A 144,179-nucleotide genomic window follows, 5' to 3' on the forward strand; every position below is an offset into this window, starting at 1 on the left:
AAACAAGGTATATAGGTTGCAAACCTTGCGTAGCTACATGTCTCTAGGCTATATGCCTTTAAGAATAGGCTCGATAGATAAAACAATGCAACGTACCATAATTTGAATATTAAGAATATTTTTGAAAATTTTAAAAAATAGGAGAATTAAAACAAAGATATGAGGGGATGGGGAGTAAAAAAAAAAAATTTAAGAGAAAATAGGGATTTATTATAAAGTTGTCCTTTTTAATTTTCTTTATTTGATCAATAAAATAAATTTCCTAAGTAATGATTGTTTTAAAAAATTATATGTATGGCACTCAAGGCGTGATGTAACATAAATCTCCCTTATTATAGAATATTTATGAGTTCCAATTCATGTGACGATGATAAAAAAAAAAAAAAAAAACCCCACCCCATATTAAAAAAAGCCTTGTACAAGTTTCTTAAAATAAACATATACATACACGCATTCCCAGTACCTTAGAACACACATGCAGGCAAGCAATGAAAGTGTTTGTTTACAATTTTGATTGGCTACACTATATCATTAAAATTTAGTTTTACTAGTCTTTTTTTAAATTTTTAACAATTTTAATAATTTTTCATCGAAATTATTCATGTCACACTTTTGAGTTTCACATGTCATATCTGACACCAGATCAACACGAAGTCGACATCATGGTAGCACATATTACGTTTGAAGAAGACCAAAATAAAAATAAAAATAAAAATAATAATAATAATAATAATAAATAAGAACTAAAATTAAAATTTAACGATAAAAAAAAATCAAACAAATAATATATGCAAAAAGCAAAAATATAATTTTCCTCCTGTTGTGAAAAACAGCCTTTCCTTTTTAAATCTTTTCCTTCTCCCGAATGTTGTTGCTTTTTATCGAGGGTCCTAACGTCGTCTATGGTAGATAGTACGATAATACAATTACTCTATTATTTTTTTATTGACCAAGACTTATTCTTTTACTGTTGATGACATTACGTCGTACCAAACGAGACGACCTTTGTTCCGTTGTGTTTTTGAGCATTTGGTCTTTATAGTGCATGTTCTTTCAACGTTCCTTCGTCTTCAAGGAAAAACTTTCCACTAAGCTTTTAATTGAATCTTTATGTATGGAGCAGTTGTAAGATGATTTTTCTTTGATCGTGTCAGTTTTCCGGAGTTTTTGTTCGAAGTATAGAAGAAGAAAGTGATCGGTACAACTCTGAGTGCAAAATGGCAATGAAGGGAAGGAGATCTAAAGATGAGTTCACTGACTTGGTGCTCTCATGGTCTCTTAAAGAAATATTAGATAAGAATCTGTACAAAAATCAGGTCTTTGATCGTTACTGGAAGCTTCATTTTGTTCATTAAGTATTCAGTAAAGATCGATGCTTATTTTTTTATGATTGATTTTAATTAGAACTCAACATAAGTCATATGAACTTTGATTTAAGTACCTTTTCTCTGTTCGTTATTGAGATACCAACACGGAGATTTCTTGTTTCTTTTGGAGAAATGATCATTGAACTGCATCTTTAACGTGGATTTGATTGTGAGATAGATTTAGCTTATCACAGCGTTTTGAATGTTTGGAATTTACCCTTTAGGGATGTGGAAATCTTCAAATTTGGTGGTGTTTTCATTTGTCATTTGTTAAATACAATTTTATATTTGCCATTAAGGTGGAAGAAATTCCTGTGTCATTTGGAAGCGCTGATGAATATCTCGGCTCTTATATCTTCCCCTTACTGGAAGAAACCCGTGCTGAAATTGCTTCAGCCATGAAAACAATTTACAAAGCTCCGTTTGCTGAAGTGACTTCTCTAACAGAGCTAAGACGTGGGAAACGTTTACATTTGGTTGAAGTCGATTTCTGGAGAAACATGATAACCAATGGCAGGAGGGAGCCGTACAGAACCTTGCCTGGTGACTTTGTTCTGCTGTCAGATTCAAAACCTGAATCTGATCCTAACCTTGGCCATGTTGGTTTGGAATTCGCCTTTGCATCTGTGAAAAGTATATCAGAGGGTGAGAACAGAGCCGGTTTCAAAGTGAAAGTTGCGATGGGCATTGATTTTGGAGAGATACAAAGCAAATCACTTTATGTTGTTTTCTTAGCGAACTTGGCAACAAACAGAAGAATATGGAATGCATTGCGCATGCGTAAAAATATGAGGATTGTTGAGAAAGTTTTGTGCAAGACTGAGTTGGTAAGTCACTTTGCTGCTGATTTGAAGGGGTAAATACATTGCAAACAAACAAATATATGGTCAGAACAACATTACTGCGCTGCTCCTTGCTATATCATCACCCCTGCTATGTTTCTGTTATTTGATTAGTTTCTGTAATTTTTCAAAAATTTCTTCCACTGCCGAAAATACGTCGTGTGTATGTATATATATATATATATATATATATCGAATCTTGAAGTATTGTCTTTATTCTATTTGTTGAAGATTGGTCCTCTTTTCTATATTAGATACACTATGTATAGGAGTCAAGGAGCTAAGGATTAGCTAGTTGAATTGATTAGCCGTTAAAGTCAGTTAATTGATAGGGCATTAAATTCATGGGTTACAGTCGCATTGTACAGTTTACTCTTACACTTGTGTTTTTGAATCATCAAGAGATCTTTAATACAAATCGTGAATCGATCACACACAGAAGTCCGCACATTCTTGATCCAATACTGTTCGTGAAAAGTACTGAACATTCTTGGAGGATTGAATCACAACACTATTTGTAAAACGTGGATTTAAATTTGAAAAAAGATCTCTGAAGGTTTACACAAAGTGCCTACTTGAACAATGTGTTGTTCAATTTTTTTGCCTGTGGGATGTGGATTTTTCATTTTAGCACAAATTTTCATGAGTCCATGTGTGTGCTGTTTGATGAGAAATTCTGCTTCTTTTAAAATCGAATTGCTTTAAATTTGACATGTGTATGTGTGGAACAGGATGAGGACAATTGCGAGTCTTGCCCAGTCAATTTCCGTAGTCAAATGAAGGTAATATGTGAATCAACCATATCATCCCCGTTGAACGAATCACAAGACAATGCAATTTTGGCTTCTCTAGTTAGAACTGGATGTAACCACAAGACTTCTGTAGAACTCATATGGGGTCCACCTGGGACTGGAAAGACGAAAACCTTAAGTGTTTTGCTTTATAATCTCTTGAGAATGAAAATTAGAACCCTCATTTGTGCCCCAACAAATGTGGCAATCACGGAACTAGCGTCTAGAGTGACAAGCTTATTGAGAGATTCATTTCAAGATGAACATGAGATGTTTTTATCTTGTCCTTTAGGAGACATGCTCATCTTTGGGAATAAGGACCGTCTGAAAGTTGGCTCTGACATTGAGGAAATTTTCCTTGATTATCGTGTTAATAAGCTCGTAGAATGTTTGGTACCATTAACTGGTTTGAAGCACTGGATCAGTTCCATGCTTGATTTTCTTGAAGATTATGTTTCTCAGTATAATACATATGTTGCTAACGAGCTAAGCAAAGTCAAAGAAAATCATGAAGCTGAAATTCAGCAATCTGAGTTCAAAACAAGTTTGGAGTATGTTAGAGATCGGTTTAAACGCATAGCACATCCACTCAGAGAATCCTTGTTAGCATTTGTCACTCATTTACCAAGGATTCTTGGGCAGAAGTTTCAGGACGCAGTCCAACTTATGTCCCTTCTTGACTCTATTGAAACTTTGTTTGAATACAGCTTGACATCTGATGAATTGGAGATTTTACTTTTAAGTCAGGAAATGATTTGTCCTCACTCATCCTTCGTGCATTTGAGAAATGAGTGTTTATCTGCTCTAAGATCTGTTCAGTCTTCTCTCACAAAACTCAGCCTTCCACCTGTGAAGAGCAAAAAAAAGATTTCGGACTTCTGTTTCCAGAAGGCTTCTTTATTATTTTGCACCACTTCATCCTCATACAGGCTACACGAAGTGAATATGGAACCACTTAATGTAGTGGTCATCGATGAAGCTGCTCAGGTGAAAGAGAGTGAATCAGTTATAGCTCTTCAGATTCGAAATGTGAGGCACGCAATTCTGGTTGGCGATCAATTGCAACTACCAGCACTAATTCATAGCAAGGTTAGTATATCCTTGTGAGTTGGTAACTCATAGGAAAGATTATATCAACTGGTTTGTTTCTTTTACTTATTTCCTCCAATGGTTTGTTGGATTAACATATTTTCTTTAAATTTATAGATCTCTGAAGAAGCTGGATTTGGAAAAAGTTTATTTGAAAGGTTGAGCTCACTAGGTCAATCTACGCATCTCCTTAATATGCAGTACAGAATGCATCCATCAATAAGCCAGTTTCCGAATTCAAATTTCTATGACAACCAAATATCAGATGCACCTAGTGTCCAGAATGAAAGCTATGAAAGATGCTATCTTCCAGGGAGAATGTTTGGTCCCTATTCTTTCATAAATATACTTGGAGGAAAGGAACAGGTGGATCACGTTGGACACAGTAAAAGAAACATGGTTGAGGTAGAAGTGGTATTGAAAATTTTGCAAAAACTCTTCCAAGGTATGTTTATCAGCAAATATTTGATGTCTTTCACCTTCGGAGCAATCTGTTTGCATGTTAAGTAATCTGCTTTGATTTTGAAAGAGATTAGAGGCCCTTTCGTAGGATTTCAAATCCATCAAATTGAAGAAAAAATAAACAGACCTTCCAAACAATCTAATTCCCACAATGACTTCATGTCAGTTCAAAACATGCATGCGTTGGTCTAAATTATTTAACCATTATGAACTCTAGCTTATTATTGTTGGTGTACAGTTTTTTCGCGCCCAAGAGTTAGCATAAGTTTAAAAATTTTAAAGAAATTTTAGTTTTGACAATCAAAATATTCTTGGGTCTCGAATGATTAAAATACATGCATATGATATTTAAAGTTGTTATCTTTGCGTTCTAAGACGCTTGACACCATACTATTCTGAATTTTAAGCTAAGATAGTAGTCCTTTTGTAATATGTACGAACGAACTACTAGATTAATCATCATTCTTCAATATCCGAATTAGGTCCAAGATTGAAAACTTGGATTTCTCTTCTAATTCATACTAGAAAACATAGAAGAAATTTTCGTTGAGATGAGATTGCCGAAAATGACGGAACCATGGCTGGGCGGTGGTTGTATGGACGTGATCAGCCAAGAGTTACTTCGAAAAGGGAAGGGCCGATTTTGAGAGTTGTGCGAAGAGAGAAAAAGTCTAGCATCTTAATATGAATTGCATTGTCATATTTTTAATTTTTATGGACTAAGTTAGAATCCTACGAGGATTCTAAATTAGAATCATAATGAAACTATTAGGATTGAATCCTAATGGTATTCTTATTAGAAATTTTCACCTTGTCAAAAATCTCTGCTATGTTTCATTATCTAACTAGAACCCCTATTAGTTAGAGTTGTATTATGATTCTCCAAGCCTATAAAGTAATCCATGTAATCCATGATGAGTCATAATCTCATCCAGTATTTTTCAGTTTTTCACAATACATGAAATAATTAAATAACTATTGTTTAATTAATTAATTCTAGACCCTTCTAGAATATTTTATTGAAATTTAACATAGTAGTTAAAACTACTAATTAATATTTAATTAACATATTCTAAATTTATTAATTAAATAATTATGATTTCATTATAACATCGATCGACGATCAGACAGCGCTGACGTGACGAGGTTACAAATCTCGTTATTGTAATGAAAAGTGAAATTTTCCACTAGCTCGTTTTTGGAAGCTGCCTATTTTGAAACTCCTTCACTAAATTAAGCAGTTCCACTCTTGTTACAAATTTAGCAGTCGATCTAACTTCCACAACATCTAAATATGGAATACATTTATAAACTCTTTTATAAACTATATATTTGATTTCCATCAAACTAACAACTTCCAAATTCATCTCATTGAATTTGATTATCTCAACGGAAATATAGAATTCAATACTTGTGTGACCCTCAATAGTTCATGGATACAGGTAGACGAGGTTTACAACTTCATGTGAATTAGGACATCGCTTGTCTTTATTCAGGTTTACCTTATTAGTTTCATTTTTTTCATCATCCCCTTGATTAAGAACATCAAATCTCAAGTCTGCACCCATCGGATCATGTAAGAGCGTTTAATAACATCGTTTCATGATCCCCTAAGTATCTTTGATAGTGTCTGTAATAATTAATAAGTTATAGTTAACGTATAGTACGGTCCCTTTAACATATATATCCCGATCGAATTTGCAACAATTGGCATATCGAGAGATGCAAATGAGTTCGATAACGATGTGATGTATAGTGGCATCGTATGTGCTACTAAGGAAATATCTTACCATAATGCACATGTCTTACTCTTACCAGAGATTCCTTGCACTATTAACTAATCAGATCATGTAAGATATCAACACTGTAGGTGAATGATGAAACTCCGACTACAATGAATCGGCTCCTACGTATGTCGAATCTACATACAATCTCACCACCTGATGACCTTGTAGTGCTAGTGCGTAGAGCCTTCATGTTGCTCTGGGTCAAATGACTAATGATGTACAACCATGACCCTGGACTAATCTACTTTATTAACGATAACCATTTGGAAAGCTCGAGATAGGGCAGTGCCTTATCCAATGAGCACCCATCTGTATGAATAGACATCTTTGTGCGCTTACCAGTGAAACATAGCGTTTACATCACAAATATTAGTCTCGTGTTAAGTAAATGTCATAATTGGATAAAATCCAAAAAATATTATTAAAATAAATATTGTTTTTATATAAAATTCAATAAAACCCAAGTTACAAGTTGGCTCGTTGGGCACATTATCTAACAATTTCCCACTTACCCTATTGTCAATTACCCATAGATTTCAAACCAATTGTTTCACGATACTTCTCAAATGGTCATCGTTGGGGTTCGTATGTGGATCAACAATGTTAGTTGCTGAGTTGACTCCCTCTACTGATATACCTCATCTTCCCATCTCCTAGATGATGTGGAATTTCTTTAGTATATATTTGGATTGCTGATCAGACATCGGTTCCTTTGATTAAGCAATGGCACCGGTGTTGTTGCAGTACATCAGGACTTGATCAGATCCGTTAGGAATAACACCAAACTACTGGATGAAATTCTTCGTCCAAGCACCATTTTTTGTTGCAAATGATACAGCTACGTATTCGACCTCAATGGTTGAATCCGCTGTGATGTCTTGTTTGAAACTTTTCCAAGAGACAACACTACCATTGAGCTTCAATACAAATCTAGTGGTTGATTTTGAATCATCCATATCTAATTGGAAGCTAGAGTTAGTGTAGGCTTCCGATTTTATTTATCAACCCCGTAGACTATGAACAAATTCTTAGTCCTTCTCAATTACTTTAGAATATCCGTCACATCTTTTCAATGCAATGGACATGGTTTCAATTGATATCTGGTTGCAACACTTAGTGCCAAGGCTATCTCAGGTCGAGTAGATATCATACTATATATAATACTACCAATTGTGTCATGGTTTATATCTCTTCATCAATCTTAGGTCACATAAACTTAGATAGAGTCACACCATTACACATTGAAAGATATCCTCTCTTGGACTCCTCCATAGAGAATCTTCTTAGTATGATATCGATATAAGTCGATTGGGTAAGTCTTAACATCCTCTTCGATCTATCTCTATAAATTTGTAGTCCTAATATATAGGATGTTTCACTCATATTCTTCATGCAGAATTTACTGGCCAACCATATTTTAGTTGATTGCAACACTCTAATACCATTCACAATGAGTTGTATGTCATCAATATAAAATACTATGAATGTCACTGTACTCTCACTAACCTTCTTGTACATTCATCAAAATTCTTAACAAAATCGAACTCTTTATAATGTTATTAAATCTGAGATTCCAACTCCTTGATGTCTGTTTTAGTCCATAAATAGATCTCTGAATTTTACATACTTTATGCTCACTTTCCACTTATATGAATCCTTCAGGCTGAGTCCTATAAATCTCTTCCTTAATGTCACCGTTATGGAACACTGTCTTCACATTCATCTGTCATATTTCATACTCATATCATGTTGCTATGGTTAGCAGTATTTTAATGGACTTAAACATTGCGACTGGAAAAAATGTTTCATTATAGTCAATTTCTTGTGTTTGAGTACATATTTTTGTTACCAGCCTAGCTTTGAAGGTCGCTACCTTCTCATCCGCGCCAAGTTTTTTTTTTTTTGTAAATCAATTTGCATCATATGAAAATTATTCCCTCAGGTAGAGCTACCAAGGACTATACTTGGTTCGAATACATGGAGTCCATCTTAGACTACATGGCTTCAAGCCATTTGGATAAATCAACATCAAATATTGCTTCTTGGAATTTTCTTGGATCGCATCTAGGAATGAGCTCATCTTGGCCCTCTTCAAGAAGCATGCTCATCTTACTAGGTTAACTTGAGATTCTTTCAGATCTCCTAGGAGCATGTATTTCTTCGAATAGTTGTTAGGACATGGGTTCTATTATTTCAGAAAAAGGTGTTCCTCGAATTTCATCTAGTTATATCATCCACCTTTTTCTATCTAATAGAAACTCATTTTCCAAGAAAGTGACAATTCTTGAAACAAATACTTTTATTTCTTTGGAATCATAGAAGTAATATTCAACAGAGTACTTTGGATATCCTACAAAGTAGCACAAATTGGTTCTTCTATCCAATTTGTCTCTTGTTGCCTGCTTCACATAAGTAGGACATCCTCATATTCTTAGGAAATAATATTTGAGAGGCTTTCTCATCCATATATCATATGGTGTTTTATCGATTGCCTTTTTATGGACATTATTCAACAACATTGTTGTAATTTTTAGCACAAATCTCCAACAAGATGAAGAAAATTCAGTGAATCCCAAAATAGATTGAACCATGTACATCAAAGTTCGATTGCGGCGTTCTGAAACACCATTCTAATGTGGTGTGGCGGAAGGAGTCCACTATGAGAAAATCTCATTCTCTTTATGATAGTCTTGAAATTCAATACTTATGTATTCTCCATATCATTCAGATCGAAGTTTTTTAATACTTTTTCCAAATTGTTAATCTACTTCTGTTCTAAATTCTCAAAACTTTTCAAAGAATTCAGACTTGTATTTCATTAAATACATGTACTCGTACTTCGAATAGTCATTAGCAAAGGTAATAAATTAAGATTGTCCATATTTGGTGCTAACACTTCGCGAGCCACACACATCTATATGGGTCAAATCGAATAGGTCATGTGTGCGTTCCAATTTTCCTAGGAAATGGGCTTTGTTCATTTTTTCTTTCACATGACTTACATGTATTAAGAGAGTTTATGTCTGATAAATCAAATATGTCCCCTCCCACTAACTTGTACATCATTCATTAGGAAATATGGCATATTCTAGCGTGTCATAAGTGTACTTGGTTAATACTATCTTGTTTTGTTTTGTTTGTTGTTGAATTAATTTGGACATTGTTTAATAGAATATCACCATATTCTTTGAAATCTTGCTATTGTCATAACACTTCTAGTCTACATACTTTCCAATGTCCAAACTTTTTGCAATGACAAAAAACGTTGTACCCTTTAAGAATTCATCGGAGTATAATTTTTATTGGGCTTTTTTTTATAGGACAAAATCGGTTCTTTTCCTTCCCTCGTGTTCTCTTTTTAGTCCCACACAATGATCCCACTAAGAAAACAATTTTTTCCTTATTTACGGTAGCCTCGATCGTAAGAATATTGACTAGCTTTTCAAGGTTATCTTTTATCTTATTCATATTGAAGTTCGCCACAATCCCGTTAATTGCGGAAATGATTAACAACAAGACGATGTCATCATGGAACTCGTTTGGAATCACCAATTCCAGGATCATCACCTTCTCAATAAGCTCAATCATATGTACACCATGCTCATGGACCGAGGCCCCATCTTGCATGTGTGTAATCGTGTTCTTCTTGATAGTAGTGTACCTCACTTTACGAGTTTTGAGCACCATAAAACTCTTTCATGTGCATTCGAATGTCAAAAACATTAATTATTTCCTCAAACTTCTTTGTAGTTCATGTGACATAGAAGCGAGCATATTACACTTAGCTTGCAGATTATGGTCCAACTATTTCTCAAGCTTTGCTACTTTAGCAAGACTGACATTTCAGGTACCTCTTTTGGAAGAGACCTAATAAATGTGTATGTCATCTCTTTTCCGATATCAGAACATCATTTTAAATCTTTAGCAAATCTTGATAGCTTGGTTGTAACGTACCGTAAATTTTGAACATACTTTAAAATTTGCGGAAAAATAAAAAAATTTTCTTAAATGAGTAATAATCCTTCAAATTTCGATAAAAATATATTGTTCATCCAAAATATTTGCGAAAAAAAGATGAAAAATAAAGTTTGCTAAAGTAATCGATAAACATCGTAAATAATCCCCTTAAAAGTCCAGAGTATTTGAAACATGCATAAAAATCTTAAAACATGGGCGGTCCTCGGGTTTAGCCTCCTGCGCAGTCCAAGTCGGCTCATTGGTCCCCACCCCTCGTCTCCTCAAACTCGTCCTCACCTGCATCGATCAAGTTTAGTGAGTCTAAAGACTCGACACGTATAAACTGGATATAACAAGTAATACGTATTAAAACCACATGCATCTTTAAAGTAAGGCTTACATACTTGAAACTTGAACGTAATAGTATAAACATACTTGAAACTTGAGCGTAGTAGCATAAACGTATACGTGCCATCATAATAAAACTTTTCTTAAACATACTTTCATAACATCATTTTGCGTAGAGATATGTTTCAAAGCAAGTGACCCATACATAATTGTGCCTGATCAGACTAAACCACAGTACTGGGATGACAGGGACGTATCCACTGCCACATACATGAGATCCCCGTTCATAATTTAACGGGCTGATCGGTCCACGTTCATAATTTAACGCTTTCCAATCTCGATCTAAACCCGTTCATAATTTAACGGGCGGATTGGTCCCCGTTCATAGTTTAACGCTTTCCAATCCTAAACATAATATGGTCACAAGACATTTAGCATACCTCAAAAACTTTAAATATTTTCTTGCACGTCAAACATACTTACTTGGCATTGTGGGATTTGTTGGACTTCGATTGGGGCCGTTGCCGCACTTACTAACATGAATTCCAATGCTTAATCTTGCATAACTTAGACGTAAATATCATGCTTACTTACGAGCTCGATCAATTCCTTAGGACGTTCTAAAATTCCCATGACTCGACCTTGTAAATCATTGTACTAAACCATGACATCAAACCTCAAAGCATACTAGAAAATTTTCCCAAAATGACAAGCACACGGACCTCGTGCCCAGGTCGGGCTCCGGGTCCGTGTCCGTGCGGTGAAGTGTGTCGGGAAGAAAAGGGAAGGCACGAACCCCGTGCCTAGGTCCGGGTAGGGGTCCGTGTAGACTCTGCAATTTGACCTTTCGAAGAAAACAAAGGCACGGACCCCGTGCTCTGGTCCGTGTGGGGGTCCGTGTCCCCACGGTAGGAGAAAACCCACGAATTTTTCTGTGCAAGAATTTCTTAACGTTCTAAACTCGGTTGCACGGACTATGAACCGACACCCCGAGACCCATCTTAGCATGTTACTACATTGACAACATTGGTACAAACACCTCGAAACAACGGCATTAAACCTACGACACAATGCAACTCAAAACATGGAGATTGACATCAAATTGTTTCCTACGACTTCTAGTGAATTCAAGTGCCTATCGACACTAACCGGTAACCCAAATGCCAACTCAACATCATAATAAGCATGCCTATACGCAGCAACGATCGCCAGTCGATCTCCAACGAAACCTGCAACAATAAAACTTCAAGAACGCATCAATACATAATTTTCTGAAAAACGCAGTTTGAGCAGTCCCACGAAAAACGCCATAACTCACTCAATTTTCTTCCAAAAATTTCGAATCTTATATCAAATCGAAGGTATCAAAAAGTTCTACAATTTTTGTGTTAAAAGTTTTCTTAGAATCACTACCGAAAAATCGCAGTATTTAAAATGACAGCAAAAACGTAAATTTGTGATCCAAAATCGTTTCAAAATTGATCTAAATATGATTGCTCAAACTTCTACTCATCACACATGAATTTTTACACATAAATATCACGAATGATTGCTGGAATTTTTTTTCAGAAGGAGGGGCGGCTGCTAGAGGAAGAACAAAGAACCCTAGCTATATATCTATTTTTTTGTTCTCAAATAATTGAAATGAAATGAAGAAGATGAAGGGTGCAAGAGTGTTTTAATGTGTGTACGTGTGTGTAAAAATGGGTGTGTGGGTGAGTTTAGTAATTAGGGAGAAATTAAGTGCTTAATTAAATAATTAATTGCCTATTTAAGGGATAATCATTCATGGGTAAATAATTAATAATGGGACAAAATTGTGCTTAATTAATAATTAATTTCGTAATTAGGGGATAATCATGCATGAGTAAATAATTAATAATAAAATAATACTAATCTAATACTAACTTTTCTAACACCTCTAATTCAAAATAAAATGCACAAGTGACACATCTTCAAAAGTTTAAAAACTCACAAAATCACTTAATAATCAAATTAGGCTTTAAGAATGCTAGAAACTAAATAAATCATTTAAAATAACACTTTCTTGCCTTAAAATAAAATACCAATTTTAAAATTGCAAAAATCGTCGTCGGTCTCCTTTCCTCGATCCTGCATCGAATAATCGCCTGAAACATGAAACTCAAGGAAAATGTTTTAAGGTGGATCAACTAAACATATTATAATTTAAAATAATGCAAATTCATAAATCATGAATTAAAACCCAAATTAATGAGATAAACATGCGTTAAAACCATTTAATACAATACATAAGAAATTTAATAACTTGCATGCATATGGTTTGCGTGGACCTCAAATTTTCAGGACGTCACATTGGTCCTATTATCTTGTTTTGATCGAGTATTGTGGATAATGGATTGCATTACGAAATCGCAAATATACTGAATATGAAAACTAATAATCATTGTTGTCTATTTTAAAATATTTTATAATACATAAAATATGAACTTTTGTTTTATAAATTATCTCTCACTATCTTGACATTTTACCACCCTCTGATAAAACGGAAAATCATATTTCCTTAATGATTACGCAAGACCCAGTTAATAAATTATAATTCTTAATAATATCAATCATAATTTCAAAAATATAGAGCTCAATTGCAACTTCTTTCAACCCTCACTTAATTTTCCCCACATTTGATAAGGGCTCAATAATATGATGTTGTTTATCTTCACTTATCTAGCTCGAACCATTAATGTCGAATCTTAGTAAACGGACGTCATGAGACCCCCAAATAATATGAGCCGAAGTCATGGGAGGTCCAGGTTATTCACATCAAGTATGTCAGTGGAAGTCACAGTTTTCCAACGTCCAGGCCTCCCCAATAATATGAGCCAGAGAGTGACTGGGAATAATGTTCATCATACAGAAAAAATCAAGCTTTCCTTTAATTTCTTTTTTTATGGGCATATAAATTTTGAATCTTATCCAAAATGAGGGATTTTAATTTTGAAAATTTGTCACATCGTTAATTTAAAATCTCACGTCATGTTTGTTTGTATATTTGCCTAATTCATGCAACTCTTGTTATTATAATAATAATGCACATACTGGTTGTTTATAATATATCACATGCAAATAATAAAAGTTGATCGATAACCGAAAGCTATGTGATCTGTGAGAGCCATACAAGGGTCCAATGTTCAACACCTAAACACAGGGATGCAAATGAAATATTACAAAAGCTTCCAATATTTTACATGTTTTCGATCTTCATAACTCTAGATTATCAAATATAATATTTACATTAAAATTTCTATGGCACATTGGGATACAAATTTAAGATGTGAGAACATGCCAACGACAGGCCCACGTTAATAATTATCAAATAATTAAACACAACAATGTAAGATTTCATGACATACACCTAATAAATTTACCACGACTTTTGAAATTTTTTGTTTTTTTTCTGAATCTATTTTACTGATGAAAGTTAAGAAATCAACAATTTCTGTTAATAATGATTTTTTAGCAAATCGAAGAGATGGTTAGTTCAAGATGCTGAACAACAAAGTTTGATTTTGGAAAAACACCATTATTTTGGGAATGCACATGCAGTAGAAAAATTACGCCAATCCATGGAAATATGGCTCATCTTTATATCATATAATATCATATATTACAAAAAAAAACATGATATCAAATATTATCACTTAAATCATGTGTGTTGAAAATTTATCAATAATTGCAATAATTAAAAAGAAATTAATAATTTGAATACACCTTTACTCAATAATCCAAGGGCAAACTTTCAATAACTCCACATCTCCAAACTCAACTTTCTTCTTACTCCCCATCCCTTCATATCGTTGTTTGAGCTCTCCAGTTTTTTAAAATTTCCAAAAATATCTTCAATCCTCATAATACGTGACATTGTTTTACATATAGAGCCTGTTTTTAAAGACATATAGCCTAAATACATGCGGCTACACAAGGTTTCTAGCCTATATATCATGTTCAGATGATCGATTTTTTTTAATAAATGGCCCATCATGATTTCGTATAGTAAATTGAACAGTTTACCTTTTTGACCGGAGTACCGTTGGGTTGTATCCACCGGGTTTTACAGATTGTTCCTCACAGACTAACCACACAGTCGTAACAGATGGTTCCTGACGCAAATTCCTTCAACAAGACCTAGCGCAACCCTGTTTCGTTTCCTACCTCAAGGTGTATAGTAAAATAGTTCAATTTGAAAATAATACATGAGAGGGACTATAAACCTTGGTCTTTTTATTCAAACATTCAAACTATTAATACATAGTAACATCCTGTAGAGGATGAGAGACTTGTTTAGCTACTAATAGTAGCTTGACTTACAACATGCATAAACTAGAAAGAGAAAATATTACAAATTTATTTTTTAAGAAAGTTGAGGAAATGGACGATGACTTCAACTTCTTTTTGCTCTTTATTTATAGAAGTCCCTTTCGGATTTAAATTTCAGATTTCAAAATCTTGAAATAACTTTCTTTATCGCCTTCCAGATGTGGTTGACATTATCTTTTGAATGGGTGGTTGAGTGATCCCTCAACTTTTACTTGGGTTGTCTTTTTTTAGATAATAAATCTAGAAATAGCTCCTTCTTCTAGCTTTATCTCTTGGTATGACCAGTAGATATGTGTTAGGATTATATCTGCTGAGATTTCATTTCCTTCTTCTTTTAATTTTTATAAAGATCTTGAAAAATCTTCAGCTGATCTCTTATTACTTTAATACGTATCTTGGAAACCTTGAGATATCAAAAACACATTTTCCTTGATTCCAAATTTCATATTAGTCTTGTGAGTTTTACTTGTTCCCATTTTAGCTTTATTTATAGGTGTATTTGGGTCCCAAGTCTTTTGTCTGTTTCTTGGATTTTCTTTTCTTCGAGGATAAGGAATCTAGCTTCTTCTTGTAATTTTCCATCTATTATTGGTGGTCCTTTCTTTTTGGGGTAGTGGGTTTATCACTTGCCCACTTATTTTTGTCGAGGAATCCTAGACTTTTGGTGTCCCCGAAGAAAACGTGACTGTGATCCTTCACCATTTGGTCCTGTTCTTACAAGATGCTTCCGGTTCGATATGGATCTAAAGCCCTTGCCAAACTCTGGCTCTTTTTGGTTCTGGCATTTTGGGTAGATTTTTTCTGACCATCTTCCCACATGAGCTATGTTACAAAATTTTCGTCGAGTTTTTTTGCTCCCCGACAGCTTGCTATTTCATAGAATATTTCTTTTCTTTTCAAATAAGTCTTCTGCAAAACTTGTTGTTTTTCCTGTCATAGTATTTAACAGGAACGATCCATTTACAGAATTATGATAAAACTTAAATGGAAGCTTTACTTTGTCAACTCAGTTAGACAGACCTATAGACCACATGCTCTTCTAGTAGAGATGTCATCTTTCTAGTAAAAATGTCATCTTTAGTTATTGAAGCAACAATGGATGTTTCTTCTGTTGGAGGATTTTTGATAAATATTTGAACATTCGTGTCTGACCTCCTTAGTTTTATAAAATGAAAGGCTTCGTGAGAGTTTTTTCCTTCTGGTTCTGGTGTTGTACAGAAAAAGTATGAGTCCAGAATGTCTCCTCTGGACAAATAGTCGTTGTTTGCTCTTGTTTAATGAACAGCTTCCTTGATACATTTAGGTAAAATTGAGATTTCTGGGAAGCTGGGTGATGTAGTATAAACCGAGGCAAGAGCCACGAATTCATACATGTTTTTACCTCATTTGGATATTAATTTTGTTTCATTCATACCCTGAGATATTTTCCTGATACATCAACCCTGATGGTAGCCGGATTAATGTCTATTCTTGTTTTTAATTTCTATCAGTTATGTTGATACACCTGAAATGGAGAAATCGTATTTTCATTAATATCAACCTTATATTTACCCTTGTCTGTATTAGGTTTAAGGCTGATATTTCCTTTTTCAATCCCCGTGGTAAAAGGTTGACTTGAAAACTCGAGATAAGGATATGGAGTTTCAATTTTTGTTTCAGTCGACTCATCTGGGGATGATCTCGACTTAACACTTGTGCTAGGGGTATTTGAATCCCCGTCTCCATGTATAGAATCCTATACTCGAAAACTCTCATTTGTGAACCAGTGGCTTCTCAATACCTTGGAAGATAGGCCTTTGCATTACAGACCATAGCTGGGTATAAGCCTGTAAACATCCTGTAATTCGATCAGAGACTATTCTCTTATCAGCTTGTTGTAGCCTACCAACAACTTCTGTATTTAGGGCAAGCTTGTTGAACTCATTTTGAAGCATTTCAAAGTGTTCCCTCAAATGCATCTGTATTTTTATGATGACATCGATATCACTGCTGTCCATCTCTTGTTAAAAAATCTGCAAGAATATTTTCATGAGATTTAATAATCACATCATCAAAAATATAATTTTAACATAAAGGTTGCTATCTTAATAATCCAGCCTTCTATGGTTTAGATTCTATTATGTTTTTCAAGAAAGCTTTTACCTGTGTGTTATCAACTTTTAAAGTAAATTTTTTTGCTTGTAAAAATAATGTCCATTTTTCAAAAGCGCTTTTTACGGCATAAAATTCATTCTCGTTTTTATGTCATCTTATGGCTTCTGCTTCTGAAAAAAGTTTACTGCAATACCTGCATGGTTGTTCTGCTTTTGTGTGAGCTTGGTTAAGATACTGCCCACCAATGATAACAAGCATCTGTATATAATACCAGATCATCTTCATCCTGAGAAATAGTCATTTTTAGAAGATTTTTGCAAATCTCTTTAAGTCTTTCTGTGTGTTCTTCCGTCCATATGAATTTTGCATCTTTTTTCAGCAATGTACTAAACATAGCAGGTTTGGGAAAACAATGCTCCAATTAAGAGCAGATAAGTACGTCCGTCATGAAGAAATATAATTCCTCAAGATGGCTCTATACCAAAATGAGGTAGAGTTTGAATCAAAGGTATCCCTATAAGATGTCAAGAAAAAGATCAAAAAAAATTACAATGAAGATCCCTTGGCATTGTGGAATAAAAATCACCTTCAAAGCTTTTTAAGGGTTGTTAATTTTGTTGAGATGTTCATTAAGAACTTAGCAGAACACAGGAAAGTGATTAGTCCATTGCTGAAAAAAGATGCAAAATTCATATGGACGGAAAAACACACAGAAAGACTTAACCAACTTAAGGAGATTTGGAAAAATCTTCCAAAAATGGTTATTTCTCAGGATGAAGATGATCTGGTATTATACACAGATGTCAGTGATCATTGGTGGGTAGCAGCTTAACCAAGTTCACACCAGAAAGAGAACAACCATGCAGGTATTTCAATGGACTTTTCTCTGAAGCAGAAGCCATAAGAAGACATATCAAAGAGAATGAATTTTATGCAGTAAAAAAGACTTTTGAAACATGACCATTATTTTTACTAGCAAAAATATTTGCTTTAAAAGTTGATAACATAGAGGTAAAATATTTCTTGAAAAATAGAATAGAATCTAAACAGATAAAAGCTATATTATTAAGATGGCAAGCTTTATGTTAAAATTGTATTTTTGATATTGTGATTATTAAATCTCATAAAAATATTCTTGCAGAATTTTTAACAAGAGATGGACAGCAGTGATATCGATGCCATAATAAAAATGCAGAGACATTTGAAGGAATACCTTGAAATTTTTCAAAACGAGTTCAACAAGCCTGCCCTAAATGCAGAAGTTGAGGGTAGACTACAACAAGCTGATAAGAGAATAGTCTCTGATCGAATTACAGGATGTTTACATGCTTATACCCAGCCATGGTCTCTAATGCAAAGGCCTATCTTCCAAGACATTGAGAAGCCACTGGTTTCACAAATGGAGAGTTTTCGAGTACATGACTCTATACCTTGAGCAGGAGATTCAAATACCCCTAGCACATGTGTTAAGTCGAGATCATCCCTAGATGAGTCAATTGAAACAAAAATTGAAACTTCAGATCTTTATCTCGAGTCTTCAAGTCAACCCTTCACCTCGGGGATTGAAAAAAAAAATCAACCTTAGACCTAATATTGACAAGGGTAAATCTATTGTTGATATTAATGAAAATGTGATTTCTCCATTTAATGTGTATCAACATAAATGGAGAAATTAAAAACTAGAATAGGCATTAACCCAGCTACCGTCAGTGTTGATTTATCAAGAAAATATCTCATGGTATGGATGAAACCAAATTCATATCAAAAAGAGGTAAAAGCATGATATGAATTCGGGGCTCTTGCCTCGGTTTATACTACATCACCCAACTTCCCAGAAATCTCAGGTTTACCTAAATGGATCCAGGAAGCTGTTCATGAAACATGAGCAAACAACGACTATTTGTCCAAAGGAGACATTCTGGAGTTATATTTTTTCAGTACAACACCAGAACCAGAAAAAAAGACTCTCACGAAGTCTTTTATTTTATCAAGTTAAGGGGGTCAGACACAAATGTTCAAATATTTTAAAATATCCTCCAACAGAAGAAGCACCCCTTGTTGCGTCAATAACTGAATATGATATATCTACTAGATAGATGACATCTCTACTAGAAGAGTATGAGGTCTATGGGTCTGTCCAACAAAGATGGACAAAGTCAAGTTTTCATTTAAGTTTTATCATAATTCTATAAATGGATCGTTCATGTTAAATACTATGATAGGAAAAACAACAAGCTTTGCAGAAAACTTATTTGAAAAGAAAGAAATCTTCTGTGGAGTAGCAAGCTGCCGAGGAGCAAAGAAACTCGACGGAAATTTTGTAACGGTTCATGTGGGAAGATAGTCAGAAAAAATATTACCAGAATGCCCGAACCAAAAGGAGCTAGAGTTTGGCAAGGGCTTTAGATCCAGATCAGGCCGGAAGCATCTTGCAAAAATAGGACCAAGTGATAAAAGACCACATTTATGTTTTCCTCGGGGAAATCAAAAGTCTACGATTCCCCGACAAAAGTAAATGGGCATGTGATTTACCCACTTCCCAAAAAGAAAGGACCACCAATAATAGATGGAAAATTACAAGAAACAACTGAATTCCGTATCCTCGAAGAAAAAGAAAATCCAAGGAATAGACAAAAGACTTGGACCAAATACACCTATAAATAAAGCTAAAATGGGAACAAGTAAAACTCACAAGACTAATGCGAAATTTGGAATCAAGGAAAATGTATTTTTCGTATCTCAAGATTTCCAAGAGACGTATAAAAGTAACAAGAGATCAGCTGAAAATTTTCTAAGATCTTTATAAAAAATTAAAAGAAGCATGAAATGAAATCTCAGCAGATATAATCCAAACACATATCTACTGGTTATACCAAGAGATAAAACTTGAAGAAGGAGCTATTTCTAGATTTATTATCTAAAAAAAGACAACCCATGTAAAAGTGGAGAGACCACTCAACTATCCAATCAAGAGATATTGTCAACCACAGCTGGAAGGCAACATGAGGTAGGAATCGAAACAGGGTTGCGCTAAGTGTTGTTGAAGGAATTTGCGTCAGGAATCATCTGTTGCGACTGCGTGGTTAGGCTATAAACCAGGTGGATACAACCCGACGGTACTCCGGTAAAAAAGATAAACTGTTCAATTTATTATACAAAAGCATTATGAGCCATTTATAAAAAAAAATCGATCATTTGAACATAGTATGTAGGCTGAAAACTTTATGTAGTTGCATGTCTTTATGATATATACCTTTAAGAATATGCTCAGTAAAACAATCTCACATACCATAATTATGAGGATTGAAAATATTTTTGAAAATTTTAAAATATTGGGGAGCTCAAACAAATATATGAAGGGATGAGGAATAAGGAGAAAGTTGAGATTTTGAGTTATTGCAAGTTTGCCCTTAATTAATTTTATAGAATCCAATACTTGTGTGACTTTCAATGGTTCAGAGATACCGCTAGCTGTGGTTTTACAACTTCATGTGATTCAGGAAATCACTTGTCTTTATTCGGGTTTCTTAATTAGTTACATTATTTTCATCAACCTCTCGACCAAGTACGTCAGAACATAAGTTTGATCGTACCCATCAAATCATGATCAGAGTGTCTAGTAGCATCGTCATATAATCTTTGTTAGGTATCACTGATAGTGTCTGCAATAACCAGTAAGTTAGCATACTGTACGGTCTCTTCAACATATATATATTTTGATCGAATCTACAACCATTGGTATTTCAAGAGTTGTAAATGAATTCGATAACAATGTGATGTATCTTTAAGTAATCATGGTGGTATCGTATGTGAAACTAAGGAAACACTTTTCTATAATGCACATGTCTTACTCTGGCCAGATATTTATTGCACTATTAACTCATCAAATCACATATGATATCAACAACCGTAGGTGAGCAGTGAATCACCGACTACAATGCATCGGCTCCGATATATGTCGAAACTACAACAAGTCTCGCCTCCTGATGACCCTCGTGAAGTCGGTAAACGAATCAAAGTGCAGTGCTAGTACGTCGAACCTTCATGTTGTACTGAGTCAAATGACGAATGATGTACAACCATAACTGCGGACTAATTCACTCGATAAGCAATAACCAATAGGAAAGTCTAAGGGACAATTGTTCAGTGCCTCATCCAATAAGTACCCATCTATATGAATAGACATTTTCATATCCTTACTAATGAAATATGACGTTTACATCATAGATGTTAGTCTCAGCTCAAGAGACCTTTAACCTTGTTTTGAACGGCTAAATTAACTTGGAATAAGTTTCAATATATAATACACTTTCAAATGAATTTCATGATCTACATTAGGAGATATACCTCATGATATTATAATATATTCAAGGGCTTTATCTATTCAGCTTGCATTGATTTATAAATAAGGTAAATGTCATAATTGGATAAAACCATAAAATATTATTAAAATAAATAGTATTTTAAATAAGAGTAAATAAAACCCAAGTTACAAGTTGGGTCGCTAGAAACGTACTCTAACAATTATTATAATCTTTTGATTTTTTAGCAAATGACATGAAGTCTTGCTTGAAGAGTATATTATGGACAGTGAGTTAACTCACTATTCTCATTTGGAACCTTTTATGTTTTAATATTAATAGCTTGGAGTGGCTCAAAAGAGAAACCAAGCATTGGCGTGATATCGCCCTATGCTGCGCAAGTTGCGGCAATTGATCAAACGCTTAAACAGAACTGCAGAAATCGTAGTAGGTTTCAGGTTAAGGTGAAGTCCATTGATGGGTTTCAAGGTGGAGAAGAAGATATTATTATCATATCAACTGTAAGGTCTAATGAAAATGGATCAATTGGTTTTTTGTCTAACCTGCAGAGAATTAATGTCGCCCTGACGAGAGCTCGGTATGTGATCACGCAAAGTTTTGATCTCTTAATTTTCAATGATACCTTAAAAATTTGATTCTTGTGGGTTCTATTTCTTCCAGTCATTGTCTCTGGATCTTAGGAGATGAAAGAACTTTGTGTAAAGCCCAATCAGTTTGGAAAGAATTGATAAACGACGCGAAGCGCCGTCATTGTTTCTATACTGTGAAAGATGATCGTGACATTGACGAAACTGTTATAACTGCAACGAAAGAGTTGGAAGAACTTGATGATACAATTTTTAAAAATACAAGATGGAAGGTACGTACTTTGTCTCAGGCTGCATTTTTCAATACGAGAAATTTCAACTGTTGATTCTGGCAGATTTTATATTATCTGATCCAATAGTGATATCAATCAAGGGAGATATATACAAAATCTAATCGATTTTTTTTTATGACGCGAGAATTCGTAAAAAAAACTAATCAAATTTTCATTCCTTTCAGCAAAAATTCTTAACATAATAAATTAAATCAATTGAGAAATTTATTGTATCTATTCCACTAGCGCTCCGAGGAAATTAGTTAAATAACTTCGTTCAACTATTTTTTAAAAAAATGATCTCCTCAATCTTTTTTAAGAAAATGATCTTCTCAAGTGTAACACTTGATTTTTTAAGAAAATGATATCAAGTGTAACACTTAGAAAAAGAGTTGACCGAGGGTATTTAACTAATTTCTCCGATACACGTGAGAATGTCATTTTTTAAAAAAAAGAGTTACCGATTTTAAAAAATATATACCCCTAGCTCCCATGGTTATACCTTCCACTTTATTTGAGTCTATTCACTCCTTTCGTTTTCATCTATTCCACAAATAAATTATATTGCCTTATATAATTAATTAATTCATTATTAATTACATTCAAACTCACAATTAAGTTTTTGATTTTAGACATGTGAGTCATGGAGAAGTATATTACTAGATGTTCATGCATTTGTGTGATATGATATGATTACTTTTGGTCATGAAAATTAATATAATTCTTTATAAAAACTTGTTTGATAATTACTATATCGATTTGCCTTTAGTTTATTGTAAAGCAACTACTTGACATCAAATGAATTAACAAAGAAATTCAAATAAAATTTGTCAATAATTAGGAGAAAATGAAAGACATATTAATGTAATAACTCATAGAAATCAACTTTTTTCACAAGTACCAATTATTAATTAATTAGAAATTGTACTAATTAAAAGAAACTTGCAAAACAATACAGAGAAGACTAAAGATTGAAGAAACGTTTAAAGGCATTAAAAAAAAAATTAATTGAGCAAAATAATGATGTAGGATTTGCTTTCAAGTAGGAAAATTAGTTTAATTGTCTAAAAAAAATATGTTTGATCATTACAATATCAATTCATCTTTAATTTCTAAAGCAACTACTTCGCATAAAACGTATAAATTAATTTATTTATATTTGTCAATAATTAGGGGAAAATGAAAGATTGAATACTAACAACTCAGAGAAAACAACTATAACCTAATTTGTCCAAACTAGAAACAGAAACCAAATTCCGTCTAAACAACTGTACAACATAAAAATCAATAAGTCTAAATAATAACCTGTGCTTAATAACAATCTAGCATGCCATATTGCTTCCACTTCGATCTACTTGTCATCATCTACATAAATGCAACTTTCAGCATTACTTGGCTCTTTTTTGACACACTCGTGTTTGTATTAGCACTTGAATCTAACCACCAAGTGTTTCTAGGTAATGAAGTTAAATTTACTTCAGAACATACCAAATTTTAAAAAGTACCTTTTTCGCATGTCATGCATGGTACTTAGGACTTTTTTTTTTTTTTACATAATCATCTTTGTCACATAAGAAACAACATTTCGTGTCCTTATCTTGCTGGTGTTTCTTTGCATATGAACCTTTAGCTGTCTCATTCTTTCTTTTCTCGCCCTTATCTTTAGAGGTGCTCGGGCACTTTAGTTGAGACGCTCAGAAAGTTTTTTTTTTTTTTTATAAAACATAATGGGTGAAACCAAGAATTACAAATGTAAAATTTTTGCATAAAATTTCAGTAGCATCTCTCAAAATATCACTTCAAAATACTATACGTAATCGTCTCCACTAATTAAGTTTTTTGACAATAATAAAATTTCAGTAGCATCTCTCAAAATATCACTTCATCATACATAAATAACATCCCGATCATCTCAAATAAATTGAAAATAAATGGCAAATCTCATCTCAAGATACCTAGCTAGTCAACATCAATATTAAGTTTTTTGACAATAATATTATTTGCAAGTGATATTCTTGTTGTAATAATAATCAAACATTAACAATAATGCATAATAAACAAGAACCAATAAAACCTTACATATGTTACATGTTTATTATCATAGCCAAATGAATCACTTTGTCAAGTATAAATTTTCTTTTGGGCCAATCAGCACTCACATAAATACATACATTTGCACTTTATTTAATACTTTAATGATATCTTAATACTTCAAAGGAAAAATTAAATTTAACTAATAGTGGTCATTTTGTTGACATATAATTGAAATTTATCGATCATCATTTAGTTTATGACTGACATCTAAATATTTATAATTACAGTCATTGCCCCAAAAATTCCAACAATATAATTATATCAGATGTTAATTTTAAAAATCAGTGATAAATTTTGTGAACTTCTTTATATTACTTTTTTAACTCTTCAATTTTCTTGTATATATTTTATATGTTTTAATTTAGTTATACAAATAAACTTGATAAGCATGATTATTTTATTTATTTATCATGAATTTATATTTGAATATTTATGCTTCAAATGTTGGCAACAAAAAGTATTCATGGAATCTACTGATAATTTATTTGCTGCATTAATTTAGTAGAGAGTACTCTCCATCCCGAAAATTCTGCTTTAATGTATTAACTTTGTATATGCAAACTGCAAACTGAAAACTGTACCGGTAAGAAAGATTCTTCCTTGATGCTTTATCTTCCATTCCTTCAGGTAACATTCAGTGATAACTTCCCAAAATCTTTCGGAAAACTGAAATCATCACGCGTAAAGGAGTTGGTCGTAAATAAATTGCTTAAGCTTGCCAATGGGTGGCGACCCAAGAACATTGAAGTGGATTTGAGATGCAAGAGCTCTTCGTGTGTTGTGAAACAATTCAAAGTCGAAGGATACTATATTTTGTGCACCATTGATATAATGAAGGACTCCATCTGGACACAATTTCTCACAGTTTGGGACATACTGCTTCCGGAGGAGATCCCAAAATTATTGAAACCACTTGATATCATATTTGCCATGCAGACAGACGATTTTATTTATCGCTGCAAGGAAAAACGCATAGAGGGGTATGCCGTTTTGGTTGTATTTTTTGTTGAGTTAGATATTTAAGTTCTGTTATCTGCTTAATCTTTTGTACAAGAAATGGTAACCATGTGCTAGATCAGTTTCAAAATCAAGCTTGTGGGTTTTGATTGTACATCTTGCACTAGTTTTTTCATTTCATGTTGGTTTCATTTTTGACATTTTCGTAAACGAAATTAATTCTACAAAATTCACTTCTGTTTCAGAAATTTGGAAGTACCAAAGATTTGGTCCAGTTCTGATGTTGTTGTCCGATTTAAGAATCTCAATGGCACGGAATGCAGCATGGATTCGGCCATTGATAGCAGAAGTTATGTTCAAAATTCAGTATTGAGTGAAAGCTTGCTTTTAATGAAATTTTACTCCCTGTGTTCCGGTTCTATGAAGCATTTGCTTTCTGATCACGAGGGTGGAGAAGTTGAATTCCCATTTGAAGTCACTGAAGAAGAGCGAGAGATAATAATGTTTCCTAGAAGCAGCTTCATACTAGGTAGATCCGGCACTGGAACGACACCAGTTTTGACTATGAAGCTGTTCCAGAAGCTACAGCAGTACTGCATTGCTTCAGTTGATGACTCTCAGTGCCAGGGTCAATCCACCTTGCGTCAGCTATTTGTCACCGTGAGTCCAAAACTTTGTCATGCAGTCAAACAACACGTGGCTCAGCTCAAGAGGTGCGTTGTATTCTGAAACTGGCTTTGTCATTGTGTTTTCCTTTCATTCATATTTCTGTAAATCTTGCGGCACGTTTTGTTGCTCATATGATTTTAGTGGAACTGATAGAAATGGAATCGATTTGGTTTTTACTGTAGATGGCATGCTAGTATGGTATTAGAAGAAATCTTAATCTTAACTTTGTTTTTTCGAGATGATTTTAAAAATTGTCTCAAGTCTTTGTCAAAAATAAAATGGAAAAGTGCAAAACTCAACGACGCCTGTCCTATCTTCCATTTCCTGCTCTTTGTTATTGGCCATAACTTGTTTTTTTTTTTAATCTTAAATAAGTGTGAATGGTTGAATTTAAAGATATTACTTAGTACCAAAGTATCTTTCTCTCGTTTTACTGGCTTGCTCCAGTGACTTTATAAGTATCACTTCTATTCAAGTCACCAGTATCATTCTTGCATATTTTTTGTACAGTTTTGCAAGCGAAGACCTTTCTGCAAATAGTAGTTTCACTGATACTGATGATATAGAAGAAATGGCTGAATTTAAAGATATTCCAGACACATTTGTTGGCATTCAACCCGAAAAGTTCCCGCTTATTATCACATTTCATAAATTTTTAATGATGCTTGATGGTACTCTGGGCAATTCATATTTTGAGAGATTTCACGATGTAAAAGATTCCTCTCATTATGAAGGTAGAAGTTTCAGATCCATTGCTCTCCAGACTCTCATGCAGAGAAACGAGGTTACTTATGACCGTTTCTCGTCCTTGTATTGGCCACATATCAGTACAAAGCTAACAAAAAACCTTGATCCTTGTCGAGTTTTTACTGAGATTATGTCTCATATCAAAGGTGGTCTACAAACTGGGAAAGCATGTGATGTTAAGAGAAACAGGCAGGACTATCTTTCATTATCCAAGGGCAGGTTATCCACTTTAAGTGCCAAGAAGAGAAAGCTAATCTATGATATATATGAGGACTACGAGAAAATGAAGATGGAGCGCGGCGAGTTTGATGTTTCTGATCTTGTAATTGACTTACATCTTCGGCTAGGGAAGGAGAATTTAGCGGGTGACAAAATGGATTTTGTCTACCTTGATGAAGTGCATGACCTTAGTATGAGTCAAATTGCTCTTTTCAGACATATCTGCAAAAATGTTGATGAAGGATTTGTTTTTTCTGGCGATACAGTACAAACATTTGCCAGTGGGATTGACTTTAGGTTTGAAGATATTCGATCTTTGTTTTACAATGAATTTGTTATGAAATCCGAAAATTCTTCATCCGCAGTAAGAGAGGAGAAAGGCCTTGTATCAGATATTTTTAGAATGCGCCAGACTTTTAATGCTCATACTGGAATATTTAGATTAGCACAGAGTGTCATTGATCTTCTCTACCATTTTTTCCCAGAATCTGTTGATGAATTTGCTCCTGAGACCAGTTTTATACATGGTGAGTCACCCATTGTACTAGAGCCTGGCAGCAATGAAAGCTCAATCGTCACAATCTTTGGATGCAGAGGAAGTGCGAGTGGGAAACCGGTAGGTTTCGGTGCTGAGCAAGTCATATTAGTTCGTGATGACTCAGCGAGAAAGGAAATTTCTAAATATATCGGTAGTCAAGCTCTGGTTCTCACTATAATAGAGTGCAAGGGCCTTGAATTTCAGGTAGTCCAGATGATTATATTTGAATTCTATAATTTTTTGCTTGGATATAGTAATCCTTTTAAATTCAGCATTTTTTCTTAGTTTCTCTGTCCGAAACAAGGGAATCTATATGGTATGGTGTTGGTGATGTGGATACAGTCAAGATCTTCGTTAACAGATGTCTTTGATGGAACTCACATTCATTTCATTCCTCGTTCATTTTATTCCTTAATTTTGAATGCTAGGATGTGCTGTTATACAACTTTTTTGGCTCTTCACCTCTAACCAGTCAATGGAGAGTATTGTACGAGTTCTTGAAGCAAAAAGATCTGTTAGATCCAAACTTTCCAAAGTCATTTCCAAGTTTTAGCATGTGGCAACATAGTATCTTGTGTTCCGAACTGATGCAATTATACGTGGCAATCACACGAACGAGACAAAGATTATGGATCTGTGAAAACAATGCAGAGATCTCCAAACCTATGTTTAACTACTGGCAGCGATTGGGTCTCGTGCTAGTTAGGAAACTAGATGATTCTCTTGCCGAAGGAATGCCAAGGGCAAGCAGTCCAGAGGAGTGGAAATCACAGGGAATCAAGGTTGGGCTTCCATTCACCATGTTTTGGGTCCGTTTATTTCATTATCTTGCGAAGTTGATATATTGTGCTTTTGTAGCTCTTTTGGGAAAAAAACTACGAGATGGCAACCAGGTGCTTTGAAAGAGCAGGAGAAGCAACATGGGAGAAAAGAGCCAAGGCTTCTGGGCTTAGAGCATCTGCTGTTCGCATACCGAATCCCGCGGAGGCACGCATAATGATTAGAGAGGCTGCAGAATTATTTGATTCTATTGGAAGAGCTGCTTCTGCAGCTGAATGTTTCTGTGATTTGAAGGAATACGAAAAAGCAGGTATGAGAGTTTTATGTCCTCCTGATCTACTACCAATAAATCTACCATATCCAACTTCCGGGATACAGTTTTAGTGAAGCAATCACCTTTTGCTTTGTTGAATTTCCCATTCTAGTACTCGATCTTTTTTGTTGTAGAAGTTTTGCTGTTATGATGTATATTTATAAAACCATTCTCCAGGCATGATTTACCTCCACAAATGTGGTACATCAGAGTTAAGAAAAGCTGGTGACTGTTTCACATTAGCTGGGTGCTATGACACTGCAGCAGATGTGTGTGCCAAGGGAAATTTGTTCATCGAGTGCTTGTCAGCTTGCACTAAAGGAAAACTTTTTGATATGGGTTTGCAATACATAGAGTTCTGGAGACAGCAAGCACCTTGTAATGCTGAAATTATGACTAAACTAAAGGAGATTGACAAAATCGAGCAGGCGTTTTTAGAAAGTGGTGCTTTGGAATATTACAGCACAAAGAATAATCTATTGTTTATGAAATTTATTCGAGCTTTTGGTACCATGGAATCCAAACGCAATTTCTTGAGGTCTTTAGATTGCCTTGAAGAGCTTTTAACTTTGGAGAAAGAGTATGGAAACTTCAAAGAGGCAGCAGATGTTGTGAAGCTGATGGGAGATATTCTTGTTGAGGTTGATCTGCTTGCGAAGGCTGGGAATTTGGCCGGCTCCTCCAAGCTCATCCTTTCATACGTTCTTTCGAACTCTATATGGGCATCAACAACCCAAGGTTGGCCTTTGAAGTCATTTCCTCAGAAGGAGGAACTCCTAAGTAAATTGATTTCCTTTGCCGAGAAGGTTTCGGGAAATTTTCATGCATCCATTTGTACAGATATCAAAATTTTGTCACACGAGCATATGAACTTGGATGACTTGATGCGATGTTACATTACGTCGAAACGAGATGAAAATCGCACAGCTGAAATTCTCTCCTGTAGAAGACTACTAGACGAGCATTTTGGAATACATGCAGCAAAATATGAATTGGATCATGAATTGCCAGTTGATCTAAAAAGTGACTCGGAGGAAAAAATTTTGATGAACCAAGTCTCTGTCAGAACTCTTGTTTATATTTGGGACTTGTGGAAGAAAAACATTTCGGAGATAATAGAATGTCTTGATTATCTTGAAATGGGCGACACCCACAAATTTAAAGGTACCATAGAGTTCTGTTTGCATTACTTTGGTGTGAGGTTGTTGCAAGATTCAAGTGTCACCTGTCTTTTGATGAACCATGATGCTAAATGGGTTGATAATGTGCATAAGACATTTATGCATCCGAAAAGAAAGGTGGCAACTCTTCATGCTCGGCATTTTGTGTCAGCAGCACAAAAATACTGGCGCCAAGAGTTGGTTTCTGTTGGACTTCGAGTTTTGGAGGCACTTCAGTCATTGTTTGTGTTGAAACACTCGTCCATATACTGCCAAGGCATATGCCTAACTTTCATTTTTGATATAACTAAGTCCTTGATTGAGCCAAAATCTCTCGACGTGAATAAATCTGAACACTCAAAGCTAAAGGAATTCTTACAACTATCTACCAAGTACTCGGAAATTGTTTTCCCCTTAGACCCTCGACAGTCTTTATCAGCAAACATGATCTTTCTTCGGGAGACCGAAATTTCAAAGACTTTACTGGAAGAAGTCCTCTCTCTAAATATCAGCAAAAATTGTGATCTTACCTATCGGCAGATTGGAGAAGCGTTTATGATTTGGCTAGGGTCTGGCAAGCCGAAACACCATCTTTGTGAGATGATGGCCAATAGTTTACCTAAGAACTCGTATTGGAAAGCATTCATCGAGATCCTTGGGGACATCATTAAGTCAGAATCTCCAATGGCGTCTGCCTCGAGCAATCTGGTACCACAAGTTCTTCCTGATACCACTTTAGGGGATGGAATCAAACAATCAGGAAGTTTGCATAATTCTCCATCAAGCAGCTCCACAGAATCTCTGAGTCATATATTTGTCAAAGCTCTTGAAGAAACTTATATGTCCAACTGGAGGGTACCCAACTATATATCACCTAATTGTTTCTTATATCTTTTGGAGCGCCTTTTGATTCTAGCACCTCACCCTCGTGGCTGTTTTTTCACCTCAAAATCATCATTTGTAGAGTGGGTTGTATGCCTACAGTCGGATTCTAATCCAAGTGCCAATTTAGATAAAGACATGGGATCCTCCCCGGAAGGCATCATTGATTTCACAATCAATGTGGTTCACCATTTTCTTTACGAAAACATTGTTGATACAGGAGAATGGATTAGACATTCAAACATCAATTACGACTACTATTTTCCAGTGCTAGTACAAAGATTGGTAGTGATTCTATGTTTGGCGTATCTGAACTCTGAAAAGCCCCTTAATAAACTATTTAAGCTGTTGCGCAGACCTCAAATAAGATCCCATCAGCAAAAAGAATTTTATGATGCTCTCTTATGTGGACAGAGGAGTAATAAATCACGTGCAGCGACAGTTGCTGCAGCACTCAAAGCTATTGAGGATCCTGTTATGCTTGTTGCCTTCAGAGAAAATAATTTCAAGTTTGTGTGTCCTGATGCCATTTTTCTGGACCTCAGGTTGTTTTCATGCAAATATGACATAATTAATGTGTTATTTCCAAGAACAACTGAGTCTGGCAGTGCTCCTCCTCAAGTTGGTCGAAATCAAGGTAAGAAACCTGCTGTTCAACCTTCAGAAAGGAGGCAAAAAACTGACCTCCAAATGAAGTGGGGATTTCTCACGGACATATCGGACATGTTACAGTCCCATAGAAGTGAAAATGAGAGAAATTTGAAAGCCATTGGCCTAAAAAATAAGGTAACTCTAAAATGATTTTTATCTCGTGGCTTCTTGCTGATAAGGATTTTCTGATTTCGTAACTTTGCAATATTTTCAGGTACAGGAGCATATGAACTTCTTTGCAGCTGCAGTGTTTCAGCTAACTAAGCAAGAATCTCCTTCTCGTGTAACAGATGAGAACATGTGTGAAGTCAAAGACACCATCGAGGAATTGAAGCAGCTATCATCTTTGCTAACTACGTGGTTAGTTGTCGGAACGAATTGGAAAACATTTACATATTGAAATACACATAAAATATTTTTATTGTTCCATACTTTGTCCTACACAGTCTTTTGTCATGAACTCATTGATACCATGGCAGTAACTTGGATGGTCAAGACTTGTCTGAGATGGGAGAACTTTTGAAGAGCTTGGAGTCCAGAAGGCCTCGACTAGAAGACTTTTTATCAACTGTGCTCGACAGAAACTCAAGTGAAGGAAAGAAGAACAACAACAATAAGGCCAAGAAAGGGAAAGGACGATTTAGAAAAAAGAAGTCAATTTATGTATATATTTCCCCTCTCCATGCCCAAATGGCCTTGTCACCTTGATGTTTGTATTACAAATTATCAGAGAGGATTTGATGCTATTTGGTGGCAAACTTGTGTTTTTTGGGTGATAAACTACCTTTGTTACTTCCCCATTTTTTTCACGGGATTCTCTCTGAAGAATCTGTGCGTTAATGGAACCTATTCGCAAGATATTTCTTGGTGCATTTGCTGGTTTTTGGGACGCTTTTGTGTAAAAACTGCCTCCGTGTATAAAATCTATCTCATTAAGCACATTGATCAGAATTTGTATCATGTTAGTTTTCACGCGGAATAAGAAACGGATTTGTAAATACCTTTTTAAATTTTAAACCAAACTTCAAATGAAATTCTAAATTAATGGATTTTAAAATCCAAATTCTAATATTTTTTTTTTTTAAAACCAAACAGTAATGTCTTCATACGGTTAATTTAATATCGAAAACCCACGCAAGTTTTACTTATACACCTTATAGTGTGTTTGGTACAAGTTATGAGATAAATAAATGATTGATTATGCTATAGATAACAAGATTGATATATTATTAATCAGTGATACTATTAAGATTGTTTGGTTCAAATATTAATAAATTTACTATTATATCCTTGCTAAACACATCTGGAAGCAATACATAATATCAGATAATAATAATAATAATAATGTTAATAATAAATATATTAATAATCATTGAATTAATAAGTGTAAATATCATAAAATTAAATATAATAAAATATATATATCATTTATAAGCATAACCAACATTAAAATTTAGTTTTTATTATTTTATTAAAATATATACAAATAAATTATTTTTTCAAAATAAAAATATATCTTTATAATTTTTAAAGTTTAAATCAGATTAAATAATAATGATATATATTAAATATCAGGATCGACATCTAACGTACAACTCTATAAAATAAATTTTTTATTCAATAAATAACTTAACATTCTAAGAAATAAGAGGAGAAAAATGTAATTTATTGAGTTTTGATAGTGTATCCCACTTGATTTGTTAGATTAATAATCAAATAGTCATCCACAAAATTGGATCTTAAACCGGGTCAAAATGATTATTAAAACATCTTAAAATTTTAACTAAACATTGGATAAGTGTTTGACTATTAATCTATCCTTGTTTAATCCACTAACCAAACACACCCTTAATATGTTGATTCCTAGCAACGACTTCTATAATTTTGTCAAATCTTTTCGAGCATAATTGACACGCAAGGATGAGTTTAATCCATACTTGTATATGCTTGCATATTTTAAAATTGGTAATTCCCGTTCCAAAAATCGTAAGTTTGATTAGCGGTAAACTTAGCAATCTCACCATCAAATTCCATAGTAAGGGTACCAATATTACCATCTATGATAAAATTAGAAGTTTTCAAAAATGATCTTCCAAGCAAAATTTGATTATTTAAATCATCATTTTTCATGTCAAACACTTACAAGTCAGTAGGGAAAACCAATTTTTCAACCTTCACAAGAAAATCTTCAATTACACCTCTAGAACAAACAGTGGATTTGTCAGCCGATTGAATTACAATGCCAGTTTCATTCAGTGGTCCAAGTTCCAAATAATTATAAATAGAATTAGACATGACATATCACAATGCTTTCTTTTAAAAGTATAAAATATCATAACTTTTAAAAATAGCATTTGAACAGTAAAAATTGCACAACTTTACGATAAATCATAAAATATATTATTTCCATAAAAATCATCATAATAAATCATTTAACATACGTTATGATCCTTCGGGACGCTGCCAAGCTTTTACGTATTTCTCAAGTGTAAAATGACTGTTTTGCCCTTTGACGTAAAATTTCTCGATTTTGACTTTATCTTATTTTTAATGACAGGGGCTTATCCCAAATAATTATTTAAGCTTAAATATAATTTTTCATAATTTAATCAGCTTAATTCGAGGCTTTTCATTTAATTATCTAATTAATAATTCATGAGGCGTTTAATTCCCGAATAAATTCAAAATTTAATATTTTCTTTCCATTATTACCTAAATTACCCTTGTGAGCCATGAACCACCCCCGTGGACCCATGGTTCAAAATTTACTCATTAAATTCGAGATTTTGAGCCTTAACCAAGACCACCGAGCCATCATCTAATTCCACTGAGCCACGGCCAAGACACCTCGAGCCAGACCCTAGCCAACCCACCTAGGTACCCTACTGACCAGCCTTGATCCTTTGAACCAGCCCCAAGCTCGCGCACGAGCCCTACACCCGAGACCCACAAGCTACGCGTGAATCCTTCCTCATGACTAGGACTCCTAGTGAACTAGGACTCTCCTACTCGAGCCACCACCGAGCCCACCTGACCCTCACCGATCCTGGACCACACCCAGAACCAATCAAGCCCAGCCCAAGCCCCTGAACCAGGCGCAAAGGCGCTGCAAGCCTGCTGCCAACAAGCCGCGCAAGTTGAACTTTCACGTTTTGCTCGAGCCCACGTCGAGCCACCCTGCACAGCCCCATGACCCGCCCATGATCATCCTCCCTAGACCCTATTGGACCAACCCTGAGCCTCCCTGCCCTAGCCGCGAGCACCCTTGGCCGATGCTGCCCTTGCGCGCCTTGGAAAAGTCCTAGAACCAGCGGACTCTTCCTTGCATGATGCTCCTTGAGTCCTAGCCATGCTAGGAATCTTCCTAGCCCTGACCCACGTCCAGCCCAGGCCCCAACCCAAGCCCTGGCCAAGCCTGAGCAACCATGCACAATCCGAGCCACTTGAATCATGTGCACACCCTTCCAAACCCTCGGTTCCTCTCCTTGTTTTCCTTTGATTTCCAGCCCTTGTTTACCCCTTAAATTATTCATGTTTTATCCATAAATCATCCCTAGTTGGCAGCCTATCCCTTGGAATCATAACGTTTTCAAAACAAGCGTAAAAGCGTCCAAACTTTTAAAAATATTTGTTCTAAAGATGAACCAATCGTACAAACGTATTTTTCATGCAAGGATAATCATAACATGCATAATATTTTCTGAATGATGCGTCAAAGACTTTAGAAAACGTGTCTTTGTGTTTAAAACGCTCGAATATTCAATTGTTGGCGAGGGTGCGAAGATGGACGACCGGACGACGAAGAACCCTAGCTTTTCTTCCTCTCTTAATCTTAAAATTTTGGTGTGTGTGCATTGAAATTTTGGCTGATTATGGCTCTCAAAAAACCTAGGTGACTTATTTATAGATTTAATTTTGCATGCTAATGGGCTTTGGTTCTGGGCCTCCAAGTATAGGAGCAATTGAGTCTACTCAATTTAGTTAAATTGGGTCTAATAACTCTTATTTAATTAAAACATAAATATTTATAAAAATTAGTTTCCAAAAATAATATTTTTGATCTTTTCAAAACTCCTTGTTTGCCCAAAACCGACTTCCCGAGAAAAATCAAGCTTGACTCGTAAAATAATTCGAACGCTACTATTTTTAGAAAAATTAAATCATTTTTAATCATATTACGAAGCCTTGAAAATATTTAGTGAAAAATATTTATTCTTGTCTTGGTCGTCCCCGATCTTCTTTTCCCAGCCTATTATCGAATATTAGCGTAAAATCCTTCAATTTCATGAAATCACGCCATATAATCATTTAATCATGCAATCACACCTTTAATCATTTAATAAATATCATGCATGCATTTAAAATCAATTAAATAAAACAATTATGTAATTCAAATAATTTGCATGCATATGGTTTACGTAGGTTGTTTTTTCGGACGTTACATATCAAATCTTTTAAGTACTCCTCAACTGTACAGTCCCATACTTGAACAGTTTTTGGAATCCCTCTTCTTTCGGTGTAAGATCGGTTCATTCATGGTCCCTTCTCCTAGAAGCCTGCTAGGAGCTGCTCATTGTCCGTGCAACCTCATGGCACCGGCGATCACCCACATCTTCTTTGGCCCCGGGCCTCACATGATTCTGTCATGCTCCGATCCAAGGCCCGTGCGTACATTACTGCAAAATGAGCCCCTATAGCAATTACTTCGTATTTGTCTTCGCATTACAAAATTGATTAACCCAAGTTGCTATAGAAATCCACTGTAAGTCCATTATAAACTAATTTTAATTCTTTAATTTTTAAGATGTGAGACAAGGGGTATCTCAATCACCCGTCCTTCAAAACGCGACGTCCTCGTCGCGGCTTGAGCTCTCGATCCACCAGCTCCGAGAATCTAGAGGTGGCTCCTACAGGTTCAAGAGGTGACTCCCGTCATGTAGCACTTTTCCCCGCATAGCACTTATTTCTCTGTGTTCCTTGCCGGTGACCGGCTCTGATACCATTCTGTCACGTCCCGAGCCCGGGGCCGCACTTGCGTGATTGCACAATGTTCCTCTATAGCAACTACTTCGTATTCGTCATCGCTTTATGAAAATGATTAACCCAAGGTGCTATAAAAGTTCATTGTAAGCCCATTATAAACTCATTTTAATTCTTTAATTTTTAAAATATGGGACAAGGGGTATCACATTAAAGTTTGTGCCTCTTGAGGTGCTTTGTTCACTAACGCACCTCCACTTGCAGTATCAATCATTTTTCAATTGAAAACTGAGAGGTCCTCATAAAAATATTGATCTAGGATTTGTTCTAGAATCTGATGTTGAGGGCAACTGACACATGACTTCTTAAATCTCTCCCAATGCTCGTACAAAGTCTCTCCTTGCAGTTGTTTAATCTCACAAATATCCTTTCTGATATTTGCTGCTCGTGAGGCTGGGAAAAACTTCTCCAAAAATTTTTGTTTCATATTGTCCCAAGTCATTATCGTCCCAGAGAGCGTGTAGTAGAGCCAATCTTAGCTTTGTCAGCTAAAGAGAATGGAAAAGCTCGTAAGGAAATTTGCTCCTCTATAATTCATTTTGGTTTCATGGATGTACATACAATATGAAACTCTTTCAGATGTTTGTCAGGGTCTTCACCTGCAAGACCATAGAATGTAGGCAATAAGTGAATCAGACCATATTTTAATTCAAAAGTAGCGTAAGTGGCAGATAATTGAATGCATAATGGCTGCTGAATCTCATTAGGATCAGCTAACTCTCTGAGAGTTCTTTTTGAGATGGAGCTGTCATTGTTTCTTGGCCTCTCGAACTTTCTTCAGTCTCAAAACTAATATAAAACTCTCTTTCCGAATCACTTGATTCCAATGCCACGTTCAAACCAGAAGATGATGTTGATTGACCTCGTAGTCTCACTTCTTTTCTTAATCTCCTAGCTATTTTCTTGATTTTCGGAATATATTTCAGTTCACTTGTATGTGAAAAACGAGACAAAAAAAACAAACAAACAAATCTCAAAAGAAACTAACCTTGCACCGTTCCCTGTAAACGGTGCCAAAATTTGGTGTGCTGTCGTTGAGCCACCAAGTTTAAATTCATATTCTCTAAATAAAATGAGTACAATGGTGAGTAGGGTCGAATGTATAGAGAACATGTGATTTATTTCTTTCGAAGAACAACAAATTAAATGGGACGATTTTTTGATAAAAACTAAATAAAATACTAAACTAAATTAGCACGCTAGGAGAAATAATAAATTTAAAACGATAAATTAAACAATCAAGGTGAGTTGAATAAAATAAAAAATCAATATTAATAGATTCTGATTCAAGGAGTTTCACTATTCAATTGTATAACTGGTCATCGGTTAACATATTATTTATTAATGCAGTTACAAGCAATTAACTTTAAAATAAAATGAATAGTCGCTAAAATCCTTGATAATTTAATTGACCAAACTCGACATCCAGTCAAAATTTATCCATATATAATCAACTAGGCACGATAGCATTTCATATTAATTAAAGATAGTATTTTTGTTTTGTGAAAACAGTTAATCTTAAAATCAACCAACCGAGATAGCTGCAATTGATAAATTTAGTTTTGTCGATTTATTTAGACCAAATAAAATATGATAGCACAACACACATAATCTATCGTTACTCATGTACTAATCATCGTTCATGGTAACTACAGATCATTGAATTCATGGATAGTTGTAGAAAATTATATATCGACAAAAATTGTCAGATTAATTGACATGTAAATTTCTTAAGATTAAATTACAAATAAAAAATACTCGAAACAAACATGAATATTAAATTAAAAATAAAATCTCACAGTGATAAAATTGAAGTAATAAAATTATCCATTGAATCATAAATAAAAACTTAGTCAGACATAACTAGGTTTACAATCTCCATGTAAATAATAATAATAAAAAATACTAGAATTCTTGAGAAATTTGGAGAGAAAATCACGTGCCACCTTTTTGCTTGTCCTTCACATGTAGATGGTTGAATGAGTCAAGGGAAAAACCTATCAACTAAAAGAAAACCTTTCACCGTTCACTTCTTCAACGGATCCATTATTATTGAGATTCCCGCCACCGTTTTCAACGGTTCACTCCCTTTTCTTTGCAAGGTTTCGGTTCCCGTTTTCAACGGATCTTTTACTACTTTTACGTCACGATCAATTCACATTCCTCAAAAATATTTTTCTTTACTTTATCATTTCATAAAACATACATAACTTTCCATATTTTAAAACTTCCAAAAATGGCTTATACCATTCGTATACGTCGAGACTGGTAAAAATAGCATAAACATGTAGATACGTTAAAACTTTTGAAATAGCATATTTCATGAAAATACATTAAAACTTCTGTTAGGATCGGTTTGAAGGGTCGAAGTGTTTAGAAGGAAGGGGGGTTGAATAAACATTTTAATATTTTTGAATTTTTTTCGATAAATGTGAATCAGTTTATTGATAAACTAAATTCAGGAATCTTATTGTCTATATTAGTCAGTTAACTAGATTAAGTACGAAAATAAACTAACTGATAGATTGAATACTCAACGAATAAATGAAACGAAAAACACAAAGATTTTATGGATGTTTGGAAACTTCAAATGCTCCTATGTCACTCCTTCTATCACAAGGATATGATTTTTACTAAAAGACTTTGATTAAATACAGAGGTTGTAATAACCCACTTCAGTTTGGACTTAGACACTGCCAATAACGTCCGGAAAACCAACCTACGTAAATCACATGCATGCAAATTATTTGAATTGATTAATTGTTTTATTTAATTGATTTTAAATGCTTACATGATTAAAGGCATGATTAAATGATTATATGCCATGATTTCATGAGAATTGTAGATTTTATCCAAATATTCGATAATAGGTTGGGGAAAGGATACCGGGGACGACCAAGACAAGAATAAATATTTTTCATTAAATATTTTCAAGGCTTCTTAATATGATTAAAAATGACTAAATTTTTCTAATAATGGTAGAGTTAGAATTGTTTTACGAGACGAGCTCGATTTTACCTAAGAAGCCGGTTTTGGGCAAACAAAGAGTTTTTAAAAGATCAAAAATATTATTTTTAGAAACTAATTTTTATAAATTTTTATTTATCAATTAAATAAGATTTATTGGTTTCAATTAAACTAATTTGAGTAGGCCTAATTGCTCCTATACTTCAAAGCCCAAAACTCAAGCCCATTATCATGCAAATTAAAATCTATAAAATAGAAACCTAGGCTTTTTGGAGGAGCACATCAGCCGAAATTCACACACTTTACACACATTGAATTTCGAATATATCAAGGAAGAAAAGCTAGGGTTCTTCGTTGCCCGTTCGTGCCCCTCGCCGACGATCGTATATTCGAGCGTTCTAAAATGCAAAGGCACATTTCTAAATTCCTTTGATGCATCATTCAATCCATAATATGCATGTTTTATTTATTATGCATGAAAACTATTGGAGTTTAAATTTCTAAGCGTTTTGACGATTATTTTCAAAAGTTTTGAACGTTTTTTACATGCATATGAACGTATTATGATTCCCAAAAAGTACGCTGCCAACATAGGATGATTTATTGATATAACATGAACAAATTAAGGAGAAATGTGGGCTGGACATGATTTGGAAGGGGTAGTGCATGTTGGAGGGTAGAATCCTAGGGTTTTCATAGGATGTGTGGCTTGTAGGGGTTCGACCATGAAGGGTGGCGCACCAGGGCTGGTCCAGGGCAGTGTGCGCGGATCAAATACATTGCTAGGTAGAGTCATTGTAGGGCTGGACTCTAGCCTGCACAAGGAAACGTGAGGGCACTAGGGTTCTTGGCTTAGGAGGCTGCGCGGGTGGTTCTTTGTGGAGGCGTTCGGCTCGAGTGAGGCTGGCCAGGCGTGGTCCAAGAGGGGTCTGAGAGTGGACCAGGGATGGTTGAAAGGGCTTGGGCTCAGTGGTGGCTCAGGAGAAGAGTCCTAGCCGAGTTAGGAATCCTAGACGCAAAAGGAAAGGCTCGCGCGGCTGTTGCTGGTGCAACAGCTCACTGCGTAGTTCAGGGGCTTAGGCTGGATTCGGTTGCGTCTGAGAATGGTCCAAGGAAGGTGAGGGTCAGAGGGGATCCGTGGTTAAGTAGCCACGAGAGCGCTAGAGTGACTAGGAATCCTAGGAAGACTAGGAAGCTCACATCCGCAGCTCGGGTCCATGTGCAGGGTTGTGTGCAAGTTAGGGTCAGGTTCCTTGGGTCAGGACAATTCAGTAGGGTCCTTAGGTGGGCTGGTCAGGTGATGGTCCGAGGTGGCTCGGCCATGTTTCGAGAAAAACATGAGATTGCTCGAGAGGAACATGTTCGAATAGAGGCTAGGTGAATGAAAAAGGGTTCAACCATGGGTCCACGGGGGGCGGATCATGGCTCACGAGGGTAGTTTAGGCATTAAAAGTCTATGTTTAAAATTTATGAAGAAAATATTAAAGTTTGAATTAATTCGGGAATTAAACGCTCTACGAATTAATAAATATGAAATCAAATCGAAAGGCTCAAATTTACACGAAATAAAAATATTAGAAATTTAATTTAAGCTTAAATAATTATTTGGGATGGTCTAGAGTCAATAAAAGTGAGAAAAAGTCAAAATCGAGAATTTTAGAGTTCTAGGGCAAAACGGTTATTTTACACTTGGATAATATGTAAAGGGTTGATAGCGTCCCAAAGGGTAATAACGCACGTTAAATGATTTATTATGATGAATTTAATGAAAATATGATATTTTATGATTTATGGTAAAGCTGTGCAATTTTTACTGTTAAAAAGCTATTTTTGGAAAGTAATGATATTTTATGATTTAAAAAGTAAAAGAAAAATATTTTGAAGGATCTGAATTGACCGTGACAAATGATATAGACGATATGTGGGGGATCCATTTTAAGAAGGAACGGTTAACTTACAATTTCATGGGAAAGTCGTGAGGAAGAAGGCCCAAGAGGAAGCCCGTTTATGGGAAAAGGCCTTGGAGGGAGCTCGACGATCGTATTTCCATGGCGGTGCCTAGTGCCCCTCCCCATGCGCAATGGTGAGCTAAAGACTGATCAGTCGACCAGAGGATAAAAAGCTAGTCCTTTTTGAGGATCAAACTTCACCCAAAATGATAAAGGATTGAAAGCTTTACGATTTTATGATTTTATATACATGATATATTTATGTTTAAAAGCTATTTTAAATAAAAGTATGATTTTAATCCTTGTGATTGTATATGTATTACTTGCTACTCATGTTTAGAACGTGCTGAGTCATTAAATTTACAAGGTTTGAATGTTACAGGAGTTGATGATATTGAGGGAGGCGCTGATGCTTGAGTGGATCGAGTCCGACAGCACACTCCCGATGAACATTTATTTTCCGCATTAGTTTGATAGATAAAAGATTTAAAAGAATATTGTTAATGAATTTATTAAAGACATTTTTATGCTCTATTATGATGTTAGTTGATCTTTTTAAAGGTCAACGTAGGATTTTTGGTTAGTTGACGATTTAGGGATTTTTATGCACTTGAGATTTTAAATGTTGAATTATTTTGATTTATGGAAAGGTTAAGTGGTTTTTAATTGTTAATTTTCAAGTTTACGCTTTAAATAATTCGGCCGAAAATATAAACTCATGCATAAAATATTTTGGAATCATTTTAAAAATAAAAAAACCAACTAAATTTGAAAATCAAAGGAAATAGTTCAGATCGTAAAATCGTCAAACGTTTACCAAACCTAAAAGCAATATTTGAAAAGTATAGCATATACTATCAACCTCTCAAAAAAACCATTCAAAGCATAAATAAAAGTCGTAAAAATCTTCAACATAAAAATAAAATCACTAGTGCGGAAAACTAGCGCTGGTCCTCGGATTATGTGCACCTTCAGTCCAGTCAGATCAACCATCAAGACCTCCACTACCATCAACATCAAACTTACCTGCATCTATTAGATCTATTGAGTCTAAAGACTCAACACACCATAATCTTGATAACAACATAATACGTATACAGATCACATGCAAAAGTTAAAATACTTGTACTTAAAATAACGTTTTCATGATCATGCATAAACTTAAACATATTCATATCATCATCAAAGTATACATATCCATCATAAACATACACATATTCATATTCGTGTTCGTTGAATTCAAATCGTTGATTGTGACTTTCGTATTTGTATTGGGGGCGATGGATCCATCTACATGTAACCATAGTACTGGGCGGCAGGGACATCAGCGACACTCTCACCCGTCAACTGAGCCTTGGCCTTACGTATTAACATATCATAATATTCGTATTAGTCACAATCCCTTCACATCCTTCAACATTTCGTATTTCCATCACTTTATAAAATCATGCATAACAATATCATTTTTCTTTTAAACCAAGCATGCAACGTATCTTTTAAATGTCCATAATAAATCATAAAAATCCATAAACATTTAAAATAAACATTTTAACATATAAAACAGCATTCAGAGCATTGCCATGACGTTTACTAATTTTTAGGTTTAAAATTATCGGTTTACCCCTAGACGTAAAAATCCTTGAATTTCTTTTTTTCTTAATTTCATTGACTCTAGAATATCTCAAATAATTATTTAAGCTTAAATTAAATTTACCATAATTTAATTTAGCTTAAATTCTAGAGTTTTCATTTATTTCTTAATTATTCATTTTAATGCGTTTTAATCCCGAATTAATTCAAACTTTAATATAAAATTCCCAAATTAAAAATTTAGACTTTTTATATTATTTTAGCCCCCGTGAACCATGACTCAACCCCCGTGAGCCATGTTTCGAATTTTTTGTTCAATGAAACCCTAGTTTCGAACCAACCCAAAAACCCTTGAGCCAAGTTCGATTTCCACCGAGCCATGCTCGAACTATCTTAAGCCAACTTCGAACCAAACCCCCTATGGACCCTACTGGAACCTTAGAACCCTTAGGACTTGACCCTAGCCCCAAACCGAAGCCACAACATAAGATGCAAGCCACGATCGAGAGACTCCTTTAGACATAGGACTCTACCATCGTGCCTAGGACTCTAGCCACTGGACCAGCCCCTAGTCCAGCCCCTTGTGCACCCTCTTAGGACCCTAGTGACTTGACCTAGCCCAGCCCAAAGCCCCCTGGCAGATCCCTTCCTTCCCTGCGCTGCTGCGCACCCCATGCGCGCAAGCTTGAAGCTTCTCGGGTGGAGTCCTATCTTGCTAGGACTCCTTCCCAGCCCCTTGACTCAAGTCCTAGCGTGTCTAAGACTCTTTCCCTGACCCGTGCGTGACCTTAGCCAGCCCTGGTCCCAGCCGAGGCAAAGCCATGCAACAAAAACTTGAACCCTAGCCCTTGATCACCAAAGCCGTGCGTTCGGTTCCAGCTAGTAGTTCCTTGTGTGCAGCGTGTTTGGGTGTGTTCTATGACCATATAACTCATGTACAACAATCCCATAACACTTCCAAATCATGGCAGCCCATTAGGAAAATATTAAACATGTTTTTGGAACACAAAATCATTAGCTTAGAACATGTATGTATATGCATAGTTACGAAAATAATATGAAGCGTGACTTGTTTTTCATGTAAAACATAATTAAATAAATACGATGGTGTGATGGATGAGTAAAGGAAAGAATATGGCGTGTCTTTGCGTTTTTAGCGCACGAATTTACGTTGATGAATCGAAGAACGATGACGAGAAGACGATGGCTTGAAAAACCCTTGCAAATTTTCGAACCTTCTTCCTTGTTGCTGCTTGTGTGTGTTGTGAGTTTGAGAGAAAAAGAGTTCTTGAATTTGTTGGGGTGAGGGAGGCGTGAGTTGTATGGTTTATGGGGTAGGTTTTGTATTTTAAATACTAAATAAAATACTAATGATATCTTAGGCCAATTAACAAGATTAGCTAGGCCCAATAAGCCCATTAGTGCTTATTTAAAATATTTCAAGTAGAAAAATTTGTGAAATTATTAGCCGGGTTGTCAGAACGTTCGTATTTTTGTTGAAAATCCAACACCGATAAAAATTACGTCGCGGCGTATAAAATCACCTCAAAACTCTTTATTTTCAAAAATAAGAAAAAACATCAACCATATTTTAAATAATTAAAAACAATTATTAAATAAAAACATTTTCCATTTTTTAGCCATCGGTCTCCGTTCCTCGATCGCAACTCGAATAATCCTTAAAAATATATTTTAATGTNAATAGCCTAAAAGCTAAGAATACTTCTGTTAAGTGTGAGCTTTCTTGTAGGAATGTCGAAGCTGAACTTGTATATTCAAAAATCAATCAGAGTAACGATTCAAAAGGTTTTTTCTTAACTGAACTCCTCGGCTATTTATAGGTTTTGCTTCCAACGGTAACATTGAATGCATTAAATGACTCATATCCGTTGATTTGTCCTTTCTGAATGTGCCAACATTCTTCTGACAATAGTACACTGTCGGCTACGTTTTAATTGATGACGTGTCAAACTGATTATTAATTAACTATATAGTCGATCAGTTGAGCTGACTGTATAACTGGTCGTTCAGTTACCTTTACAGATTCAGTTAGCTTCGATCAGTTCGATTGCGTCCGATTATTTAACTCATTAAATATCAGTTCGGGCAACTTCAGTTTTGGTAGTTACAGTTCGAATAAATTCAGTTGAGCCGATCAGTTCTGCAATCTTCAAAAGCTTTATTTGTCAAACTCCGAAATTTTTATTCTAACAATTTCCCTCTTTTTTGTGTTTGATAAAACATAGAATTCAAGAACTGCTAAACTCCATTGTAGATAAAATAAACTGAACTCTTGTAGATGAAATAAACTTCCATTGTACAGATTCGTACAAACTAAATATGAAGGACTGTCATCTAAATGAACTGTCTGCTCTTCACTTCTTTGCTTGTCAGCAGGTCATTGATCAGTTGGTTGAGTCGTTCTTATCTTTGACTGCTGCTGCTGCTATTCTTCCCCATTTATGTCAACACCAGAAAGGGTAGAGAGAAGGCGGACTTCTGAGCTGACTTGAGATATATCATTCAGCATCTGTTCCTGCATCAAATCAATAGCTGAGTTGACTTCATGTCGGAGATAGTTGAGATTAGGTTGTGCAAACTAGAATGAATTTCTTCAATCATGATATCAGTATCTATTGGTATTTCAGGAGACAAGATTTCAGATGTGGCAGGTGCTTTTCCCTTGTCCTTTCCGTTGAAATCACCATGCCTATACGTTGTGAATCAGTCTCAGTTTGTTGTTCTAATTCTGTAACAATTTCTTCAACTGCTTCATTCTAAGCAGCTGAGCAGCAGTTGAGCTGGATGGCACATCAGTTGGCACTTGCAACTTAGTTATTTTTTCAGAGTGCAACTGAGCCGCATCAGTTTGTTGTTGTTGTTGTTGTTCAATCCCAGCAACTGACTGAACCATATCTTCAATTTCTTTCAACACAGCCTCCAAGGGTAGTTGTATTGTTAATCTTTGGCATACATCTTTTTCAGCTGGCTCGAAGTTCAGCTGGATGTCAGTGGCAATTGATTGGATGACTTCGTCAACATTGGCCAACGACTACTCAACATCCGTGTATAGAGGTTGTCCAGCTGGTGGAGACGATGAAGTTGGTTGAATCAGCTCAGGAATAGATTCAGTTGCTTGCTTAGAAACTTGTTCAGCAACTAGCTCTTTGGATGGTTCTGACTGAACTCCAGTTGGCTGAGCCTGCTCTGCTGATGTTGGACTTTGGGAATCAACTGGTATGTATAATTGTTGATCCATTTCCCATACTTCGATCCTCATTTGGAAGGATATTAGATCCGAGTCCAGCTGCTGGAACACAACTCTGTCATTAAAAGAAGTCGGACTTATTGGATCGTAGTTCAGTTTCAACTGAGCTGTTGCTTCAGTTAGCTTCTTTACGTGCATCATATCAAAGAAATAAGTCATCCTTTCCATTGCTTGAGCAATAGTGACTACTGGACTATCTTCAAAACCATTGTTTCCAGGGTAATGAATTTCCCGAAAACTGATTTCTTCTTTAGTAGTCTGACATACACTATAGTGCAAAACTTGACCCATTCATTAAAATCTTCCATCTTAGACTCAACAAACTCATTTATCTCACTCCAAATGAGATCAATGTGATTCTGAACTGTGTTGTTGGCCTGGGCTCTTCAATCATTTTGCCATTGTCTTTTGGGTCAGTTAGGACGTGAGAAATGGTTAGCCCTGTGGTGGTTGAATATACTTTTTCTCTAATCACCACACCTTTCAGTCGAGCAATTGGTAGAACAGTTGGTCTAGTGACAGAGATAAGAGGTGCGCGATGTCCAACAATCTTCAATTTATCACCAGATTTGTTAGAGTAGGTGCCCGTCGAGCCAAGTGTTGGTCGAGGGTTCATGTTTAAACTCTATGTATGAACAATCTTTATTTTAATAATATTTGAAATTATTATTTTGGCACTTCTTTATCTGTATACTCATGCTAGTTGCATAGATAAAGCCCTTGAATATACAAATAGTAGAAAGAATATGAGATGCTCATATGATGAGTATCATGAAACTCATATTTGTAATACTGTATATTATAAACGGTTCCTAGTCGATTCAGCCGCCACTAAGAAGGATATAGGCCGCTCGAGTTCGAGACTAGTATCTGCGATGTGAGTACCATGTTTCATTGGTAGGGGACATTGTGATGTCCGAGCATGCAGATAGGTGCTCCTTGTAGAGTGCACTGAACATCCTCCATAAAGGACTTTCCAAGTGGTTCTCACTTATCGAGTGGAAAAGTCCTAGTTTATGGTTGTACACCATTAGTCCTTATGACCCGAGACAACATTGAGACTCTATGTGCTAGAATTACACTTTGACTTGTTTACCGACTCTCAAGGGGTCATCAGGTGGCAAGGTTGGGTGTTCTGTCGAAACATATAGGAGTCGATGCATTGTAGTCGGGGATTCACCGCTTACCTTCGGGTATGGATATCTTATGTGTTCTCATGTATGTGTAGTTTGAAATCTCTGATCAGAGTATGGTGGTAATTAAGAAAGGGGTTTCTTAGATTACACCATCGATGCAACTACGACATGACACATAGTATCGATTCATTGACAACTCTCGATAAACCAATGGTTGTCGAATCGGTCGGGATATATGAGTTGAAGGGACCGTACTGTACGCTAACCATAATTGAATGGTTCTTGCAGGCACTATCATTTGATACCTAGGGAATCATGTAAGCGATGCTGTTAGGCGTTTAACATGATTGGTTGGGTACTATCAGACTTGAGTTCTGACATTCTTGTTATCAAGGAGTTGATAAGCAAGAATGGAGCAATTGGGGTATGCTCATATAAGGACATGTTTAGTTCGAATCACATGGAGATGTGAACCCACGGCTAGTTGTATCAATGAACCATTGAGGGCCACACAAGTGCTAGCTTTCTAGATCCCGTTGAGAAGTTAAAATAGTTCAATGTGTTGAACGACTTATAAATGAGTTTATAAGCGTAAAGAAAAATAGAAGTAAGACTTCTATGGGAGAAATGTAATTTTTAATCTATGAATGTGTTCCTAAATTAAAAGTAGGCCAAGTGAATAATGTATTTGAAAATTGTGATTTTCATAAACATTATTATGGACTAAATTAAATTAATTCAAGTGTTGAATTAGTTAAACCCTAGTGGGCCTAGTAGAGTCCAAATAATTAAATTAATTCAAGTGTTAAATTAATTAAATAACATTGGGCCTTGTAGAGCCCAATAGGAAATAATTATTTTAACTAGTGGTATTGAGTGAAATCAAGTAAAGTCTAATTGGGCTCAAATATGTTTGAGACAATTAAATTAAAAGTCCATGGGCCCTTTGTAAATGTTACAAGCCCTCTAGGTTTTGCATGCTTGGGAGATGAAGAGGTGTGGATTACTTTTGATTAAAATATTGCATGGCATGCAAGACTAACTTTTACTTTTCCCACAACCTAGGCAAGAACTTCACTCTCCCAATTACCCCTTGGCCCAAATTTACACACACATTCCCTCAAAAATTTTTCTTTCATTTTGTTCTTCAATTGTTGGAGAAACAAATCTCTTCTCAAAGAAAAATCCTCATATTTTTCTAGTGCAAAATATGAGGGGATCTACCTCGTTGGTGGTGGGCTTGATTTTGAAGGTAGGAGGAAGCTTGTAGATTTTTCTTGCCATACAAGAGCTAAAGTGTTTACACTTTAGTTGGAGCCATCATCAACCTCAAGAGGTTGATAGGTAAAATTTCTTAACACCCTATGCATGACAAAGGTGTTTAGTATATGTTACACACTAGTAAAAGGGTGTTCAAATTTTTCTCAAAATTTCGGTTTTTCATGTTTAGAAAACAATTTTGTGCTTCCGTTGCGATTTCGAACACCTAAAAACGATCCCATTCAAGTGGTATCAGAGCTAAGGGTACTAGTTTTGTGTAGCATATACATGATATTATGTTGAGATCGATTACTAACCACATGAGGTGAGTTTTTGCAACAAAAATCAAGGCCATTTTTGGGGTAATTTCGGGCGGGCTGCCCGAATCCCCCCATTGAAAAAAAAAAAATTTGGTTGGCCGGAATCCGACGACGGAGCTCCGACAACGGCGATGACGACTAGGGTTTTCAAAAGGTGTTTTGAAATATCAAAGTGTCATGGGCCTTGAGTTGTTGGGTCATTGGATGGCTAACATATTTGTGAATCTTAAATAGGCCAAAATGTTTTTGGTGAAAAATAAGTTTTTGGGCCCTTAAGTTTAAAATTACAAAAGTTGCAAATATTTTCTCATGAAATAAATAATTGAACTTGGACTTTAATTATTTATAGTAAATTGTGATTTACAAGAAATTCGGTTATAAATAAATTAATTTGAAAGTAGCAAAAGAGTTTGTATAGTTTGTTAATTTAGTTTATAATCGTGGCGGTTAGTGATTGGATCAAGATATATAATATTGGATCAATTAATTATTGTGATAATTAATTGATGGTGTATGATATGTGATATTATGCATGAAGGATGATCACAAGCCCAAGCCCAATTTGCTAGGTGTATGCTAGGATATTTTGTGTTGAATGATTGTAATAATTATCAAATTTAAAGTGGGCTTGGTTTATGGCCCGTTCCCACCCCCATGAGATGTATCCCTATTTGCCATGGATATTTATTTGTAAATATTAGTATAGTGGAAGATCAAGATTGGAAGATGGTGGCCTTGATGATTATGAAGATCGAAGACATGTAAATATTGGAAGCTAATGTAATAGTTGCATTTGCATCCCATGCATTTCCCTAGGATTGGACCTAGGCCCGTGTTTAGCTCACACGGGCCATTAGTTTTGGGGCGATTGATCATCCTTGTTTTGTTTACTGTTTATAATATATGCATGATATGTTATAAATAATGAGTATGTGCGTTATTATTATGATAATAACAAAGTTGCATGAATCCGGCAAACATACGATCAAACATGGCGAGTTTTTAAATAAAATTAATGATGAGACCTTTCAAAATTAAAAACCCTCATTTTGAATAAGATTCAAAATTAATATCAAGCCCGAAAAAGGGCATTATAAAATTGTTTATAATTTCCATGTCTTCCATCGACAATGGGTGCATGATGAACGCTACCCGTGCTCGGGGCTCGGCTCATATTATTGGGGGGGCCCTGGGTGCCGGAAAGCTGTGACATCCATTGACATGGTGATGTGAACTACATGGAACTCCCGTGATTTCGGCTCATATTATTGAGGGAACTCATGGCGATCGTCCATTAAGGTTCAACATCGATGGGTAAGGCTTGACACATAAAGATGAACGACGTCATATTATTGGGTCCTAATCAAACGTGAGACAAAAGTTTACGTTAAGGGTTGCATTGTGATGCAATTGGAAACTACCTTTTAGGGATTATGATTGGCTGATATTATTCGGGATCATAATTCGCTAATTGGACCTAACGTACCTACTGAGGAAAGGTGTTTCCCGTTTTCACTAGAGGGTAGTGAAAATGTCAAAACAGTGGGAGCGAAAATTTATAAAGTAAAAGTCCATACATTATATCTTACTAAATATTTTAAAAAATAGTCATTAGCATTTATCTGTTTTACTTTTCAGTACAATTTTTGACAATGTCTTCGATTCGCAATCCGCTATCTACAATACTGGACAAACACGTATTAACCGGACCTAATTACGTCACTTGGCTAAGAAACCTAAAGATCGTCTTGAACTCGGAAAAGATTGCTATACACTGACTGAGTCGCCCCCTGTTGAGGCTCCGACTGGCTGCACTCCTGAGGAATTGCAGACCTACAAGGAATGGTGTGACCATGACTTGAAGGCTAGGTGTTATATGCAGGCTTCTATGAATGATGAGCTGCAGAGGCGTTTTGAGGATGCAAAGAGTGCTGCTGACATTCATTTGCACCTCAAGGAGCTCTTTGGTGAGCAAACTCGGCCTCTTAGGCATGCTACCGTCAAGGAGCTAATCACTTTGCGCATGCGAGACGGGGCCTCGGCCCATGAGCATGGCCTAAAGATGATTGGGCTCGTGGATAAGCTCGTTGGCATGGATCTGATTTTGCCTTCGGAGTTGACCACCGACGTGTTGCTGTTATCATTTCCTAGCTCATTTGATCTTTTTGTGGTGAACTTCAACATGAACAAGATGGAGCCGACCCTTGAGGAGTTGGTGAATATGCTTGTGACCTTTGAGTCCACCATCAAGAAAGAGAAGCCGGTTCTTTTTGTGGGCTCTTCATCTGGTACGAAGACCGGCCCACCTGGGAAGGGAAAGAAGCGTTCTTTTCAACGTCCCAAGAAGTGCGTGCCCTTGAAGAAGCAGACTCCGGGTCCCGTAGTGGCAGCCACACCAGTGAAGGCTGACAAGACTGTTGACATCTGTCATCACTGCAAGAAGCCTGGACATTGGAGGCGTAATTGCAGGGAATATCTTGCCCAGAAGAGTTCTGGAAACGGTATGTTCTATATTGAAGTAAACATTTCAATTAACTGTGGGGACCCGGACGCTAATCAAGTTCTTAATCATCCTTGGGACAATTTAATCAATTACAATAAACAGGGTCTAATTTTTTTTTTTTTTACATACAGTAATACCTGTGGAACGTAATGGAATACATTCTAATATACATGTCAGTATTAAAGTACAAGTCTTGTACTATATACAATCATACCAACTAATGGTTAACAACTAAATATCAAGTGTCCAAACCCTATCTAAATCCAAGTCCGTAGTCTCCACTCTAATCCTGATCTCTCTTTATCTCCTTGACCCCGATCCTGTCCCACCTGTTGCCATGCACACATACAAACAAGACAACAGCCGGATAACTCCGGTGAGAAAATAATCCCAGTATAAATCATGTACACATGCAATCATATAAACAAATATAAGAGCATAAAGCAGATATCTATAACATGTATCACAATCAGAAACATGAATCGATATTAAACTGTAAATCAACTCTGAACATGTATCAAAGTCAGAAAACATGAATCAATATCAAGCAGTAAATCACACTCTGTGACTCTGAGACTCTAACTTGACTCGATCTAATCTAGGGATCCCGATCTGAACAAGAACGCAACGTTCTCCCATCTACTTTACCCCAGCTAGATGGTGGTACGTTCTTAGTCCTAGACTTTGACTATCTATATCGAAGATCTGCTATAGGAGTCGGTCTTCTCCAAAACACATCGATATATATATCCAAAAGTCCAGTGACTTAGCGGTTCTGCCATGGCGGTTCTGCCAAAGACTAGGCGGATCTGTCCAATTCTAACTCATGTTTAACTATAATCTATAGAATAAGCATAACAATTCTAAACATTGCAACCTACCGAAGCAATGACATTTCTGTATGTGATTTTGGGAAACTCAAGTCAGATCTACTCGAGTTGTGCAATCCCGAATAAACATTAATTTATACCTTTCGTTTCGTTCTGTCGATCTGACTCTGTCGCAGGCTCGAACTCACTGCCTGTCAAATCAATCTGGCAATAACAATATCGAATACATTGTATCAATGTATAACTCAATTCAAGACATGTTATGTTCAATACTCGAATCAAACAAAATCTGATCCATATCAACGATATCATGATACAATCTTCATCAATACTGAATCTGATCAATAACAATCTACTGATGTTTCGACGGCATACTAATATAATCTCGATAACCCCGTCAATTTCAGCATCACAGATATAATACCAGAATTCATAATCAATATCAATACAACTCATAATCTCAACGATAATACAAATCTGATATTGAATCTCAATTAAATCAACTCTGAAATTCATAACAATTACATACGGTATCTGTTCTTCAGTTTGACTTCAAATATACGATGTCTACTGTATCAGAAACACCATATATGATTCATATTCGATTCTGACATTATCATAATTTCAAATCATATCTAAACGTTACAAAACTTACGTCCAGTTGTAGNCACTACAGTCTCGATAACCCCGTCAATCTCAACATCACAGATATACTACCAGAACTCATAATCAATATCGGTATAATTCATACTCTCAACAATAATAGATCATACTCTCAATTCAGTACAATCTCTATCATAACAGTTCTGAAAATCATATCAATTGCATACACAGTCTGTTCTTCGATCTGACTTCAATTATATACTGATCAGTAAATCCAAAACACATAACAATAATCAAATCTCAATTCATAATCAGTAATGATACAAATCTGATATCAAATCTCAGTCAATTTCTTCCGAAAATCATAATAATTCTATACAGTACTCGTTTTTCAATCCGGTTTCGATGATACGATGTCTACTATGTCAAGACCAGCATATATGAATCATATCTGATTCTGACAATATCATAATTTCAATTCATGTCTAAACGTAACTAAACTTACGTCCTGTTGTAGCCTGCGTCGATAAGAACACAGTACTGTACTCAGATTCCAAATCAGACGGACGGATCGAAATATAAAGGCGTAAAGATTTTCAACCTTTCTTCCCTTGAAGCTTCTCTCGTTCTTTCTGAATTCAGAATTGAAGTATGTATATATATATATACATACACGTAACATGCAACAAGGCAAATGGCTCATCCTACATGCAACACGTCTCGCGCTTCCTCGGCGCATATGCGCGACCTTCCTCGGCGCATATGCGCGAGACATTCTGTCTCCGCGCGCAACCTCACGGCAGCTCGCGTATATGCACGCCCCACTTCCGCGCATGTGCGCGAGGTTCTCTGGAATTCACATTTTGCTACTGGACACCTCGCGCATATGCGCGCCCTCACTCCGCGCATATGCGCGGGGTCTTCTGCCCAAATTCGCGCATGGCTCGCGCATCAAGTCGCGCATGTACGCGAATGCACTACCCTCGCACATACTTTACGCCTTTTCTCATCTTTCCCGGTCTAGTACTTTCCGTCTATAATTACCATGATTAATCAATAAATCATTTCAGATTAATCTCATATTACGGTAATCAAATCTTGGGCATTACATTAACTCTACTTCTTGAGTATTAGATACCGACTGTGGCTCACATCTCTATAATGATTTGCAGGTGATGGGAAGAAGTAGGAGGCTCAGGGAAGGTGAGACCTTCTTGAGGATGGGCAATGGGGCGAGAGTTGCTGCCAAAGCTGTTGGATATGTTTCTTTAATTTTGAACAATGATTTTAAGTTGATGTTAAGAGATGTTTTGTTTGTACCAGACTTGGTGAAAAACATTATTTCCATTTCTATGTTGGACAAAGATGGATTCTCTTGTTTATTTAGCAAAGATGTTTGCAACATTTACAAGAATGAATGTTTAATTGGTACCGGAGAACTTGAAAACGATCTCTATAACTTAAAATTGAAAGATATTCCACTAAACAATGTCCAAGCGATAACAACAACAAACAAGCGCAAACAAGATACTCTTAATATGGCACAATTATGGCATGCTCGATTAGGACATATTTCTCTAAGAAGGATGAACAAGCTAGTGGGAGTTGGCATGTTTGATATTTCTGATATTAATGCTCTCACGACTTGTGAATCCTATCTAAAAGGAAAGATGACCAAAATTCCCTTTAAGGGACATGTGGAGCGAGCCAAAGGGTTATTGGATTTGATCCATATCGATGTGTGCGGTCCGCTTAGCATCACCACTAAGCATGGACATGCCTACTTCATCACCTTTACCGATGACTTTTCGAGGTATGGGTATGTGTATTTGATGAAATACAAGTCTGAAGCCTTTGAAAGGTTCAAAGAATTCAGAAGTGAAGTAGAGAAGAAGTTGGGACGAAGCATCAAGACACTTCGATCTGATCGAGGTGGTGAGTACTTGAGTGCCAAGTTCCAAGAGTATCTTAGGGAGAATGGGATTCTCTCGCAGTGGACTCCGCCCGCTACACCACAATTGAATGGTGTTTCGGAGCGTCGTAACCGGACTTTGATGGACATGGTTCGGTCTATGATGGGGTTCACGGAGTTGCCGCCATCCTTTTGGGGATATGCGCTTGAGACAGCGGCACTGTTGTTGAACAATGTCCATACAAAGGCAGTTGATAAGACACCATATGAGATATGGATGGGTAAGCCTCCAAAATATTCTTATCTTAGAATATGGGGGTGCCCTGCTTACGTGAAGCAGGCAGTGGGAGATAAATTGGATAGTCGATCCATTTTATGCTACTTTGTGGGATATCCAAGGAATTCAGTTGGATATTATTTCTATCATCCCCAAGAAACAAAGGTGTTTGTTTCTAGGAATGCAACCTTTTTGGAAAAGGAATTTCTATTAGATAGAAAAGGCGAGATGATAGAACTCGAAGAAGTTCGAGAGACACCCACAGTTGTAGAACCCACACCCGAGGAGCCAAGTGAGGAGATACAAGCTCCTAGAAGATCCGAGAGAGTCTCGAGACCACCTATGAGGTATGGTCTGCTTCTTGAAGAGGGCCATGATGAGCCTAACCTTGGATGTGATCCAAGGACCTTCAAGGAAGCGTTATCTGATGCCGATTCATCCAAGTGGCTTGAAGCAATGGAATCTGAGATGAATTCCATGCATTCGAACCAAGTGTGGAATCTTGTAGATCCACCTGAGGGAACTGTTCCCATAGGGTGTAAATGGATTTACAAGAGGAAACTTGGGGCGGATGGGAAGGTATTGACCTTCAAGGCGCGACTGGTAGCAAAAGGGTATACTCAAAGACAAGGTGTTGACTATGAGGAAACCTTTTCTCCAGTTGCAATGTTCAAGTCCATAAGGATATTGCTAGCCATAGCTGCATGGTATGACTATGAGATATGGCAGATGGATGTTAAGACAGCCTTTCTTAATGGGGATATTAAGGAAGAGATTTACATGTCTCAACCCGAAGGGTTTACATCTATCGGAAGTGAGCATATGGTATGCAAACTTCAGAGATCTATTTATGGTCTAAAGCAAGCATCTAGGAGTTGGAACCTCAGATTCGATAGTACAATCAAAGAGTTTGGTTTTACTAAGAATCCTGAGGAACCATGTGTATACAAGAAGGTCAGTGGGAGTGCTGTGACATTCCTTGTGCTTTATGTTGATGACATTCTACTCATTGGGAATGATGTAGGAATGTTGCAATCAACTAAGATATGGTTAGCAAGTAAGTTCTCGATGCAGGACTTGGGTGAAGCATCTTTTGTATTAGGAATACAGATCTATAGAGATAGATCAAGAAGATTGCTTGGTCTCACCCAGTCCACATACATTGATACCATCGTGAAGCGGTTCTCGATGGATGAGTCCAAGAGAGGACATCTACCAATGTGTCATGGCGTGTCCCTATCCAAGTCTATGTCTCCCAAGACTGATGCAGAGATAGCGGCGATGACACGCATTCCGTATGCTTCGGCTATTGGTAGTATCATGTATGGGATGATATCTACACGTCCTGACGTGGCATTTGCACTAAGTGTAGTGAGTAGATATCAATCCAACCCTGGTCTTCCACACTGGAAAGCTGTGAAAGACATCCTCAAGTATTTGAGAAGGACCAATAAGTTGTTCTTGGTCTATGGGGGTGGAGAACTGAAATTGGAAGGCTATACCGACTCTAGCTTCCAAAGCGATATCGATGACTCGAAGTCAACCTCTGGATTCATATTCATGCTCAATGGTGGTGCTGTCTCTTGGAAGAGTTCCAAGCAAGACAGTACTGCGGATTCCACCACTGAGGCCGAATATATTGCTGCATCAGCTGCAGCAAAGGAGGCTGTTTGGATTAGGAATTTCGTCCAAGAGTTGGGCGTCATTCCTAATGGAGTTGCTCCTATCCCGGTGATGTGTGACAACACGGGAGCCATAGCTCAGGCGAAGGAGCCAAGGTCTCATCAGAAGTCCAAACATGTATTGAGAAAGTACCACATCCTCCGAGAGATTGTGGAAAGAGGAGAAGTGTCGATCGACAAAGTCGGCTCCGCAGATAATGTTGCTGATCCACTAACTAAGCCTTTACCGGGACCATTATTCGAGAAGCATCGCGAATCAATGGGTTTGAAGTATATGGGTAGTTGGCTCTAGTGCAAGTGGGAGATTGTTAGAGTAGGTGCACGTCGAGCCAAGTGTTGGCCGAGTGTTCACAATGAAACTCTATGTATAAACAGTCTTTATTTTAATAATATTTGAAATTATTGTTTTGGCACATCTTTATCTGTATACCCATGCTAGTTGCATAGATAAAGCCCTTGAATATACAAATAGTAGAAAGAATATGGGATGCTCATATGATGAGTATCATGAAACTCATATTTGGAATACTGTATATTCTAAACGGTTCCTAGTCGATTCAGCCGCCGCTAAGAAGGATATAGGCCGCTCGAGCTTGAGACTAGTATCTGCGATGTGAGTACCATGTTTCATTGGTAGGGGACATTGTGATGTCCGAGCATGCAGATAGGTGCTCCTGGTAGAGTGCACTGAACAACCCTCCATTAAAGGACTTTCCAAGTGGTTCTCACTTATCGAGTGGAAAAGTCCTAGTTTATGGTTGTACACCATTAGTCCTTATGACCCGGGACAACATTGAGACTCTATGTGCTAGAATTACACTTTGACTTGTTTACCGACTCTCAAGGGGTCATCAGGTGGCAAGGTTGGGTGTTCTGTCGAAACATATAGGAGTCGATGCATTGTAGTCGGGGATTCACCGCTTACCTTCGGGTATGGATATCCTATGTGTCCTCATGTGTGTGTAGTGTGAAATCTCTGATCAGAGTATGGAGGTAATTAAGAAAGAGGTTTCTTAGATTACACCATCGATGCAACTACGACATGACACATAGTATCGATTCATTGACAACTCTCGATAAACCAATGGTTGTCGAATCGGTCGGGATATATGAGTTGAAGGGACCGTACTGTACGCTAACCATAATTGAATGGTTCTTGCAGGCACTATCAGGTGATACCTAGGGAATCATGTAAGCGATGCTGTTAGGCGTTTAACATGATTGGTTGGGTACTATCATACTTGAGTTCTGACATTCTTGTTATCAAGGAGTTGATAAGCAAGAATGGAGTTGATAAGCAAGAATGGAGCAATTGGGGTATGATCATATAAGGACATGTTTAGTCCGAATCACATGGAGATGTGAACCCACGGCTAGTTGTATCAATGAACCATTGAGGGCCACACAAGTGCTAGCTTTCTAGATCCCGTTGAGAAGTTAAAATAGTTCAATGTGTTGAGCGGCTTATAAATGAGTTTATAAGCGTAAAGAAAAATAGAAGTAAGACTTCTATGAGAGAAATGTAAATTTTAATTTATGAATGTGTTCCTAAATTAAAAGTAGGCCAAGTGAATAATGTATTTGAAAATTATGATTTTCATAAACATTATTATGGACTAAATTAAATTAATTCAAGTGTTGAATTAGTTAAACTCTAGTGGGCCTAGTAGAGTCCAAATAATTAAATTAATTCAAGTGTTGAATTAATTAAATAACATTGGGCCTTGTAGAGCCCAATAGGAAATAATTATTTTAACTAGTGGGCTTGAGTAAAATCAAGTAAAGTCTAATTGGGCTCAAATATGTTTGAGACAATTAAATTAAAAGTCCATGGGCCCTTTGTAAATGTTACAAGCCCTCTAGGTTTTGCATGCTGGGGAGATGAAGAGGTGTGGATTACTTTTGATTAAAATATTGCATGACATGCAAGACTAACTTTTACTTTTCCCACAACCTAGGCAAGAACTTCACTCTCCCAATTACCCCTTCGCCGAAATTTACACACACATTCCCTCAAAATTTTTCTTTCATTTTGTTCTTCAATTGTTGGAGAAACAAATCTCTTCTCAAAGAAAAATCCTCATATTTTTCTAGTGCAAAATATGAGGGGATCTACCTAGTTGGTAGTGGGCTTGATTTTGAAGGTAGGAGGAAGCTTGTAGATTTTTCTTGCCATACAAGGGCTAAAGTGTTTACACTTTAGTTGGAGCCATCATCAACCGCAAGAGATTGATAGGTAAAATTTCTTAACACCCTATGTATGACAAAGGTATTTAGTATATGTTACACACTAGTACAATGGTGTTCAAATTTTTCTCAAAATTTCGGTTTTTCATGTTTAGAAAACAATTTTGTGCTTCTGTTGCGATTTCGAACACCTAAAAACGATCTCTTTCAAGATTCGGTGACAAACTTCAATGGATGATCAGCTGGCTTCTTCAGCTGAGTCTCTTCAGCTGATGGTGCAACTGGAACTGACCGAATTGGTATAGTAGTTATGGGTGCCTCAGATCCAGTAGGCAACCAGTCTATCAGTTGGAATCACTCCAGAAACATTTTTTTTGCTCTTCTGAGACCTCGGATTCTTCAAAATCTTCGGAGATGGAGTCTTCTCCGAATCACTTTCTGAAACGTCCTATACTAATTTAAATTTTTTAAAGCATAAACTCGAAAATTAACGATTAAAACTACTTAAATTTTCCATAAATCAAAATAATTTAGCATTTAAAATCTCAAGTGCATAAAAATCCATAAATCGTCAACTAACCAAAAATCCTACGTCGATCTTTAAAAAGATCAAGTAACATCAACATTAAGCGTAAAAATCTGTAACGTCCCGAAAAATTGAAGGCTCACGTAAACCACATGCATGCAAGTTATTAAATTTCTTTTTTATTTAATTAAATTGTTTTAATGCATTAAATGCATGTTTATTTCATGAATTTGTGTTTTAATTCATGGTTTATTTAAAGTTTCATGCATTAGGATTTTAAGTTGCATTTCGCGCTCGAACGAGGAACGAAGACCAGGGATATTCAGGAAAAATATTTTTATTGAATAATTATTTTTAATTATTTAATAAGAGGTCTTTTTAAATATGATTTTTGAAAATGGGCCTTGCTTGGGTATTTTTACCCGCAGGGTTATATTTTTAGATGGTACTTTTTGAGGGCTCGGGCAAAATTTTCAATAACGTACATAAACAAAATATTTTCAGGAGTGTTTATGTGCTTGATGGGTTTATTTTAATGATTAATGGGCTCAAAACCCTTTTTATCCATTTAATTTTTAATTAGGGCCCATTAGTGCCTAATTATATCATTTAAAACCCTGTCATTAGCAGCCCTAAACCTATTTTAAAACCATTTGGCCGCCCAACTCATCCTCCAGCAGCCATTCTCACGTGAAAAACAACATCTCCTCTCCTCCTTTCAGCAGCAAGTCACGACCCCTCATATTTTTCAATAAAAGCTTCCTCCCCGCCTCTTCGGTTCACGTCCCACGCGTAGCTCTTCGAGCTTTTGATCATATAAAGAGCTTTTGATCATGTAAAAGCTAAGGCACGCATGTATCTCTTTTTTCTCTTCATTTACGCCAATATTATGCTGAATTATATGTAAATGCATGAGAAATTATTTATATATCTTGAGGTTTTGTTTTATGCAAGGATTTGACATGAAAATGCATCCTTTTTGCTTCATTCTCAACTTTTCTAGCATTTGTGCAAGGGGCTGCCAATTTTTATGTTGCTAAGGGCTGTACACGTTGAGTAAGGGGAGAACTTAAGGCTGAAGTCGAAGCTTTGTTGGTTTTTTTGGAGAGGGCCGATCGAGTTCTTTGGGTTATGGCCTTGTGGTGTGTGTGGATCGGTCGATGGGGCTGATCCGACGGTGCAAGGGCCGAGCTAAGCCCTTGACCAGACCCTGGTGGGTCTGAGACACAGCCTAGGAGGGCTCGAACACTGCTGGATTTTGCCCAGTAGCCGATGGATCAAGACGAGAGAAGGTTGGCTCGGTTGGTGCGATCTTGGTGGCTAGCGAGCGTGTGAGTCGTGCAGCGTGCATGGGGCAGGGAGCTTGGGTTAAGTCAGTCCATGAGAGTCCTAACGTGGGCTAGGAAGGATTGGTCCAAGGCTGGTCTGAGCCGGTAAGGCCTAGGGTCGAAAATTTGCAAGTTTAGTGTACTAGGGTTTGAAGATGTGTTGTACAGAAAATTCCAGCAACCTTTGGGGCTTGTTTCGTGAGTCATAAGTGGTCTGGAATGAGTAGTTTGAGGGCTGGTCATGTAGGTTTAAGTCACGGTTTAAGTTGGAAAAGATTTTGTTAAGTTTCGGGTTGATTCGGGCTAAAACCGAGACTCTGGTCCAAGTTTTAAAACGAATCGTTTTAGTTTTGAAACGAGCTCAAGTTTACGTCTAAGAAATGCTCATAAATATGTTTTAGGGTGTTTTAAGGAGTTTGATAAGCTTTGGGTCGAAATTTTGAGGTCCAGGGGTAAAACTTTCATTTTGGATTTCCAGTGGTCAAGGAGTTTGATAAACTTTGGGTCGAAATTTTGAGGTCTAGGGGTAAAACGGTCATTTTGGATTTCCAGGAGCAAAATGGTCATTTTGCACCCGGATCGAGTTTTTAGTCTTGGCAGCGCCCTAAATACGATTTAACATGTTTTTAAATGTTTATGTATCATGTAGAGCCCAAAATCAGTACACGTAAAAGTCATGCATTTATTTAAATTGCTAAATTATTTATTTAATTTGAAAATGATTTTTCGCAATGCACTATTAATGATTTGCATTATTTTAAATTATTATATGTTTATTTTATGCACGTTAAAATGTTTTCTCGAGTTTCATGTTTCAGGCTAATATTCGATGCGAGATCGATGAAAGGAGACCAACGACGATTTAGGCGATTTAAAATGTTGTAATTTATTTCAAGTCAAGAAAGTGGCATTTTAAAATGATTTATTAATTTTTTAGTATTTTTAAAGCCTAATTTAATTTATTAAGTGATTTTAAGATTTTAAACTTTTAAGGTTTAACACATGTGTATTTTAATTCAAATTTAGGGATGCTATTATTTTAGTGGGGAATTAGTATTTTATTTAGTATACTAATAGATTATTAGTATTTTAATATCCTAATCATACCCTTTAATGCTCTCCCCACTAACTCACTAACACACACACACGTTACTCTCACACACACATACACATATACACACACACACTTGGCCTATGCACACACACTGATAAATATAAAAATTGTACATTAATTAAATGTTTTATAATATAAATTTATAGTTTTTGTTTTATTAAATGTTTAAATATTATATGTTTTATAATAAATTGTATAAAAAATAAGTTGTTGTGTAATTATAAGTTTTTACTATTTTTACAGGTTCGATAAAACAAGAATAAACTTGGCGTTGCAAATGGGATTAAGATGATTCTTGAACCTGTAGAAAGTTGATGATAATATCTACAATATTGGTGACAAGCATAAGATAAAAATCTTCTCACAATTGGGATCAAATTAAGCAACAAACAAAGTTACCAAAGGAGTGGTAGTTTTACCATGCTCTAATATTTTGGCCATATCTCTCAAACTACTTGGTCAAATGGTTAAAATAAAATACCATAGTTCAAACAACTCAATTATCTACATGTTTTATTTTATGTGGAGAAGCAAAATTGGATGGGAAGATTTTCAAAAGTGATGTGTATTAAAATATAATTTCTTGGAACACCAATGAAGACTTATGTGTAAAAAATAATATTTTATTTGTGGTTCTCTCCCCAAATTTGGCTATAAATAGGGGTGCATTGTAATGAATTGAGATATCCCTCATTCTATGAACAAATATTTGAGTTCATAATATTTCTCTCTTTATTTTTCCTTTATTTCATCATTTAAAAATAATTAGCATGTTAATTTCATATTCAAAGTTTTATACTTTGAATAATGAGTAGCTAACTTCCCAAGGTTGAGATGAAAAGGTGAAGCTCTTGGTATGATAATAAGGTTATTAAAAGGTAATAATCTATGTTTTATATTATTTAATCATTATTTATTGTTTATGTTATATTTATTTCTTTAAGCATTTTTATACCCTACTTATAAGTGGGAGTTTTGATTTATTGTTGCTATATGTTACACTAAATTCTTGGTACCATTTAAATGTTTGTTTGGTTTTACCAACCATTTAAAGTGGATGCCTTGATTTATTATATATCAATATATCATATTATTAATTTCTTGGTACCATTTAAATGTTAGTTTGGTTTTACCAACCATTTAAAGTGGGAACTTTGATTTAGTGTTTACAAATATATATAGCACAATAAATACTTGACAACATTTATAAGTTTTGGTATATATTTTATAATTATAAAAAAATAGTATATAACATAATATAAATATGATTATTTAATATATTGGAACCATTTTATTAAATGGATTTCAATAATGTTCATTAATGTTAACTTTATTAAAATATCAATAGTAGATCCTCTAATCTCAACTACTTAAATTAAAATTTGAACAATTAAAAATTACCAATTAAAGATTCAAACAATTAAAAGAAAAAAAAAACAAAAACAAAAGCAAAAAGACATTGTAGTGGACTTGTAATTACCGTAGCTTCCCTGTGAATACGATATCGGACTCACCGAATTATACTACTTGCGGACAACCTGCTATTGGGAGTGCAACAATCAAAGTCACAACAAGTTTTTGGCGCCGTTGCCGGGGAAGTATAATTTAATTTCAAGTCTATTTAATTTTCTTTCTTTGAATTTTTTTAGTTACCGCAAACATTTTCTTCAGTTTTATCCTTGGCTGTGATTATGTAACATCGTGCTTTTCAACAACGACATTGCTAAGCAATTGTTATTACAGAATGCCATCCTAAGAAGATTTGGAGTTTATACTAGCAGCAGTTCCACTAAAAAGGTAGTAGAGAGGCGTCGACCAGGGGACCGAGTGTTCAGGACAATTGAAGGTCACTTCAGAAATGGCGTCCTTGATGTCACCCACCTGCTACAACGTTCCACTCCTCGAGTTAATGACAGAGACATCAAGCATGCTATTGGTGAAGGGAATAAAAAGAAGGGCGGAAAAAAAGGCAAGGGTAAAGGAATAGTTGGCGGTAGAAAATGACACTAAAATTCTCATTAACTGCGATCAGCTAATCTAAAAAACGGAGAAGAATTTTCTCAGTGCACCATCGAAGGGAGCATTTAGCCTTGATTTTCGGTTGAAAATGTCTGTTCAAGTTTTATTCTTCGTAGCAACCAATACTTGATCTTGAAATTAAGTCTTAAATATTATTTTATGTGTCCTAAACAAAGAGAGCATAACCATGAATCGTTTGAGCTTTTCATTTGTTAAGGTATTATATGTTGATGTCTTGAGAACGCTCAATTTGTTTTCGTTGTATGTATGTTCAAAAAGCTTCATGTTCTGATCCCAAGATTTGGTGCCTTGGAATAAGCTATATCTCTTCCAAGGGTGAGCAAAACATTGATTCAATCGGTTATTCTATTGCATTCTGTTAATTTAGTTCGTCAGTTCGGAAGTGTGGTTTTATTTTTAAAAAAGCATCTGTAGGTTTGGTTTGGTTTCAGATTTTAGCATAAAAGTCAGGTTAAACTAAACAAATGGACTTTTATATGTATAAAAATATAATATTATTAATTTTTTGATTATGTTTTAACCGGTACTTGTCCTTAATACCAACACCATTGGCTATTTAATTTTTTTTATTTAAGTCTTTCTGTATGGTGGTGGACTCGTGGTCTTGTGGAGTTAGGAATTGAAGAAAAGAACGAACACCGGCTCGCCAAATGGGTTCAAGTTTTTTGTTTCCATATTCCATGGTTTTATTTTTGTCAAAAATTGGTTCGATTTAATTCTAGTCTTGTGTATGTTTAGATTGGTTAGATAAACAAGGAACATATTGCATACACTTGGGACATGCTTTGAAAATTTCATAAAATTAACATTTATTCTACAAAAATCTGAAAGTAAAAGAAACCAAAAAAAAACCTCGTATGCTTCAAGTCCCCATGATTTTATTTAAAAATAAAATTTGGCTTTTTGTTTTTGATAATCCAATATAATGCTTTAAGGCCTATTACTTTGAATGATCAAGCAGATATTTCCATTGAGAAGAAGGATATATTCATATGAGAGCACTGAGCCTAAAAATTTCCCTTCCCCAACTGCCCACTTCCAAAGTCAATCCTAACATTAAAAATTTGTAGAAAACTCGACCTTTTTGTTTCCTCTTCTGATCTTCTGTGGCACTGTAAATTACTACAAGCTATTAATTATACAAATATTGATGGCATCAACTAAGTACCACTCTTAATCTTCTCCATTACTTGACAATCTTTTTCAAGAATCCTTAACCTCCACAACCAGGTATTTTATACCCTTTCAGTTGTATTTTCTTGTGTGTGTTTGTGCTGGGACAAAGTGGGATGAGAGTGACACTCGTCTTGTTAGAAAATAATGCTTCAAATTGAATTTTTTTGAGCTCCAAGAGCTATTGATTAATGATTATCCTGTTTGAGTCCTTTCTCTTTTCTTTCCCTTTTTTTGGCTAAAGATTGAGTATTTAGTGTAATTCTGTAGGAGGAGACATGGGGGAATGACAGTGAGTATAAAGTAAGCGAGTTGTCAAAGTCAAACGCTAAGAGTGCAAATCTTTCTGCAAGAAGCTCCCTGATTATGCTGATGCTTATGGTGGCAATAGCATTTGCAATATTAGTAAATTTTTTAGCTATCCTTCTGAGATTGAAGCAATCTTGAATAGAAAGGCCTTGCCGAGTTGTGAGTCCCTTGATTCCAATGTTTATAGGTAATTCATTATTATATTTTCACTTCATTTTTCTTGATGTATGATGATATTATTAGACTGGACACATAAATTGAATGTTGTAAATGATAGCAATCTTGGGCTTGAAATGTGAAAATTTCCTCATCCATTGGTAAGCAAGTGTTTGATGAAGTTCTGCAACAAAGGTGGTGAAATCTGTAATTTTAGTAACATTTGATACGTAGATTGTGGAGAATTTCTCATCTTGAAGGGTTGATATTTGTTGGGAGGGAATTATTATACTTTCTTAAGGTGGAACTTATGGTATATTACATGTGAATTTGAACTATTTTCATTTGAGAGACCACCATCCACTACAAAAAAACAGGTGGGTCGGCGACGGTTTATCAAAAACCGTCGCTACAAATTGTAGTGATGGTTTTTGATAAACCGTCGCCGCATTAGCGACGGTTGTAATAAAATCGTCGCCTACTAAAGTTAGCGACAATTTATCTAGGCCCGTCGCTACTATAGCGACGAATTATCATAAAATCGTCACTAATATTGCGACTGTTTGAACCCACTCGTCGCCATTTTTTGCGACGGTTTTATTTACCGTCGCCTTTGGCGACGTTATATTTAGGTCCGTCGCCATATTAGGCGACATGTTTTTTACCCGTCGCCATGTGCGGCGACAGTTTTAGTCGACCGTCGCTGGTAACGACGGTTTTTAACAACCGTTGCTAATAGCGACGGTGGCACACAAACCGTCGCCAATCTAGATATGCGACGGTTTTTCAAACACCGACGCTATTAGCGACGGTTTATATTAAAATCGTTGCCACTGGCGACGAGTTTTGCAAAAACCGTCGCTATGGTTCTATATATGCCGAGTTTCTCGAAAACTGCTGATTTGTAACTGTCATACAAAAATTGTACCAAAATAAATGAAAATTAAAATTTAATATATCAAAACCAAATTTTAAAATTAGGTTTAGGAAAACAAAAAAATTAGACAAGTTATTGAACAAAGAATTAAAATTTTTTTGTTTTTTGTTGTACATTTTATAATCCAATTGTGAATATAAAAATATATTATTAGTAAACTACCTAAAGACACCAAGTTAGTGTAACAGAGAGTATTTATTTCACATTTTTTTTTAATTAAAAAAATATTAAAGAGTGTAAACCATAATTTCTTGCTCATCTACTTCAATAATCATGTTTAGTGAAAAGAGCTTTCGATTGAGATAATCTTTTTAATTTGTTTGTGGGTGTTATGGAAAACAGTTTGTTACTGTTGGGTATTAAACCTACTGAGATTTTGTTCTAAATATATTATTACTGAGATTTCGTTCTAATTTTGAGATATTGATGTTAAAAACATCAGTTAATTATTGGTATTTATAATTCATGATTTTAATAACAAATTATTGTTTACATGACTTCATAAAAACGGTTAGATTAGCGATGGTTATAGTATAAACCGTCGTTATCATAGCAACGGTCTATGCTAAACCGTCGCTATCATAGCGACGGTGTATGGTAAACCGTCGCTACATACACCGTCGCTACAGTAGCGACGGTTTGTGAATACTCTGTCGCTAGAGTAGCGACAGTTTCTGAAAAACCGTCGCGGATATAACCGTCTCTACTCACGACTGTTTTGGACTACTGTCGCCAATAGCGACGGTTGTGAACAAACCTTCGCCGATCTAGATCGGCGACGGTTTGTCTAAAACAGTTGCTATTGGCGACGGTTTAACTCAAAACTGTAGCTAATGGCGACGGTTTAGGATAAACCCGTCGCTATGATTCTATTTATACCGTGGTTCGCGAACATTTTCTTCACGCGATTTTCGCATTTCTTCTCTGGTAGTAGCGAAACGCTATCAATTTTTTCGCAGTTTCGGTTTTTTTTGTTTTGTACTAACATTTTTTGTATTAATTTCGTAGATTTGCTCGTCGGCACAATCTTCCAGCGTTACGTAGATCTGCATATCTTCGCGCACGTCAGGTTTTTAAAGCGTTTTCTTTACAGAAATTGTAATATTTAATTTTGGTGTCGTACTTTATTTACGAATTATAGCGTAGTATTTTATTTATGAATTTTAACATAGTAGATTATTAATTTTGTAAATCATGAATGAGTTTTTTTGGATAAGATTGAAAACCGTAGCTTCGTTAAGCTACGGTTTATTTAAATATCTTCGCTTAATATAGCGATGGTTTTTAAAAAACCTTCGCTTAATGTAGCGACGGTATTTAAAAACCCGTCGCTATATGTAGCGACGACTTTTGAAAACCGTCGCTAAATATAACGACGGTTTTTGACAAACCGTCGCTATATTAAGCGACGGTGTATGTAAAACCGTCGCTATATTAAGCGACGGTTTATATAAAACTTTCGTTTAATGAAGCGACGGTCTCTATGTAACCGTCGCTCTATGTAACCGTCGCTTAATTGAGCGACGGTTTATGTATACCGTCGCTATTAAATAGCGACGATGTTCTTCACTAAAATTGTCGCTATTTGGTCACGGTTATTGAGAAACCGTCACTACAAGTAAGAAAGACCGTTTAGTTATCAATGGTAAACTGGATAAAATGTAAATAACACAAAAATGTTTTTGGATGTTCGCATATTTGAATAACTCGGACATCACCCCTTTTGTGAGAATGATATTGCTAGAAGCTTTTGAAGATTACAAATTTTGTAACAAATCGATTCAGTAGGACTTTATTACTGTCTAATTGAAACTCCTACTTTAGCCTACTTACCTAAGCAACATTGAAAAGTATACTAATTGTCAGTTTACAAGTAATTCGAAATGAAAATACTAAACACAATTTGATTCTCAATTATATGATGTATAACTTAAGTGTGTGCTAAGAAATCTTGAAAGCAGCTGGACTCTTGAAAGATTGAACACTTGAACTTATGCGATGGATCCAGAGAGCCTAACTGATTGATAAGTTTCTCTATTTATAAAATTTGATTCAATGGTCAGTAAAATCAAATTATATTTGTTCCAAATATAGCAGTCGTTAATTTCATCTTTATCCACTTCATTGTCCTTTCTGACAATCGTATATTGTAGGTAGTACTTGAGGATTTCTAACAAATCAGGTATTGTTGGTACGAAATACTTTATCCAATAATTCAGCTTTACAACTTTAAGTAGTCCAACTGATTTTTCATGTTCATTTACTCAACTATCTTTTAGTTCAGTTGCTCTCCAGCTTATCGGTTCGATAGACCTTGATATCAGTTAAGCTCAATCAGATTTTGTCTTGTACTACTTTCAATTTAGCTCATTTTCCGTTCAGATTGATTTTGTTTGTTAAATAACCAAAACTCTTAATATTGATCCAACAACCTCCTATATACTATTCATTGTGTGGAAACAAATTTAAAAAAAAAAAATTGCTCCATGATAATATTATTTACCTTAAATTTTTATTTTAATTTATGAATTTTATTTTGTTAATAATGATATTGCTACGTATTTCACAAAATCTTTTCTGATAGAGCTAGTTCAAAATGAAAATGTATTTTTTGCTAAAAGTAATATGATTTTCAAATCTAGCTTTAATTGAATATTTTTTAAATAAAATATATAATATATGTTTACTGTGATGCACTTATAATATTTTATAATATAAATGTCTTTTTTTATATATCATTTAACTAATAAAATTTATGACTCAACAAAAAAATAAATCATTTAACTAATNTTTTATCGTTGTACTTATTGCACTTATAATTATATTTTTTTTTAAATCTGCATAATGTAAATTACATTTTTCTTAAAGCCTGTAAAATAATTAAGTAAAGAAAATCTAGTATAAATTTTTTTTATTCTTATTAATTTTTATTTTTTATTAATAAAATTCAATGACAAAACAAATTGTTTAAAAGTTCTAATTTAATTTCATCTAACGATTAATATAATGTATAACGAACTTATTTATGTAATATATCCCATTCAAATTATTTCAATATATTCTTTTATAAATATTTAATTATTTATTCTTTATTTTATAAGTGATTAGTAATTATTAACATATGATAACGATCCGCTCAAGTTTCGTGTATTTCGATTTTCAGGTTTAGTGTCAGATTTCTAGGTTTTGTCTTTCCGATTTTAGGTAAAACGATGCTTCTTTCAGGTTTTCTATGGACATATTTGGATTGTTGAAAAACTCGATGATAGCTTCACAAAGGATTGTGTTTTTTTGTTAGGGTCTTGCCAGTTGGGGGAAAACATAACTGTAGTTGGAGACAAATGGTTTCAATTTGATAATTTAGGTGGAAAAATTCAGCTTAAACTTGTTTCACGACATCCAATGTGATAAAACATGTGATTGGTTATGCTATATTTGATGGAAAAAGGGCGAAACCTGACAAGTTGAAGTGACAGAAGTTTTTTTTTTTACTTTGCTATTCACCGGTTCTTGTTTTCGATTTGGGGAATTGTCTGTGTGTGGTTCCTTCTTGTTCTTGTGCTATTCTGCGTGAGCTTCCTTTCGTTATGCATAATTTATGGTATATTTACCATGAATCTTTTTGTGATCAATTCATGGACGTTATAATGTTTGTTGCTTGTTCAGTACAGAAAATTTTATATTTATTTGCTCTCGAATTATTTTGCTGAATTAGGCTGTTATTATTTTTGTTTTCCTTTCACCTTTGCAACTAAGAAGAAGGATATAAATGGCTAAGAAGGGGCAAGGAGCCAATGCACGATCTTCGGCTGCTGCTGAGGATTCCAAGGAACCAAAAGTGGATATCAAATCTATCCTGAAAGATATTGAGTTTTTGATTATTTCGAACATTTAATATTTTTGATATTCCAATATAATGTTTGTTTCATATAGTCTTTAAAATTTCTTAGAAAGTTGTTGCAACCTGACTGACTTCTTCAGCTAGAAGATGGTCCCTTTTGTATTCTTGTTACGGAGATTTCACTTCTGTCACATTTTATAATTTGGGGGAATCACTGCTTTGTTTCACACTGTTTTGATTTTGATTTATTAATGAAGATGTGTACTATTACCCCAGAAATTCGTTGTTTCAAATATTATGTGCCTCAACCTATTCTATATGTCTCGAAACTGCAAACTAGACATTTAATAGATCCCAAATTAAGGGTGTATTTGTTTCCAAAATATACACTGAATTAATGTTGTTACCTACTTACTTGAATGTACTTCAGAATCCTCTCATATGATATGGAAACAAAAGGACTTGGAGAACATGAAAGTAGTCTCTCTAGGTGGAAAGGTGACTTTGCTTGTCCTTGGGTTGTTGCTGCATAATTTAGCTTGGAATGTTCATATATTAACTATTTGTTTCATTAACAGCCCCCAAAGAGGCATCGGTTACCGCTTGGCGTGGCACGGGTTCCAATGAAGAAATAGAAGGAAAGAGAAGGAAAAATGCTTGAAGAGGTTACCGCCAACATTTTCCTCAGTTTTATCCCTGGCTGTGATTATGTAACATCGTGCTTTTCAACGATGACATTGCTAAGAAATTGTTATTTCAGAATGCCATCCTAAGAAGATTTGGAGTTTATACTAGCATCAGTTCCTCTAAAAAGGCAGTAGAGAGGCGTCGACCAGCGGACCGAGTGTTCGGGACAATTGAAGGTCACTTCAGAAATGGCGTCCTTGATGTCAACCATCTGCTTCAACGTTCCACTCCTCGAGTTAATGACAGAGACATCAAGCATGCTATTGGTGAAGGGAATAAAAAGAAGGGCGGAAAAAAGGGCAAGGGTAAAGGAAAAGTTGGCGGTAGAAAACGACATTAAAATTCTCGTTAACTGCATGATCGCTAATCTAAAAAATAGAGAAGAATTTTCTCATCCCACCATCGAAGGGAGCATTTAGCCTTGCTTTTCGGTTGAAAATGTCTGTTCAAGTTTTATTCTTCGTAGCAACCAATACTTGATCTTGAAATTAAGTCTTAAATATTATTTTATGTGTCCTAAACAAAGAGAGCATAACCATGAATCGTTTGAGCTTTTCATTTGTTAAGGTATTATATGTTGATGTCTTGAGAACGCTCAATTTTTTTTCGTTGTATGTCTGTTCAAAAAGATTCATGTTCTGATCCCAAGATTTGGTACCTTGGAATAAGCTATATCTCTGCCAAGGGTGAGCAAAAAAAGCATCTGTAGGTTTGGTTTGGTTTCATATTTTAGCATAAAATTCAGGTTAAACTAAACAAATGGACTTTTATATGTATAAAAATATAATATTATTAATTTTTTGATTATGTTTTAACCGGTACTTGTCCTTAATACCAACACCATTGGCTATTTAAATTTTTTTATTTAAGTCGTTCTGTATGGTGGTGGACTCGTGGTCTTGTGGAGTTAGAAATTGAAGAAAAGAACGAACACCGGCTCGCCAAATGGGTTCAAGTTTTCAGTTTCCAAATTCCTTGGTTTGATTTTTGTCAAAAATTAGTTAGATTTAATTCTAGTCTTGTGTATGTTTAGATTGGTTAGATAAACAAGGAACATATTGCATACACTTGAGACATGCTTTGAAAATTTCATAAAATTAACATTTATTTTACAAAAATCTTAAAGTAAAAGGAACAAAAAAAAATCTTTAACATGATCATGAACATTTTCCTTTTCTCTTTTCCTTTTTCTTTGTTGAATTCAGATCGTTAATTGTGACTTTCCTGACATGATCGATGGATCAATCTACATATAACCACAGTACTGGGCGGCGGGGGATACCAGCAACACTCTCACCGGTCAACTGGGCCCTTGGCCTATCATGATCGAATAGAAATACGATCGTCGGGGTTCCCTCGGGGGCCTTTTCCCATAAATGGGTTTCCTCTGGGGCCTTTTCCCCTCACGATATGCTCATTCTTATCGTTACCACAAAACTGTTACCACATATTCGAAATGATGAAAATACGATCGTCGGGCTCACACTGGGACCATAACCCTCACGACATCTCCAACATTATCGAATTAGTCATAATTACTTCACTTCCTTCAACATTTATATTCTCATCACTTCATAAAAAAAATCATGCATAACATAACATTTTTGTTTTTGTAACCAAGCATGCAACATGTCTTTTAAACGTCTTCCTTAAATCATAAAAATCCCTTAGACATTTAAAAAGCATAATTTAATCATGAACATTTTATAAACATTTAAAAATAATCATAATATCATAAAAATAGCATTTAGAGCACTGCCATGGCGTTTACTAATTTCTAGGTGTAAAAAGACCATTTTACCCCTAGACGTAAAATTTCTCGTTTTTGACATTTTCTTAATTTCGTTGACTCTAACATGTCCCAAGTAATTATTTAAGCATACATGAATTTTCCCATAATTTTATTTGGCTTAAATCGATGACTTTTAAATTAATCTTTAAATGTGACGTATTAATGCGTTTTAATCCCGAATTAACCCAAACCTTAATATAAAATTACCAAATTAAAAACTTAGACTTATAATAATTATTTAAGCTTAAACCTAATTTTTCATAATTTTATAAAGCCTAAAACTAGGCGTTTCAATTAACTCATTAATTAACGATTCGTGCGGCGATTAAATCCCGAATAAATCCAAAACTCGTTATTTTAACCCTAAATTTTTAACATAACATTTTTATGATTTATTCTACCCTTCCAAGTCATGAGCCACCCCCGTGGACCCATGGATTCAATTTTATCCTTTTAATTTTTGTTTTTGACACACTAACGAACCCACCGAGCCATCTCCCAATTTACTAGAGCCACGCCCAAGCCACCTTGAACCAAAACCTAGTCAACCCACCTAGGGACCCTACTGACCAAGCCAAGCCCAAAAAACCAGCCCTGGCCCGCTCAAAAACTTGCTGGAACTTGACCCCAAGTGCATGTGTGTGTGCGTTTGTAGTGTCCATGCACATTTGGGTTTCCTAGCCTCCTAGGATTCTACCAGCCCTTAACCACCGAGCACCCATGACCCTTACTGACTCCTGAATAGTTCCTGAACCGAGCCACCCCCAGCCCGAATCCCTGAACCAAGCAGCGAGGTGTTGTACTGTACAGCACCTGCGCGTCCCCCCCCTTGATGCCATCCTCACGTTTCTGCTTTTGGCTCGAGCCACGTCGAGCCCAGCCACTCCATCCCCTGCCCCAACCATGGACCACCTTCCTTAGATCCTAAAGAATCGACCTAGCCCAACCCATAGCCCCCTGGCCGAGCCTCTTTCCCAGCACCACTTCTGCAACCTGCGCTACTCTCCCTGAAGCTCTCGGGTGGAGTCCTAGCTTGCTAGGACTCGTCCCCAACCCATGGTCTCGAGTCCTAGCGTGGCTAGGACTCTTCCCATGACCCAAACCGAGACCCAGGTGTGACCCAAGCTAGGCCATGCAACACCTAACCCATAAGCCAATCCATGACACCCCAAATCTGTGCGTGTGGCTCCAGCTTAACGTTTCTGTTTTTGTGCAGAAATTTGTTGCTTTTGTGTGCTATTCTGGACCTTTAAACTTGTGGAAATACATGCTTATTCAAATCTTAATTCATGGCAGCCCGTTAAACATTATATAAACATGATTTTGAATCCACAAACAAGAATTAAACACATGCATATGAATATATAGTTGCGAAAATTAATAATTTGAGTGTCTGGTTTCATTTCAAAACATGTTCAAACAAATATTATGGTGTGATAGATGATTGAAAGAAAGAATATGGCGTGTCTTTGCGTTTTAAAAGCACGATTATTTGTTGACGATTGGCGAAGAACGGGACTAGACCTTGGCTTGAATTCTCCTTAGTTTTTTTTCCGAAAATTCCCCTTCAATTGTGTGAGTGTCAGAGTGTGCCATGTGTTTTGGTGGGTGCAATTTCAGAAAAGAGGCGTGTCAAAGTATGAGGTTTGGGGAGGGTTTTTAATATATTTTATAGTTAATTAATTACTAATTAGGCTTAGGCTCATTAAGCCACTAAATTAAACCCATTAGTCTTAATTAGGATTTGATAAAATATTATCAAAGTTTTTGTTTAAATAAATTTGTGAATTTATTAGCCGGGTTGCCAAAAAGTTCGTATTTTTGTTGAAAAACCAACACCGATAAAATTTACGTCCCGGCGTATAAAAATCACCTCAAAACTCTTATTTTCAAGAATACTAAAAAACATCGACCATATCTTAAATAATTAAAAATAATTATTTAATAAAAACATTTTACATTTTTCAGTCCTCGGTCCCCGTTCCTCGATCGTCACTGGAATAACCTTTAAAAATATATTTTAATGCAACCATGTAGAAAAATATATTTTAAACATGCACTTATGCACAACATAATTAATTAATGCAATTTAAACATTTAATTAAAATACAAGAGAATTTAATAATTGCATGCATGTAGTTTGCGTGGACCTTAAAATTTTCGGGGCGTTACATTTCTATTGAGAAGAAGGATATATTAATAGAAGAGCACTGAGCCTAAAAATTTCCCTTCCGTTGTAATAAAACTGTCGCCTACTATATATAGCGACGGTTTATCTAGCCCGTCGCTACTATAGCGACGGTTTATTATAAAACAGTCGCTAATATTGCGACTGTTTGAACCCACCCGTCGCCATTTTTTGCGACTGTTTTATTTACCGTCGCGAAAACGTTATACATATTACGCGACATGTTTTTTACCCGTCGCCATGTGCGGTGACAGTTTTAGTCGACCGTCGCTGGTAACAACGGTTTTTAACAACCGTTGCTAATAGCGACGGTGGCGCACAAACCGTCGCCAATCTAGATATGCGACGGTTTATATTAAAACCGTCTCCACTGGCGACGAGTTTTGCAAAAACCGTCGCTATGGTTCTATATATGCCGAGTTTCACGAAAACTGCTATTTGTAACTGTCATACAAAAATTGTACCAAAATAAACGAAAATTAAAATCTAATATATCAAAGCCAAATTTTAAAATTTGGTTTACGAAAACAAAAAAATTAGACAAGTTATTGAACCAAGGATTAAAATTTTTTTGTTTTTTAGTTGTACATTTTATAATACAATTGTGAATATAAAAATATATTATTCGTAAACTACCAAAAGACACCAAGCTAGTGTAACAGAGAGTATTTTTTTCACATTTTTTTTAATTAGAAAAATATTAAAGAGTGTAAACCATAGTTTCTTGCTCATCTAATTCAATAATCAAAACTATAGTTTCTTGCTCATTTACTTCAATAATCAAGTTTAGTTAAAAGAGCTTTCGATTGAGATAAACTTTTTAATTTGTTTGTGGGTGTTAGGGAAAACAGTTTGTTACTATTGGATATTAAACCTACTGAGATTTTGTTCTAAATATATTATTACTTCGATTTCGTTCTCATTTTGAGATATTGATATTAAAAACATCAGTTAATTATTGGTATTTATAATTCATGATTTTAATAACAAATTATTGTCTACATTACTTCATAAAAACGGTTAGAGTAGCGACGGTTATAGTATAAATCGTCGCTAAAGGCAACTCTAGAGTAGCGACAGTTTATAACAAACCGTCGCAGATTTGGATCGGCGATAGTTTAATATAACCGTCGCTATTGGCGACAGTTATATTCATAACCGTCGCTATTGGCGACAGTTATATTCATAACCGTCGCTACTAGCGACTGTTTTTGACTACTGTCGCCAATAGCGACAGTTATGCATAAACTGTCGCCGATTTAATGCTAGATTAGCGACAGTTTAAGTAGTTAAACCGTCGCCGATCTGGATCGGCGATAGTTTTATGTACCCGTCGCTAATTGCGACAGTTGTATTCACAACCGTCGCTGCTAGCATCTGTTTTCGACTACTGTCGCCAATAGCGACAGTTCTGCACAAACCGTCGCCGATATAGATCGGCGACAGTTTGTCTAAACCAATCGCTATTGGCGACGGTTTAACTATAAACAGTCGCTATTAGCGACGGTTTAGGATAAACCCGTCGCTATGATTCTTTTTATACCGTGGTTCGCGAACACTTTCTTCACGCGATTTTCGCATTTCTTCTCTGGTAGTAGCGAAACGCTATCAATTTTTTCGAAGTTTCGGTTTTTTTTTGGTTTTGTACTAACATTTTTTTATATTAATTTCGTAGATTTGCTCGTCTGTTCAATCTTCAACATTACGTAAATCTGCATATCTTCGCTCAAATCAGGTTTTTAAAGCATTTTCTTTACAAAAATTGTAATATTTAATTTTTGTGTCGTACTTTATTTACGAATTATACGTAGTATTTTATTTATGAATTTTAACATAGTAGATTATTAATTTTGTAAATCATGAATGCGTTTTTTTGGATGAGAAATATCTTCGCTTAATATAGCGACGGTTTTTCAGCGACGGTATTTAAAAACCCGTCGCTATATGTAACGAAGGCTTTTGAAAACCCTCGCTAAATATAACGACCGTTTTTGAAAAACCGTCGCTAAATATGACGATAATTTTGGAAAAACCGTCGCTATATTAAGCGACGATGTATGTAAAACCGTCGCTATATTAAGCGACGGTTTATATAAAACTTTCGTTTAATGAAGCGACGGTCTCTATGTAACCGTCGCTCTATGTAACCGTCGCTTAATTGAGCGACGGTTTATGTATACCGTCGCTAAATAGCGACGGTGCTCTTCGCTAAAACCGTCACTATTTGGTCACGGTTATTGAGAAACCGTCGCTACAAATAAGAAAGACCGTTTAGCTATCAATGGTAAACTGGATAAAATGTAAATAACACAAAAATGTTTTTGGATGTTCGCATATTTGAATAACTCGGACATCACCCCTTTTGTGAGAATGATATTGCTAGAAGCTTTTGAAGATTACAAATTTTGTAACAAATCGATTCAGTAGGACTTTATTACTGTCTAATTGAAACTCCTACTTTAGCTTACTTACCTAAGCAACATTGAAAATTATACTAATTGTCAGTTTACAAGTAATTCGAAATGAAAATACTAAACACAAATTGATTCTCAATTATATGATGTATAACTTAAGTGTGTGCTAAGAAATCTTGAAAGCAGCTGGACTCTTGAAAGATTGAACACTTAGAACTTATGCGATGAATCCAGAGAGTCTAACTGATTTATAAGTTTCTCTATTTATAAAATTTGATTCAATGATTAGTAAAATCAAATTATATTCGTTCCAAATATAGTAGTCGTTAATTTCGTCTTTATTCACTTCATTTTCCTTTCTGACAATCGTACATTGTAGGTAGTATTTGAGGATTTCTAACAAATCAGGTATTGTTGGTACGAAATACTTTATCCAATAATTCAGCTATACAACTTTAAGTAGTCCAATTGATTTTTCATCTTCATTTACTCAACTATCTTTTAGTTCAGTTGGTCTCTAGCTTATCAGTTCGATAGACCTTGATATCAGTTAAGCTCAATCAGATTTTGTCTTGTACTACTTTCAATTTAGCTCATTTTCCGTTCAGATTGATTTTGTTTGTTAAATCACCAAAACTCTTAATATTGATCCAACAACCTCCTATATACTATTCATTGTGTGGAAACAAATTTTTTTTTTTGAAAATTGCTTCATGATAATAATATTTACCTTAAATTTTTATTTTAATTTATGAATTTTATTTTTTTAATAATGATATTGCTACATATTTCACAAAATCTTTTCTGATAGAGCTAGTTCAAAATGAAAATGTATTTTTTGCTAAAAATAATATGATTTTCAAATATAGCTTTAATTGAATATTTTTTAAATAAAATATATTATATATGTTTACTGTGATGCACTTATAATATTTTATAATAGAAATGTCTTTTTGATATATCATTTAACTAATAAAATATATATCATTTAACTAATAAAATTTATAACTCAACGAAAAAATAAATCATTTAACTAATAAAATATATAATATTTTATAATATAAATGTCTTTTTTTATCGTTGGATTTATTGCACTTATAATTATATATTTTTTAAAATCTGCATAATATAAATTACATTTTTCTTAAAGTCTGTAAAATAATCAAGTGATTAGTAATTATTAACATATGATAACGATAATTTGATGATGATAATACAAATCACAAAATTAATATTTCGATTTAAAATCATATCAAACATTATATATTTTATCGTAATATAATTTTTTTTTTATCACTCTTATTATATATTGGAGAAGTAATGACTCACCCGTATGATTGGCCCAAAATCCGAATGAGTTATTGGGCTGCGATCATCATATTTGATTTAATGTATTGGGCCACAGTTCTAAAGCGGTGGCTGTCGGCGTGCGGCGGAAATAACGATCCACTCAAGTTTCATGTATTTCGATTTTCAGGTTTAGTGTCGGATTTCTAGGTTTTGCCTTTCCGATTTTAGGTAAAACGATGCTTCTTTCAGGTTTTCTGTAGACATATTTGGATTGTTGGAAAAACTCGCTGATAGCTTCACAAAAGATTGTGTTTTTTTGTTAGGGTCTTGCCAATTGGGAGAAAACATAACTGTAGTTGGAGACAAATGGTTTAAATTTGATAATTTAGGTGGAAAAATTCAGCTTAAACTTGTTTCACGACATCCAATGTGATAAAACATGTGATTGATTATGCTATATTTGATGGAAAAAGGGCGAAACGTGACAAGTTGAAGTGACATAAGTTTTTTTTTTTACTTTGCTATTCACCGGTTCTTGTTTTCGATTTGGGGAATTGTCTTTGTGTGGTTCCTTCTTGTTCTTGTGCTATTCTGCTAGAACTTCCTTTCGTTATGAATAATTTATGGTATATTTACCATGAATCTTTTTGTGATCAATTCATGGACGTTATAATGTTTGTTGCTTGTTCAGTACAGAACATTTTATATTTATTTGCTCTCGAATTATTTTGCTGAATTAGGCTGTTATTTTTTTTTGTTTTCTTTTCACCTTTGCAACTAAGAAGAAGGATATAAATGGCTAAGAAGGGGCAAGGAGCCAATGCACGATCTTCGGCTGCTGCTGAGGATTCCAAGGAACCAAAAGTGGATATCAAGTCTATCCTGAAAGATATTGAGTTTTTGGGTATTTCGAACATTTAATATTTTTTTTATTCCAATATAATGTTTGTTTCATATAGTCTTTAAAATTTCTTAGAAAGTTGTTGCAACCTGACTGACTTCTTCAGCTAGAAGATGGTTCCCTTTTGTATTCTTGTTAAGACAATTTCACTTCTGTCACATTTTATGCGTTGGGGGAATCACTGCTTTGTTTCACACTGTTTTGATTTTGATTTATTAATGAAGATGTGTATTATTACCCCAGAAATTCGTTGTTTCAAATATTATGTTGCTCAACCTATTCTCTATTTCTCGAAACTACAAACTAGACATTTAATAGATCCCAAATTGAGGGTGTTTTTGTTTCCAAAATATACACTGAATTAATGTTGTTACCTACTTACTTGAATGTACTCCAGAATCCTCTCATATGACATGGAAACAAAAGAAGGACTTGGAGAACAGGAAAGTAGTCTCTCTAGGTGGAAAGGTGACTTTGCTTGTCATTGGGTTGTTGCTGCATAATTTAGCTTGGAATGTTCATATATTAACTATTTGTTTCTTTAACAGCCCCCAAAGAGGCATCGGTTACCGCTTGGCGTGGCACGGGTTGCAATGAAGAAACAGAAGGAAAGAGAAGGAAAAAGGCTTGAAGAGGTTACCGCCAACATTTTCTTCAGTTTTATCCCTGGCTGTGATTATGTAACATCGCGCTTTTCAACGATGACATTGTTAACCAATTGTTATTTCAGAATGCCATCCTAAGAAGATTTGTAGTTTATACTAGCAGTAGTTCCACTAAAAAGGCAGTAGAGAGGCGTCGACCAGGGGACCGAGTGTTCAAGACAATTGAAGGTCACTTCAGAAATGGCGTCCTTGATGTCAACCACCTGCTTCAACGTTCCACTCCTCGAGTTAATGACAGAGACATCAAGCATGCTATTGGTGAAGGGAATAAAAAGAAGGGCGGAAAAAAGGGCAAGGGTAAAGGAAAAGTTGGCGGTAGAAAACGACACTAAAATTCTCATTAACTGCATGATCGCTAATCTAAAAAATGGAGAATAATTTTCTCAGTCCACCATCGAAGGGAGCATTTAGCCTTGCTTTTCGGTTGAAAATGTCTGTTCAAGTTTTATTCTTCGTAGCAACCAATACTTGATCTTGAAATTAAGTCTTAAATATTATTTTATGTGTCCTAAACAAAGAGAGCATAACCATGAATCGTTTGAGCTTTTCATTTGTTAAGGTATTATATGTTGATGTCTTGAGAACGCTCAATTTGTTTTCGTTGTATGTATGTTCAAAAAGCTTCATGTTCTGATCCCAAGATTTGGTGCCTTGAAATAAGCTATATCTCTGCAGAACATTGATTCAATCGGTTATTCTATTGCATTATGTTAATTTAGTTCGTCAGTTCGGAAGTGTGATTTTATTTTTAAAAAAACATCTATAGGTTTGGTTTGGTTTCATATTTTAGCATAAAATTCAGGTTAAACTAAACAAATGGACTTTTATATGTATAAAAATATAATATTATTAATTTTTTGATTATGTTTTAACCGGTACTTGTCCTTAATACCAACACCATTGGCTATTTAAATTTTTTTATTTATGTCGTTCTGTATGGTGGTGGACTTGTGGTCTTGTGGAGTTAGGAATTGAAGAAAAGAACGAACACCGGCTCGCCAAATGGGTTCAAGTTTTCAGTTTCCAAATTCCTTGGTTTGATTTTTGTCAAAAATTAGTTCGATTTAATTCTAGTCTTGTGTATGTTTAGATTGGTTAGATAAACAAGGAACATATTGCATACACTTGGGTCATGCTTTGAAAATTTCATAAAATTTACATTTATTCTACAAAAATCTGAAAGTAAAAGGAACCAAAAAAAAAAAAAAAACCTCGTATGCTTCAAGTCCTCATGATTTTATTTAAAAACAAAATTTGACTTTTTGTTTTTGATAATCCAATATAACGCTTTAAAGCCTACTACTTTGAATGATCAAGCAGATATTTCTACTGAGAAGAAGGATATATTCATAGGAGAGCACTGAGCCTAAAAATTTCCCTTCCCCAACTGCCCGTCAATCCTAACATTAAAAATTTGTAGAAAACTCGACCTTTTTGTTTCCTCTTCTGTTCATCTGTGGCACTGTAAATTACTAAAAGCTATTAATTATACAAATATTGATGGCATCAACTAAGTACCACTCTGGATCTTCTCCATTACTTGGCCATCTTTTTCAAGAATCCTTCACCTCCACAACCAATATTTTATACCCTTTCGGTCGTATTTTCTTGTGTGTGTTTGTGCCGGGACAAAGTGGAACGAGAGTGACACTTGTCTTGTTAGAAAATAATGCTTCAAATTGAATTTTTTTAAGCTCGAAGAGCTACTGATTAATGATTATCCCGTTTGAGTCCTTTTTCTTTTCTTTCCTTTTTTTTTTTGGCTAAAGATTGAGTATTTAGTGTAATTCTGTAGGAGGAGACATGGGGGGATGAAAGTGAGTATAAAGTAAGCGAGTTGTCAGAGTCAAATGCTAAGTGTGCAAATCTTTCTTCAAGAAAGAAGGAGAGAGTGAAGCTCCCTGATTATGCTGATGCTTATGGTGGCAATAGCATTTGCCATATTAGTAAATTTTTTAGCCATCTTTCTGGGATTGAAGCAATCTTGAATAGAAGGGTCTTGCAGAGTTGTGAGTCCCTTGATTCCAATGTTTATAGGTAATTCATTATTATATTTTCACTTCATTTTTCTTGATGTATGATGATATTATTAGACTGGACACATAAATTGAACGTAGTAAATGATAGCATTTTTTGCGACTGTTTGAATCCACCCGTCGCCATTTTTTGCGACGGTTTTATTTACCGTTGCCTTTGGCGACATTATATTTATGTCCGTCGCCATATTAGGCGACAGGTTTTTTACCCGTCGCCATGTGCGGCGACAGTTTTAGTCGACCGTCGCTGATAACGACGGTTTTTAACAACGTTGCTAATAGTGACAGTGGCGCACAAATTGTCGCCAATCTAGATATGCGACGGTTTTTCAAACACCGTCGCTATTAACGACGGTTTATATTAAAACCGTCGTCACTGGCGACGAGTTTTGCAAAAATCGTCGCTATGGTTCTATATATGCCGAGTTTAACGAAAAATGCTGATTTGTAATTGTCATACAAAAATTGTACCAAAATAAACGAAAATTAAAATTTAATATATCAAAACCGTATTTTAAAATTTGGTTTACGAAAACAAAAAAATTAGACAAGTTGTTGAACCAAGAATTAAAATTTTTTTGTTTCTTGTTGTACATTTTATAATCCAGTTGTGAATATAAAAATATATTATTAATAAACTACCAAAAGACACCAAGTTAGTGTAACAGAGAGTATTTATTTCACATTTTTTTAATTAAAAAAATATTAAAGAATGTAAACCATAGTTTCTTGCTCATCTACTTCAATAATCAAGTTTAGTGAAAAGAGCTTTCGATTGAGATAATCTTTTTAATTTGTTTGTGGGTGTTAGGGAAAACATTTTGTTACTGTTGGGTATTAAGCATACTGAGATTTTGTTCTAAATATATTATTACTGTGATTTCGTTCTAATTTTGAGATATTGATATTAAAAATATCAGTTAATTATTGGTATTTATAATTCATGATTTTAATAACAAATTATTGTTTACATGACTTCATAAAAACGGTTAGATTAGCGACGGTTATAGTATAAACCGTTGCTATCATAGCGACGGTGTATGGTTAACCGTCTGTAACGCCCTTGACTGATTTCATAAAATAACAGCGGAATTTAAAAATTCTCTTAAAGGATAGAAGGATTTAAAATCTCTTGACATAAATACATTTTCAATGTATACAATCAAAAGCATATACATGATCCATAAAGTGTTGATTCAAAATACAAAATATCATTTTGATCATGTGAACATGCTACAAAATATTTTTTCTTCCTTCCATCTTCTTTATATACATATGACCTCGGCTCCAGTCAACGTCCCGGCTCGTCACTCTTATCTGCATCACATGAATAACTGAAATGAGTATAAAGCTCAGCAAGTGGAAATCATACTCTGTAAAACATGACTTTGAAATCATTAAATACCATCAAACTCTTGAAATATGAGATAACATAGTATAACATGACTATAAGATGGTATTTCTCTTTTCTCTGGTACATTGATATCTAAATAGTATCTCTGTCTCTGTACCTATATCCCATCAATTTAAATCGATTACTCTGTCGGGATATAAGCCTATGGTCGTTGATCAACTAATTGCATGCAATCTCTGACTATCTCTATATCAATCCAATAAATCATTTGAACTCTCTCTTGGACATTAAAACAAACACTTTGAATACTCTTCTCTTTTATATTCCCTTTTATACAATTGAGACATATAAAAGTCTCTAATACACAAAAAAGTGTATCCGTATATAACATCAATCAAATGGAAGGGAATAGCATGTTAAAACCATTAAAATACAATACATATACATTGTAGAGCCCGATTACGTATAAGCCATGCATAATTACTATTATTTAAATTAAAACGATTTTATTTATTAATTTTTTAAGTATTTAATTGATTTTAAGTCATGATCATTGATTTTAAATCGTAGAAGTTTAGTTTTATATTTTTGGTTAAATATGTGAGGCCGGACCGGAGTTTGGAGATTTGAGATAAGATTAATAGTAAGAAAATATTCCTAAATTTAATTTAAGCCAAGAAATAATTTATTTTAATGATAAAGAATGTTTTAAGATTTTATTTAATTAATTAGACTTAAGTTATTAATTAATTATATTATGTTCAATAGTTAATTAAATCCTAAATTAAAAGGTGTAGTCAATTGAAATAAATTAATCTAGGCCTGATAGACTCAAGAAATTATAACCTAACATTTTAATAATAAATTGTTAGACAAATCATACCATGCAAACTTGTGATTCCAATTTAATTTATTTAAAAAACTTAATAAGTGGTTAAAACTTTAAAGAATTTAAAATGCAAGATTTAAGCGACATTTTTTTACTTCATTTTTATTAGATAATTTCGGCCACCCCTTAAACAATTTAATTATGTTGACAACTCTCCATTCTAGACTACCCTTCCATAACCTTCTTGGTATATTAACTCCCTCCTTTTTTTTTTTTTATCACCTATAATTAATAATTTGAGCAATACCTCATCTTGCTTTCTAGAAGCTCATTTCGGTCATCACTCAGCACAATTCACGTGCACCATTGTGGAGGGGACCATGGGATTGACAATCAACACATTCTTTGTACCTAGCATCTAAATGTATGACTTGGCTTCCCCATTTTTCCTTGTATCTTTCCCCCTTCCTTCCTTAACACTCCCTACCCTTCCCTCATTCGAAAATATCAGTAAAATAGCAGAAAAATCGTGTGTGAGCAGTAGCATCATCGAGAGCTTCCAACAAGACAATAAGAAAAGAAAAAAAAAATCCGACTCCGTCGTGCCGTGTTCGTCTCGTTTGTTTGTTTTCTTCAAAACAAAATATCCAGGCATGTGTATATTTTCCTTGACTCTTCAATCAAGTCATAATATGATTTTTAAACATGACATGATCATGGTTTGATAGCCAAAAACCGAAATTTTTGACAGCACCATTATTGAAAATTTTGCACAGGTTTTGTTCCACCTTGTGCTTCACGGTTGTGCATGGTTTTAGTGATTGCAGGGGTTGGCTCACATCCAGGCTTTCCAGGCTACATCTAGGATTGATATAGAGTGTATTAAGAAGAGATTTGACCATTGGTTAAAGCCTCTTTTCCCCCCAGCAACTCGAATGGCAGCAACACTTCCCTTAGTGTCATATTGAGTTTCGAATTTGCAGCTTGCTGTCAAGTGGGATGAATCTGATCTTGGCTGCCCCAGGGGCCATAGCCATGGTTAAAACATCTCCTTATGATGTCTAAGACGTGACCAAGTCGTCCTTTCAAGGCTTGGTCCATGGTTGCATCGGTTTTCAAATCAAAGAACAAAAACAGCCCCTTCGCCCCTTTGAATTCTGCATGTGTCCCTCGGTTTTGGGTGGTTTGGAATGGACCTCGGTTGGCATCTCGCCCTTAGCCCTGGTTCACACCATACCCCTTGATTTCTAGATCGTGCCATGGTCAACCAAATGGCGACTGGAAAGGTCCATGACAGCAAACGAAGCGAAACTCCCCAAGCACGCATATTACGTTCTCGGCTAGGAGTGTGGTCGTGTTTCTGGTGTGGTTCGGATTGTGGCTGGCCTAGGCCCCTTAGCCATGGTTCAAATCATTCCTTAGGACGTTGGTAAGAGGTTCTGGTTGGTGGTTCAAGCCCCAATGGCCATTAGCCTCGCAGACGACGCAAGCAAACACCAGCGCTGCAGCTGTAATTCTGGACAGCAAGTTTGCATGTTGGTTCGGAGGCTCGTTTGAGTTCCTGGTCGGATTTTAGCCTATGGCCTTGGACCAGAAAGCACTTCATCGAGTTGGGAAGGCCATGTTTTTGGCCGTTTGTGATTCGGATCATTTTAGAGGTCGTACAAGAATTTACGGTGCAATATGCCAAAATGACTCTCGAAAGAGCGTTTCATGTTTTTGGCCTCCATTCACTAAATTTCGAGTACTGTAAATTTAAGAGCATTATTTCATCATTTTAGTCATATTTTAATCATGACTAAATGATGGTTCGGTGTCGGTTCGGGTTGGTACGGAGTCACGATTAAATACGAAGTCGTTAGGTGTAATTGTCTCAGTTTTTGGATTCAATTACAAAGTTTGGTCAAGTTAAATCATTTGCATATTTTTCATGTTAGATTTAAGTCGCAGCGAGCCTGGGAGCGATCCAACCCAATTATTAAAATTATTACAGGATATTTAATTATATTACGTGAAAAATATTCATTTTTGAGATTTATGTTATATTGCTTGTGGTCACTTTACTATCATGGGATTATTATTTCACCCGGTCGCCAGTTACCGGTCAGTTCAGTTTGGTACCCCCCGGTCGCCAGTTACCGGTCAGTTCAGTTCAGTTCAGGGGTCACTTGCGTAGACCACAATCTCGCCAGAAAATTTTTACAAGCTATTTCATTACAGGGCTCCAAGGAGTAAACATTTCAATTATAATATTTTCAGTTCAGTTATGCACTTATTATAGTTATTCTTGAAATGATATTTTACGTTACACCTCATGACATGATATTTTCACTTGCACGCGATTTTATTATTTATTTACTCTTTATTTACGATATATGCATGCTGAGTCTTTAGACTCACTAGACTTGATTGTTGTAGGTACTGATGATGTCGGGACCGAGGACGGGGACCAGTGAGCTAGCTTGGGTCGGCAATAGTTGAACCCGAGGACCTCATTTTTAGCATTTATTATTTTCCGAACTCAGTTTTTATCTGTTGATGGATTATTTGAAATCGATACTTTGCAAACATTAAATTCTTCCGCTGCTATTTTGAATATTAAACTTTATTTATCAATTTATCTTATGAATGAGACATTTTCATTATTTAAAAAGAAATTTTTTAATTTTTCCGCAAATTTTCAAACACGAATTTCGGGCCTTTACATACATCATGTGAGCACAAAGAATGAATTCCACTTACAACCAATAGAAAGCTTGATTATAATCTCTTGGTACAAATCCTACAACAATAAACCATTTATTGAACCATCAATAACTTAATAATCACCAAATCATACCATAAAACCCATAAAACCAACACAATCAAAAGTTCCATACTTCCTCCAACACCACAAACCAAAGATAACTAAAACCACAAGCTTACCGTAACTCCTTAACTCCAAAATGATCTTGCTCTCACTCCAAAAACCCAACAAGAAGCTTGAATCAAAGAGACAAAAGCAAGAAATGAGAACCCTAGCTTCCCCTTGAAGAGAAGAACCGAGAAGAGTGGAGAGAAATGAGGGAATAATGAGCAAACACTTCTATTTAATCACTTAAAACTCCAAAACACGATTTTACTGTTCACGCACGGCAGGTGCGCTAACCTTCTCACCGCGGGTGCACTACGCTTACTGGAGCACAATCAAAATCCGGAAGTGTCGACCGCGGGTGCGCTGCATCTGGGACCGCGGGTGCGGTCACCTCATTGTCCAAACACCGCGGGTGCGGTCTATTTCCTGGCACGGGTGTAGCGTCCTCTGAAGCCAACAAAATACTTTGCAACTAAAATCGAATCGCAACGTCGCTTCTCCTCATATTTTGGCAACACTCTCAACAAGAAAGTTACACCTCTATATCTTCTCTAACCACTCCAAGTGGCCTCATACTAATTGGCTCAACATACAAATTATCATGAATTAAGTCGCAACACCACTACAATAAAACCACACATCATCTATAATCAACGATACTATACTTAAACTTAACCAAGTAGTCAACAAACATATGAAATCTTAAACCGTACCGCTCACCGATCTTGGATATTACAATCTCCCCTCCTTAAAGAAATTTCGTCCCCGAAATTGACGTCACTGCGCAAAAAGCTCGGGATACTTTTCTTTCATCTCATCCTCTGGTTCCCACGTAGCTTCTTCAATCAATTGATTCCTCCAAAGGACTTTAACAATGCCGATCTCTTTGTTTCTCATTACTTTAACTTTGTGATCCAGAATCTGGACTGGAATCTCTTGATACGTCAAATTTGGCGTCAAATCTAATGGCTCGTGAAGAAGAACATGGGAAGAATTCGTAATATATTTTCTGAGCATGGAGACATGAAAAACATTATGAACTCTATCAAGATCTGGCGGTAAGGCTAACCTGTAAGCTCGATCACCGATTCTATCCAAGATCTCAAATAGGCCAATAAATCTTGGACTCAACTTTCCCTTTTTGCCAAACCGCATTACACCTTTAAGAGGTGCAATCTTCAAGAACACGTGATCGCCAACCTCAAACGGCAACGGCCTTCGTCTTCTATCAGCATAACTCTTTTGTCTTGATTGTGCTGTCTTCATTCTTTCTTGAATAACAGCAATAACATCAGCTGTCTGTTGGACCAACTCTGGACCCAACATTTTTCTCTCACCAATCTCGTCCCAATATAAGTGAGATCTACATTTTCTGCCATAAAGTGCTTCATACGGTGCCATGCCAATCGTCGTCTGGTAGCTGTTATTATACGTGAACTCAACAAGAGACAATTTGGAATCCCAACTACCAGGATAGTCGATAGTACAAGCTTTGAGCATATCCTCTAAAATCTGAATAACTCTCTCTGATTGACCGTCGCTATGGGGATGATATGCTGTACTGAATGCTACTCTTCCAAAACTCTGAAATAAATCTAGGGTCACGATCAGACACGATCGACACAGGAACTCCATGAAATCTGTCAATCTCTGCTATGTACTCTTCGGCATACTGGTTCATTGAATACGTTGTCTTGACTGGGAGAAAATGCGCTGACTTGGTCAACCGATCAACGATAACCCAAATAGAGTTATAGCCTTTCTGCGTTCTGGGAAGACCAAGCATGAAGTCCATTGTGATGTGCTCCCATTTCCATTGAGGAATCGGCAATGACTGCAATTTCCCAGCAGGTTTCTGGTGCTCGATTTTCACCTGCTGACAAGTTAGACACTGAGAAATAAACATGGCAATATCCTTCTTCATACCTGGCCACCAATAGAGTCTTAGAAGATCCTGATACATCTTGGTACTGCCTGGATGTATCGAGTATGGCGCGGTATGTGCCTCTGTCAAAACGTCTCGCCGAATATCATCACCAGTAGGAATGCATATACGACCTCTGAATGTCATCAAACCATCTCTATTCATCCCAAACTCTGAATTACCTCTCTCTTCTGCTCTGGCTCTCATCTCTGTCAACTGTACATCATTGGCCTGCTCTCTACGGATCCTGTACGTCAATGTAGCCCGAATGATCAATGCTGAAAAACAAGCGATGGTTCCCGGCACTACCAAAGCTATCTCTTCTCATTGCAAGTATAACAACAACGACTTCTGGATCATAGAACTCAAAGAAGAACTTGACTTACGGCTCAATGCATCCGCTACAACATTCGCTTTCCCAGGGTGGTAACTAATCGTCACATCATAATCTTTAACAAGCTCTAACCACCGTCTCTGTTGCATATTGAGCTCTTTCTGGGAAAACAAATACCTTAAACTCTTGTGGTCCGTGAAAATTTCACACTTTTCGCCATACAAATAGTGTCTCCAGATTTTCAAGGCGAATACCACAGCTGCCAGTTCCAAATCATGCGTAGGATAATTTTTCTCGTAATATTTCAATTGACGAGAAGCATAAGCTAGAACCTTTCCACATTGCATCAGCACTGCACCAAGGCCCTTCTTTGACGCATCGGTATAAACAACAAAGTTTTCTGTACCACTGGGCAGTGTAAGTACCAGAGCTGTCGTCAATCTATCTTTCAACTCCTGGAATCCACTTTGGCATTCATTGGACCACTCAAACTTCACACTCTTCCTCGTCAGATTAGTTAACGGCAGGGCAATTTTGGAAAAATCTGAAATAAAACGATGATAATAACCCGCCAAACAAGAAAACTACGTACCTCTGATACAGTGGTAGGGATAGGCCACTTCTATATCACCTCGATTTTTGCTGGATCAACAGCTAAACCATCCTTCGAGACAATATGGCCCAAGAAAGAAATTTGTTCCAACCAGAACTCACATTTCTTCAACTGAGCATACAACCTTTTCTCTCTCAACAACTGAAAAACAACTCTGAGGTTCTCTGCATGAAGCTCTCTGGTCTTGGAATAGATCAATATATCATCGATGAAAACAATGACTAAGCTATCCAAATACGACTTGAACACCCGGTTCATAAGATCCATGAAGACTGAAGGAGCATTAGTCAGACCGAACGACATAACAAGAAATTCCTAATGACCATACCTGGTCCGAAACTCCGTTTTAGGGATATCAGACTCCTAACTTTCAACTGGTGATAGCCAGATCGCTGATCAATCTTCGAAAACACTGTAGCCCCCTGCAGTTGGTCAAAAAGATCATCTATCCGTGGTAACATATATTTATTCTTGATCGTCACTTTGTTGATTTCTCTGTAATCAATGCACAGCCGCAAAGACCCGTCTTTCTTTTTGACAAAAAGAACCGGAGCTCCCCAAGACGAAGAACTCGGCCGTATAAGACCTTTATCTAATAGATCCTGCAACTGCGTCTTCAATTCTTTCATCTCCGTCGGGGCCATTCTATACAGAGCTTTGGAAATAGGAACCGTTCCGGGAACTAGATCAATCATAAACTCTACATCTCTGTCCGACGGTAAACCCGGCACATCATCCTCAAATACATCAGGGAACTCTCTCACAACCTCAATATCATTAACATTCAACTTCACAATTCTATCCGTATCAACAATCGAAGCCAAAAACCCATCACAACCTCTAAACAACAACTTCTTAGCCTCAAGACATGAAATAAAAGGAAGGACCAGCGAAGTACCTGCACTGGTGAGCAAACTTTCCTTATTATCATCATCTGCAAATTTTACCGTCTTGGCAACGCAATCAATCACTGCACGATAAGTTGATAGCCAATCCATGCCAAGTATAATATCAAACGCAACCATCGGAATAACAATCAAATCGGCATAAACCACTCGCTCATCAATTTGAACAGAACACGCATACATAATAGACGTCGGGCATAACACATCCCCAGAAGGCAATACAACATTAAACTGGAGGGGAAGAACAGAAGGAACTAAACCCAAAGATCTCAAAAATAGTTCAGACATAAAAGAATGAGTAGCATCTGTATCGATCAATGTCATAGCTACTCTGCCTGAAATTAAGATAGTACTAGAGATCATAGAAGAATCAGGGTTTATACCTTCCTTCGTCATGGTGAAGATGCGACCCTGCACCTTCTCTTTACTCGATCCTCTCGGACAATCCTTGGCGATATGGCCTGCAGTACCACATCGATAGCATGTGTGAGTACCAAACCTGCACTCACCCCTATGAGGCCTACTGCACTTGGGACACAACGGCTTCTCTGGATCAACTGGGACTGTCAAGGCTTTAGAACTCGGTTCTATCTTGCCTTTCCCCTTGTAACTGCCTTTTCCTCTTTGACTCGAACCCTGACCTCTTTGAGCAATAGCCTGCTGTCTCGCCTGTCTCTCTCTAGCAATATCTTTCTCATCTTGTTCGGCTAACAATGCTTTAGCCACAATCTCTTTAAATGTCACCGCCTTAGACATATTGATGTCCCTCCTGATCTCTGCTCAGTCCTCTAATAAAATGAGCACCCTTGTCTTTGTCATTTGAGTCAATATATGGGGCAAACAGACAGCCTTCCTCAAACTTCAGGATGTACTCATCAACATTCATACCTCCCTGTCGAAGCTCTAAAAACTCAGTCACTTTCCGAGCTCGAAGTGCATTCGGAAAATACTTGTCGTAGAAAAGATCCGTGAAATCTTGCCACTTCAATGCCGGAACATCAACACCTACCTTGGTTGCATTCCACCAAATACGTGCAGCTTTGACTAACATGAATACTGCACAACCAACTCTGTCCTTATCTTCATACTTGAGATGATCAAATATCGCCTCAAGTGCTTTAATCCACTCTACAGCCACCAATAGATCAGTGCTTCCTGCAAACTCAGGCGGATCCATCCTCTTAAAAGCAGTAAAGATCCCATCAGTCCCAATTGCTTGAACCACTTGGCCTCTCCCTTGGCCTCTACCCTGACCTGAACCTTGCAAACGGAGCAACTGCTGAATCTTCTCACTGTGAACCTTGGCTTGCTCTTTCAGTAATTTGCCGAACTCGTCGACAACTCTCGATGAGGAGCTATCCTCACCCTCTGAAAATTTTCTCTTGGGAGGCATAAAAATCCTACAATGTGCTCACAAAATACATATCAACCGATAAAAATAAATAGATGCAGGAGAAGACATACCCGGACTGTTGAAAGTAGATGAAGTCATATGTATTGGTCCAAAGAACGTTGCTCTGATACCACTAAATGTAACGCCCTTGACTGATTTCATAAAATAACAGCGGAATTTAAAAATTCTCTTAAAGGATAGAAGGATTTAAAATCTCTTGACATAAATACATTTTCAATGTATACAATCAAAAGCATATACATGATCCATAAAGTGTTGATTCAAAATACAAAATATCATTTTGATCATGTGAACATGCTACAAAATATTTTTTCTTCCTTCCATCTTCTTTATATACATATGACCTCAGCTCCAGTCAACGTCCCGACTCGTCACTCTTATCTGCATCACATGAATAACTGAAATGAGTATAAAACTCAGCAAGTGGAACTCTTACATAGCAATCTGTAAATATCATACTCTGTAAAACATGACTTTGAAATCATTAAATACCATCAAACTCTTGAAATATGAAATAACATAGTATAACATGACTATAAGATGGTATTTCTCTTTTCTCTGGTGGATTGATATCTAAATAGTATCTCTGTCTCTGTACCTATATCCCATAAATTTAAATCGATTACTCTGTCGGGATATAAGCCTATGGTCGTTGATCAACTAATTTCATGCAATCTCTGACTATCTCTATATCAATCCAATAAATCATTTGAACTCTCTCTTGGACATTAAAACAAACACTTTGAATACTCTTCTCTTTTATATTCCCTTTTATACAATTGAGACATATAAAAGTCTCTAATACACAACAAAGTGTATCCATATATAACATCAATCAAATGGAAGGGAATAGCATGTTAAAACCATTGAAATACAATACATATACATCATGTGAGCACAAGGAATGAATTCCACTTACAACAAGCTTGATTTTAATCTCTTGGTACAAATCCTACAACAATAAACCATGTATTGAACCATCAATAACTTAATAATCACCAAACCATACCATAAAACCCATAAAACCAACACAATCAAAAGTTCCATACTTCTTCCAACACCACAAACCAAAGATAACTAAAACCACAAGCTTACCTTAGCTCCTTAACTCCAAAATGATCTTGCTTTCACTCCAAAAACCCAACAAGAAGCTTGAATCAAAGAGACAAAAGCAAGAAATGAGAACCCTAGCTTCCCCTTGAAGAGAAGAACCGAGAAGAGTGGAGAGAAATGAGGGAATAATGAGCAAACACTTCTATTTAATCACTTAAAACTCCAAAACACGATTTTACTGTTCACGCACCGCAGGTGCGCTAACCTTCTCACCGCGGGTGCACTGCGCCTACTGGAGCACAACCAAAATCCAAAAGTGTCGACCGCGGGTGCGCTGCTTGTCCGCGGTCACCTCACTGTCCAAACACCGTGGGTGCGGTCTATTTCCTGGCACGGGTGCAGCGTCCTCTGAAGCCAACAAAACACTTTGCAACTAAAATCGAATCGCAACGTCGCTTTTCCTCGTATTTTGGAAACACTCTCAACAAGAAAGTTACACATCTATATCTTCTCTAACCACTCCAAGTGGCCTCAAACCAATTGACTCAACATACAAATTATCATGAATTAAGTCGCAACACCGCTACAATAAAACTACACATCATCTATAATCAACGATACTATACTTAAACTTAACCAAGTAGTCAATAAACATATGAAATCTTAAACCGTACCGCTCACCAAGCTTGGATATTACACCGTCGCTACAGTAGCGACGGTTTGTGAATACTCAGTCGCTAGAGTAGCGACGGTTTCTGAAAAACAGTCGTCGATCTGGATCGGCGATGGTTTTATATAACCGTCGCTATCGGCGACGGTTTGTCTAAAACAGTCGCTATTGGCGACGGTTTAACTCAAAACTGTAGCTAATGGCGACGGTTTAGGATAAACCCGTCGCTATGATTCTATTTATACCGTGGTTCGCGAACATTTTCTTCACGCGATTTTCGCATTTCTTCTCTGGTAGTAGCGAAATGCTATCAATTTTTTCGCAGTTTCGGTTTTTTTTGTTTTGTACTAACATTTTTTGTATTAATTTCGTAGATTTGCTCGTCGGCACAATCTTCCAGCGTTACGTAGATCTGCATATCTTCGCGCACGTCAGGTTTTTAAAGAGTTGTCTTTACAGAAATTGTAATCTTTAATTTTTGTGTCATACTTTATTTACGAATTATAGCGTAGTATTTTATTTATGAATTTTAACATATTAGATTATTAATTTTGTAAATCATGAATGAGTTTTTTTGGATAAGATTGAAAACCGTAGCTTCGTTAAGCTACGGTTTATTTAAATATCTTCGCTTAATATAGCGACGGTATTTTAAAACCCGTCGCTATATGTAGCGACGGCTTTTGAAAATTGTCGCTAAATATAACGACGGTTTTTGAAAAACCGTCTCTAAATATAACGATGGTTTTTGAAAAACCGTCGCTATATTAAGCGACGGTGTATATAAAACCGTCGCTTAATGAAGCGACGGTCTCTATGTAACTGTCGCTTAATTGAGCGACGATTTATGTATTTAGCGACAGTGTTCTTCGCTAAAACCGTCGCTATTTGGTCACGGTTATTGAGAAACCGTCGCTACAAGTAAAAAAAACAGTTTAGTTATCAATGGTAAACTGGATAAAATGTAAACAATACAAAAAATTTTTTGGATGTTCGCATATTTGAATAACTTGGACATCACCCCTTTTTTGAGAATGATATTGCTAGAAGCTTCTGGAGATTACAAATTTTGCTACAAATCGATTCTGTAGGACTTTATTACTCTCTAATTGATACTCCTACTTTAGCTTACTTACCTAAGCAACATTGAAAAGTATACTAATTGTCAGTTGACAAGTAATTCGAAATGAAAATACTAAACACAAATTGATTCTCAATTATATGATGTATAACTTAAGTGTGTGCTAAGAAATCTTGAAAGCAGCTGGACTCTTGAAAGATTGAACACTTGAACTTATGCGATGAATCCAGAGAGCCTAACTGATTGATAAGTTTCTCTATTTATAAAATTTGATTCAATGGTCAGTAAAATCAAATTATATTCGTTCCAAATATATTAGTCGTTAATTTCGTCTTTATCCACTTCATTGTCCTTTCTGACAATCGTACATTGTAGGTAGTACTTGAGGATTTCTAACAAATCAGGTATTGTTGGTACGAAATACTTTATCCAATAATTCAGCTTTGCAACTTTAAGTAGTCCAACTGATTTTTCATGTTCATTTACTCAACTATCTTTTAGTTCAGTTGGTCTCCAGCTTATCAGTTCGATAGACCTTGATATCAGTTAAGCTCCATCAGATTTTGTCTTGTACTACTTTCAATTTTGCTCATTTTCCGTTCAGATTGATTTTGTATGTTAAATCACCAAAACTCTTAATATTGATCCAACAACCTCCTATATACTATTCATTGTGTGGAAACAAATTGGCTTCATGATAATATTATTTACCTTAAATTTTTATTTTAATTTATGAATTTTATTTTTTTAATAATGATATTGCTACTTATTTCACAAAATCTTTTCTGATAGAGCTAGTTCAAAATGAAAATGTATTTTTTGCTAAAAGTATTATGATTTTCAAATCTAGCTTTAATTGAATATTTTTTAAATAAAATATATAATATATGTTTACTGTGATGCACTTATAATATTTTATAATATAAATGTCTTTTTTTATATATCATTTAACTAATAAAATATATATCATTTAACTAATAAAATTTATAACTCAACAAAAAAATAAATCATTTAACTAATAAAATATGAAATATTTTATAATATAAATGTATTTTTTTTTATCGTTGGACTTATTGCGCTTATAAATATATATTTTTTTAAATCTGCATAATATAAATTACATTTTTCTTAAAGCCTATAAAATAATTAAGTAAAGAAAATCTAGTGTAAATTTTTTTTATTCTTATTAATTTTTATTTTTTATTAATAAAATTCAATGACAAAACAAATTGTTTACAAGTTCTAATTTAATTTCATCTAACGATTAATATAATGTATAAAGAACTTATTTATGTAATATATCCCATTCAAATTATTTCAATATATTATTTTATAAATATTTAATTATTTATTCTTTATTTCATAAGTGATTAGTAATTATTAACATATGATAACGATAATTTGATGATGATAATACAAATCACAAAATTAATATTTCAATTTAAAGTCATATCAAAGATTATATATTTTATCGTATTATAATTTTTTTATCACTTGTATTATATATTGGACAAGTATAGACTCACCCGTATGATTGGCCCAAAATCCGAATGAGTTATTGGCCTGCAATCATCATATTTCATTTAATGTATTGGGCCACAGTTCTAAAGCGGGGGCTGTCGGTGTGCGGCGGAAATAACGATCCGCTCAAGTTTCGTGTATTTCGATTTTCAGGTTTAGTGTCAGATTTCTAGGTTTTGCCTTTCCGATTTTAGGTAAAACGATGCTTCTTTCAGGTTTTCTGTGGACATATTTGGATTGTTGAAAACACTCGCTGATAGCTTCACAAAGGATTGTGTTTTTTTGTTAGGGTCTTGCTAGTTGGGGGAAAACATAACTGTAGTTGGAGACAAATGGTTTAAATTTGATAATTTAGGTGGAAAATTTCAGCTTAAACTTGTTTCACGACATCCAATGTGATAAAACATGTGATTGGTTATGCTATATTTGATGGAAAAAGGGCGAAACGTGACAAGTTGAAGTGACAGAAGTTTTTTTTTTTTTACTTTGCTATTCACCGGTTCTTGTTTTCGATTTTGGGAATTGTCTGTGTGTGGTTCCTTCTTGTTCTTGTGCTATTCTGCGTGAACTTCCTTTCGTTATGCATAATTTATGGTATATTTACCATGAATCTTTTTCTGAGCAATTCATGGACGTTATAATGTTTGTTGTTTGTTCAGTACGAAACGTTTTATATTTATTTGCTCTCAAATTATTTTGCTGAATTAGGCTGTTATTTTTTTTAGTTTTCCTTTCACCTTTGCAACTAAGAAGAAGGATATAAATGGCTAAGAAGGGGCAAGGAGACAATGCACGATCTTCGGCTGCTGCTGAGGATTCCAAGGAACCAATAGTGGATATCAAGTCTATCCTGAAAGATATTGAGTTTTTGGGTATTTCGAACATTTAATATTTTTTATATTCCAATATAATGTTTGTTTCATATAGTTTTTAAAATTTCTTAGAAAGTTGTTGCAACCTGACTGACCTCTTCAGCTAGAAGATGATTCCCTTTTGTATTCTTGTTACGGCGATGTCACTTCTGTCACATTTTATACGTTGGGGGAATCACTGCTTTGTTCACACTATTTTGATTTTGATTTTGATTTATTAATGAAGGTGTGTACTATTACCCCAGAAATTCGTTGTTTCAAATATTATGTGGCTCAACCTATTCTCTATTTCTCAAAACTGCAAACTAGACATTTAATAGATCCCAAATTGAGGGTGTTTTTGTTTCCAAAATATACACTGAATTAATGTTGTTACCTACTTACTTGAATGTACTTCAGAATCCTCTCATATGACATGGAAACAAAAGAAGGACTTGGAGAACAAGAAAGTAGTCTCTCTAGGTGGAAAGGTGACTTTGCTTGTCCATGGGTTGTTGCTGCATAATTTAGCTTGGAATGTTCGTATATTAACTATTTGTTTCTTTAACAGCCCCCAAAGAGGCATCGGTTACCGCTTAGAGTTTCACGGGTTGCAATGAAGAAACAGAAGGAAAGAGAAGGAAAAATGCTTGAAGAGGTTACCGCCAACATTTTTTTCAGTTTTATCCCTGGCTGTGATTATGTAACATCGTGCTTTTCAACGATGACATTGCTAAGCAGTTGTTATTTCAGAATGCCATCCTAAGAAGATTTGGAGTTTATACTAGCAGTAGTTCCGCTAAAAAGGCAGTAGAGAGGCGTCGACCAGGGGACCGAGTGTTCAGGACAATTGAAGGTCACTTAAGAAATGGCGTCCTTGATGTCAACCACCTGCTACAACGTTCCACTCCTCGAGTTAATGACAGAGACATCAAGCATGCTATTGGTAAAGGGAATAAAAAGAAGGGCGGAAAAAAGGGAAAGGGTAAAGGAAAATTTGGCGGTAGAAAACGACACTAAAATTGTCATTAACTGCATGATCGCTAATCTAAAAAATGGAGAATAATTTTCTCAGTCCACCATCGAAGGGAGCATTTAGCCTTGCTTTTCGGTTGAAAATGTCTGTTCAAGTTTTATTCTTCGTAGCAACCAATACTTGATCCTGAAATTAAGTCTTAAATATTATTTTATGTGTCCTAAACAAACAGAGCATAACCATGAATCGTTTGAGCTTTTCATTTGTTAAGGTATTATACGTTGATGTCTTGAGAACGCTCAATTTATTTTCGTTGTATGTATGTTCAAAAAGCTTCATGTTCTGATCCCAAGATTTGGTGCCTTGGAATAAGCTATATCTCTGCCAAGAGTGAGCAAAACATTGATTCAATCGGTTATTCTAGTGCATTCTGTTAATTTAGTTCGTCAGTTCGGAAGTGTGGTTTTATTTTTAAAAAAGCATCTGTAGGTTTGGTTTGGTTTCAGATTTTAGCATAAAAGTCAGGTTAAACTAAACAAATGGACTTTTATATGTATAAAAATATAATATTATTAATTTTTTGATTATGTTTTAACCGGTACTTGTCCTTAATACCAACACCATTGGCTATTTAAATTTTTTTTATTTAAGTCGTTCTGTATGGTGGTGGACTTGTGGTCTTCTGGAGTTAGGAATTGAAGAAAAGAACGAACACCGGCTCGCCAAATCGGTTCAAGTTTTCTGTTTCCATNAAAAAAAAAAAAAAAAAAAAAAAACCTCGTATGCTTCAAGTCCCCATGATTTTATTTAAAAACAAAATTTGGATTTTTGTTTTTTATAATCCAATATAATGCTTTAAGGCCTACTACTTTGAAGGATCAAGCAGATATTTCTATTGAGAAGAAGGATATATTCATAGGAGAGCACTAAGCCTAAAAATTTCCCTTCCCCAACTGCCCACTTCCAAAGTCAATCCTTACATTAAAAATTTGTAGAAAACTCGACCTTTTTGTTTCCTCTTCTGTTCATCTGTGGCACTGTAAATTACTACAAGCTATTAATTTTACAAATATTGATGGCATCAACTAAGTACCACTCTGCATCTTCTCCATTACTTGGCCATCTTTTTCAAGAATCCTTCACTCCACAACCAGGTATTTTATACCCTTTCAGTTGTATTTTCTTTTGTGTGTTTGTGCTGGGACAAAGTGGGATGAGAGTGACACTCGTCTTGTTAGAAAATAATGCTTCAAATTGAATTTTTTTGAGCTCCAAGAGCTACTGATTAATGATTATCACGTTTGAGTCCTTTTTCTTTTCTTTTCTTTTCTTTTTTTTTGCTAAAGATTGAGTATTTAGTGTAATTCTGTAGGAGGAGACATGGGGGATGACAATGAGTATAAAGTAAGCGAGTTGTCAGAGTCAAACGCTAAGAGTGCAAATCTTTCTGCAAGAAAGAAGGAGAGAGTGAAGCTCCCTGATTATGCTGATGCTTATGGTGGCAATAGCATTTGCCATATTAGTAAATTTTTTAGCCATCTTTCTGGGATTGAAGCAATCTTGAATAGAAGGGTCTTGCAGAGTTGTGAGTCCCTTGATTCCAATGTTTATAGGTAATTCATTATTATATTTTCACTTCATTTTTCTTGATGTATGATGATATTATTAGACTGGACACATAAATTGAACGTAGTAAATGATAGCATTTTTTGCGACTGTTTGAATCCACCCGTCGCCATTTTTTGCGACGGTTTTATTTACCGTTGCCTTTGGCGACATTATATTTATGTCCGTCGCCATATTAGGCGACAGGTTTTTTACCCGTCGCCATGTGCGGCGACAGTTTTAGTCGACCGTCGCTGATAACGACGGTTTTTAACAACGTTGCTAATAGTGACAGTGGCGCACAAATTGTCGCCAATCTAGATATGCGACGGTTTTTCAAACACCGTCGCTATTAACGACGGTTTATATTAAAACCGTCCTCACTGGCGACGAGTTTTGCAAAAATCGTCGCTATGGTTCTATATATGCCGAGTTTCACGAAAACTGTTGATTTGTAACTGTCATACAAAAATTGTACCAAAATAAACGAAAATTAAAATCTAATATATCAAAGCCAAATTTTAAAATTTGGTTTACGAAAACAAAAAAATTAGACAAGTTATTGAACCAAGAATTAAATTTTTTTTTGTTTTTGTTGTACATTTTATAATCCAATTGTGAATATAAAAATATATTATTAGTAAACTACCAAAAGACATCGAGTTAGTGTAACAGAGAGTATTTATTTCACATTTTTTTTAATTAAAAAAATATTAAAGAGTGTAAACCATAGTTTCTTGCTCATCTACTTCAATAATCAAAACCATAGTTTCTTGCTCATCTACTTCAATAATCAAGTTAAGTGAAAAGAGCTTTCGATTGAGATAATCTTTTTAATTTGTTTGTGGGTGTTAGGGAAAACAGTTTGTTATTGTTGTGTATTAAACCTACTCAGATTTTGTTCTAAATATATTATTACTGAGATTTCGTTCTAATTTTGAGATATTGATAATAAAAACATCAGTTAATTATTGGTATTTTTAATTCATGATTTTAATAACAAATTATTGGTTACATATGACTTCATAAAAACGGTTAGATTAACGACGGTTATAGTATAAACCGTCGCTACAGTAGCGACGGTGTATGGTTAACCGTTGCTACCGTAGCGACGGTTTGTGAATACTCTATCGCTTGAGTAGCGACGGTTTCTGAAAAACCGTCGCCGATCGAGATCGACGATGGTTTTATATAACCGTCGCTATTGGCGACGGTTATAATCACAAACGTCGCTACTAGCGACTGTTTTGGACTACTGTCGCCAATAGCGACGGTTGTGCACAAACCGTCGCCATTCGAGATCGGCGACGGTTTGTCTAAAACAGTCGCTATTGGCGACGGTTTAACTCAAAACTGTAGCTAATGGCGACGGTTTAGGATAAACCCGTCGCTATGATTCTATTTATACCGTGGTTCGCGAACATTTTCTTCACGCGATTTTCACATTTCTTCTCTGGTAGTAGCGAAACGCTATCAATTTTTTCGCAGTTTCGATTTATTTTTTGTTTTGTACTAACATTTTTTTGTATCAATTTCGTAGATTTGCTCGTCGGCACAATCTTCCAGCGTTACGTAGATCTGCATATCTTCGCGCACGTCAGGTTTTTAAAGCGTTTTCTTTACAGAAATTGTAATATTTAATTTTTGTGTCGTACTTTATTTACTAATTATAGCGTAGTATTTTATTTATGAATTTTAACATAGTAGATTATTAATTTTGTAAATCATGAATGAGTTTTTTTTGGATAAGATTGAAAACCGTAGCTTCGTTAAGCTACAATTTATTTAAATATCTTCTCTTAATATAGCGATGGTTTTTGAAAAACCGTCGCTTAATATAGCCACGGTATTTAAAAACCCATTGCTATATGTAGCGACGGATTTTGAAAACCGTCGCTAAATATAACGACGGTTTTTGAAAAACCGTCGCTATATTAAGCGACGGTGTATGTAAAACCGTCGCTATATTAAGCGTCGGTGTATATAAAACCGTCGCTTAATTGGGCGACGGTTTATGTATACAGCGACGGTGTTCTTCGCCAAAACTGTCGCTATTTGGTCACGGTTATTGAGAAATCGTCGCTACAAGTAAGAAAGACCTTTTAGTTATCAATGGTAAACTGGATAAAATGTAAATAACACAAAAATATTTTTGGATGTTCGCATATTTGAATAACTCGGACATCACCTCTTTTGTGAGAATGATATTGCTAGAAGCTTTTGGAGATTACAAATTTTGTAACAAATCGATTCAGTAGGACTTTATTACTGTCTAATTGAAACTCCTACTTTAGCTTACTTACCTAAGCAACATTGAAAAGTATACTAATTGTCAGTTTACAAGTAATTCGAAATGAAAATACTAAACACAAATTGATTCTCAATTATATGATGTATAACTTAAGTGTGTGCTGAGAAATCTTGAAAGCAGCTGGACTCTTGAAAAATTGAACACTTGAACTTATGCGATGAATCCAGAAAGCTTAACTGATTGATAAGTTTCTCTATTTATAAAATTTGATTCAATGGTCAGTAAAATCAAATTATATTTGTTCCAAATATAGCAGTCGTTAATTTCATCTTTATCCACTTCATTGTCCTTTCTGACAATCGTATATTGTAGGTAGTACTTGAGGATTTCTAACAAATCAGGTATTGTTGGTACGAAATACTTTATCCAATAATTCAACTTTGCAACTTTAAGTAGTCCAACTGATTTTTCATATTCATTTACTCAACTATCTTTTAGTTCAGTTGGTCTCCAGCTTATCAAATCGATAGACCTTGATATCAGTTAAGCTCAATCAGATTTTGTCTTCACTACAAGAAAAAAGGCCTACGACAACGGTTTTTCCCCGTTGTTGTAGGCCTTTTAAAACCGTTGTTAGAAGCCCTGTGGTTAAAGGGTGTGCTCAAAGACAACGGTGAAAAACCGTTGTTAAAGGTCATGTGGTAAAAGAATTCGCTAAAAGACAACGGTTCTAAAGTGTTGTTGTCGTTACAATTTGCGACGGTTTTTAAACAACCGTCGCAAAAACTACAACATGCGACGGTTTTTAAACAACCGTCGCAAATAAATTTGCGACGGAAATCATCGTTACCCGTCGCTAAAATTAGCGACGGTCGTAATTAAAATAGTCGCTAAAAAGCGACGGTTTTATACACCGTCGCTAAATTTAGCGACGGTATTAATTCAATTTCGTCGCTAATATTAGCGACGGTGTTTTATGCTTTCCGTCGCTATTTTTGTCAATAAAATAAAAAAAAATTTCAGTCGAAAATATTATATTCTTGATTTTAAAAATTTATTAAACTTTAAAAAAAAACGAAATTAAAATTGTGTAAGGGAGAAAAATTTTAAGTGTTGTGAAGTGGTAAAAATTTATTAATCTTTAAAGAAAAAAACGAAATGAAAATTGTGTAAGTGAGAAAAATTTTAAGTATTGTGAAGTGGTAGGGTAGAAAATGGACTGAGGGTTGGGATATTTATAGACAGTTTGCGATGGTTTTGATTAAACCGTCGCAATTAGCGACAGTTATTTTTTCAACTGTCGCCGATTTAAAATTAGCGACGCTTTTAAAAGAACTGTCGCTTTATTTAGCGACGGTTAAATATAAACCGTCGCTAATTATAGATCGCCGACGGTTTAATAAAACCGTCGCTAAAATTAGCGACGGTTATACAAAAACCGTCGCTAAATTGAGCGACTGTTTTTGGAAAACCGTCGCTATATCTACATCGGCAACAGTTTTACTTAAAACCGTCGCAAAGTTTAGCGACGGGTATACATAAACCGTCGCAATATTTAAATTAGCGACGGTATAGTATAACCGTCGCTAAATTTAGCGACAGGTTTTACTTAGGCCGTCGCGAAATCTAATATTGACAACAAAATTTGTAGAAAAACCAGTTGAAAGACAACAGTTTTTTACAAACCGTTGTCGTAGCTTGAAGAAAAACGCTTATACGACAACAGTTTAAAAACCGTTGTCGTAGTCCAAAAAAAAAACGCTCATAGACAATGGTTTTTAAAAACCGTTGTCGTAGGCAAAAAAAAAACGCTCATAGACAACAGTTTTTAAAAACCGTTGTCGTAGATATGGCAAAGACAACAGTTTTAAAGAAACTGGTGTCTTTGAGCGGATTTTTTTAGGCTACGACAACGGTTTTTGTTAAAACCGTTGTTAAAAGTAAAAAGACAACGGTTTTTGTTAAAACCGTTGTCTTTGATGTGTTGTTAAATAAGATTTTTGTTGTAGTGCTTGTACTACTTTAAATTTAGCTCATTTTCCATTCAGAATGATTTTGTTTGTTAAATCACCAAAATTCTTAATATTGATCCAACAACCTCCTATATACTATTCATTGTGTGGAAACAATTTTTTTTTTTTTAAAATTGCTTCATGATAATATTATTTACCTTAAATTTTTATTTTAATTTATGAATTTTATTTTGTTAATAATGATATTGCTACGTATTTCACAAAATCTTTTCAGATAGAGCTAGTTCAAAATGAAAATGTATTTTTTGCTAAAAGTAATATGATTTTCAAATCTAGCTTTAATTGAATATTTTTTAAATAAAATATGTAATAAATGTTTACTGTGATGCACTTATAATATTTTATAATATAAATGTCTTTTTTTATCGTTGGACTTATTGCACTTATAATTACATTTGTAAAGGGTTGTGCACGTCGAGGGTTAGGTGTCATGGTGATGTAGTTGCGGCGTGATCGAGTTCGGCCGAGGGATTATCGAAGCTAGGCGCAATTTATCGTGTGGGGTATAGATCGGCAATGGGGAATGGAACCAGCTGTGGGAGAACTGATCCAAGCCACGGTGAGGACCTTAAGGGGGCTGGGACGTGGGCCATGATGGCTCAACCGTGGCTGGTCATAGCCTAGGAGTCGGTTGTGGTGTGTGTGTTAGGGAGAATCGGGTGGTGGGGCTTGTTTCGGGTACCTTACGGATGGCCGAGCACACGGAGCTGTGGGTGTAACGTACCGTACTTTCATACTTAAAATTTGCGGAAAAATTAAAAATTTTCTTAAACATAAAATAACCTTCAAAGTTTGCCATAAAATATCTCAACCACGTCCCCCATAAGACATGATTGTTCAAAATAACTACAATAAAATTTGCTAACAAAAGGTTTGCTCAAAGTGTTTCCATCAGAATATGAAATCAGAGTAATTTAACTTTTGCATAAAACTTAAACATGGCGGTCCTCGGGTTTAGCCTCCCACTCAGTCCAAGCCTGCTCCTCGGTCGCCACCTCCTGTCTCCTCATCAACATACTCACCTGCATCGATCAAGTCTAGTGAGTCTAAAGACTCAACACATATAAACTGGAAGTAGCGAATACTACGTAATAAAACCACATGCAACTTCAAAATAGAACATACATACTGAAAACTTGAACGTGCGTATTAAAACTTGAACATACGTACATACATACTTAGACGTGCCATAACTTAAACTTTTCATAAACGTGCTGCATACTTGAACATACATAGCTTCATCATTTTTGCGTAGAGAATGTTTCAAAGCAAGTGACCCATAACATAATTCGCCTGATCAGACTAAACCACAGTACTGGGCTGACAGGGACGTATCCACTGCCACATACATGAGATCCCCGTTCATAATTTAACGGGCTGGTTGGTCCCCGTTCATAATTTAACGCTTTCCAACCTCGATCTAACCCGTTCATAATTTAACGGGCGGATTGGTCCCCGTTCATAATTTAACGCTTTCCAATCCTAAACATAATTTGGTCACAAGACATTTAGCATATCTCAAAAACTAAAAATATTTTCTTGCACGTCATACATACTTACTTGGCGTTGAGGGATTCGTTGGATTTCACTTGGGGCCGCTGCTGCACATACTAAATGAATTTCAACACTAATTTGCATAAATTAGACGTAGGTACTCGAGCTCACCACCGAAGTGCATAAATAGCTTATGTCATTCTAGATCACTCGGGACTTGACCTCGTTTAATCATACTAACCATGACATTAAACCCCGAAACAAACTCTAAGGTGTCGTGTGAACATTTCCCAACCATAAAAGACCTGAACTCACTATTAGAACTTGAAAAGGAGAAAGAACGAAAATATTTTTACAGATGGGGCCGCGCTCGGGCGCCAGGTCTACTGGAAAGAACACTCAGACAGAAAGGGTGGCGCTCGGGCGGTAAAAAGTTACCGCTCGGGCGCCGAGCAAACTGGACTCCGCGACTCAGAAACTTGTACTCTCCAATTCCGATTACACATACAGTGAACAACGCCTCGAGACTCATCCTAGGACACTATGATCCAAACTCGACTCCATAAAAATGTCCCAAACGTTCCCAAAGAAGCGACGCACCACACGCAACACGATAACTCTCTTAACTCGAATTTTGACACCAAAATAGTTTTCACGACTACTCGTTCTCCCAAATGCCTAACGACGCAAACCAAAACATCAATGACCATCCCAGCATCATTAACAACATACCTAATGCAGCAGCGATCACCCGTCAATCCCCAACGAAGCCTGCAACCACAAAACTTCAGGAACGCATCAATAACATAATTTTTCAGAAAAACGCAGTTTGAGCAGTCTCACAAAAAATGCCATAACTAACTCAATATTTATCCAAATATTTCGAATTTTATATCAAATCGAATGTATCAAAAAGTTCTACGATTTTTATGTTGAAAGTTTTCTCAGACTCACGACGGAAAAATCGCAGTATTTAAAACAAACAGTAAAAACGAGTTTTCAGATCTAAAATCTATTTTAAAACTGATCCAAATTATTTTCCGCTCAAACGACGAACGTAACACATATATTTTACGCATAAAACAACGCAACACATAATATGACATGATCGATGCAGCAAAAGAAAGATTATACGTGCCTTTGATATTTAAAAATACCGAAATGACGATACCGAAGCGGAGATAGAAGCGAGGTTGATCCGGGACGAACGTGGTGCGATTTTCTTTGAAGAAAATTCGACAAAACTTTGCTGGAATTGAAGGGGATGGGGCGGCTGCAAGAACTTGTAGAACCCTAGGTTTTCTTTTCCAAAATATGAATGGATGGATGAGTATGTGCTTGTGTGTGGTGTGTGATACGTGTATGTGTGTGTGTAGAGTGTGTGTACGTGTGTTAGAATTATGTAGGGAGTGATTTTTGCTTAATTAAACCATTAACCATGCTAATCAATACACTAATTAAAATGTTACTCAATTAACCAATTAATTAAAATACTATCCCTACTAACCTTTAAATAAAATCCCCTAATTAAAAATAACACAAACCAAATGCTAACTTTAAAAGTTTTAAACTCTTAAATCACTAAATAAATAAATTAGGGTTTAAAATACTAATAACTTAATAAATTGGTTAAAATGCCCCATTCATAACTTAAAATAAAATACCACGTTTAAAATCATCAAAATCGTCACCGGTCTCTTTTCCTCACTTCCGCCTCGAATAATCGTCTGAAACATGAAACTCGAAAGACATTTTAACGTGCATCACAATAAACATGACTAATTTAAAATAATACATTTAAATAAATTATGCATGGCTAAGAAAGTCATTTTAAATTAAATAACTGATTTAACAAATAAATAATGCATGGGTTTTACGTGTACGAATTTGGGCTCTACAGTTCCTCCCCCACTTATAAAAATTTCATCCTCGAAATTAAGTCTTACCAAACAACTCCGGGTAGCGAAGTCTCATATCTGCCTCGGACTCCCAAGTAGCCTCTTCCACTGATTAGTTTAACCACCGGACTTTGACTAGCTTAGACACCTTGTTCCGAAGTCTGCGCTCTTGTCTGTCTAGGATTTGGACGGGTCTTTCCTCATAAGACAGGTCTGGAGTCAACTGTAACGGCTCGTAGCTCAGAACATGCGAAGGATTAGCCAAATATTTCCTCAGCATCGAGACATGGAACACATTGTGCACTCCAGCCAGATTCGGCGGAAGGGCAACACGGTAGGCTAGGGTCCCAACTCTGTCCAAAATCTCAAACGGCCCAATGAACCTCGGACTCAGTTTGCCTCTCTTTCCAAATCTCATAACACCCTTCATAGGTGCTATCTTGACGAAAACGTGATCACCAACGGCAAACTCGAGATCTCTCCTCCTCTTATCAGCATAGCTCTTCTGACGGCTTTGGGCAGTCTTCATTCTGTCACGAATCTTGACCACCACATCTGCAGTCTGCTGAACTATCTCTGGACCAAGTTCTGCTCTCTCACCAACTTCATCCCAATGAATTGGTGATCTGCACTTCCTTCCATACAATGCCTCATAGGGAGCCATACCAATAGATGCTTGGAAACTGTTGTTGTATGTGAACTCCACTAGAGGTAGCTTCGATTCCCACGTCCCTTGGAAATCGATCATACATGCTCGCAATAGATCCTCCAAGATCTGAATCACTTGCTCCGACTGGCCATCTCTCTGCGGGTGAAAAGCTGTACTGAATTGCAGCTTCGTTCCCATAGCTGCTTGTAGGCTCTTCCAGAATGAAGATATAAATCTCGGGTCCCTGTCGGACACAATAGAAACTGGGATCCCATGCAATCGAACGATCTCCCTTATATAAAGTTCCGCATACTGCGACATGGAGAAAGTCGTCTTCACTGGCAAGAAGTGCGCTGACTTAGTGAGTCGATCCACTATGACCCAAATAGCATTAAAACCTCTAATTGACTTTGGCAACCCAACGACGAAGTCCATAGTGATATTCTCCCATTTCCACTCGGGAATAGGGAGTGGCTTAAGCATCCCTGCTGGCCTCTGATGTTCGGCTTTTACTTGCTGGCAAGTGAGACATTCTGATACGAATCTGCGGATGTCTCGCTTCATCCCTGGCCACCAATACAATATCTGCAGGTCTTTGTACATCTTGGTGCCTCCTGGGTGAATAGAATACGGAGATGCGTGTGCCTCTGTCAAAATATCCTGTCTGATCGAACCAACACTAGGCACCCACATTCTACCTCTGTATCTCACAATGCCGTCTGAAAATGTGTACAAAACACTGCCCTTGGCTTCATCTTTCAGTCTCCATTTCTGTAACCGTTCATCTGAAGACTGACCTGCTCGGATACGGTCTAGCAAATCAGACTTGACTGTCAGATTAGATAGTCTGGGAGCTCTGCCCTTACGATAAATCTCTAGACCAAATTTCAGAATCTCGGACTTAAGAGGTCTCTGCACTGATAACTGAGCTATGACTGCAACTTTCCTGCTTAAGGGGTCTGCGACAACATTAGCCTTCCCCGGATGGTAGCTAATTTCGCATTCGTAATCTTTCACAAGTTCCAACCACCGTCTCTGTCTCATATTCAGCTCTTTCTGCGTGAAGAAATATTTGAGACTCTTGTGGTCGGTGAAAATCTGACATTTCTCGCCGTATAGATAATGTCTCCAAATCTTCAACGCAAACACCACGGCGGCTAACTCCAGATCGTTAGTCGGGTAGTTTTTCTCGTGCACCTTCAATTGTCTGGAAGCATAAGCTATGACCCGACCCTGCTGCATCACTACTGCGCCTAACCCGAGCTTAGATGCATCGGTATATAACACAAAGTCTCCTTGCCCTGATGGCATGGCTAGCACCGGCGCTGAAATAAGAGCTTGATTCAAAGTGTCGAAGCTCTTCTGACATTCATCACTCCACACAAATTTGGCATTTTTCTTGGTTAGTGACGTGAGTGGCACTGCTATCGACGAAAATCCCCGGATAAACTTACGGGAGTAACCGGCTAAACCCAGAAAGCTGCGGATTTCTGATGCATTCTTTGGCTCAACCCATTCCTTCACGGCTGCTACTTTCGCTGGGTCTACCTCAATACCACTGCTAGAAACTATATGCCCCAAAAACGCTACCTTCTCCAACCAAAACTCACACTTACTGACTTCGCAAATAGCTTGCGACTTTGCAAAGTTTGCAACACGGTCCTCAAATGCTGGCTATGTTCCTCATGGCCCTTCGAGTAAATGAGAATGTCGTCAATGAATACTATGACGAATTGATCAAGGTAGGGCTGAAACACTCGGTTCATGAGGCCCATGAAAATTGCTGGAGCATTAGTCAATCCAAATGGCATCACTAGGAACTCGTAGTGCCCATATCTAGTCCTGAAGGCCGTTTTTTGAACGTCTGCATCTTTCACCTTCAGTTGGTGATACCCTGATCGAAGATCTATCTTAGAGAATACTTTAGCTCCCTGCAACTGATCGAACAAGTCCTCGATCCTTGGAAGTGGGTATTTGTTCTTGATCGTTACCTTGTTCAGCTCTCGGTAATCGATACACAGCCTCATGCTCCCATATTTCTTCTTCACAAAGAGCACTGGCGCGCCCCATGGTGAGAAACTAGGGCGAATAAATTTCTTGTCCAGAAGCTCCTGAATCTGCTGCTTGAGTTCTAACATCTCAGCTGGAGCTAATCTGTATGGTACCTTGGAGATTGGCACTGTGCCTGGCATGAGGTCAATGGAAAACTCCACCTCTCTATCTGGTGGAAGACCTGTGACGTCGTCAGGAAAGACGTCTGGGAAGTCTCTGACTACCGGCACATCTGCTATGGATGGAGTGGGCATATCAAGAGTTGAAATGACACTGGCCAAGAAAGCCTGACACCCCTTGGAAATCAGTCTCTTCGCCTGCATGCAGGAAATCATGCGAGGGAAGCTTCTCCATCTGGCTGGTTCAAATATGAACTGTTCCATGCCCAGCGGCCTAACCAATACTGATCTTTTCTGGAAGTCAATCAAAACCCTGTTCTTTGTCAGCCAGTCCATTCCCAAAATAATGTCGAACTCTGGCATCGGCAGTAGAATCAAATCTGCATATACTAGATGGCCCTGCAATTCCAGATCGATATCTCTGATCATGCTAGTTGCTAACAACTCTTCCCCGGATGGGACTGTCACCGAAAAAATCATGTCTAGGCCAATGGACTTGATGTCCAGATGATTAGCAAAAGTCTCCGATATAAAGGAGGGAGTGGCTCCTGAATCTATCAGTGCCGTTGTGGCTAATCTCTTTATGAAAATATTTCCTGAGAGACGTTAGCACAACAAACTAACTTATATCCCAAAACTCCTAACATTAACCTCAAACATAGCAGAAAATTACTATCCCAAATCACTCAAAATATTACTAGCACCTTAACAATCCCAAATAAAATCCACATGCAAGGCAAAATAATACTGAACTTGGGTAGAAAAGGGTTACCGGTCAGCAAAGTCGTGTCTGGATTCGCCTCCTGTGCATGCGTGGCGAATACTCTGCCCTGAGTCGGCTGCTTCCACTGCGGGCACTCCTTTAGCATGTGGTCACTGGCTCCACACTTGAAGCACTTGCCTGATCCATATAAGCATTGCCGTGGATGCTGGCGGTTGCACTTAGGACATACTGGGAAAATTACGGGCTTCTGAGGTGCCCCTTGCTGCTGAATTGGACCCTTGCCCTTCGGCGGTCCCTGATAAGGTTTCTTCCCTGCTGGCCCTTGGTACGGACTCTTGTGCTGGGGTCGCTGATGCTGATGCAGCGGCTGTTGATGCGGTGGTGCCTGGTAGGGCCGCTTGCCCAACCTGTCAGCCTCAATATCCCGCTGGTCTTGTTCTGCCGCCAAAGCCCTAGATACGACGACTGCATAAGAAGTGGGGCCAGCTACCCTCAAATCACGGCGCAAGATTGGCCGCAATCCATCCAAGAAATGTCTCAGCTTTGCCTGGACATCATTCGAAATGAGGGGTACGAAGTAACACCCCCTCTCAAACCTCCTAACAAACTCTGCAACACTGCTGTCTCCTTGTCGCAGCGTCATAAATTCCCTAGTCAGTCTGGATCGTACTTCCTCAGTGAAGTACTTGGCGAAGAACACTTCCTTGAATCCAGTCCAAGACAAAGTCTGCAAGTTAACTGCCACCGACGCACTCTCCCACCATAGTCTAGCGTCCCCTGACAGAAGGAACGTGGCACACCTGACCCTATCAGCATCGGTCAGTTCCATAAAATCAAAGATTACCTCGATGGACTTAATCCATCCTTCCGCTATCATCGGGTCAGTGGTACCCGAGAACTCCTTTGGACTCATCCTTCTGAACCTCTCGTAGACAGCCTCAGGCCTGGGCCTCTCCCCTGCACCCACTGCTGCAGCCTGGTTCCCCGCAAACTGCGCGAAGAACTGCGTCATACCTGCAAGCATCTGCGCCTGCATATCCGGAGGTGGACGAGGAGGAGTGACCCTCTCCTCATCACGATGCTCTCTGTTCTCATCCCTAACTTCCCGGTTAATCACACGTCTGGGAGGCATACTGTTCCAACAATTTACCCAACACGTAAACCCAATATGCATGAATATAATAACAATATCATAAGATGCACGAAATCTAAACTTAAAACATGGACATGCTGAAATCATGATTCAATGCTTACTACATACATAATGCAAAACTTTAAAACTTACAGACTTGAGGTGTGACTTCGTGAGCTTCTTGCGACTGGCAGTAGGCGTAACCCTTTACAAGAACACCGCTCTGATACCAACTGTAACGTACCGTACTTTCATACTTAAAATTTGCGGAAAAATTAAAAATTTTCTTAAACATAAAATAACCTTCAAAGTTTGCCATAAAATATCTCAACCAAGTCCCCCATAAGACATGATTGTTCAAAATAACTACAATAAAATTTGCTAACAAAAGGTTTGCTCAAAGTGTTTCCATCAGAATATGAAATCAGAGTAATTTAACTTTTGCATAAAACTTAAACATGGCGGTCCTCGGGTTTAGCCTCCCACTCAGTCCAAGCCTGCTCCTCGGTCGCCACCTCCTGTCTCCTCATCAACATACTCACCTGCATCGATCAAGTCTAGTGAGTCTAAAGACTCAACACATATAAACTGGAAGTAGCGAATACTACGTAATAAAACCACATGCAACTTCAAAATAGAACATACATACTGAAAACTTGAACGTGCGTATTAAAACTTGAACATACGTACATACATACTTAGACGTGCCATAACTTAAACTTTTCATAAACGTGCTGCATACTTGAACATACATAGCTTCATCATTTTTGCGTAGAGAATGTTTCAAAGCAAGTGACCCATAACATAATTCGCCTGATCAGACTAAACCACAGTACTGGGCTGACAGGGACGTATCCACTGCCACATACATGAGATCCCCGTTCATAATTTAACGGGCTGGTTGGTCCCCGTTCATAATTTAACGCTTTCCAACCTCGATCTAACCCGTTCATAATTTAACGGGCGGATTGGTCCCCGTTCATAATTTAACGCTTTCCAATCCTAAACATAATTTGGTCACAAGACATTTAGCATATCTCAAAAACTAAAAATATTTTCTTGCACGTCATACATACTTACTTGGCGTTGAGGGATTCGTTGGATTTCACTTGGGGCCGCTGCTGCACATACTAAATGAATATAAACACTAATTTGCATAAATTAGACGTAGGTACTCGAGCTCACCACCGAAGTGCATAAATAGCTTATGTCATTCTAGATCACTCGGGACTTGACCTCGTTTAATCATACTAACCATGAAATTAAGCCCCGAAACAAACTCTAAGGTGTCGTGTGAACATTTCCCAACCATAAAAGACCTGAACTCACTATTAGAACTTGAAAAGGAGAAAGAACGAAAATATTTTTACAGATGGGGCCGCGCTCGGGCGGTAAAACTTTACCGCTCGAGCGCCAGGTCTACTGGAAAGAACACTCGGACAGAAAAGGTGGCGCTCGGGCGGTAAAAAGTTACCGCTCGGGCGCCGAGCAAACTGGACTCCGCGACTCAGAAACTTGTACTCTCCAATTCCGATTACACATACAGTGAACAACGCCTCGAGACTCATCCTAGGACACTATGATCCAAACTCGACTCCATAAAAATGTCCCAAACGTTCCCAAAGAAGCGACGCACCACACGCAACGCGATAACTCTCATAACTCGAATTTTGACACCAAAATAGTTTTCACGACTACTCGTTCTCCCAAATGCCTAACGACGCAAACCAAAACGTCAATGACCATCCCAACATCATTAACAACATACCTAACGCAGCAGCGATCACCCGTCAATCCCCAACAAAGCCTGCAACCACAAAACTTCAAGAACGCATCAATAACATAATTTTTCAGAAAAACGCAGTTTGAGCAGTCTCACAAAAAATGCCATAACTCACTCAATATTTATCCAAATATTTTGAATTTTATATCAAATCGAAGGTATCAAAAAGTTCTACGATTTTCATGTTGAACGTTTTCTCAAACTCACGACGGAAAAATCGCAGTATTTAAAAAAAACAGTAAAAACGAGTTTTCAGATCTAAAATCTATTTCAAAACTGATTCAAATCATTTTCCGCTCAAACGACGAACGTAACACATATATTTTACGTATAAAACAACGCAACACATAATATGACATGATCGATGCAGCAAAACAAAGACTATACGTGCCTTTGATATTTAAAAATACCGAAATGACGATACCGAAGCGGAGATAGAAGCGAGGTTGATCCGGGACGAACGTGGTGCGATTTTCTTTGAAGAAAATTCGACAAAAATTTGCTGGAATTGAAGGGGATGGGGCGGCTGCAAGTACTTGTAGAACCCTAGGTTTTCTTTTCCAAAATATGAATGGATGGATGAGTATGTGTTTGTGTGTGTTTTGTGATACGTGTATGTGTGTGTGTAGAGTGTGTGTGCGTGTGTTAGAATTATTTAGGGAGTGATTTTTGCTTAATTAAACCATTAACCATGCTAATCAATATACTAATTAAAATGTTACTCAATTAACCAATTAATTAAAATACTATCCCTACTAACCTTTAAATAAAATCCCCTAATTAAAAATAACACAAACCAAATGCTAACTTTAAAAGTTTTAAACTCTTAAATCACTAAATAAATAAATTAGACTTTAAAATGCTAATAACTTAATAAATTGGTTAAAATGCCCCATTCATAACTTAAAATAAAATACCACGTTTAAAATCGCCAAAATCGTCACCGGTCTCTTTTCCTCACTTCCGCCTCGAATAATCGCCTGAAACATGAAACTCGAAAGACATTTTAACGTGCATGATAATAAACATGACTAATTTAAAATAATACATTTAAATAAATTATGCATGGCTAAGAAAATCATTTTAAATTAAATAACTGATTTAACAAATAAATAATGCATGGGTTTTACGTGTACGAATTTGGGCTCTACAGTGGGCATGGCTAAGGTTGGTCCAGTAGGGCACTCACGGTCCGATCTGGGTCCTAGGGTATGCTAGTTCGAAGTTGGTCTTGCCTAGAATAGGCTAGAGTCGAAGATTAGTGGCTTGGCACATTAGGGTTTGTAGGTTTCAACGTGCTGTAATTTTCCAGCAGCTTCCATGCATGATTCGTAGGTCCTAAGGGATCTGAAAAGAGTGATTTAGGGGCTGGTGATGTAGGTTTAAGTCATATTTTAACTTGGGAAAAGTTTGGTTGAAATTCGGGTTGATTCGGGTCAAAACAGAGACCCCGGTCCAAGTTTTAAAACGAATCATGTAGGTTTTGAAACGAGTTCGAGTTTACGTCTAAGAAATGATCATAAATATGTTTTAGGGTGTTGTAAGGAGTTTGATAAGCTTTGGGCCAAAATTTTGGGGTCCAGGGGTAAAATGTGTTAGAGTAGGTGCCCGTAGAGCCAAGTGTTGGCCGAGAGTTCAAATTGAAACTCTATGTATAAAATTTTTTTATTTTAATTATATTTGAAATTATTGTTTTGGCACATCTTTATCTGTATATCCGTGATTGTTGCATAGATAAAGTCCTTGAATATACAAATAGTAGAAAGAATATGAGATGCTCATATGATGAGTATCATGAAACTCATATTTGGAATACTGTATATTCTAAACAGTTCCTAGTCGATTCAGCAACTATTAAAAGGTATAAAGGTCGCTCGAGTTTGAGACTAGTATCTGCGATGTGGAGTACCATGTTTCATTGGTAGGGGACATTGTGATGTCCGAGCACGCATGTAAGAACCCGGGATTTTACAAGCCAAGTAAGTAATACGAACTTGAAGTACAACTCAAACTAAGCACTAAAATTTTAGTCCAACTAGATAACTTGAATATTAACTTAGATTTCAGCTAACTTAACTCGAAGAAATAGCTTCAATGCTCGGAGATTAACTCAACGAGAGGCCAAGCGGGAAGTAACTGCATCCATTGAAGTACTGTCACGGGCGGAATAAAACCCCAGCTCAAGGACTCAATTCGTCAGCTCAAAGCAGCTCAACCATTCTTGTCCTAACAAGAACAAAAAGGGAGCTACAAGATGAGCCAAGAGTTTGGACAAATTAAATGTGCAAGAAATTAATTTTGAGTTAACCCACGAAGGAGCTGCTGGAGGAGCTAAGAGCTCGGACATAATAATGATGCAAGAAGTGACCCTTTAGAAAATAAAGGTGACTCTTGAAGCTTGCATGGGATTTTGGACCACAATTATGGCTAGTCTTGAACTTGAAGAATGTATGGAGATTTGAAACACAATAATGACTAATCTTGGAGGCCAAGATTTCGGCCAAGGCTAGGTTAAAGGGCCAAGATTTTTCTATAAATACCACCTAAAACCACATGCAAGGGCACTTCAAATAATCCTTCAAAAACCCTACAAAATTTCGGCCACCTCCTTCCACAAAAACTCTCCAAAATTCGTCCAAGGCAATGAGAAGTCGGAGTCGAAGTGCTGTCGAAATCACAACTCAGTCTACTCGAAGTTATAATCGAAGTGCTGCTCAATTAGAGATCATAGTTGTTGAAATAGCGTCGAAGTGCTACCCAATTTTAAACAAGAAATTTCCTTCAAAATACTGTAAGTGGGCTTTTGTTATGTACTTCGTTTTTATTTTAAACTTTGATATAAATAACGTGATATGCATGTTGGTGTGTCCTTTTTTTCGAAAATGTTAGTGTGTTCTATTTTAAATTTCGATCGATTATGTGTTCTCTTCTAAGTTTCGAAATTCTTGGTTCCGCTGTGTCTGGATGAATAACTCTGAAATCTGAATAGCTGAAAAATTTTGTCTCTTACTTCTGAATTCTATTGCACTGTTACGATTCGAATTTGAAATGGGACGAGAATTGTAGTTCTGTTCTGGCCCCCATTGATGGGTATAAAACCATGTTCTGGCCTCCATTGGTGGGGATAAAACCATGTTCTGTTCTGGCCCCCATTGGTGGGTATAAAACCATGTTCTGGCCTCACCCCTTCGAGGACTAACATATTGGGGACAATTTGACCAGGGAAATGAGATGAGTAACAGTGTGTTTTGTCTGCTCTGGAATGATCTGAATTGTTTCTGTTCTGTTCTGAATCATTTGATAAGCTCTTTCTTTTATTCACTTCGTTTCTGATGTTTCAAATCAAGAATATTGAGTTTTGAAAGTATGTTATGACAGTTTGTTAAAAGAAATTTTTAAAGAATTAAGTTCTATATGTACCTCTGGAATCGATCGACCCCCACTTGCTGAGTGTTTCCCAAAACACTCACCCCTTACAAATTTCAGATAAAACTGAAGAGCAAATAAATAAGGAGGAGCAGGAAGATTTCTGGGGTTGGTGAACGATGATCAAGATCAAGAACCACTTTCTCCCTTTTGTTTAGTTTTCCGCATTTCGCAAAACTCTGATGTATTTAATTCATTGTCATTGTAAGACAATACTTTATTTATGAAAAAGACTTGTTTGATTTGATACGAGGCTTTATTGTTTTCAATGTAATTGTTAAACAATGCCGGATGTCACCGATGCTTCGGACTCGGGGTGTGACATTTTAGTGGTATCAGAGCCGCCAGGTTCATAATCCCGCTGGGATTTTGATAGACAAAATTTGGCGAAGTCAAATTTTGGCAAAAGCCTAGTGCGTCCCAATTTGAGTCCAAGTTTCAACTGTTCTTGAAATCCAACTTTCATCTGATTCTTAAATTTCGAATAGACTTCAGAAATCTATCCCTTCAATCGCTTCGCAATTCTTAGTATCAAAATTTTTTCCACGACCACTTTGTTTCTATTATTTGTGCCTTTCTATCCTTTATACGATTCTGATGCTTTGCCTTCGATTTTATCCTAGAAAATGGCAGGCAGACCACCCCGAAACAACCGTAACCCTCGTGGCGCCAACCAAAATGAAAATCCACCACCACCTCAGAGAGTAAACCTCAGCCGAGAAGATATGATGGCAATAGCCACTATCGTAGCTGCGACGTTGCAAGGATTCGTGAACCCATTAGCTAACGCCATCCAACCACCTCAAGAACCACAACCGCGTGGAATTAAATACAATTATGAATCTCTAAGAAAGAATCGAGTTCCAACTTTCGATGAAAACCCAGACCCGGAAGTCAGTCACAACTGGCTCAAGAACGTGGAAACACAATTGCATTTACTGGAGATACCCGAAGAACTGAGAGTGGAGGTTGTAACACCGTTTTTGGAAGACCGAGCTAGGAAATGGCGGGAAACTGTGTCGCTATCTTTGACAGAAGTGGAAGAGATCACATGGCAGATTTTTAAAAGAGAGTTTTTGAAACAATACTATCCAGCTGAATTTAGACTACAGAAGTTGGGTGAATTTGAAAGCTTCAAACAGGCTCCAGATATGTCAGTAATGGAGTACACTTCACGATTCAACGATCTGGGAACTTATGTCCCAACAGTCATGTCGGATGAAATGTTAAAAATGCATCGTTTCAAGAAGGGACTCAACAGTCAAATTCAGTCAGCATTGGCAGTATTCAAGCCAAACAACTTTGCGGATTTGATGGGCGCTGCAATGAGCGCAGAAACTGATATCAAGCGACGCGAGGAAGAAAAGAAGAACAAAAGGCCGATGAACAATCAATCTACTCGGAATGGTCCCAAGTTTAAGAAACCAAATTATTCAGATGGGTCTTTCAAAGGAAGTTCTGGCGGTGCTGGTAACACCGAATGAAAGTGGTGTGATACATGTCAACGGAAACATGTTGGAGAATGTTACCGGAAGACAGGCGCTTGTTTTAAGTGCGGAAAGGTGGGTCATAAAATTAAAGATTGTCCAGACAACAAAGACAAAGGGACGGGGCCTAGTAAACATCATGAAAACAAGACTAATGCTCGAGTGTACGCGATAACCCAAGAAGAAGCTGATAATACCAACGAAGTGGTGGCAGGTACCATTTTACTCAATAAAATGCCTGCATATGCTTTGTTTGATTGTGGTGCCACACATTTATTTGTGTCTAGAAGATTTGCTAAAAAGCTTAAACTTAAACATGATACTCTTAGTGAACCCTTAAGAGTGTCAACACCGACGAGTAAAGTAATTGAATCACACATAGTGTATCGAAACTGTAAAATTTGTATCAGCAATCAAACTTTCAAAGCGGAATTGATTCAACTCAATATGGTTGAGTTTGACATCATACTTGGAATGGACTGGTTGGCTAAAAACCATGCCATGGTAGACTGTGATACGATCCCGCCCACGAGATCTTTGATTTTCCCGATCTTTGAAACAAGTAATTGATAGGTGTGATAATCGCCTCTAGATCACGCGGCCTAGCAACAATTAATCAACGATAGGAACAATCGCGTTCAAGAGAACCTCCAAAGAACTCATCCTTGGCAACCCTCGTGATATTCGATTGACAAACGCCACAAAAGATAAATCTTTTGATAAGTTTGATTTGATACGACGCAAAAGTTATAACGAAACTTAAGCTTGTTTTTTTGAGAGAATTCTCAATGTCAAGATTTCATAAAAGAAAAATTATCAATGTTGTATTTTCAGATAATAAAATTTGTCTTTATATTGATACCAAATCAAAAAGATATGAAATATACTTACCAAGATAATAAAAACTCTCAAATAGAAGAAAATCTGCGCCCAAACGTGTCGGACACGGACCCCGTGTAGGCCTCCGGGTAAGGGTCCTTGTATGCTCGGCCAAATTACTCTCTGGGAAAACAATGGACACGGACCCCGTGTACAGGTCCGTGCTTGGGTCCGTGTAGGCTCTGGATTTCTCTTCCTCAAGTGTAATGGACACGGACCCCGTGTACGGGTCCGTGCTCGGGTCCGTGCAGCCTCGGTTCTTCAAAATAATGCTTGAATAATGTTCCTTTGGCCCCAAACGTACTCCCATGCATCACGAACCTTGGACATCCTTGAACCTCTTCCTTGAACCTCTTTATTCGCACGTCATGCCCGGCCAGATTCATATCATACTCCCCTTCTTCAAAAAGATTTGTCCTCAAATCTTGTCTACCTACGCAAAAATGAAGCAAGTTAGTAATAACAAGGAATATATTATCAACACGCTTACCTTCAAGCTCAAGTTTGTAGGTGCTATCGTTTGCTCCCTCCATCAGCACTGGGAATCTCAATATCACCGTTGCCTTTCCTATAAACGCAACAACTTTACCACATACCAAATAACAAATGACACCAAATGATAAAATATCACTAAGTATCACAAATATAAGATTTCTCCCCTTCTTAGACCTAGTCAACACAAAAATAATATCCATACACGTGTACGACCATAGCTCACTAGGAATAAGAAATACTTCAAGCAACTCATAGAAATCAAGCTCAGGTGCTCTCTCCTTATAGGCAATGCACTCTTCACTATACCATTTAACATACCTCTTCATATGCAACCAACACATATAGTCATGAATTATATCGATGATAAAGTAGCAACGGTATGCTCCGCTAGCACGTAACTCATGCAATACATTTAGAGTAAACAATTTATCTTCCTTAAAATTGTATTCATTATGATCATAAAAATTCTCATGTGCAATGCATGTTTCACAATTCCACTCAATATCAAACAACAGCTCATGCAATGGGTGTAGGATGAAAAATTTATTCTCTTTAAACATGTATTCATCATGAACAAAGACATAATCATGTTCACCCTTGCACCTCTCAAAACCATCATCAAACCAACATAATTCATGCAAATAGAACACACTAAATGTACTATCCATGTAATATCTCATCTCATCACAAAAATCTAAGTCTAAGGTATGCAAACCATTGTAGCAAGCAAACTCCACCAACTTAGTAAATAGTGAGACATCAAAATTCATAGTAGGTAAATGCAATTCATCCATGGTCTCAAATTCATAACAATCAAGGAATAAGGGTAAAGTTACATCCGACCCCTTAACCACCACATTTGCAAGATATTCTCTAATTTTTGGGAAACGATACAACAAAGAATTAAGATAAGGACAGAAGTCATACCTCATGGTTGTTGCGTTGGCAACTAACCTTACCTCACCTTGATTGCTCTCGAAGTCATATGGATCATCCCATGGCTTTCCAAAATCATCAACACTTGCTCTTCTCCTCATCATGAGGGTGCCAAAGTCCTGCAAAGAAGAATTAATACTGCTCGGGATTGAACTGGCTATATCATCACTAGATATATAAAGCTCATCTTTGTACAAAGGTACTTGGAGAGATTTATACAAAATTAAATCACGCTCATATTCACTCTTTTGGGCCTTTAATTTATTTTCTTTTTATCTTCTTTTGGCCTCTTTTGCATCTTCTTTTTCTTTTCTTTCTATGGCCACCTCACTCTTTTGATCACTCATTCTTTCGGCCATTTTAAATTCTTTTTCACTCTCACAATTAAATTGCAATTGATCATCAGTAATTACAATTGAAATAGGTTGATCAAGAAAGGTACATGATGAATCATAACATGCGTGCAACAAATTATTACTACTTTCTTCTTTCTCCTCCTTAGCACACACATTAGAAGCAAATTCACCATCTAAGGATTCACCCTCCACAGCACAACATTCTATGATCAAGTCAGAAATCAGTGGAATACCAACCTCCTCAATTCTCTCAACCACCACTTTAGGTTCAACATCAATGCTCACTTCAACTCCACACTCGACTGCAACCTTAAATTCACAATCAACTCTGGAATCCAGTACATTCACCTCCTCATTTGGACATTGGCTAATATCATGTCCAAACTCTAGACACCAAATACATTGAATATCATAAGTACTAACATTTGAAATTTTAGATGTACCTTGATACCCATGCTTCAAAACAAACTTCGGTATAGTCTTGACCTTCTTCTCTTCACTCGACCTTCGTGCGGATGTCAAAAACTCCTTCCACGAGTCACTTCCTGCCTACCACTCGATTTTCACCTCCTATCATTACCCGATACAAGGCGTGGTGCTCCACTCTCCTTGACTCTCCTAGCCCAATCAACTTCACGTGGATAATCCATTCTACACCGCCTATATTTCTCACGAAGGAGCTTAAACTCCTTCTCCCACATTTTATCCAACTCCCTTAACATTGTTTGAAATTGATTATCGTCAACCATTATACCTGCAAGAAAAGGTTAGTATAAAACAATAAAAGAATAAAGTTTCCTCACCACAAATTCTCACTAGTCACTCCAATGAAAATTCACTCGCACTCGTCTTTTTTTTCCTAACCACAAAACCTCACAGATCACTCCAATGAAAATTCACTCGCACTTGTTTTTTTTTTTCCTCACCACAAAACCTCACAATTCACTCCAATGAAAATTAACTCCACTCAAATATTTTCACTCTAAGTGAGAATTCTCAAGGGGGCGCTTAAGTCTCGTGGATTCCACGTATCAAACTTATGAGATCAACCTGTGACGCTTGAAATTCGACTCACTTAGACCACACAAGAATAAGAAACTTTGGAAATTGACTAAAATGCGACTAAATGACTAGGACAAACTTAACGCTGAAATATAAACTCTAAAATTCAACAAACACCCGATTCAAACTTTTTTTTTGTGTAGATTCAACAAATACGTAGAAATCGCTACACGAAAATCGGTATTGAAAATTCTACGAGTAATTGAACGGATACGCTTACTTGAATCAAAAACCAAAAGCTCTGATACCACTTGATACAATCCCGCCCACGAGATCTTTGATTTGTCCCGATCTTTGAAACAAGTAATTGATAGCTGTGATAATCGCCTCTAGATCACGCGGCCTAGCAACAATTAATCAACGATAGGAACAATCGCGTTCAAGAGAACCTCCAAAGAACCCGTCCTTGGCAACCCTCGTGATATTCGATTGACAAACGCCACAAAAGATAAATCTTTCGATAAGTTTGATTTGATACGACGCAGAAGTTATAACGAAACTTAAGCTTGTTTTTTTGAGAGAATTCTCAATGTCAAGATTTCATAAAAGAAAAATTATCAATGTTGTGTTTTCAAACAATAAAATTCGTCTATATATTGATACCAAATGAAAAAGATATGAAATCTACTTGCCAAGATAATAAAAACTCTAAAATAGAAGAAAATATGTGCCCAAACGTGTCGGACACAGACCCCGTGTACAGGTCCGTGCTTGGGTCCGTGTAGGCTCTGGATTTCTCTTCCTCAAGTGTAATGGACACGGACCCCGTGTACGGGTCCGTGCTCGGGTCCGTGCAGCCTCGGTTCTTCAAAATAATGCTTGAATAATGTTCTTTTGGCCCCAAACGTACTCCCATGCATCACGAACCTTGGACATCCTTGAACCTCTTTATTCGCACGTCATGCCCGACCAGATTCATATCAGACTGTCAAAGGAAAGATATTAGACTTCAGACTTCGAACAAAGAGGAAGTCATATACCACGGGAAATCCAAAGAACGGAAATCTCTACTATCTGTCTCACAAGCCTGGAAGGCCATAAAAGGAGGTGAAGAGATTTATCTAGCAATGATCAATGAGATCAAGGAAAAAGAAGCCCCAAAGTTAGAAGATATTCCAATTGTTCAGGAATTCCCAGACGTTTTCCCCAAAGAACTACCGGGTGAGATACCCGATAGAGAAGTGGAATTTGAAATCAACTTGGCCCCTGGTGCTGCTCCCATATCAAAGGCACCATACCGAATGGCTCCAGCTGAATTGAAGGAGTTAAAAGAGCAACTCCAGGAATTATTAGACAAGAAGCAGATTCGTTCAAGTGTATCTCCGTGGGGAGCTCCAGTGCTATTTGTAAAGAAAAAAGGACGGGAGCATGAGGCTATGTATTGATTACCGGGAGTTGAACAAGATAACTATAAAGAATAAGTACCCACTCCCGAGAATAGATGATCTTTTCGATCAACTAAAAGGAGCCAAAGTTTTCTCAAAGCTTGATTTAAGATCAGGATATCATCAGCTAAAGGTCAAAGCAGAAGATATCCCTAAACTGCTTTTAGAACAAGATATGGACATTACGAATTCACAGTAATGCCCTTTGGTCTGACAAATGCTCATGCAGCATTCATGGACCTGATGAATCGAGTATTTAAACCATACCTCGACAGATTTGTGGTTGTTTTTATAGATGATATCTTGGTATACTCACCAAGTGATGAAGAACATAGAGAACATCTACATCTCACTCTGCAAACACTACGTGAGAAAGAACTCTATGCCAAATTCAAGAAGTGTGAATTTTGGTTAAAAAGTGTGGCATTCCTAGGCCATATAATTTCTGAACTTGGAGTGTCAGTAGACCCTAAGAAAGTGGAAGCAATCAAAGTTTGGCAACAACCAAAGACGGTGACTGAGGTAAGGAGTTTTCTGGGATTAGCAGGCTACTACAGAAAATTTGTGGAAGGATTTTCTTCGATAGCCATTCCACTCACCAAACTTACTCAGAAAAACTCGAAGTTCATTTGGAATGAAGCTTGTGAAAGAAGTTTTGAAACCATGAAGACGAAACTCGCATCCACACCAGTACTAGTTCTTCTCGAGAATGGTAAGAATTTCACTGTGTACAGTGACGCTTCCAAGGAAGGATTAGGGTGTGTGCTTATGCAAAAAGGTCAGGAAATTGCGTATGCCTCACGACAATTGAAACCGTATGAGCAGAATTACCCCACTCATGACCTTGAGTTAGCTGCAGTTGTGTTTGCACTTAAAATCTGGAGGCACTACCTTTATGGAGTAAAATGTGAGGTGTTTACCGTTCACCAGAGCCTCAAGTACATTTTCACCCTGAAAGAATTAAACATGAGGCAAAGAAGGTGGATGGAACTTCTAAAGGATTATGATTTGGTAATCAATTATCATCCAGGAAGGCGAATAAGGTGGCAGATGCGTTGAGTCGAAGAAATTTTGGAAAGGTAAAATTATCTTCGCTGTCGGTACAACCAGGACTTCGAGAAGCCATCAAATTGAAGCAAGGTCAAGACACCTCCATCCTTAAAATTAAAGAACAAATCCGAGAAGGAAAAATTCCAGAATTTCAAATAGATGATAATGGGATACTCTGGATGAAAGGACGATTGTATGTGCCAAATATCGATGGAATACGAGAAGAGGTAATGGCCGAGGCGCATAAATCAAGATTTTCGGTGCATCCAGGGAGTACCAAAATGTATAGAGAATTAAAAAATAATTACTGGTGGAACGGAATGAAGAAAGACGTGGCTGTCTTTGTTTCCAAATGCCTAACCTGTCAACAAGTCAAGGCACAACATCAAAGACCTGGAGGACTTTTACAACCATTGGAGATACCGGAGTGGAAGTGGGATACCATCTCCATGGATTTCGTTGTAGGGCTACCAAGATCCAGGCAGGGGCACGATGGTATCTGGGTAATCGTTGACAGATTGACCAAGTCTGCACATTTTTTACCAGTGCGGATGACTTATAACCTGGATAAGCTCCCTACCTTGTATATGGACAACATAGTGAGACTACACGGAGTCCCGACAAGTATACTGTCTGACAGAGATCCAAGATTTGTATCAAGATTTTGGAAGAGTTTCAAAAGGCTATGGGAACCAAGATTACTCTCAGCACGGCCTATCATCCCCAGACTGATGGCCAAACCGAAAGGACAATTCAGACCCTCGAGGATATGTTGCGGGCATGTGCGCTGGATTTTTCCGAAAATTGGAGTGAACAGTTACCCCTGATCGAATTCGCCTATAACAACAGCTATCACAGTAGCATCGAGATGGCTCCGTATGAGGCTTTGTATGGAAGAAAGTGTAGGTCACCCCTATATTGGGACGAAGTCGGAGAAAAAGCTGTTACCGGACCAGAACTTATTCAAATAACCGTTGACAAAGTAGCCATAATCAAAGAAAGACTCAAGGTAGCCCAAGACAGACAAAAAAGTTGGGCTGATTCGAAGAGAAGACCGTTGGAATTGGAGATTGGCGAAAAGGCTTACGTCAAATTCTCTCCTATGAAGGGAGTAGTTCGGTTCAGTAAGTCCGGAAAGTTGAACCCAAGATATGTGGGACCGTTCGAGATACTGGAGAAGGTGGGAACCCTAGCTTACCGATTAGCATTACCACCTGACCTGTCCAGGATACATAACGTTTTCCACATCTCTCAGCTGAGGAAGTATGTCCCAGATCCGAATCATATACTCAAAGTTGCACCACTGATGATTGAAGGAAACCTCAACGAAGAACTCAAATACGAAGAAGTCCCTACCCGTATAGTGGGCTCAAAAGACCAAGTATTGAGAAACCGGACAATACCTTATGTCATAGTACAGTGGTCAAATCACAGTGAAAGGGAGGCAACTTGGGAACTCAAAGAGAAAATGCGATCTCAGTACCCTCATCTATTCGAAAGATCAAGCTAACGCAAGTTTCGAGGACGAAACTTTCAATAAGGAGGGAGGGATGTGAGAACCAGGGATTTTACAAGCCAAGTAAGTAATACGAACTTGAAGTTCAACTCAAACTAAGCACTAAAATTTTAGTCCAACTAGATAACTTGAATATTAACTTAGATTTCAGCTAACTTAACGCGAAGAAATAGCTTCAATGCTCGGAGATTAACTCAACGAGAGGCCAAGATGGAAGTAACTGCATCCATTGAAGTACTGTCACGGGAGGAATAAAACCCCAGCTCAAGGACTCAATTCGTCAGCTCAAAGCAGCTCAATCAATCTTGTCCTAACAAGAACAAAAAGGGAGCTACAAGATGAGCCAAGAGTTTGGACAAATTAAATGTGCAAGAAATAGCTTTTGAGTTAACCCATGAAGGAGCTGCGGGAGGAACTAAGAGCTAGGACATAATAATGATGCAAAAAGTGACCCTTTAGAAAATCAAGGTGACTCTTGAAACTTGCATGGGATTTTGGACCACAATTATGGCTAGTCTTGAACTTGAAGAATGCATGGAGATTTGAAACACAATAATGACTAATCTTGGAGGCCAAGATTTCGGCCAAGGCTAGGTGAAAGAGCCAAGATTTTTCTATAAATACCACCTAAAACCACATGCAAGGGCACTTCAAAAAATCCTTCAAAAACCCTACAAAATTTCGGCCACCTCCTTCCACAAAAACTCTCCAAAATTCGTCCAAGGCAAGGAGAAGTCGGAGTCGAAGTGCTGTCAAAATCACGACTTAGTCTACTCGAAGTTATAAACGAAGTGCTGCTCAATTAGAGATCACAGTTGTTGAAATAGCGTCGAAGTACTGCCCAATTTTCAATAAGAAATTTCCTTCAAAATATTGTAAGTGGACTTTTGTTATGTACTTCGTTTCTATTTTAAACTTTGATATAAATAACGTGACATGCATGTTGGTGTGTCCTTTTTTTCGAAAATGTCAGTGTGTTCTATTTTAAATTTCGATCGATTATGTGTTCTCTTCTAAGTTTCGAAATTCTTGGTTCCGCTGTGTCTGGATGAATAACTCTGAAATCTGAATAGCTGAAAAATTCTGTCTGTTACTTCTGAATTCTGTTGCACTGTTACGATTCGAATTTGAAATGAGACAAGAATTGTAGTTCTGTTCTGGCCCCCATTGGTGGGTATAAAACCATGTTCTGTTCTGGCCCCCATTGGTGGGTATAAAACCATGTTCTGGCCCTCATTGGTGGGTATAAAACCATGTTCTGGCCTCACCCCTTAGATGACTAACATATTGGGGACAATTTGACCATGGAAATGAGATGAGTAACAGTGTGTTTTGTCTGCTCTGGAATGATCTGAATTGTTTCTGTTCTGTTCTGAATCATTTGATAAGCTCCGTCTTTTATTCATTTCGTTTCTGATTTGTCAAGTCAAGAATATTGAGTTTTGAAAGTATGTTATGACAGTATGTTAAAAGAAATTTTTAAAGAATTAAGTTCTATATGTACCTCTGGAATCGATCGACCCCCACTTGCTGAGTGTTTCCCAAAACACTCACCCCTTACAAATTTCAGATAAAACTGAAGAGCAAATAAATAAGGAGGAGCATGAAGCTTTATGGGGTTGGTGAACGATGATCAAGAACCACTTTCTCCTTTTTGTTTAGTTTTCCGCATTTCGCAAAACTCTGATGTATTTAATTCATTTTCATTGTAAGACAATACTTTATTTATGAAAAAGATTGGTTTGATTTGATACGAGGCTTTATTGTTTTCAATGTAATTGTTAAACAATGCCGGATGTCACCGATGCTTCGGACTCGGGGCGTGACAATGCAGATAGGTGCTCCTTGTAGAGTGCACTGAACAACCCTCCAGAAAGGACTTTCCAAGTGGTTCTCACTTATCGAATGGAAACATCCTAGTTTATTGTTGTACACAATTAGCCTTTATGACCCTGGACAGCATTGAGACTCTATGTGCTAGCGTTGCACTTTGACTTGTTTACCGACTCTTATGGGATCATCAAGTGGCAAGGTTGGGTTTTTTTCGAAACATATAGGAGTCGATGCATTGTAGTCGGGGATTTTCCGCTTAACTTCGGGTATGGATATCCTATGTGTATATAGTTTGAAATCTCTGATCAGAGTGTTGGTTGTAATTAAGAAAGGGGTTTCTTAGATTGCACAATCGATGTAACTACGAAATGACACATAGTATCGATTCTTTGACAACTCTCGATATACTAGTATTTTTCGAATCGGTCGGGATATATGAGATGAATGGACCGTACTGTACGCTAACCGTAATGGAATGGTTCTTGCAGGCACTATCTGTAACGTCTGAAAAACCAAACTACGTAAATCACATACATGCAAATTATTTTAATTGCTTAATTGTTTTATTTAATTGATTTTAACTGCTAGCATGAAGTTTATTAAATGATTAAAGGTATGATTGCATGATTAAAGGTATGATTGCACGATTAAATGATTATAAGATATGATTACATGAAATTAAGGATTTTACCCGAATATTCGATAATAGGCAGGGGAAAGGAGACTGGTGACGACCAAGACAAGAAGATGTATTTTTCTTTAAATATTGGCAAGGCTTCCTAATATGATTAAAAATGATTTAATTTTTCTAAAAATGTTAGAGTTTGAATTATTTTATCAGTCGAGCTCGATTTTTCCTGGGAAGCCGATTTTCGGCAAACAAGGAGTTTTAAAAGATCAAAAATATTATTTTTGGGAAACTAATTTTATATACTTTTATGTTTTAATTAAATAACTGTTATTGGGCTCAATTTAATTAATTTAAGTATGCCCAATTGCCCTTAAGCTTGCAAGCCCAAAACCAAAGCCCATTAGCATGTTGATTAATTATAAATAGGACTCCTAGGTCTTTTAAACCTCACAAATCAGCCTCCATCAGCCCAAAAACACCTTACACACACACACATACACACACAAGATTTTCGAAAAATAGGAAGGATGGAAAGGCTAGGGTTCTTCGTCGTCCGGTCGTCCAACGTCGCACCCTCGCCAATGATCGTCTATTCGAGCGTTATAAACGCAAAGGCACATTTTCTAAACCCTTTTAAACATCATACAAATCATAATATGCATGATTTAATTATTTATGCATGAAAAATATGATTGTTGGATCGCATATATCTCAAAAATGAACATTTTATATTTTTATGCACGTAATATAATTAAATAACATAATGAAGTATCCTGTATTATTTTACTGAATTGGTTGGATCGTTCCCAGGCTCGTTGCGACTTAAATCTAACATGAAAAATATGCAAAAGAATTTACTTGACCAAACTTGTAATTGAATCCAAAAAACAAGACAATTACGCCCAATGACTTAGTATTTAATCATGACTCTGTGCCAACCCGAACCAATACCGAACCATCATTTAGTCATGATTAAAATACACCTATAATGATGAAATAATGCTCCTAAAATGATACAATTCGAAATTGGTGGAATGGAGGCCAAAAACATGAGACGCTCTTTCGAGAGTCATTTTGGCACATTGCAACGTAAATTCTCGTACGACCTCTAAACTTGACCAAATCACACACGGCCAAAAACATGACCTTCCTAACTCAATGTGGTACTGTCCAGTCCAAGCCCATAGGCTAAATGCCAACCAAGAACTCGAAACACACCTCGGAACCAAAGTGCAACTTGCTGTCACAAAATACAGCAGCAGCGCTTGCGTTTCTTTGCGTTGTTTGCGAGGCTAATGGCCATTGGGGCTTGAACCACCAACCAAAGCCTCTTCTCAACATCCTAGGGTATGGTTTGAACCATGGCTAAGGGCCCTAGGCCAGCCACAATCCAAACCACACCATGACTCATCCGAAACTCCCGCCCGAGAGGCCAACCTGCGCGCGTGGGGAGGTTTGCTTCGTTTGCTGTCACGGACCTTTCTAGTGGCCATTTGATTGACCATGGCATGATCTAGACATCTAGAGGTATGGTATGAACCGTGGCTAAGGGCTGAAAAGCCAACCAAGATCCACACCACACCACAAAACCGAAAACCAACTTGTGCAGAAAATTCAGAAATTTAAAGACCGATGGGGCGCTGTCCTTGTTTGTTTTAAAAATCGAGGGGGACATGAACCAAGCCATGAAAGGATGCCTTGGTCATGTCCTAGACATGTCAAGGAAGGGTCCCAACCATGGTTACAGGCCCAAAAGCCAACCAAGATTCGAACCTCCTTGAACCATCCAAAAACAGAATTTGCGAAACTCAACAATTGCAACATGAAATGTTGCTGTCAAATCTCTTCCTCCAGCGTGTAGGGGCTGGTACCAATGGACTAACACGACCCTAACATGCCCTAGTACATGTCTAGATGCAGCCTTGGGTGCCTGGAATCGAGCCAACCTCCTGAAACCAATAAACCAACAAAAACGTAAAGCATGAAGGGAAAAAAAATCTGTGCAGAATTTTCTTTGAAAGTTGCTGTCCAAATTCGGTTTTGCCATGGAAATCATGATCATGTAATGTTTAAAAATGTTATTATGACTTGATTGAAGAGACAAGGACATATACGTGCCTGGAAATTTTCGTTTGAAAAGAAAACAAACTAGGCGACGACACGGCGCGGAGGAGACGGAGTGTTCTTCTTTTGTTTCTTGTTTTCTACTCGATTTCCTCTCTAGCACCTCACGATTTTTCTCTGAATTTTTCTTCTGAATTTTGGAGATATGGTGGGGATAAATGGTTAGGGAAATGAGGGAAAGTCTACAACTAACGTGGAATAGAATGGCAAGATCGTATCTTGCTTCTTTTGAATTTGTGAGATAAGGAAATGACGATGATATTATTTGATTTTATTGATGGTATTGGGGGTTGAATGGCCAAAAATTGCTATCAAAACAAGAGTAGAAATATTGTTTATTTAATAATTTTGGTGATTAAAAGGAATGGATTATCATACCAAGGAAAAGATTAGGGAAATGAACCAAATGTGAGTTGTTAAACAAATATTCAATCTTCCAAGGAGGTGGCCCATAATTTCATTCAAAAAGAGATAGGAAAATAGCTTAATGATTAATTATTGAAGATTAAGTGTGATGGAATTACCTCTCAAGAAAATGGGTAAGGAAAGGAATCAAGGAAATGAGTTGTTAAACATTTTAAATCTTCCAAAGGTGATGGTCGATTTTTATTAGATAAAAAGAAGGAAAATATTGCTAGATAAACATGGTAGAATATTGCTTAAATATTAATTAGTAGTGAAAAAAAATTTAGGGAATTATCTATGGCAAGAAGGGATAAAGAAAGATATCCAAAATTGTGAGTTGCCAAATATTTTAAACCCAATTATGAAGTGGCCGAAAATTACAATAAATTGGAGGGAGAACTATTTCCTAATTATTGAATTTTAAATCTCTAGTGTTTTATCTACCCATTAAATATTTTAGTGAATTAATAAATTAATTATGGAATAACATTATTTTGCATGCATGGTTAAATATTTAAGTCACCTAAATAATTCCTTAAACATTAAATTAACTCATTATTTATCTAAATCAAATTCTAAGAATGTTTTCTTAATATTAAATTTTATCTCATTACTCCAACTCCAGTCCGACCTCACTTAATTAACTGAAAAGATAACAATTAAACTACTGCTTAAAATAATTAAATAAATTTAAAGAAAAGAATTTAAATACTCATGCAATAAAAATCATTTTAATTTAAATACTAGGAATTATACATGGCTTATACGTAGTCTAATTTACGGGTTCTACAGGATTGGTACCTGGTCATGCTTTACCGCTTTCAAATCCTGATCTAAAGCCGTTCATGTTTTAATGGGGTGGAGAGGTCCTCGGCCACGTTCATCGACTTCCAAACCCATACATAAATTGGTCACAAGACATTTAACGTATCTCAAAAACTTAAAAGTATTTTCTTTTGCACGTTGAACATATTTACTTGGCGTTTAGGGATTCGTTGGATCTTGCTTGGGGCCACTGCTACACATACTAACATGAGTTCAACCACTTATCTTTCAAAGCTTAGACGTAGGTATTCGTGCTCACCACCGAATTAAATAAATAGCTTATGACATTCTAGATCACTCGGGACTTGACCTCGTATAATTATCGTATTAAACCATGACATCGAACCCCAAAGCAATCAACATAATTTTGCCCAAAAATGAAGTACACGGACCCCGTGCCCAGGTCCGGCTACGGGTCCGTGTAGGTTCTGTAAAATTTGTCTCGAAGAAAAGGGAGGACCCGGACTCCGTGTTCTGGTGTGTAAGGGTCCGTGTACCTATTGTAAGGACATACTCGAAAAGAAAGAAGGGCACGGACCCCGTGCCAGGGTCCGTGTATGGGTCCTTGTAGCCTCGGAATTTTGACACTGCGAAGGAAACAAAGGCGCCGACCCTGTGCTTGGGTCCGTGTAAGGGTCTGTGTACCCACTGTGAATGTAAACCAACGGGAAGTCTTATACCCATCATAGGATGCTATGACACTTATTCAAACTCAAACGAACGCCCCAAAACAACTATGCATCACAAACAACGCAACCCAATCCGTGAACATGACCTTTGACACCAAAACGATTCTTACGACTTCTAATTCAACCAAGTGCCTAACGACACGAAACGAAACACCAAAAATCATCCCAACATCATTCTCGATATACCTAAACGCAGCAACGATCACCTGTCAATCCCCAACGAAGCCTGCAACAATAAAACTTTAAGAACACATCAAAAACACATTTTTCAGAAAACCCAGTTTGAGCAGTCCCACAAAAAAGATCATAACTCACTCATTTCTTATCCAAATATTTCGAATTTACTGCCAAATTGAAGGTATCAAAATGTTCTACGTTTTATATGTTGAAAGTTTTTCCAGAAAATCAACAAAAAAGTCACAGTATTTAAAATGACAGCAAATTTTGAGTTTTCAGATCTAAAATCGTTTCAAAACCGATCCAACAAATTTTGGCTCAAAAGTTTTACTACATACATGGATTTTTGCGCATAATAAACAAAAAACAAATACTATGACAAGATCGATGCATAAACGAAAGAATATAGTTGCCTTTTGCTATTTAAAACTCACGATACGGCGATAAAGAAGCGGAAGCAGTGCGAGGCTTGATCCGGGACAAACGTGGCACTATTTTTCTTTAAGAAAAATCAACGAAAACTCGTTGGAAATATTCAGAGAGGGGCGGCTGCACTCTTGCTCTAAGAACCCTAATATTTTTCTCTCAAAGTCTGAAATAGAGTGTAGAGAATTGTGTGTGTGTGTGTGTTTTACGTGTAGGTGTGTGTGTAGAAGTGTGTGTGCGTGAGTCTAGGTTTAATTAGGGGGAAAATTTTCTTAAATAATAATTAGCATGCTATTTAAAAATACTAATAATCACTTAATATAATAACTAAAATACTAACTCCTCACAAAATGTTAGCATCTTAAAAATTGAAATAAAATACACAATAGGTACACCTTTTAAAATTCTGAAATTTTAGAATTACCTAATAACCAAATTAGGCTTTTAAAATGTTAAGACTAAATAAATCATTTAAAATGCCCCAATTCTTAACTTAAAATAAAATATCGCGTTTTAAAATTGTCAAAATCGTCGCCGGTCTCTTTTTCTCGATCCCGTGTCGAATAATCGCCTGAAACATGAAACTCGAGAAAATATTTTAATGTGCATCACGTAAAAATAAATAATTTAAAATAATGCAATTTCATAAAACATGCATCGCTAAATTCATTTTAAAATCAAATAAATGATTTAACAATTAAATAAAAGTATGGGTTATACGTGTACTGATTTTGGGCTCTACACACCGGCACGTCGGCTACCTCTTGTTTTCATGTGCTTGATGGTAGGTGAGGCGAGGCTTGGGATGCCAGAGTCCAGCTCCAGGCGAGGAGATACGTGTTTGAGTGGGATTCTCGGGTATTATGAGCTATTTTATAATGTTGGGATTACTTTGGTTCACTAGTTTATTTGGCATGTTGAAAAATATATTTCAAACATTTGAGACATTTAAATTATTTTGACGATCTTTATGTGGATTTGTGAACCACAAATTATGTATTTTACCCAATCATTTGGTTTGTTACAATTATAATTATTAGTATTAGATATCGGATCCGAAGCCCCACATTAGATGCTCAATTATAATTATTAGTATTAGATATCGGACCCGGGGCCCCACAGTCGAGCCCTGACCCTGTTAAAGTAGGTGCACGTCGAGCCAAGTGTTGGCCGAGTGTTCACAACGAAACTCTATGTATAAACAGTCTTTATTTTAATAATATTTGAAATTATTGTTTTGGCACTTCTTTATCTGTATACACATGCTAGTTGCATAGATAAAGTCCTTGAATATACAAATAGTAGAAAGAATATGAGATGCTCATATGATGAGTATCATGAAACTCATATTTGCAATACTGTATATTCTAAACAGTTCCTAGTCGATTCAGCCGCCGCTAAGAAGGATATAGGCCGCTCGAGTTTGAGACTAGTATCTGCGATGTGAGTACCATGTTTCATTGGTAGGGGACATTGTGATGTCCGAACATGCAGATAGGTGCTCCTGGTAGAGTGCACTGAACAACCCTCCATAAAGGGACTTTCCAAGTGGTTCTCACTTATCGAGTGGAAAAGTCCTAGTTTATGGTTGTACACCATTAGTCCTTATGACCCGGGACAACATTGAGACTCTATGTGCTAGAATTACACTTTGACTTGTTTACCGACTCTCATGGGGTCATCAGGTGGCAAGGTTGGGTGTTCTGTCGAAACATATAGGAGTCGATGCATTGTAGTCGGGGATTCACCGCTTACCTACGGGTATGGATATCCTATGTGTTTTTCATGTATATGTAGTTTGAAATCTCTGATCAGAGTATGGTGGTAATTATGAAAGGGGTTTCATAGATTACACCATCGATGCAACTACGACATGACACATAGTATCGATTCATTGACAACTCTCGATATACCAATGGTTGTCGAATCGGTCGGGATATATGAGTTGAAGGGACCGTACTGTACGCTAACCATAATTGAATGGTTCTTGCAGGCACTATCATTTGATACCTAGGGAATCATGTAAGCGATGCTGCTAGGCGTTTAACATGATTGGTTGGGTACTATCAGACTTGAGTTCTGACGTTCTTATTATCAAGGAGTTGATAAGTAAGAATGGAGTAATTGGGGTATGCTCGTATAAGGACATGTTTAGTCCGAATCACATGGAGATGTGAACCCACGGCTAGTTGTATCAATGAACCATTGAGGGTCACACAAGTGCTAACTTTCTAGATCCCGTTGAGAAGTAAAATAGTTAAATGTGTTAAACGGATTATAAAAGAGTTTATAAGTGTAAATAAAATAGAAGTATGACTTCTATAAAGAGAATGTAACTTTTAATTTGAGGAAGTGTTCCTAAATTAAAAGTTAGCCAAACGAGTAATGTATTTGAAAATTGTGATTTTCATATACATTATTATGGACTAAATTAAATTAATTCAAGTGTTGAATTAATTAAACACTAGTGGACCTAGTAGAGTCCAAATAATTAAATTAATTCAAGTGTTGGATTAATTAAACAACATTGGGCCTTGTAAAGCCCAATTAGAAATAATTATTAAACTAGTGGGCTTAAGTAAAATCAAGTAAGGTTTAATTGGTCTCAAATTTGTTTGAGACAATTGAATTAAAGTCCATGGGCCTTGTAATTGTTACAAGCCCAAATAGAATGTGCATGGGGAGGTGAAGAGTTGGGAGACAACTTTTTCAATGTTCAAGGCTTGGCATGCAACTTTTTGGCTTTAACTTTTTTCACAACCAAGAAAAGTCTTCCCGTCTCTCCTCCCCACCCCTTTTGGACGAAAATTGGAAGCCAAAAATTCTCCATTTTTTTTCTTTCTTCAATTGTTGATGAAAGCACACACTTCTACTAGAAAAATGCTCTAATTTTTCTAGTGCAAAATTAGAGTGGATCTACCTTGTTAGTGGTGGACCTAATTTGAAGAAAGGAGTCCAAAAGAAAGGTGAAGCTTGTAGATTGTCATCCTTTGAAGAGCTTAGTTGTTTGACAACTAAGTTGGAGCCATCATCAATCCATTGTGATTGATAGGTATATTTTCTAAAACACCCTATGAATGTTATATTGTGTTTTTGTATTTGCTACACTTGAAAAATGTGGTGGCCGAAAATTTTCCTTCAAAAATTTTGATTTATAAACTTCCGTTGCGCATTCGGGCATCGTAACCGATCCTCTTTCAAGTGGTATCAGAGCTAGGTTACGATTTTGGTGTAGCAAATACATAATATTATGTTGAGGTCGATTTCTAACCGCATGAAATAATTTTTGCAACAAAAATCAAGGTCATGTAAGGGGAGAAAATGGGCAGCATGTTGCTGCCCCTTTCGGGCAGCAAGGGGCTGCCCGAACAGCCCCTATGTTTATTTAAAAAAAAAAATTTTTGGCATGTTTGCCAGAATCCGGCGACGGAGCTCCGGCAACGGCATTGACGACTAGGGTTTCCAAAAGTGTTTTGGATTATCAAAGTGTCATGGGCCTTGATGTTGTTGGGCCATTGGATGGCTAACATATTTGTGAAATTTAAATGGGCCAAAATGTTTTTGGTGAAAAATGATTTTTTCGGCCCTTAAGTTTAAAATTACAAAAGTTGCAAATATTTTCTCATGAAATAAATAATTGAAGTTGGACTTTAATTATTTATAGTAAATTGTGATTTACAAGAAATTCGGTTATAAATAAATTAATTTGAAAGTAGCAAAGGAGTTTGTATACTTTGTTAATTTAGTTTATAATCGTGGCGGTTAGTGATTGGATCAAGATATATAATATTGGATCAATTAATTATTGTGATAATTAATTGATGGTGTATGATATGTGATATTATGCATGAATGATGATCAAAAGCCCAAGCCCAATTTGCTAGGTGTATGCTAGGATATTTTGTGTTGAATGATTGTAATAATTATCAAATTTAAAGTGGGCTTGGTTTATGGCCCGTTCCCACCCCATGATATGTATCCCTATTTTCCATGGATATTTATTTGTAAATATTAGTATAGTGGAAGATCAAGATTGGAAGATGGTGGCCTTGATGACTATGAAGATCGAAGACATGTATATATTGGAAGCTAATGTAATATTTGCATTTGCATCCCATGCATTTCCCTAGGATTGGACCTAGTCCCGTGTTTAGCTCACACGGGCCATTATTTTTGGGGCGATTGATCATCCTTGTTTTGTTTACTGTTTATAATATATGCATGATATGTTATAAATAATGAGTATGTGCGTTATTATTATGATAATAACAAAGTTGTATGAATCCGGCAAACATATGATCAAACATGGCGAGCTTTTAAAATAAAATTAATGATGAGACCTTTCAAAATTAAAAACCCTCATTTTGAATAAGATTCAAAATTAATATCAAGCCCGAAAAAAGAAATTTTAAATTTGTTTATAATTTCCATGTCTTTCATCGACAATGGGTGCATGATGAACGCTACCCGTGCTCGGGGCTCGGCTCATATTATTGGGGGGACCTTGGGTGCCGGAAAGCTGTGACATCCATTGACATGGTGATGTGAACTACGTGGAACTCCCATGATTTCGGCTCATATTATTGAGGAAACTCATGACGACCGTCCATTAAGGTTCAACATCGATGGGTAAGGCTTGACACGTAAAGATGAACGACGTCATATTATTGGGTCCTAATCAAACGTGAGACAAAAGTTTACAGGGTTGCATGGAGATGCAATTGGAAACTACCTTTTAAGAATTGTGATTGGCTGATATTATTCGGGATCATAATTCGCTAATTGGACCTTACGTACCTACTGAGGAAAGGAGTTTCCCGTTTTCACTAGAGGGTAGTGAAAATGTCAAAACAGTGGGAGCGAAAATTTATAAAATAAAAGTTCATACTTTATATCTTACTAAATATTTTAAATTAGTCATTAACATTTATCTTTTTACTTTTCAGTACAATTTATTGACAATGTCTTCGATTCGCAATCCGCTGTCTACTATACTCGAAAAGCACGTATTAACCGGACCTAATTACCTCACTTGGCTAAGAAACCTAAAGATCGTCTTGAACTCGGAAAAGATTTCATATACACTAACTGAGTCGCCCCCTGTTGAGGCTCCGACTGGCTGCACTCCTGAGGAATTGCAGACTTACAAGGAATGGTGTGACCATGACTTGAAAGCCAGGTGTTATATGCTGGCTTCTATGAATGATGAGCTGCAGAGGCGTTTTGAGGATGCAAGGAGTGCTGCTGACATTCATTTGCATCTCAAGGAGCTCTTTGGTGAGCAGACACGGCCTCTTAGGCATGCAACCGTCCAGGAGCTAATCACTTTGCGCATGTGAGATGGGGCCTCGGTCCATGAGCATGGCCTAAAGATGATTGGGCTCGTGGATAAGATCGTTGGCATGGATCTGATTTTGCCTACGGAGTTGACCACCGACATGTTGCTGTTGTCATTGCCTAGATCATTTGATCTTTTTGTGGTGAAATTCAACATGAATAAGATGGAGCCAACCCTTGAGGAGTTGGTGAACATGCTTGTGACCTTTGAGTCCACCATCAAGAAAGAGAAGCCGGTTCTTTATGTGGGCTATTCATCTGGTACGAAGACCGGTCCACCTAGGAAGGGAAAGAAGCGTTCTTTCCAACGTCCCAAGAAGAACGTGCCCTTGAAGTGGCAGACTCCGAGTCCCGCTGTGGCAGCCACACCAGTCAAGGCTGACAAGAACGTTGATATTTGTCATCACTGCAAGAAGCCTGGACATTGGAGGCGTAACTGCAGGGAATATCTTGCCCAGAAGAGTTCTGGAAATAGTATGTTCTATATTGAAGTAAACGTTTCAATTAACTCTACTTCTTGGGTATTGGATACCGGCTGTGGCTCACATCTCTGTAATGATTTGCAGGTGATGGGGAGAAGTAGGAGGCTCAGGGAAGGTGAGACCTTCTTGAGGATGGACAATGGAGCAAGGGTTGCTGCCAAGGCCATAGGATGATTTTAAGTTGATTTTGAGAGATGTTTTGTTTGTACCTGACTTGGTTAAAAACATTGTTTCCATTTCTATGCTAGATAAAGATGGATTTTCTTGTTTATTTAGCAAAGGTGTTTGCAACATTTAAAAGAATGAATGTTTAATTGGTACTGGAGAACTTGAAAACGACCTCTATAACTTAAAATTGAAGGATATTCCACTAAACAATGTTCAAGCAATAACAACAACAAACAAGCGAAAACAAGATACTCTAAATTCGGCACAATTATGGCATGCTCGATTAGGACATATTTCCCTAAGAAGGATGAACAAGCTAGTGGGAGTAGGCATGTTTGATATGTTTGATATTAAAGCTCTCGCGACTTGTGAATCTTGTCTGAAAGGAAAGATGACCAAAATTCCCTTTAAGGGCCATGTGGAGCGAGCCAAAGGGTTATTGGATTTGATCCATACCGATGTGTGCGGTCCGCTTAGCATCACCACTAAGCATGGACATGCCTACTTCATCACCTTTACCGATGACTTTTCGAGGTATGGGTATGTGTATTTGATGAAATACAAGTCTGAAGCCGTTGAAAGGTTCAAAGAATTCAGAAGTGAAGTAGAGAAACAATTGGGACGAAGCATCAAGACAATTCGATCGGATCGAGGTGGTGAGTACTTGAGTGCCGAGTTCCAAGAGTATCTTAGGGAGAATGGGATTCTCTCGCAGTGGACTCCGCCCGCTACACCGCAGTTGAATGGTGTTTCGGAGCGTCGTAACCGAACTTTGATGGACATGGTTCGGTCTATGATGGGGTTCACGGAGTTGCCGCCATCCTTTTGGGGATATGCGCTTGAGACAGCGGCACTGTTGTTGAACAATGTCCATACAAAGGCAGTTGATAAGACACCATATGAGATATGGATGGGTAAGCCTCCAAAATATTCTTATCTTAGAATATGGGGGTGCCCTGCTTACGTGAAGCAGGCAGTGGGAGATAAATTGGATAGTCGATCCATTTTATGCTACTTTGTGGGATATCCAAGGAATTCAGTTGGATATTATTTCTATCATCCCCAAGAAACAAAGGTGTTTGTTTCTAGGAATGCAACCTTTTTGGAAAAGGAATTTCTATTAGATAGAAAAGGCGAGATGATAGAACTCGAAGAAGTTCGAGAGACACCCACAGTTGTAGAACCCACACCCGAGGAGCCAAGTGAGGAGATACAAGCTCCTAGAAGATCCGAGAGAGTCTCGAGACCACCTATGAGGTATGGTCTGCTTCTTGAAGAGGGCCATGATGAGCCTAACCTTGGATGTGATCCAAGGACCTTCAAGGAAGCGTTATCTGATGCCGATTCATCCAAGTGGCTTGAAGCAATGGAATCTGAGATGAATTCCATGCATTCGAACCAAGTGTGGAATCTTGTAGATCCACCTGAGGGAACTGTTCCCATAGGGTGTAAATGGATTTACAAGAGGAAACTTGGGGCGGATGGGAAGGTATTGACCTTCAAGGCGCGACTGGTAGCAAAAGGGTATACTCAAAGACAAGGTGTTGACTATGAGGAAACCTTTTCTCCAGTTGCAATGTTCAAGTCCATAAGGATATTGCTAGCCATAGCTGCATGGTATGACTATGAGATATGGCAGATGGATGTTAAGACAGCCTTTCTTAATGGGGATATTAAGGAAGAGATTTACATGTCTCAACCCGAAGGGTTTACATCTATCGGAAGTGAGCATATGGTATGCAAACTTCAGAGATCTATTTATGGTCTAAAGCAAGCATCTAGGAGTTGGAACCTCAGATTCGATAGTACAATCAAAGAGTTTGGTTTTACTAAGAATCCTGAGGAACCATGTGTATACAAGAAGGTCAGTGGGAGTGCTGTGACATTCCTGGTGCTTTATGTTGATGACATTCTACTCATTGGGAATGATGTAGGAATGTTGCAATCAACTAAAATTTGGTTAGCAAGTAAGTTCTCGATGCAGGACTTGGATGAAGCATCTTTTGTATTAGGAATACAGATCTATAGAGATAGATCAAGAAGATTGCTTGGTCTCACCCAGTCCACATACATTGATACCATCGTGAAGCGGTTCTTGATGGATGAGTCCAAGAGAGGACATCTACCAATGTGTCATGGCGTGTCCCTATCCAAGTCTATGTCTCCCAAGACTGATGCAGAGATAGCGGCGATGACAAGCATTCCTTATGCATCTGCGATTATTAGCATCATGTATGGGATGATATCTACACGTCCTGACGTGGATTTCGCACGTGAGTAGATATCAATCGAACCCTGGTCTTCCACATTGGAAAGCTGTGAAAGACATCCTCGAGTATTTGAGAAGGACCAATAAGTTGTTCTTGGTCTATGGGGGTGGAGAACTGAAATTGGAAGGCTATACCGACTCTAGCTTCCAAAGCGATATCGATGACTTGAAGTCAACCTCTGGATTCATATTCATGTTCAATGGTGCTGCTGTCTCTTGGAAGAGTTCCAAGCAAGACAGTACAGCGGATTCCACCACTGAAGCAGAATATATTGCTGCATCAGCTGCAGCAAAGGAGGCTGTTTGGATAAGGAATTTCGTCCAAGAGTTGGGCGTCATTCCTAATGGAGTTGCTCCTGTCCCGGTGTTTTGTGACAACACGGGAGCTATAGCTCAAGCAATGGAGCCAAGGTCTCATCAAAAATCCAAACACGTATTGAGAAAGTACCACATCCTCCGAGAGATCGTGGAAAGAAGAGATGTCTCGATTTACAAAGTCGGCTCCGCAGATAATGTTGCTGATCCGCTAACTAAGCCTTTACCTGGACCATTATTCGAGAAGCATCGCGAATCGATGGGTTTGAAGCATATGGGTAGTTGGCTCTAGTGCAAGTGGGAGATTGTTAGAGTAGGTGCACGTCGAGCCAAGTGTTGGCCGAGTGTTCACAACGAAACTCTATGTATAAACAGTCTTTATTTTAATAATATTTGAAATTATTGTTTTGGCACTTCTTTATCTGTATACCCATGCTATTTGCATAGATAAAGTCCTTGAATATACAAATAGTAGAAAGAATATGAGATGCTCATATGATGAGTATCATGAAACTCATATTTGCAATACTGTATATTCTAAGCAGTTCCTAGTCGATTCAGCCGCTGCTAAGAAGGATATAGGCCGCTCGAGTTTGAGACTAGTATCTGCGATGTGAGTACTATGTTGCATTGGTAGGGGACATTGTGATGTCCGAACATGCAGATAGGTGCTCTTGGTAGAGTGCACTGAACAACCTTCCATAAAGGACTTTCCAAGTGGTTCTCACTTATCGAGTGGAAACGTCCTAGTTTATGGTTGTACACCATTAGTCCTTATGACCCGGGGCAACATTGAGACTCAGTGCTAGCATTGCTCTTTGACTTGTTTACCGACTCTCAAGGGGTCATCAGGTGGCAAGGTTGGGTGTTTTGTCGAAACATATAGGAGTCGATGCATTGTAGTATGGGATTCACCGCTTACCTTAGGGTATGGATATCCTATGTGTATTTAGTTTGAAATCTCGGATCAGAGAATGGTGGTAATTATGAAAGGGGTTTCATAGATTACACCATCGATGCAACTACGACATGACACATAGTATCGATTCATTGACAACTCTCGATATACCAGTGGTTGTCGAATCTGTCGGGATATATGAGTTGAAGGGACCGTACTGTACGCTAACCATAATTGAATGGTTCTTGCAGACACTATAATTTGATACCTAGGGAATCATGTAAGCGATGCTGCAAGGCGTTTAACATGATTGGTTGGGCACTATCAGACTTGAGTTCTGACGTTCTTATTATCAAGGAGTTGATAAGTAAGAATGGAGCAATTGGGGTATGCTCGTATAAGGACATGTTTAGTCCGAATCACATGGAGATGTGAACCCACGGCTAGTTGTATCAATGAACCATTGAGGGTCACACAAGTGCTAACTTTCTAGATCCCGTTGAGAAGTAAAATAGTTCAATGTGTTGAACGGCTTATAAAAGAGTTTATAAGTGTAAATAAAATAGAAGTATGACTTCTATAAGGAGAATGTAACTTTTAATTTGAGGAAGTGTTCCTAAATTAAAAGTTAGCCAAACGAGTAATGTATTTGAAAATTGTGATTTTCATATACATTATTATGGACTA

General features: G+C 36.7%; 3 protein-coding genes and 3 long non-coding RNA genes across 13 annotated transcripts; all 6 read left to right on the forward strand.

Moving 5' to 3' along the window:
- Positions 1-1,034: 1,034 nt before the first annotated feature.
- LOC140988571 (uncharacterized) lies at positions 1,035-32,141 on the forward strand. Its single transcript, XM_073457582.1, has 14 exons — positions 1,035-1,316; positions 1,667-2,194; positions 2,941-4,089; positions 4,207-4,534; positions 21,734-21,989; positions 22,073-22,271; positions 24,993-25,345; positions 25,568-26,035; positions 26,502-27,699; positions 27,924-28,277; positions 28,354-28,585; positions 28,766-31,416; positions 31,496-31,641; positions 31,761-32,141. The coding sequence occupies exons 1-14, from the start codon at positions 1,218-1,220 to the stop codon at positions 31,987-31,989; spliced, it is 8,190 nt and encodes a 2,729-aa protein (XP_073313683.1). The 5' UTR covers positions 1,035-1,217; the 3' UTR covers positions 31,990-32,141.
- Positions 32,142-64,323: 32,182 nt separating this feature from the next.
- On the forward strand, positions 64,324-100,285 carry LOC140987502 (uncharacterized). Its single transcript, XR_012177143.1, has 3 exons — positions 64,324-65,043; positions 65,257-65,306; positions 100,002-100,285. It is a non-coding gene; the product is annotated as an uncharacterized lncRNA (long non-coding RNA).
- LOC140988559 (uncharacterized) lies at positions 69,515-71,517 on the forward strand. Of its 2 annotated transcripts, XR_012177333.1 has the most exons (4): positions 69,515-69,592; positions 69,687-70,727; positions 70,808-70,894; positions 70,990-71,517. It is a non-coding gene; the product is annotated as an uncharacterized lncRNA (long non-coding RNA). The 2 variants fall into 2 exon arrangements; XR_012177332.1 differs by lacking the exon at positions 69,515-69,592 and having other exon boundaries at positions 69,625-70,727.
- LOC140987304 (uncharacterized) lies at positions 78,708-80,759 on the forward strand. Of its 3 annotated transcripts, none has more exons than XM_073455761.1 (5): positions 78,708-78,828; positions 79,383-79,504; positions 79,899-79,969; positions 80,050-80,136; positions 80,232-80,759. In XM_073455761.1, exons 2-5 carry the CDS (start codon positions 79,396-79,398, stop codon positions 80,496-80,498), a joined length of 534 nt encoding a protein of 177 aa, XP_073311862.1. In that variant the 5' UTR covers positions 78,708-78,828; positions 79,383-79,395; the 3' UTR covers positions 80,499-80,759. The 3 variants fall into 3 exon arrangements, with proteins under 3 accessions (XP_073311862.1, XP_073311863.1, XP_073311864.1); XM_073455762.1 differs by having other exon boundaries at positions 78,711-78,794; positions 79,386-79,504; XM_073455763.1 differs by lacking the exon at positions 78,708-78,828 and adding an exon at positions 78,971-78,989.
- LOC140988714 (uncharacterized) lies at positions 84,849-86,997 on the forward strand. The gene is made up of 2 exons (XR_012177349.1): positions 84,849-85,036; positions 86,804-86,997. It is a non-coding gene; the product is annotated as an uncharacterized lncRNA (long non-coding RNA).
- On the forward strand, positions 96,810-98,941 carry LOC140987434 (uncharacterized). 5 transcript variants are annotated; one of them, XM_073455932.1, is made up of 6 exons: positions 96,810-96,948; positions 97,044-97,109; positions 97,505-97,626; positions 98,026-98,096; positions 98,177-98,263; positions 98,359-98,941. In XM_073455932.1, exons 3-6 carry the CDS (start codon positions 97,518-97,520, stop codon positions 98,623-98,625), a joined length of 534 nt encoding a protein of 177 aa, XP_073312033.1. In that variant the 5' UTR covers positions 96,810-96,948; positions 97,044-97,109; positions 97,505-97,517; the 3' UTR covers positions 98,626-98,941. The 5 variants fall into 5 exon arrangements, with proteins under 5 accessions (XP_073312033.1, XP_073312035.1, XP_073312032.1 ...); XM_073455934.1 differs by having other exon boundaries at positions 97,508-97,626; positions 98,359-98,940; XM_073455931.1 differs by having other exon boundaries at positions 96,810-97,109.
- Positions 100,286-144,179: the final 43,894 nt, after the last annotated feature.

Source organism: Primulina huaijiensis, chromosome 11, assembly GCF_012295235.1.
Source record: "Primulina huaijiensis isolate GDHJ02 chromosome 11, ASM1229523v2, whole genome shotgun sequence".
Taxonomy (NCBI): Eukaryota; Viridiplantae; Streptophyta; class Magnoliopsida; order Lamiales; family Gesneriaceae; genus Primulina; species Primulina huaijiensis.

Coding starts and splice junctions, on each gene's coding strand:
- LOC140988571 (XM_073457582.1), top strand. CDS start 1,218: ATGGCAATGAAGGGAAGGAGATCTAAAGATGAGTTCACTGACTTGGTG. Junction 1,317..1,666: donor AGAATCTGTACAAAAATCAG/GTCTTTGATCGT, acceptor TTTGCCATTAAG/GTGGAAGAAATTCCTGTGTC. Junction 4,535..21,733: donor TTTGCAAAAACTCTTCCAAG/GTATGTTTATCA, acceptor TAATATTAATAG/CTTGGAGTGGCTCAAAAGAG.
- LOC140987304 (XM_073455761.1), top strand. CDS start 79,396: ATGGCTAAGAAGGGGCAAGGAGCCAATGCACGATCTTCGGCTGCTGCT. Junction 79,505..79,898: donor GAAAGATATTGAGTTTTTGG/GTATTTCGAACA, acceptor AATGTACTCCAG/AATCCTCTCATATGACATGG. Junction 80,137..80,231: donor AAGGAAAAAGGCTTGAAGAG/GTTACCGCCAAC, acceptor TTGTTATTTCAG/AATGCCATCCTAAGAAGATT.
- LOC140987434 (XM_073455931.1), top strand. CDS start 97,518: ATGGCTAAGAAGGGGCAAGGAGACAATGCACGATCTTCGGCTGCTGCT. Junction 97,627..98,025: donor GAAAGATATTGAGTTTTTGG/GTATTTCGAACA, acceptor AATGTACTTCAG/AATCCTCTCATATGACATGG. Junction 98,097..98,176: donor TAGTCTCTCTAGGTGGAAAG/GTGACTTTGCTT, acceptor TTTCTTTAACAG/CCCCCAAAGAGGCATCGGTT.